This window comes from Rhineura floridana, chromosome 1 (genome assembly GCF_030035675.1).
Source record: "Rhineura floridana isolate rRhiFlo1 chromosome 1, rRhiFlo1.hap2, whole genome shotgun sequence".
Taxonomy (NCBI): Eukaryota; Metazoa; Chordata; class Lepidosauria; order Squamata; family Rhineuridae; genus Rhineura; species Rhineura floridana.
In genome coordinates, this window is record NC_084480.1 from 85,203,556 (window position 1) to 85,338,159 (window position 134,604).

The following is a 134,604-nucleotide window of genomic DNA, read 5'->3' on the forward strand; positions in this document are numbered from 1 at the left end:
GTGCCAGAGAGGACCTAATAATTTCTCAAGGAGTCTGCTGGTGAATATGTTTGATGGGAACTGATTAGAAGGCGGAAAGCTTTGTGGGAAGGACATTAGCTTTGTATGAACTACGTTCCCCATCCCAACTATGCTAAACTCAGAAGTATTTAAAATGTAAATAATAATAATAATAATTTCCATTGAAATAATAAGTTTAGAAGTAGTTATGTCCCATTGAAATAATATGTCTAGAAATGGCTATGTAGGCTAATTTTTGTTTAATACAAACTTTTAAAACTTTTCACATACAATTCTAGAGGTTCAGTGTCTAGGTTTCATGTGTAGGTATGCATTCTATTACATGCATATGTAACTGCATGGTAAACTCCAATATAAGAAAAATATTCATCACACAAGATATATATGATGCTTATTTTCTGAATGCAGTACTTGAAACATTTAAATAACTTTGCTGAATTAGACCCAAGGTCCAGGTAGTATTTTGCTTCCACCAGTAGTCAGCCAGGTGCCTCTGGGAGTTCAGGAGCAGAATATGAAGGCAACTGACCTCCCTTTTTGCATGTCCTGGGTACTCTCTCATAATATGATGGTGTACAGATGTGAAAGGCTTTTGAATTGTAATTGGGATAGTTCACATACAGGGATTTTTTAAAAAAATCCAGTCATCAGCCTACTGAACGTTTGGTACTGATGCCCTTTTTAAACAGCTTAGCATCAGGCAATTTACATCTTCAAGAAAAATAAGGCAGGCAGCCCAGTGTCAACATGTAAAACCAGTCAAAACTGAACATCCTGCAGTTCTCACTGGAGACATTAAAGGTATAAAAAACAGGAGGCTGTTTTATCAGTATTGTGCTGTTCCTAATATCTAGAGCATGGCTGGTTTTATAAACATAGCTCTGAAAAGCGAGTCATCGCTAAGCCAAAAAAACAGGTGATGAAATCAAGACAACTGCCACAACAGTTCACAACTGTCAGACATGTTTAATGAAGAACTTGACATTTGGCAGATTGAACACACATATATTTCAGTTCATCTAGATATTGCATAAACATGGACGTTACCAGCAGTAAAGTTTTAAAACCATGCGAAATAGTGGCTTTCTTTTAATCATTGATATTTTCATTGTCTTGTCATTTGAACCTAAACACATTGTACAAAATGTGGAAGTGAAACATACTTTGGAGGAAATAACTTTGCAAGAAATCATACTTGTATACATGTTGTTACTACTTTAAAGAGCAGAAGAAATGTCATAAAGGCCACATTGTCCACCAAGTATTATGTTACAATATTCATTATGAATTGAATTAATGAGTAGCTATATTGAATCTCTAGCCTCTCCATGGAGGCTATCATCTGCAATGGTCTCTCAAGTTCATTGTTTTAGTTTTTCTCATAGGACTGAATTGAGGCCCTTTGCTTCTTGAGAAGAAGAAAAAATACACTCTGGGACAATATTCAGGTGAACGGTATGCCTGGCCCCTGCTCCAGCTAACCTCATTTTCTTGGGGGAGGGGGAGCAGGTTTTTACCTCTCTCCAAGCAGTCTTCCTGACTGAAGCCTGTTTACAACTTTGCCCCATAAAACATGAGAGCCTTTGAGAACTGGGTCCATTCCTACCTGCATAGCCATGCCCTGGATTCTATTTCTAGGTGATGATATGAGTATGATGCTTTCCTGTTGTTACATACCTTCAAGTCGACTTTGACTTATGGCGACCCTATGAATCAGCGACCTCCAATAGCATCTGTTATAAACCACCCTGTTCAGATCTTGTAAGTTCAGGTCTGTAGCTTCCTTTACGGAATCCACCCATCTCTTGTTTGGTCTTCCTCTTTTTCTACTCCCTTCTGTTTTTCCCAGCATTTTTGTCTTTTGTAGTGAATCATGTCTTCTCATTATGTGTCCAAAGTATGATAACCTTAGTTTCATCATTTTAGCTTCTAATGATAGTTCTGGTTTAATTTGTTCTAACACCCAATTATTTGTCTTTTTCACTAAAGAATACAAAATAGATTTGGAACAAAAACATTTGGAGTTGATGGCAGTCTGATATAAACATGAGATTAGAGATATAAAATGGGCTTGCAGAGATCATCAAAGCTAGTCACCAGCAACCCACTGTAAAAGGCAGTGCCAGGATGCTCAAGAAAATATTTAATTTTAGACTTGGGGCAAACCAGAATCCTATACATGGATACTGTCCATTTTCCTTAAGCTGTATCTACACTATCTTTATCTATACTTTGCTTAACCTATATCTACACAGATTTGGCAAGACATTGTGAATGCCAGTATAAAGCTGAATGCTATCTACTCTGTGCTTGCAGGCTGCTGTCAGACTGGACAGTTCTATGAAAGGGAGGGATAAGAGCTGCAGCTTATGGGAAAGAAGTATAAAACATCCCAGCCGCACTGTCTTCTCCAGGGCCCAAAGGCCAGGAATCGCTTTGCCACAGTTGTGCTGTCTTTTAAGAACCCTGCCTGTAGAGCTTATGGCATTGACCAGTATAGATTATGGGATGAGACTAGATGTATGACCTGTTATGGCAGTTCTGATGTTCTCATATGAAGGAACAGCTGGTGTGCATTAAATCTCATGTTGTAAGATTTTCTAAAAGCTGACTGCACTTGCAGCCAGATATTTAAAAAGCAACAGGAACACCTATAGGTACCTAATACATGGGCAGTTGCTGGCCTGATACAATTTAAGAATGCATTATTTGTATAATGAATACAATAGCTATGAAGAGGAACAAAATGGGTACAGCCTGAAGGTTAATTCCCTCATTTTTTAGAGATGTAAATTGGCCCAACAAAAATATGACATTCTGTAAGGCAGTCTGTTATTATCAAGTCTCTATAAATGAAAAACAAATTCTTTATGTTATGGTCTGCCATCCAATTGTGTAACAAACTGGTGTCTCTTTTTTAAAAATAAAATAATGGGTTAAATTACAAACTCTTGTGTCAGTGGGATTGCTGATGAAAAAATGGTTTGAAAAGCACAGCCTTTGTCCCTCTGGTAGATGCAAGTACTATTTTAAAAAAATCTCACAGTGGTGCAAAAGAAATCTTTTATTAACTGACAGTTATGAAAAAGTCCCAGTCACCAAACAAATAAACCTCATTTCAACTCCACACAGATTTTACGTTGTACCTGAATGTGAAAAACCTTTGATTGCTATACCGAAATGAAAAGACATCTAGCCTTGGTCATCTAAAACTGAAAACACTCTGTTCCCACTCCTTAGACAAGCAAATTTAGGGAATGTTTGTGTGAGTGTTCCAGCTGAATCAGTTAGAAGCTGGCTTTAGTAAATACCTGTTTTTTAAAAAATAAGCAAACATTAGATTTCAAGAAAAACATTACGAATATATTGCGGTAGTGCTGAAATGTTTTTCTCTCAAAGGATAAGGTCTTGGTGTTTTTGATATTTTAATATATTTTTTTGTACAGAAACTTCTAGATATGCAGAAAGAAAATCCCCTATGTAATCTTAGATGTCACTTCTGTAACCTAGAGAAAATTGGATTAGAGCTCTCTCCAATACCCTAGGCAAAAGGAAGGTCTTGAGTCCCTCTAGTAGACAGATGGATACAAAAGGCATGTAAATGTTGAGCATGGATGACCTTGGCAAGATGGTGTTCTTATGAGGTTCGTTTTCTACTGTATTCAAATCTATATACCAGGGATAAAAAGGTAACACTCCATTTGTGAGGCAGTGTGGCATAGTGGCCTTAAATTAAGAAGACCTCTGTTCAAATCTCTTCTCAGCTATGAAGCTCACTAGGTGACCCAAAATAACATATTATAACCCTTTGTATGCCATAGTGGAAAGAGAGTATTCTCCACTATGGACTGAGAAAGATCCACCAAAAATGTCAAAAAATCTAAAGACCTTGGGCCAGATTGAACAATACCACTATCCTGCATATCCTTACATGGAAGACAGTAAAAATGTACCATCTATCCCCACCCAGCATGTTGGGGGGGGCACCACAGAAAGTGCAAATGCCACCTGCATGTGTAAAATCTGATTGTGTAAGCTAAAACTGCACAGGTGATTTTTTTTTAGGACAGTAGAGGTGGAATGACATCCAGGGAAGTTCAATGTATGCCTGTTCTCCTCCATTCCATGGGCCAGATAGGGAGAGTAGTACCATACAATCCAGCTCCATGCTCTTGTATCTTAAAGTTGATGGATATTTTAAAAATATCTGTCCTACAGCAGGATATATTAGAACTATTGGTATCTAAGAGATAACACTGATTTTCACCTACAATCCTTACTAACTTTGTGTCTGAAATTATGAGAGAAGAGTTGCATAAAACAGTCAAATAATTAAAATAGTGCCTTACCACTACTTTAAATTATAACTAGTTAAGAGGTATTTTGATTTGAAAATATCAGTTATTTCAGAAGTGTCTTCCTCTGTTCCATAAAAACAAAAAAGTTAGTCACCATTTAAAAATGGAAAATTCTCTAGCCCAGCTACAATGATTGCCATTAAGACAGAGCTTACAGGGTTGAAACTACTTGGGATCCTTATGTTTATTTTATTTATTTATTTATTTAAAATATTTCTGTCCCGCCCTTCTACCCTACAATATGGCACTCAGGGCGGCTACAATAAAATCGCACACATATATAATAAAATTCACAATAAAACATTAAAAATTACAGTAAATTAAAATGTATAAAATACTATTGAAATACATAAAATGCATTATGCACATACATACATAAAATGCATTATGCATACACATACAAACATAAAATATGTATATATCTGCATATGTTCTCCCTGCAGCGACATCAATGACACAACAGCAATTAAAAAAGAAGCAATATCGCAACAATAGCCACTCCTATAGAGTCCATTGTAACTGTGTTCACCCACCAATTACAATATCGCTCCCAGTGATGACCCATATTAGGCATGAATGGAAAGCATGGAAATTTTGCTGCTCTGGGCTCCTTTGGGAGTAAGGGAGGGATACATATTTAAGAAATAAATATAATGAAATGCAGTGATGGAACCCAGTGCATTCCCTTTCCACACACAATTTATTTATTTACTTAGCATTTATATGCTCAACAATAATAAAAGTTCTCTGGGTGCTTATATGACACCACCTTGCTTACAGGAACAGTCCATAGCATCACATCCAGCACAGGTAATGCCATAGCTCAAGCAGTTTGGAGGGAGATAACTGATGCCTGTGGCAACAAGTGACAAGGCTCGCTTTAGACTGCAGTTCAAATCCCATAGCATCCCAAACAGCAATAGATATACAAATGGCTGCCAGTGCAGAGAGTCAGCATCACAGTCCGGTGGCTGGGAAGAGGTCTGAAAGCAGAAACCACAAATGAGGGCCCTTTTCCCCCAGAATGGCTCAATAGCTGATGTGGGGCCAATGATTCCATATGTGGAATGCTACTAATATTGTACACAACAAATCTGTATGATGAGAACAAGCTTTTGCACACAACATCAAACACATACGAGGAAGCCCCGTGAATGCCTGGTAGCTCCTTAGTAAAGAATGTATAGGACCTTCAACAAAATATTGTGGTGTAGTGTGGTGTGCCAGTTTAGGGTTCCAGCAAGTCAGCCATACTATCTTCCAGGATACTCCATTCTCTCTTTGTTCCCAGTATTCTGTTCTCCACAACCGACTCTCAGCATTCTGTGGCCACTGAGCAGGTTTAGCCCTGCTTTATTTTGGGGGGAGGGATCTCCCCTTATGATTTGCCACCTAAAGGGCTCTCTGTGTGTGCATGTGCTCCTGCAAATCTTGATTTCCCCAAAGTATGTCGATTCCTCCCTTGTTTGTCAGTTGCTCCATTTCGACTATAGTGGTGTCAGCACGGCACCCACTTACCAGCTGAGCTCGCTATTAGAGGAAATGATGCTGCAATGGGAAACAGGAGGAGGAGGAGGAAAGGAAATCCAACTAGCAACGACAATCTTAAAAAGAAAACTTTGTGGCAATAGGTAAGGGCTCCCATTCCACAGGGCAACACTGAAACCTCATAGCCACAGAAGTGAAGCTCATAATAGGATATTTGTAGTCTCCAAAGGTCCTGATTCATGACAAGTCCTCCTTTTGTTCTCCCAAACATGGGAAGACCCCAGCAATATACCCTGGAACTGAAGAGGCCCTGGATGGAATTACAAACAAGAGGCCCCATGTTCAATCCCTCGCTGTGGACCCATGAAAAATCTGGGAACATCCACGCCCAGTTAATAATGCACCGCTGCAAGCAGTAAAGGGAAAAGAGAGTCACCCTCTTCATTCACTTGAACCGGAATCTTTTTCTTTATACCACCCCTTTTGCAGGCATATGCTATTGTTGACCTTTAAATAAGTGCACGGTTCCAGCTGAACTCCACTTCTTCCCTGTCATGCCCACAACTCATTTTTGCTCTTGCTGGAGTTCTCTCAGTGTACTGGTTAAGCCAATGTTGCCTTCTGTGGGTACAATGGTAATGCTATGCTAACATATCTTTGGACTCCACTAGCATAGTAGAATTTAGAAGCAATCCTATCTCTACTGTGATCAGCAGCTGTGATTTGAGTACAGGATTAATAATTGCTTTGAAAAACCTCTGCACAAACTACAATATTTAGCATTGTTCAGGGTTACTATAATTCATCAGTGCCTTATCCCACAAATATTTCTTCAAAAGTTACACAAAAGATGTCAAATTAACACTGGTTCTATGATCTGGAGCCCCAAGATAAGGACTAAAAGCAAAAGAGAACCACTTCATCCCAACAGCCACGCACCTTCACATTCAATGTTTTACAAAGGCTCAGGAACTGCTGGATCTGTATGGATTGCCTGGTGAATCACTGAACTGCAACTGGCAGCTCCTTAGTAAAGAACCTTCTGGACTGACTCCACCCACCCAGTCTGACCATTGGATCCTTCTAAGGAGTATAAAAGGCTTCCTATTTCGCTTGCTTCACCAACAAAAATCAGCCTATGCTCTGTTGTGGTCCTGTAATCTTGCTTGGGCTTTGGTTCTCCTTCCTGGTTTGTCCCCTTGTCTTGAGTTGCTCATTGGTTCTGACTCTTAGCTTGATTCTGCCCTGCTCATCAGTTATGGGCAGTCCCATGACTGCTGGCTCTTGACTTTCCTCAGGTTGCTGTCCCTGGCCCAGTCCTGATGCAAGGTTACCAACCGTCCTTCTTGTATCTATTGGAGGAACATACGAGCGCTTTACCGTATTCCTTGCCTAAATCCCAGGGCTTTTTGTATGATCACTACGAGCCACAAGTAATGTTTAAAACTTGTGTGATATGCCTGTGAATGACTTCAATGACAACTGTGTGAAACCCTGTCTCCACAAAGGAGACAACAATCTTGCTGCAGGGCAAAAGCCAGGCACTTAGCAAAGATGGTGTGTGTTTACTGTCATAATACTCCAACTCTGGGCCTACTACAGGGATCTGTGTAGCTTCCACTGTGACATATGTGGACACTTAATGCACTCCATGCATTAATAGGTAATTGTGTTACATATTTGTTTTAAAACTGCTGATTTTATTTATATTTTGATAAAATTTTATGTCAGCTTGTTTTTGATGTTTGAGTTTATCTGTAGTTTTAATGAAACTTTTATATTGTTTTATACAAACTGCTCACAGATTTTTCTTGACTAAATGGTGTATAAATTTTGTTAAAAACATACCAGAAAAGGATGCCACAAATCCCCCTCCAGATATTAAAGCAAGAAAAATGGAAACATGTTTCACTTTGCATCAGCTTTTCTGGCTTTCAGTATAATGTCTGAGGATACTCTTATAAAAAAGTTAGCTGCCAGCCAGGATTAAATGCCTGGCTATGAAAAAAGACTATAAAAATAATAATCCTTAAAGCAACTAGTCAGAGGGATAGCATACACCAGGTCCAAATAACTCATCTTCAAAAGTGTTACAAAGCACCAGCCATGTGTTGTGGCTTGTAAAATGCTTTACAGTAAAATGCTTTTTTTTGCAGTGCCAAGCAGACACTGAAGGAAAAAAACCTGGCAATTTTATTAAGCTTCTCGTGAGCGGACATTTGTGGTTGTTGGGCTGCAGTTGGATTAGCGGGTCACAAGATGTGCAGGCCTCCTCTGTGCAGTCCTTTACATGTGAAGGAAGAGCACACAAATCAACCCTCTTTGAAAAATGAAAATGGACTGCCTTCAAGTCGATCCCAACTTATAGCTATTCCTCTTTAAGCAGAACAAATCCATGATTCCTACAATTGAACTCAATGCACCAAGTCTGAAGCAATTGTGCCTGGCTACATCTAATATGGACATGAGCAATATGTCAGTTCAGACATGCCAGGCAGAACAAACCAATACATTATGCTGGGGGAGGGCGAAAGCCACTGTATCCTATACTCACCCAGTCTGAGAGAGGAGGGGAAATGCACACAACTCAGAAAATCTGATAATCAGAAAGACAACAGACAGATCCATAGTGCCCCTAGAAAAAACCACCAGCCTCCCAATTGGGCAGAACCAGTGATGATACCCACCACATGACACAAGGACATACAGGGATCCAATCCATGCAGGCCAAGCCAGGGACATGTCTGGCACATTGCCACATACCCCAAATGCAGAAGAACACAGAACCAGACAGATGCTACAGCCACAACCATAGCTAAGGGCTGAAGCACAAGCAAACACATGCTCCTAGGGTGGCTGGTTTGATCCCTCCCCCAGTCTTAGAAGAAAGCATAACCACACACATCTTCACACAATCAGTGGTTCAAATCCACACAGATGATTCCGCCCCTACAGTCCACGTGAGTCATAGTTTATTTAAAAGCTTGCAAGGGTATAAAAAAGACTGTGGAATGGCTAGTTGGAGGGATACAAAAATGAATGCTCACATGGTCACCACTGGCACAAATGCTCTCAAGAAGAAAATATTTTACACACACGTACCAATATTGCCATAGAAGGGTCAGGACAACAGCGGTATGTATGTATGCAGGAGATGTGGATGACAAACACAGCCATGAAGTGAAGGCATCCTCGCAAGGGGAAAGTACTCTGTCCTCTGGGCTGGGAAGCCTACAGAATGAATAATTCCCTATCCACTGGCAATGGGGAGGGGGAGCCCAGAAACCAAAGGTGGGGAGAATATGTAAAGGACAGCTCAAGTTAGCCAGACCTGCAAAGGCAATGCATATTCCATCACCCAACTGGCAGAGGGAGACTAGATACCAAAGAGAAACAACATTGTAAAAGGACAACTCAAGCCTGGCTCATCCTGCCAGTGGAATACAACCCTACCACCAACCTGGGTAGGGCGATCCACAGGACCATACCAGTGCCCCCCCCCGATGGCTAGGGATGGGAATGAAGGATAGGGAAGCTGTATGCACATACATTGTTACAGCTGCAGGAGGTGGCATTTAAGACAGGACAAAACAGCACACATGCTACTAGGGAAATCAGTGACTACATACCATAGTGGGGGACTTATAAGCTGCCACTCCCCAGCCTGCTTGACTGTGCTTGGTTGTGCAGACTCCAGATCTCACAGCTGCCAATTGCTCTTCTGAAAATAAAGGCAATGAATATTACGTCTCCTCTGTCAGTCTTATTTATTTCTTAATTATTTTATTTGTACCCACTCTTAAGCCAAAAAAGCTCCCTGACTCGCTTACATATAATCAGTTAATACAATATAAAAAACACAACACACAAGGGGAAAGGGGCAAAGAGGGAAGAGAAAAAAAGCAAACTCAAGTCCCAGCTTTTAAACAGTAGTCAATAATGACGCATTGGGTCTGATACATAAAGGAGAAGGTGCTCCTTTAGATATCTGTGACCTAGGCAATTTAGGGCTTAAAGGGCCATTACCAGGATTTCAGATTGGGTCTATAAAATACAGGTAGTCAGGTCCTTCAAGGCATCCATTATATAAGATTTATGATTTGTTCCAGGAAGAAGTATTGCTGCTAAATATTGGACCAACAGGAACATCATGACAGCCTTATCATAGTAATCTAATCTCTTGGTCACTCACCATATCATGAATTAGGATGCTTGATATCTCTTCCCAGAAAAAAAAGTTCAGCTGGCACACCAACCAAAACTGGGGGGAAAGGTGACCATACTCCTGTCTGAACCCAGACCTGCCTACTGCTCCTCGACTGGGAAATTAAACCCCCATTTCCTATAGATCTGTCTATCCTTGCCTTGTTCTTATATTATGAACAGCCTTCACCTCTATTACTACCTGTGGAACCTGCAACAAAAAGTTGCCGTGTGGGATGTTCTTGTTTGGTGTTCCAGTTAGCCAGGCACCTATGTCCTTTTCCAGAATACTGTATCCTGTTCCACCTGGTTTTCCATTCCTCTCTCTGATAGACAAATAGCATTCCATGACCACTGAGTGTGCTTGGTCCTCATTTGGTAGTTTTTCGGGGTCCTCACGTTTTTTTCCTTAAAGTTTTTTTTCCCCTTCAGTAAACCTTGGGGTTTCTATGAGTCTCCTGATATCTTTGGTGCTATTTGGGCTACGTAAGAATCCACATTTGGAGAATAAGTTTGCTTTTAGCATATATGATAACTATCAGACCAGGACCTGATTTCTGTGGTCTGCACATGGGTATGGTGCCCTGCATGCATATCAGGTTGTATTTGTGGTGACATGCAAGCAGGGAGCAATGACAGAAAACTCAAAGAGAAGCCTTTCTATTCCATGGCAGCTCTGTGAAGCACAGCTTCAATGTATCAGATAATTAACAATATCACAAGCATATTTCATCTAATAGCACCTATCAACACGTAATGTATCTTCTGGGCAGCATGCAACATCAGATTTCAACAAAGTGAAGATGTTAATATAGGGCAAATAAAAAGATTTGTGAAAACAAGCAAAGCAAACTTGATTCAGAATGAATATTGCTAATTCAAAAAAAATCTGGCATAATAACATTTAGCCAAGAAAGCCAAATCAAAAACTGGCAATCTCAGCAGCTTTAGTCAGGATTTTTTAAAAAATACAATTCTTTCTGAGGAAAGTGCAGATTTTATTTTGTGGCACTGCATCTGTTCTTAGTTGCCTGATAGGACCTATACTTATAACCTGCCTCTTTGCCCTCTAAAGACAACGTAGTAAATTAGTATCAAGAATCCATGGTGTTCAAAGCATGCAATGAAGGAGCCACACTGTGCATCAGAGATGCCATGGTTCTCATACCAGTGATGTCTGGAAAAAGATTCCACACATTCACTGAATCAATGCCTAAACACTTGAGACAGGATGTAAATGGGCGTGACAAGACTAATTCTGTAACTGGAGTCTAAAACAACAGTAGCTCAGATAGCACTGCTGAGAAAGAGCATATCAGAAGAGATATAAATATTGACATGGGAAATTTTGGTATGCCCTTCTTCAGAGATACTGAACAAAGCAGAAGTAACAGCCATGTGGCATCATTGGGACTCTTAGCAGCAACTGTTCAACGCACAATCTGGACTGTATTTTACATTGGGTAGGTCTATAGAGCATAAGCTAGGCATGTTATGCTTTATCTTTGTTTAGTGAACACTTTGGAGGCTATCCTGAATATGTTTTGTGCCATCCTCATGTAATTAAGCAAATACTATTGTCTCGGGACCTTTTAGAACGCTTAATCTCATTTGTGATCCCCTTATGAAGCTTAACCAACAAGCTTATGGATCTAGTATTGTCAGGCAATCTCGCCAAGGATTGGCAACTGCTTTGAGGCAGCAAGAAGGCAGTGCAGAGGTCATCTTTCTCAGCGACAAGTTGATCACACTGAGAGAGCACAGCAGATCTGTGTGTTTTGTATCCATCAGCACCATGGGATCATTGCACCCTGAAAGTTGCCTAGACTGCAGTGGGAGTATTCTAACTTGATATGTCCATCATTCCCTCCTCTAGCCAAGCCAGGTGACTAGAACAGGAAGAAGGAAGCCAGTTCCCTGTCTGTGGGGTTTCTGGTTCAAAACTTGCACTGTGACAAATTTATAGGTGTACTTCATGAATTCATCTAAGCATATATAACTATGATACATCATGACTGTGAAAATGTAAGGTGTAAATATCAAGTTCTAAAAAAAGTAGCCCTTTTTGAATAGATCTTAGTTACTAATGGTGGTGATCTTGTTCCAGAGTGCTGCATACAGGGAAAAACCAACAGTAACAGAAGCCGAAAGGCAGAACACACAGTAACAAGTATAAAAACTTTATCAACTTGCTAAAATGAGCTTTTCCGCCTCCGCATCCGGCCAGCAATGCAAATCTCTCAGAAATGTTTCAGCCAGTAGAGCTTAATTATGGAATGTGCCTGGCAAACTTTCAGAAGCATGGTACTATAAAAAAAGTAAAAGGGGGGAAAGTGTGGCTTCTTTAATATACAAATACACATAAAATGCCATATGACTATACAATATTTGTTTAGGAATTTATCCAATATCTGGGGGGGGGAGGTAACACCAATAAAAGATTACAAGGCAAGCCTTTCCCTTACACCTTAAACAATCACAGTATAGTGCCTGTGTATATTTATTGTACATCAAAAGGGAAAAAATAAGGTGTCAACAGAGGGCAAACTTTTCAATAGAAATGAGTCTGGGAATTATTCTTTAGGAAATAAGTCTAGAAGTGAAGCCTGTAAGAAGATTTCATGGCATAGAGTGTTTCTGTTCCTTATTCCACTCATTGAACCATGCCCTCTTACAACATACTCCATTGCATTTCCCATCCTATCCAGTTTCCTCTCCTCCATATCTCATCAGCCAGCATTCCATACCTACTAAGCACCAGGGCCGACACCTGAAGGGTGGGAGGGTAGTGCTCCCATTCCATGATCCATGGTAGCATCAACTCCCTACCCTGCCAGAGATTGCAGAGAGGGAATTCCCAGGCACCCATACACATACAGATCATACAGGCTTCAGTAAGCCCACCTCACACCCCATTCCTGTTGCTGGGAATGCTGTAGAGTAGCTCATGTGTGTGTCATCAACTAACATGGCAGTGGAGGCATTAGCCCCCTTAGGGAAGCCCCCACTGCCATTTTAGTTGATGGCACACATGCACAGACAACACGCAAGTGGTTAACATGAGGCGATGGGAGAGGTAAGTGGGGAGTGTGGGTGGGTGCCATGGGCCTGGGGCAGAGTGGTACCCAAGGGCTCAGTCGTGCCTGGTGCTGGCCCTGCTAAACACACTCTTCATTTGCCTGTTTGGGGTTTTTTTTGTTCCCCTTAGGGTTCTTTCCTCAAGATTTTTTTCATACTTCTGCAAACCTTGGGGTTCCCTTGAGCCTGCTAATACCTTCCTCTTGCATGTGGGCATTGCCAGTTTGGCTACATAAACAATGGCACACACACCTAAACAATGGAAATAGAGATAATTATTTTGCTAAGCTCTCATTTTCCTTGAGGTCAAATAGCAGTTCCATGCAGTGAAATCTGAATTTCAAATGAGGCCTAAAAATAGACCAGTTTTCCAAAGTTGCCTGTTATTTGGAGTAGTGATTCATTCAAACTTTTCATAAAGTAGAAGATGGTGCAAATACAGTAGGAAGCCCATTGAACTTACTTCACATAAATCATGCATAAAACTAAACTGCCAGTCTTGTTGATTTCAGTAGGAAGGATTTGAGTATATGCTTAACTGCTCCGTTAAAATAAATGACATTGAAAAGTGCCCATTGATTTTAAGCTATAAAGATCACAATCTGACAAGAATATTTAAGCTCATTAATTTTAATTGGACCCAATTGGTCATAACTGAACTTAATTATACTGTGTAAGAAACATTTATTTTAACCTATGACGTCAGTTCAGATGTCATGTTCCAATCCTGGTTTCAGGCATCAGGAATGCACTGCAGGTTCATTAACTCCCTGTTACCTCCTCTCCTTTCATTGCTGATCCTATCCTCCATTTCTAGGATTCTTCTAACCACATGTTGCCATGATGTTTACAAACTATGCTTAACATGAACGTTCAAGCCAGTATTTGAAACCACGCAAACAATGGATTGAAGAATAGCACTAACAATTCTGGGCCATATGTGACTTTAATCACATCCTCGCTGGATCGTCACCTTGTAGTGGTGAGTGGGCTTGTGTGTTCCAATGAACCCTATGAGCGATGCCGTCGGGAGTCATGTACTCCCAACAGGGTCACCCATGACAGTAAGGTCATGGGAAAGGAACCAGACAAAGAATGATCCAAGAATGTCCTCAACGGCAGAACAGGTGGAGGATAACAATGTATATGTTACAACGGCTGTGAAGGTGGATGAAGGCTGCAGCAGATAAAAGACTTCCAATAGTCATGGTATCCATGCCATTGGATCAAAGCCTTTTTCTGTCAAGATTGTGTGTTGATCGTCATGCACCGATCTCCCCACATAAAAGAAATTCACGCACAGGCGTCTTCCAACCAAAACAAAACAAAACAAAACAAAAGCACCATGGCAATCGGCAAATGGTAACGGGGGCAGGACTGTGAAATCTGGAAGCCCCTAGTCATGGACCGGCACATGGGCAGTGGATACAGACTCAGTCATCCTGGCTCAAGGACCGAAGCAGTTGAGTAGTTCGGCAGCTGTATCCATGACTGAGCAGTTCTATTCAGAAACCACTCTGCTCACCCCCTATGGGGAAGGGGCTAGAAAAGGTGCCCTAAATATAGTCTGCCTCATCTCTCTCCCTGATTGGATTACCACATCCAGTGGGGTCACCACTTAGCGGTCACAAAAGACAATTCAATTTTGGAACATGGAATATACGAACATTGCTGGACAATACAGATAGTGAACATCCTGAACGTAGGACTGCCATCATTGCGAGGGAGTTGAGACGTTTTAATATTGACATAGCAGCACTCCAAGAAACTCGAGGAGCAGAAGAGGGACAAATGAAGGAAGAAAAAGGAGGTTACACCTTCTTCTGGAAAGGACTTCCTGAACAAGAACAACGAATACATGGAGTAGGCTTTGCTATTAAAAATGATCTTGTGAAGCTCTTGTCAGAAGTTCCTATTGGCATTAATGAACGACTCTCAACTCTCCAGTTAAAACTCACCAAAAACCAGCAGGCAACTCTTCTAATTGCTTACGTACCAACATTAGATGCTGATGAAGATATCAAGGAAAATTTTTATACCCAGTTGGACACCATCTTATCAGAGATACCTAAGGAGGATAAAATTATCCTCCTGGGCAATTTCAGTGCAAGAGTTTGGTGTGATTTGGATTTATGGCCAGAAACCATTGGGAAAGAAGGAGTTGGCAATAGCAACCTGAATGGAATTCTACTTCTGACTAAATGTGCAGAGCATAATCTTGTTATTACGAACACACTTTCACCAGAAAGATAAATTTAAAATATCATGGAAGCACCCTCGGTTGAAGCACTGGCATCTACTGGATTACATAATTGTCCGTGCCAGAGATAGTCGTGATGTACTCCTCACTAGGGCCATGACAAGTGCCGATGACTGCTGGACAGATCACCGATTAATTAGATCCGCTATGGCCATCAATATTGTTCCTCAACGTAGGCTCCAAGGAAGAAAACCAAGGTGTAAAATGAACATCCACACCCTTCAAGATCCTATTAAGCAAGCTTGCATTCAAACAACTCTCAAGAAACATCTACCTACGGAACTCCCTGAAGATGTCAAGGAACTCTGGATTAAACTGAAGATTTCCATTATTGCTGCATGTGAACAAACTATTGGATACCAAACTAAGAAACATCAGGACTGGTTTGATGAGAATGATAGTGAGATTGAACATATCATTGACAAGAAAAGGAAAGCCTTCTAGATATGGCAAAAAGACATTAACTGTGCTGCTAAGAAAAACATCTATGCCAGTGCAAAGGCTGAGGTCCAAAGAAGAACCAGAGAACTTAAGAACGCCTGGTGGATAAAGAAAGCTCAAGAAATCCAGCATTTTGCAGATGCTGATGACGCACAGGGCTTTTTTAATGCCACAAAGGCCATATACGGGCCAACAAATTAGGGTACAAATCCTTTACCAAATGGTACCAAACTTCTAAAGGATAAAGAATCTATTGGACTACATTGGAAAGAGCATTACCGTGACCTCCTTAATCGTAACTTTTATGTGGGTTGTGAGATCTTCTCGCAAATCCCACAACAACAAATTAGAGATGAGCTTGCAGTATCCCCTAATTTGGATGAAGTCAGTAAAGCTATCAATCAAATGAAGAATAACAAAGCTAGTGGACCTGATGGGATTCCTGCTGAAGTCTTTAAAGAAGGTGGGCCTGAACTTACACAACAACTTCATAAGCTCATCGAAAAAATCTGGATGAGGGAGGAGATCCCGGAAGATTTTAGGGATGCCATAATTATCACTCTTTTCAAGAAGGGTGATAGAACAGATTGTGGGAACCACCGAGGCATGTTTTTTCTAGCTACCGCAGGTAAAATCCTTGCAAGGATCCTTGCAAATCGCCTCCTACCTATCTCAGAAGACATCCTCCCTGAATCCCAAAATGGTTTCTGCCCTTTCCGGGGGACAGTGGACATGATCTTCACTGCACGACAGCTTCAAGAAAAATGCCGGGAGCAAAACCGACCTCTGTATATGGCGTTTATTGATCTGACTAAGGCCTTTGATACTGTAAATTGAACTGCTCTCTGGACCATCCTTCTGAAAATTGGATGCCCAGATAAATTTGTGAATATTTTGCGACTCCTCCATGACAACATGATGGTGACAATTTTGGACAACAATGGCTCTCAAAGTGATCCATTCAAAGTGGGATCAGGTGTCAAACAAGGATGTGTCATTGCTCCGACCTTATTTGCTATTTTGTTTGCCATGATTCTACACCTTGTTGAGGGGAAACTTCCCACTAGTGTGGAAATCACATATCAAACGGATGGAAAGATTTTTAATCTCAGTAGGCTGAAAGCAAAAAGTAAGGTAATTACCTCTGTTGTAGAACTTCAATATGCCGATGATAATGTAGTTTCCACACATTCAGAGGAAGATCTTCAAACTATCCTAAATGTCTTTGCAGAAGCATATGAAAAGCTTGGCGTCTTGCTTAACATCAAAAAAACCAAAGTGCTTCATCAGCAGGTGCAAACCAATCCCTCTGTAGCACCATCAATCCAGTTTAATGGTATGACTCTGGAGAATGTTGATCACTTTTCTTATCTTGGCAGTCATCTCTCTGTAAAAGCTGACATCAATGCTGAAATTCAGCATTGTTTGAGCTCTGTGAGTGCTGCATTCTCCCGAATGAAGCATAGAGATTTTGAGGATTGGGATATTCGCAGGGAGGGCAAAATGCTTATTTACAAAGCCATTGTACTACCGACCTTACTGTATGCCTGTGAAACATGGACCATCTGTAAATGCCATTCCCAACTTCTTGAAAGATTCCACCAACGCTGCCTCTGGAAAATTCTGCAAATTACTTGGGAAGATAGGTGGACTAATGTTAGCAGTTTGGAAGAAGCAAAGACTACCAGTGTTGAAACAATGATCCTCCAACTTCGCTGGACTGGCCATGTTGTTCGAATGCCTGATCACCATCTTCCAAAGCAGCTACTTTACTTCCAACTTAAGGATGGAAAACAGAATATCGGTGGACAGCAAAAGAGGTTTAAAGATGTTCTTAAAGCAAATCTAAAAAAATGTAACATGAGCATTGAGAACTGGGAAGCTTTGGCCCATGAGCGTCCCAACTGGAGGTCGGCCATTATCAAAGGTGCTATGGACTTTGATGAAGCACGAGTACAGGGTGAAAGGGACAAATGAGCTAAGCGGAAGGCATGTCAAGCAAATCCTCATTGTGACCATCTTCCATCTGGAAACCTATGTCCTCACTGTGGAAGGCTGTGTGGATCCAGAATTGGCCTCTACAGTCACTTAAAGACCCACTGTTAAAGACCTTACCCTGGAAGACAATCTTACTCAGCCATGAGTGATCGCCAATGAATTAATGAATCAAGCTTGCCCTTGAGTGCGAACTTTTTCTTTAATAAATTGCCAGCATCGTGGTGACAGGGCAATCCAGATCAGGATTTGGCATAGTATAAGGGATTTCAATTTTACTCTGTTCCTAATCTAGATCAGGGATCCCACTGTTGCAACTGAATGGGTGGGGTGGGGGTAGAGTTCTCAGTGGAGTAAATGGAAGGTTTTCCCCCAATGTAAATTGCAATGTAGAGGGCCTTATTCAATGGGGAAACAGCAGAGGGCAAAGGCTTAAAGCTCGCTATTGTTTATGTATGTATGTGTATATATAGTTTCTCAACAGCTATATACAGTTATCCACCTACTCTATGACAAGCACAGTTAGGGTTACCAGGATTCCAGTTTTTGGACAGACTCTCCGGCTTTCCGGGGTGCTCTCCAGTCTGCAATCAAATCACCCCCAAATCCCCGAATCTCTGGCTTTCAAGACTCCTGCCCAGCTGCAGATGTGCGTTTGATTTCCAGCCATGCATATGTCAAATTCCCCCAGGGTTCACCACCTTCATGGCCTCTTCGGTGCCTCCTTCCTTCACCTCAGCGGGGAGGAGAGGGGGAGGGGCACCAACCATCCCCAATGGTCTCCCTCTCTCTCTCTTTTGTGTGTGTGCATGCTGCTCCTTCACCTCAGCGGGGATGGGAGGGAGGAGGGGTGTCAACCACTTCCAACGGTCTCCCTCTCTTTCTTTTGCATGCACACGCGCAGCTCCTTTGCCTCAGCAGGGATGGGAGGGGGGAGGGGTGCCAACTGCCCCCAATGGACGTCCTCTCCCTCTTTTGTGTCGCTCCTTCACCTCAGTGGGGAGCAGTGGGGGAGCGGCACCAACCGCACAATTCTGTACCGCTTTAGCAATGTAAGTAAAGACACGGGGCAGCCTTGGGGGGTTACAGAAGCCACATTGCGGGCAAGAGGGGCCCTGGGGAGGAAAATCCTACCTTCTGGGCTGCTTCATGTAGTGACTGTCAGCTCCCCCTTCTCTCCCTCCAGAGGAGGCTGGCAGAATCCCCTCTCCTGCTGTTCTGGGATTTAATCTGAAGGTGTTGAACTGTGAGTTTATCTTAGTCTGTTTTCATTGTAAATTGCTTTGGGAGACACTGGCTGGAAGGCAGTCTGCCGTTATAACACTCCAGAAATAAGAATGAAGCACATCTTTTGCCCAGGAGTTAGCAAAGCAGCATGGCATGTCTTTGGAATCCCCTGCAACCATCCCTTATCTGAATAAGTGGATTTGCTGTATGCTTAAGAATACGTATGAATGTTTGGGAGTCTTAACTGAATAACAGCCTTTTATTTACCATGATGTTATCATCATCAAGCCTTTGACCAAATAACATATTCATTTATTTAGAATGAACATCTAACTGTTATAAATAAGGAAGAGGGGGACCCCAGAAAGAGAGGCAGTTTTCAAGCATAGGAAAAAGGAAGCTACCTTATACCGAGTCAGTCCATCTGTCCATTTAGCTCAGTATTGTCTACACTGACTGGCAGCTGCTTTCCAGGGTTTCAGGCAAAGGACATTCTCAGCCCTACCTGGAGATGCTGCTGGGGATTGAACCTGGGACCTTCTGCATGCAAAGCAGATGTTCCATCACAGCCCCAGCAGAACACTCAAATGAGTTCTGGCCAGTGCCTCTTTTACATTGCAAATCCCATTAAAGCCCAATTAAAGCAAGAGCTTCTTGTTCCTGAGGTGTGAAAACATCCTTTGACTTTCTGGAAACCCAGAGACCTTTGGGAACCACACCATGCTCAGCTAGATGTCTCTTTGTGCACATGTTGCTATATTACAGAGAAATATCTAAGAGCTTCAGCATGTCAGTCAGCCTTGGCAAGGTCAGGAGCAAGTGAGGTGCTAATGCAGTTTAAAGTTTCCCTCGGGTGGGCAGGATGGGCAGTGTGAGGGACAGGGAACTGGCTGTCCAGTTGCCTTGTGAAGGCCAGTGTTGGAGAGCCCACAACCTCCCTAGGTAATTAGTTCCATTGTCTTACTACTCTAACAGTTAGGAAGTTTTTCCTGATGTTCAGTTGAAATCTGGCTTCCTGTAAGTTTAGCCCATTATTCCGTGTCCTGCAGTCTGGGATGATTGAGAAGAGATCCTGGCCCTCTTCTGTGTCACAACCTTTCAAGTACTTGAACATATCTCCCCTCAGTCTTCTCTTTCCAAGGCTAAACATGCCCAATTCTTTAAGTCTCTCCTCATAGGGCTTTGTTTCTAGTCCCCCAGGACAGCAACTGGAAGTTGCTTGTTAATCCACAGGAAGCAAAATGAAAGGAGGAGAGAGTGGGAGTGGAGAGGGGAACGATTGACATACCCACCTAAAAGCATCAGAGCAAAACGTTTGCAACCACTAGAGCAACAGTACAGAGGTATTTTTTTCTCCACTTGTATTATCAGTGGATTGGGTTAGTATGGATTTACAGGGGGAAAATGCATGATAGTGTCTGTTTGCCAGTAGATCATGTGAACCATGCAAATTTAAAGATGTGAGTAGCACCAAACACACAGTAAACCATTGTGTAAATGAGTCCATAGAAACACAGTATATAAGATAACACCTCATTCTGGAGACGGTCATTTTTCTTTGGGGAAACAAACTCCATCACTGAAGTTCCAGTCTGCCAAACAGATATGAATTCCACAACTTGACTTTAATTAAATGATTGATTTTAAATGGGAAGTTTGAAGTGCCATAACTAGTAATACATAACAGATCTTCACAATACTAGCTGAAGCACACCCTTGCAATATCCTTGAGTTTTTGACCTAATCTAAATTGTCAAAAGGACAAATTTAAGATATGCTAGACTTGGGAAGAGAGGGGGAATGGTCACAAACATTGGGCATATGCACCTCAATGCATTTTTAAACTGCTATTATTCAGCAATCCTTCATGATTTTTTAAAAAAATCTGGTCAGATTTACGACTTTTCTCGTGCCAAATTTCCTATTAGTAAAACATATTGTGTTTAATGCCTCACTTGGCATGTAACATTAAGCCAAGTAATGGCTTAGCACAAGGATGGGTAACTTGTTGCCCTCTAGATGATGTTGGATTGCAACTCTCATCATCCCTGACTGTTGGCCATGCTGGCTGGGGTTTCTGAGAGTTGGAATTCAACATCTGGAGAGCCACATGTCCTTGGCTTAACACAAACATATGAGCTTCCGGAGAGATTGCAGCCACTTTGTTCCTTCTCTAATCTTGCTGCTGCTGTGAGGTAAGGCATGCTTTGGTTTAGGGTGTTGTCCGTACCCACGCTTTTTGGTTTATGTCCTCCAAAGAAACCATAAGCTGCAAACCAAGAACAAACCTTGGTTACAACTCTGAAGTACGACAAATCATAAGCCTGGGTTTCGAATACAAACTATGGCTTACCTTACAGCAATGCAGCATCAAGAAGACTGGAGGAGTAAAGCAGCTACGATCTCCTCTCTAGGAACCCGCATACTCCCACATTTGTGCAAACTCATAGTTAGCTTAGCAGTAAATGCTAACTGGGTCATTGTATGATAAATAGAATTTTCAGGCTTTATCATATGTACCAATGGGGAACTCAGTTGATTTGAGTGTTTACAGGTATATTGATACCACTCAAAAATAAGGTAATGTTTGTATATAGTTGCAGGACTCTTTAGGGTACAGATGATTGATGGGAACTCAAGAAAGGACCTTTACTGTGGTAGTACTCTGGTTATGGATTGTTTCTCCTGAAACAAATTAGACTAGCTCCATCATTTATGATTTCAGGCAGTCATTAAAAATATTTTATTTTGATCTGGCTTTCAGTGTATGGTTCTCAATGTTTAACTACCTCTGGCTCTTTAAATTCTGCTTTGATGTTTTAGTTATTTTTACCTATTCTGAATGTTACTGTAAACCACTGTGAGGGCTGGAAGGTAGTTTAGAAATGTTGTGAATAAATACATATTTAAATGTATAAATTAAAATGTTTTAAACCCCCCAAAAACAACTTGACATGCTTTCAAGAGGTATATAATATTGAGGTATCAGTTGAGAAAAACAAAACTGGAGTGTGTTTGTAGAATTAGCCTATTCAAGTCCCTAAGAAAGAGATGGGGAACCTGTGACCATCCAAATGTTGTTGGACTTGCAATTCCCATCAGCCCCAGCCTCCATGCCCCATGGTCAGGGATCATGGAAGCTGCAGTCCTAGCACATCTGGAGGGCCACAGGGTCCTTGTTCCTGCTGTAAGAGCTTGTAGTTAGAACCCTAAAGGAAGGCATCATTAGGGGTGTGAAGATGCAAGATGCAAGGATAAAGAAATCCCAACTGAAACATCTACATACTGCAGGGAAGGAAGGCAAAAAGGCACCTTTTCCGTTTCCCATTCTCCAGACCAAATATATATTGCTATGATATGCTTAGGTTTAGGGCTGGCAGCCAAAGCACTATAGTACAGCAAGGAAAAAGTGAGGACAGGGAAGAGAAAAAGGTGTGTTCTTTTTCTATTCCCCCCCCGACCTAGAATAGGCTCCTGTTCCAGGGTACATGAAGCCCTAAACAGACCCACTCCAGTTATGGGCTTGTACTAGGAATACCCAGGTTCTCTCCGTTTCTCATTTTTCTAATCTTAAATTCAGTTCTCCACATTTCTGCAGCAATTAGCAAATTTTTCCTTTAAAAAAATCCTCATGAAAATTCTTCAGTATATTGGTGTAAATTTCTCCTAATAAATAAATTTTTGGATAGTTTTGACTAATGTACACATTTTTGCAAGCAATTAATTTTAATATAATGCATTTTTGTATGTTATTTTCATTGATGTATTCATTTTGTGCACACTTTCCCCCAATATATGCATTTTTGTAAACACTGCTTGGTTGGAGAACTGCATCACAAAATTTGGCCAAGTGCAAAGGATAGCTGTGTTTGGGGTCTCATATTGTTTCAGAAAGTACAAATGCTGTAAATTTGGCTTTAAATGTGAACTGAATTGAATTTCTTGCCCATCCCTAGCTGGTATTACACTGCAACATTCAGTTGCAGTTCCCATTTATAATAACAAAATGCTAACAAAAGCCATCCACCTTAACTGCAGAGCTGCTTCCACCGCTCTTTAATTTAATCCATTGGTGCAGATTCTGCAAAAACCACCTCCGGAATTTTAGTAGGGAAATAGACTATTTTATTCCTTTGAACAAAGAAGTTGATGCTAAAAGTGAGTGGAAATTCATTTTTTAAACCACTTCTATTTTCAATGGGTTAGTCTCATGGTTTAAGCCCCACTGATTTCAATGGGAACTCAGTGCAATTTAGTTTGGATTCAACCTGGTATTTTAAAATAACAGTCGTAATGTACTGGAAAAGGCAACAAGTGTGGCCACCAAATTAGCTCTTGTATAGTGGGGTGAATTTCAAATTCAGTTTGAGTCCACTTTTTCCATGATTTTAGTCAGCTGACCTAGTTTTGTGTATGATCCAACAATTGCTAAAGTTGGCAATTCACCAACTTGAAAATAATTTTAAAGTAGGATGAACCAAGACATGGTGACTCGCAATCTGGGTATCCCAGATCATTAATAATTACAGTGGAAGAAGTCAATTTATGTTGATTTCAAGATGGCCCCCCAGTAATATAAACTGGAACAAATGTGAAATTTTATATGGTCTGGATTTCACATGTCACTTGTTTAAACAATTAACATAATAAACATGTTTATTAGGCATGCAGACATAGTGACAAAATTTCAGTGTACTGTCTGAATAAATGTGTTTGTGAAGCCTTCTGTTCCTGCAATTAAGCCCTAAACTGGAAGGGCATGTTATAAATGTCACAAAGGAGTTTGTACATGATGGCATGGGAGAACCTTGTGCCAGCACTACACCTTGGGATGTACATACATCAGTGAGAGTAAGGGAATAGGCATGAGGTCATGAAGCTTGCAGTGACTATACGCTTTAAATTAGCACATTTGATTCTTAGTGGGAAAATCCTTATATAGCCCTACATGCTCTAAAATCTAAGGGTGAGGTGGGATAGCAGGAGCTTGGAATTGAACCTGGATTGATCAATCTAAGATGAATGCAAACCAACGGGGGAAGGGACCTAAATATAGACAAGAAGTGGTAAAGCCTACTGGGAAGCTTGAAGAGCCAAGAAAATACTTCTTTCCTTTCCCTGAAGGAACCTGCAGACCAACTTTTATGCCTTTGGGGCACATTTTCCACATCATCTTGTCTGACAAGGAATCCTTGCGCATTGCAGGGATTCTGGGTCATGTTCTATGATGCACTCTCAGTTCAAACAAGGCACTACCCAGGCGTGTTTGATTCCCTGTCTGGGAAGGCACCCTAAAAGCAGACACCCTAGTCCCCTGTGGCTGCTTGTTGCTGGGTAATATCAGTAGCAGTATGCAAACGGTTGTTCAGGAAAGTTTTTTGGCTGATAGAAATTAGGAATGGCTGTGCTGATACTCTTTCATTGTTGTTATGTGCCTCCAAGTCGACTACGACTTACGACTACGACCCTATGAATCAGCGACCTCCAAGAGCAACTCTTTCATTAGCATGAGAGAAATTAAAGTTGATACAATTTTAAATAAATAAACGTACCGACTACCTAACTCACTAAGTTTTTTCCCCTTATAACAAGCCACTCAATAAACCACGTTGGCTGCTCCTTGGGCTAGCTGCAAGGTGCGCTGCAAGTGCACCACAGAAGTTGAAAAAGAACTTGCAGTCCGAACCCATCTTTCTCAGAAATAATCCCGGCTCCGTTCATTGTAAACTGGATTGCAGCCGCCGCCGCAACTTTAGTTGCATCTTTGGATCTTCTCGCGAGATTTTTGCCGGCCTTTCCTACACCTAAGGAGATCTCCGAGTCTGAAAACTTTCATAGCGGACCGGCTGGCCGTATGCCCACAGGGAAGGAGTTACCAGGCCCGCCCATCGCCCCCGCCGTGGGACGAGCGCCAGACATTGTAACACGCCATCCGTCCTGCGCGCGCGCGCCTTAAACCTCGCTCTCTGTCGTGAGGAGGTGGATATAGCAGAGCGCCGTCGTTGACTCCTTCCTTTTTCCTAAGAGCGGCCAGGCGGTGGCAGCGGGACAGCGATAGCAGGGCCGCCACTGCAGTGAAGGGCGGAAGGCTCTTCTTCACAAACAGGCGGTGCTTAGCGTGCCCCCCTCCCTCCCGTCCTTTCTGGAAAGCCTGTTTCGCCGAGTCTGGGTGGCTCCCGCTGATAACTGAAAAGATGAACAGCCTCGAGGCGAGAGCATGAAGGAACCGGCCGGGCCAGCGGCGGCATATGTGAACTCCACGAGAGGCAAAGCGTGAGAAGCTACGCGCTTCCCTTCGCCCTTGCTGGGCCTGATCCGACTACCTCCACCTCCCGCTCCTCTAGCTGGGGGATACTTTAAAGACCCGTCCCCGAGACGCGCCGCCGCTAAGCGATTGGCTGAGGCTGGCCCGCTCTCTTTCACTGGTTGGCGCCGGCTTCCTCTGTTTGGTGGCTTCGCTTGTGTCAGTGTGTAGGCTCGAGGGGAGGGCTGCTGCTGGCGGTGGTGTCAAAGAGGAAGCTTCGAGGCTGGCTGTGTCTTAGGTTCTTGTTTTGCTCAGTCAGGGGCGGGTGTTTGCACTGAACGACAAGGGAGCCTAGACAGCGTAGGATACACACTCAAACGCGCGCGTATGTAGTGTTTGCCTCTTCAAACTGGGAAAACGCCACGGAGGCGTTCCCACGTGAGTCGATGAGGGCGGCGGGGCCGGCTGGCTTTCCCCTTTTACCTGAACTGGGCCTTTGCTGCCTCGTTTAAGGTGGTAAGAGGGACGTGAGTCGAGAAAGGCTAGTGATGTCGGTGGTCCCCGGTGGGTAGTGCTAAGTAAAGGCTTGTGGGGCTGGCTAGCGGGAGGAGAATAAGCGAGGGCTGTGGGTGCGCGTGTGTATAGAGAAAGAAACCAGGCTGAGGTGGTGCGCCTTTAGGACGCTCCTTCGGCGGGGTAAGGAGGCGAGTGAGTAGAAGGGACCAGATCGCTTCGCCCCTCTTCTCCCTCCTTTCCTCTTACCCCCTTTCTTCCAAGGGCTGCGTCTGCGTCTTTCCCTGACTGTGGGGCGCAGGGAGAGGGAAGCGTGGAGGGACCAGACTTCTTGCTGCAGGCAGGAGAGAGAAGAGCAGGGACAAGAGCAACCGTGTTGCTGCCGGTGCCGGCGGCGGCAAAAGCATCATCATCACCTGGCGCGGCGGCGGCTGCAAGGGCAAGGGCGGAGGGAAACAGAAAGGCGGGGAGGGGCAGCAGGGTGGCTGCCGGCCTGGGAGGCGCGGCGTGTTGCGTTTCGTTGCCTCTTGAGTGCGGCATAGTATAGCCCAGCAAAGGCGGGGTGCCGCTTGGCAGTTGAAAGCACTCTGAGTAGTAGGCGCCTGCTTGGGGAAGGAAGGGACTCCACGGGGCCAAGCCAGGCAAAGCCGCGGTAGGAGTTGCTCATCCTCCGGCCCGCGTTGCCGCCCGTGTGAGGAGGCGCCATGAAAGGAAAGCCTGTGCAGCAGCCGCCGACGCCGCACACGCCACCTCCACCGCCAAGCTCCGGCTCTCCGAGGCTGAAAACGGCAGGAGGAGGAGGAGGAGCTGCCGATGCAGCATCCGCAGGCGCCGAGGAAGTGCCTCGCTTGCCGGCGAGTGACGGGGATGCTCCTGCCGGCCAAGGCGGCTCCTCGTCGGAGCCGGACACCGGGTTGACTCCCGCCTCGGCTGCCGGCGATGGGCTGGGTAGACCGCTGGGTCCCACGCCGAGCCAGAGCCGCTTTCAGGTGGACCTAGTGGCGGAGAGCTCTGGGCGAGTAGCCGCGGATGAAGAGGCGAGGACGACAGAAGTGCCTCCTAAAGCCCCCGGAGATGGGTCTGGGAAAGGCAGCGAGGAAGCGAAAGGCCGGTTCCGGGTAAACTTCGTGGATCCCTCAGCCGGAGACGACAGCTCAGGCGAACCCGGCGGAGGTGGCTTTGAGGGTTGCAATGTCAGCTTCCAAAACGGCGGCGACACGGTACTGAGCGAGGGGAGCCTCCATTCCGGGGGCGGCTCGGGGGGACACCATCATTACTACTACGATACTCATACCAATACCTACTACCTGCGCACCTTCGGCCACAATACCATAGATGCCGTACCAAGGATAGACTATTATCGGCATACAGCCGCGGGCCTTGGGGAGAAGCTGATCCGGCCCAGCCTGGCTGAGCTGCACGACGAGCTGGACAAGGTGAGTGATGGTGAACTTGCTCCATATTTTGTCCATGCACAGTTTTATTTGCGAGTATGTAGGAATGGGGGAATGTATATAGATACCAAAGACCACCTTTGCAGAAATTCCAAGCACATCAAACCTTTGGTAACTGCTTTTGTGACATTGTACTGTACTCAAGTGCATAGGTATCACTTGCAGAACTCGTAAAATGAAATGAACTGAAGTGCCTTCAAGTCGATTCTGACATATGGCAACCCTATGAATAGGGTTTTCATGGTAAGCAGCATTCAGAGGTGGCTTACCGTTGCCTTCCTCCTGAGGCTGAGAGGCAGTGACTGGCCCAAGGTCACCCAGTGAGCTTCATTGCTGTGTGGGGATTCAAACCCTGGTCTCCCAGATCGTAGTCCAACACCCAAACCACTACGCCAATCTGGCTGTCGCAGATTTCGTAGGAAAATGCAAAAGGAAACAATGGAATAATGTAACCCGGGTGTTTGCCCCATGTCTAAAAGATCTTTAGCAGGTAGGTATCAGCCCATTCTTCTTTATTGAATAGCATGCACTTTCCCAAGTTACAGTTTTATTATGTGATGCTGTGTGGAGTTGCAGTGTGCTGTAATGGGTGCAGATTCTTTATTATTTTTAAAAGAGTGTCTCTTAATATGGTAGACCTTGGTGTGCACGGGTAAAAGGGCAACGGGCTGATGCAATGCTGTGCTGATGGTATAGAACTAGATAAACACTCATGTCCTCTATGGGCTGCCAAAACTAGATTAGCTTTTTAATGAGGAACTGCTAAGCTCAGTGTACTTCACCTATTTTTTCCATGTGAACTTGGCTGGCTCAGATGCTCATTGAAAATACTGTACTTTGTCTCATTCTTTCATCTGCTTTGCATATATATGTATTGTATTTTGTCCCAAGTGTGCATGGGCACATGTAATAATAAATTTACAAAAGTCATTGGACCACTTGCAGCTGAAAATCTGCAAAAGAAAAACAGCAAACCGTTTGCTGTTGGATTTCATTAAAAAAAAAACTAGCTCCAAGACAGATGGTTATTTATATCTAATCTTTCCTTTTAGCCCGTTTTCAACTTCTCACATGGGGTCAACTAGGGAGAACACGAAGCAAACCCCAATTCTTTGGTTTAGGGAACAATAAAAGGTCACTTTGAGATAGGCCAAAGGAAATAAAGTTTGTCTCTGCTTTTATAATAAGTATCATCTGACACCCCTCTCCCGTCTGCGCATGGAGGTTGTTCAGTTGACACAAAGCTGTTTGCCATATCACAGAAGATTTTTTTTTTTAGATTTTAGATTCATTCTACATAAGCTTGCATTTGTGACTGCCTCCTCAATATCCTCAGAAATGATTTCCACTTACTATCTTTGTTAGTCTTACTGCTTCATTACCAGTTCTTAGAATCCTAATAGCTTTCTGTTGTAAATACACTGATCACAACCTCTTTTATGAGACAGAGTGACTAGGCTTTGTTTTAACAGGGCTTTGTTACTGACTGACACATGATTAGACAGTTGAATGTAAAAGTCCTGGCTTTTAGATGTAGATCAGAATTAAATAGTCTTCATTTGTCATATTGTGATGTGGGTAATCTAACTTGGACAGCTTTGATTTTTAAAGTTTCTCAATTACATTCGAGTCTGAAGAGTTATACTTTATTAAGAAATTCAGCAACATTTTTGCACACGTTTTCATTCAAATGTGTTTGGGGATCTTAAAATCTGTATCTTTTAGAAAAGCATCCAATTTATTTACATGGTAGAAATGTTTAATATATTTAAAGAAGCATCCACTTATCAATAAATGCACACTTGAGGATAATTCACTAGATCCCTATCACTGCTTTCATTTTAAATGCTACACTATCTACTGTATATACCTACCTGCAGGTACATGGTGACATCAGTCTTTAAAATGGGACCTCTGTTTCTTAAAGAGGAAGATATATGTTCACTTGTCACTTACCTACAAGTAGTTTCCTATATTGTGGTGAAAACCCCACAAAGAGATGGTGATATTTCTAATCTCATAATGGGTTCCGATATCCCAATAGAGATATGCTACTGGAAACCTTAACTATGTAATAGAATAAATAGAATGAAGACTATAACTGAGTGATCTTGTGTACTAAACATATGGAAAGCAAGCTAAATATGGGCTCCAACCATTCCATACGTAATTTTACCACCTATTGCAAGTTTTAATAGATGTTTCTGACATGTGGAATTGCCACCCCTTCACGTTTTGTGAATTAACAATAGTGACGTACCTTAGCAATGTCTTGTAAAAGAAATTACTCCAGAGTCCATTGACAATATGTTGTATACTTAGTGTACATATACTTTTTTTATAGAATTGAAATACTTTGTTTCAGTTTATTTATTTATTGCATTTATATACTGCCCCATAGCTGAAGCTCTCGAGGCGGTTTACAACAAATAAAAACATTAAAAACAAATGCACAAATTTTTAAAAAACAATTTAAATGGCTTGTTAAATAAGCCTCTGATCTGTAGTTTAAAAATCTCCATACTATATCTCACTACGCTACTCTATCACAAATGTATGCAAGATCTAGCAGCTGCCTCAGTCTTGTTCTCAGAAGCGACTGAAGTACCTGAAATCATGTCCATTCTGTTATTTGGTCCCATGGTTGGTAGGTAACAATTGAATAGGCTGTAAATAAGTATAAGTAAGAATAAAAATAATTATAGTATTGGTGTTTAGAAAAAGGGTATTGGTTTGCTATTATCACATAACAACCAGGCAGGAACCTCAGCAAATACATCCTTTCACATCTTTGACAAAGTTCAGAAATATAGGTACAAGAACACTGTTATCTCATGTGCCTTGTATACTTCTGAATGATTACCTTCTTGTCTTGACAGGTTGCCTTTTAAAGTTGTTAAAAATACAGCAAAGCTTAACTTTATCTTTTGCTTGATGTTCAGTTTGTATCTAACCCATAAAACACTCTGTGATGGGCTTGAAACTGGCATACAAGGTAATTTCAGAAATAAGCTACTTGGCATATGTTGGACAGCTCTTGAAGCAGTAGATATTGTAGCTTTTCCCATAGTGGCATGGTTCACATGTAACAATAAGACAGAGTTAAACTATGGCGCTTACTGGGAACAAGTAACCATGCTGGTGCATGCTGTTCAGATCCTTCCTTTTGCTGCACTAGGATGGAACAAAACAGAGTGCTGTCTTAGCATTACATGTGAACCAATGCTTGTGGGTGGTTTCTCTCCAAACCAACCATGAAAACGCCAAGAACAACCAAAAACAAAATAAGTCAGTGCTCCACTTTGTTCCACCTGGTGCAGCAAAAGCAGGAAGGGAGTAGGTGTGATTTGAGACAGCCCCAGTCTTTGCTGCCTTTTTCATTCTTCTATGGGGTGGAGATGAGAAACAAGTTGTAACTGTTAGTGCATCATGAGGAATCTCTTACTGTATGTGTCAGTATAATTTTGGTAGTTTGGAATAACTTGAGAGCTTTCATGATGTTATGGACACTCAGAAATACTAATAATCTTGGCCTGCATATAAACCTTATGCCTTCTTCCCATAGGAGTTCATTTTTATCCCAATTGTCTAATAAAACAATAGCTCAGTGGCAGAGTACATGCTTTGTTTGCAGAAGTTGTTAAGTTCATTCACTGGTGTGACCAGGTAGGACTGGGAAAGATCCCTGTCTGAAACCATAGAGAGCTACTGCCAGTTGGTATGTAGATAATACTGAAGTAGATGCACCAGTGGTTTAACTGGGAATAAGGCAGCTTCCTATGTTCTTATTATGGCACTCTTTGACCTATTTTCCCCAGCTCTTACAGGCCAGGGCAAGGACCTTGGATAACTTTACAATTAAGCAGGTGTAATCTGATACTTGGGCTGCTTGGGGATAACTGCTTCTAAGCGAATGTCTGGCAAACTCCATGGCTGTCATAAAGATGTAACCAGGGCTTTATGTGGTTCCATAGTTAAATCCAATCAACATCTGCAATCATAGTTGCATTGAGTTTCATAGTAACATTCAGTACATATAACTTACAATACAATTGCATTGAGCAAAGGGTCCCCTAATTAATAAGCATTTTATGATCATACCTTTGCATATCATACAGCCACACGAGTGGCTGTATACTATAGTCGGCATGGATTTTTTCCATTCTGCAATGTTAAATTGGAAATAACCCCATGCCATTCTGATGCTTCCCATAAGCTCATTTCAAAACAAAACCTTACAAAACTTACAGTCTTGAACTCATAAACCCTTGCTTAACAACCCTGTAAATTTTCATGGCAATACACAAAACAAATCAGAAAGAATCGAGAGTGTAAAAAATAAAAAGATAAAGAAAAACACCAGACCCCTTTTGGAGTTTTTTCTGCAAAGAGTTCTGATAATTTATTGAAATTAAAATCAACCATGTTCACAGAGTACCTATAATCCTATTACTGACCTTGCCCCATACTCTGACCTTCATCTTCTGCTGTTTGAAAGTAAAAAAAAAAAAGCCTGGCTGATTTTTAATTAATTTAAGAAATTTAGCATTGAACACAATGATAAGGCCGGGCATGCTCAGTAAGAACCAGCTGTCTGTGTTCTAATAGCTAGACTCACAGTTGCTTGGCTTGGCTGATCAGGGGGCCACACCCACACCAGACCTTTATTTCCCTTTAGGCAGTCATGGCTTCCCCCAAAGGATCCAAAGTGTAGTTTGTGAAGGGTGCTGAGAGGAGACTCCTATTCCCCTGACAGAGCTCCACTGGCCAGAGTGGTTTAACAGTCAGCCGCTCTGATTGAAGCTCTGTGAGGGGAACAGGGCGTCTCCTAGTAACTCTCAGCACCCTTCACTAACTACGCTTCTCAGGATTCATTGGGGGAAGCCATGACTGTCTAAAGTGAAATCAAGGTCTGGTGTGGATGTGGCCAGAGACAGCTTTGGTTTAAATTTGGGTGGGAGACTATATGTGCCTGCTGCAGAATAAAAAGGTTGGGGAAACCCTGAAAAAGAATGATACTGTTCACAATGTTTTCCTTTTAGAAAGGAAAGGGGCTTTCCCTCTGCCCAGTGCCCACCCACCGATCTCCTCCCTTCCCCCTCCCTGCCCCTTCCCCAGTCATTTCACCTATCCTAAGCATGATTGCACAGGAGTAAATCCCACTGAACTCAATAACCATTCAAATGATCAGATCAGACTTGCCATCCCCTCCTCATCCCTCCCATCATCTCCCTTTTGTTCCTTCCCTCCCCCTTCCTTCTCCCCTCCCCTTCCGGTCCCCTCTTTTCCCTCTCCCCTCCCTCTCCCCCATGGCCAGTTTTACCTATCCTAAGCATGATTGCACAGGAGTAAATCCGACTGAACTCAATAAACATGCAAATGATCAGACCTGCCTTTCCCCTCCTTCCCCTCTCTTCTCCATTCTTCCTCCCCTCCCCTCCTCCTTCTTCTTCCTCCCCTGCCCACTCCAGGCCTCCCTCCCCATGGTCAGTTTTACCTATCCTAAGCATGATTGCACGGGAGTAAATGCCATTCAACTCAATAAACACGCAAATGATCAACCCTGCCCTCTGTCAGACCTTCTCTGTTGTGCTGGCCCCACCACGAATCTCTTACGATCCCACCACTAGGCATCACTACCTGACACACTGTAAAGCAATGCAACCTTGAGACTGTGCCTTAGTCTCCTCCTTTTACAGATTACTATTAAGTGTCTAGGTACACTTTCAGGCCACAACCCCCTGTATCTTTCTGTCTTTAAAGACTACAGCTCTGGCTTGCCTTTGGATACCTGCTGCTGATACACTAACCATTCACTGCTGCCACCATAGATACTGGTTCCATTGGTTTTTGCTCTGCCCACCCGTCTCTGTATGAACCAAGCCAAGGATAAGGCTTGTTGTTTAACCAAACAGATTTATTAAATAATGCTGAGAATAAACAAGATTACTTTGAATTCAGTTTTCATGCGTGTGGTTACATATAAATGATCTGCAACATATTATAGTTTCTCTTACTTCATATTCTTTTCCAAAACTTGCCTCACTACCTGTCTAAATACACATCCACCCCTCACCCTCTTCAACCCAAAACCAGAACCGAACTCCTGACCAACTGTCATTCTCCCATATATACATTCAACCACCCAGACACTCAGCCAATCACAACACAGCATTCCTCAACATTCCATCACATGTATTCCCTCCCAACTCACTCTGCTTACCATATCTAACCTGCAAAACCGGCACTTACCATAAATATTATACAAACAAAAATATTACAGAGGCATTACAATTCCCCCCTTTAACAAAAGCATAGTATTCTTGTGCCCAAGAAAAATATGACACGTTTAAACAGAGTTCATTGCATTCGAGAGGAGAGTGTCCATATGCTCCAATTTCCTGTCAGGTGACTGAAGTCTCTGGTATATGTCTGGAAAGTCTGTCTGCCAGCACATTGTCCTATCCTTTAACATATACAGAGTTCACTAGATATTCTTGCAGAAGCCACTACCATCTCTGGAGCATGTTATTACTATTCTTCATAGAGTCCAGCCACATAGTGCATGATGATTGGTGACAACGGTAAATCTTCTTCCCCACACGTAGGGAAGCAGTTTATTCAGGGCCCACACAACAGCCAAGCATTCCTTTTGCACCGACGAGCAATTTCTGTCTCTTGTTGTCAGCTTTCTGCTCAGGAAAGCAATAGGATGGTTGGTGCCTTACCTTTTTTGCATCAGTGCAACTCCAAGACCAAGGTCAGATGCGTCAGTGGCCACAATGAAAGACTGCTCATAGTCCAGCGCTATTAGCATTGTACTCTGACACAGTATCTGCTTTAACTGGACAAAAGCCTTTTGGCACCTTTCACTCCACTCAACTTCCTCTTGCTGTTTCTTTTTAGTCAATTTGTGCAGTGGGGTAGCTATTTCACCAAACCCCTTGATAAACCTTCTATAGTACCCTGCCATACCCAGGAATGCATGCTCTCACTTGCTTTTTATTCAGTGGAACAGGCCAAGACTGTATAGCCTCCACTTTACTCCAGAAGAGGATTATTTTTCCACTTCCCACCTTACGTCTCAAGTATGTTAACTTGGGTAACCCAAATTGGTCCTTCCAGCCTTTTTAAATGCCTCTAAAACTGTTGTTAGGTGTTGTAAGTGTTCTGGCACCGACTTGCTAAAGATAGCCACATGATCACTGTAAGCTATAGCAAAGTCTGACATGCCTCTCAGGATGGTATTGATTAGTCTCTGGAAGGAAACTGGTGAATTTTTAAGCCAAAACGGGAGAACTGTGAATTTGTACAACCCATCAGGTGTATTAAATGCAGTTTTGCTACGTGACTGCTCGTGTAACTCCATTTGCCAAAACCCTTTACAAAGGTCTGTGGTGGAGATTATTTTGGCTGCACCCAATAGTTCCAGCATAGAGTCTACCCTTGGCATAGGATAGCATCTAGAACTGTAATTTTATTTATAGACCTGAAGTTGATACAGAATCAGATCATTCCATCCTTTTTAGGAACCTACACAATTCTAGATGACCAGGGAGTAATTGATTCTTGTATCACACCCAGCTCTAACATTTCCTTAACTTCCTTCCTGATCTCTTTAAGCACTCTTCCATTCACATGATAGGGGATAGACCTTATTGGAGGGTGATTGCCAGTGTCTATTGAGTGTTTTGCAACACTAGTTCTACCAGGTCTCTTTCCAAAGAGTTCCGCATATTTACTCAAGGCTCTTATGATTACCTCTCTGACCTGATCATCCACCTCCTCTGATCACTCCAGCTGACCTATACCTTCCTCTATCTTGCTCTCTTGCACCAAATCCGGCAAGTCAGGCCCACTCCCTTCAGGAAACAATGTGACCTGTAAAACCCTTGCATCTCTAGTGTGATAGGGCTTTAACATGTTCACATGTACCACTTTATGTTTTTCTGTTTTTTTCTGATGCTATAGCATAAAGGTGTCTAATTTTTCTCTAATAACAAATGGTCCCTCCCAGCTGGCTTGTAACTTGCCCTGTTTTCTGGGAATGAACACCATGACCACATCTCCCACTTCATATGTACGCTTACTTGCTCTTCTGTCATACCAATAGCTCTGTTTTTGTTGAGCTTGGCTCATATTTCTAGTACTACTTTCATCATGGATTCTAATTTGTTATGGAAGTCCATCACATAATCTACCACAGATGTTTTGTATTCCACCAAGGACCCTTCCCAAGAATTCCATAAGAATTCTACAGGGCCTCTAACTTTCCTAGAATACATTAGTTCAAAAGGTGAAAACCTGGTGAAAACCCTCACTCTGCTAATTCTTTACTGTTTTTACATGAACATGATTTCTGGTGGGGTTGCTAGCTTCACACTGGAATCATAAATGGCCTGGTTTACTACATCCAAAGCAGACCTTACCCTCCATTTTAGGATACACAGACCTAGTTTGAGATGATCTGTAACCTTCAGATATTGTTGGAGGGCTTACTCTCTATAGTACCACATCTCTTCTGCCAGTTGTTATTTTTGTTTTAAAATCTTTGTGTCTTTCCCAACCAACCCTTTCAGTTTGATGCGAAATGATCTGCCAGCTCTGCAGCCTCCTGTACAGTCTTAGGGGAACAATCTTTAACCAGTAGCCTAATCTCTGGTAGCAGTTGATGGAATAACTGGTCTATCATGAGGCTTTGTTTACCTCCTCCACAGATTGAGCTTTCACACTCAACATCCACTTTTCAAATACTCCACAAAAGACCTCCCTGACTGTAACTGGCAGTTTCTGAAAAGCTTTCTGAAATAATCAGGCCCCAATCTAAATCTTTTAAACACTGCCTCCTTAAAATCAGCATATGTCACTGGCCTGTCTGATGGGAAACATTGATACATCTCAGCCAATTCTCCATTAATTAAGCTTGATAGATACTGCACATATTTATCTTCTGGTACTCCCCACATCTGTGCTGCCTTTTCAAAAGTTGTGAGGTAGATTTGGGGATCTTGCCCAGGCTCATATGTGGAGAAATCTGTTGGAGTCACTTTTAATTTTGCTTCGTCTCTTTTCTTATCTCCTCAGAATGAAACTTCTCCATTTCTAATCTGAACCTTTCCACTTCCATCTCGGCCTCCATTCTTAACCTTTCAGCCTCTAATCACTGTTTCTCTTTTTCCTCAGCATCCATTCTTAGTTTCACCATCTCAATCTCTCTATCTTTTTCTTTTTCCTCATGTTCCCATCTTAACTTCTTTCTCTCTTAAATACTCCACATAGGCAGAATTACTTGAGCGCCCTTCAAGGGTCTCCTCTCTCACAGGCTCTTGGTTTTGGACCGATGTATAACTGATCAGTGTTACATGCAATTCATCTACCCCTCTACCCTCATGAGGTAAATGAAAGGCTATACATTTCTCCACCAGCATTACAATAGATGCTTTCTTAAGCAGCTGGGTCTTAAGACAAATGGAGTACAACAATAGCAAAGGCGATATATTTAGAAAGTGGCAACCTCTGACCATTCTTCTTGGTCAAAGATTCATAGGATTATCTTAGGACTTATTCATAGTATGTTTAGTTACGTGATTCTCTTCTTTTCCCACCATGTACTCCTTATCTTAGCTTGTAAAATGACTTTGAATGGGGTGTGTGTCGAACTGGCTGCTTAATCCTTTCCTTCATGCCTAATTTGTCTGCTTATTAACCCCTCTATCCAGACACTTTTATTTCCATGCTGCTTTTTCTTCTTTAACTGCTTTACATGATAAAAGTGAGGCTTTACATGATAATAGAGAGGGGGTTGAGGATGGAAAAATAGAATTGCATGAACTCTCTGGTTCTGTCTGGAAGCAAGGAGAAAAACTATTTCATTTGAGGATGGGAGCAAAATGTTTGATGTGCACTTAAAATGTCTGTAGTCATGATAACCTGGCTGAGTAGCAGAGCAGGCCTGCAAAACTATGTGCAAATGGGGTGTTTGGGGGGATTAATGCAAGGTCAAGAGCTGAAATGTTAACACAATCGCTCATAAAATCTTACTCAATGACTGACTAGTACTAAGTTTTGTAGTAACTAAGGATTGAAAGTAACTAGTGGAAAGTCAGTTCAAGGGGATATGTAACTAAATAAATTCTAGCAGATGAAGCTTGGATACAATAAACCTGTATCAGCTAAGTTGGACTTGCGTGTCCTACACCAATTTGATATGTCAAGCTGCTCATCTAGGGAAGAAGGTCTCTGAAAGTACCATTCCTATTTGAGATAAAGTTCAAGGTTCAACAAAAAGTACAACTTAAACTAGAAAACGTAGTGTCATAGGTTAGAATAAGAGCCCATTCTCCTCCTATAGCTAAAACTGTAACCAGAACCTAATAACCTTTTCAGAAATAAATGCTGACCAGTGTGGTTTTTCCTGATTGGCCATAATTATTTGAAATGTCTGATGCCTCTCCAAGGGCTGTATGCTGCCAAGGGAAAACAGCTTCCGATTTCCTGAATGCTAGCCTGTCAGTTCTCTGCTACCTCCCTCCCCCAAAGTATTTAGCAACCTTCTGTTCCTGGTAGCAGAAAATCCATCTACTGACTGGGATTTTTGTCCTGTTTTGGTGTACTGAATAGGACTTTAACCCTTCTGTGTCAGGAAAGTTGATTTTATTGTGATGCTTACTTGGCTTTATGTTAGAGATATGCATGCACTGCATTGAAGAACTGTATTTAGAGGAAGAGAACTTAGGTGTAACCATCCTCTTATCCCTTTACCTGAAATTATTAGCAATCAAATAGCATTTTAAAATTCAAAGCATGAATTTTCTCAGTAATCCTTACAACACTCTTAAGGTATGTCAAAATTATTACTGTTACAGGACGGATGTGGAGGATACTAAGAGGTTTGAACTTCAGTGACTTAACTCACTCGTATCCACTGTTTTGGACCACCTCTTATCACCAATACAGCAATATATTTTGATTAATTGCATGCCATCAATTATGAATAAATTAGGAAAGTGAGTGGTTACATTTAGTAGTTTAACACTTTTGTTTTTATATGCCATTTGTTGTGTGGGAGGCAGTGTTCTCCCCCCTGACCCCAAAAAAGCACCCTGGCAATAAATATACAAAGAACCTGCTAAAAATGTTCTGAACATATAATAACCAAGAAAACTGTTATTAATTTGCAAGTTAGTAATGTGGAGACTAGTAATGCAGTACCTATCTTCTGTAATTTTTAACAGTGTATAATGTACATTACTGTCAATGTATAATGCTGACAGTATTTTGGCTGAATGTGAAAAACACTTATGCCCCCAAAGTTCATACAAGACAAATTTCTACATGTACAATAAGGCATTGTCAGTAATACTTTTACATAAGGTATCAGTTGTGAAATCTTTGAATTCGTTAACACCCACACATGTACATAATGCTTCAGTGTGTTCTTTTTGAGTACTGTGAGCAAGCACCCACTTGCTTCAGTAAACGTCTGTATTTATATTTAAACGTTTCCTGTCTTACATAGGTAACATATGTCAAAGACTCAGGGCCAACCCCCTAACCCCAAGGCAGTTGTCCCCGGCCATGCAGACCCCGTGCCTATCCTTACCAGAGTTGAGTTACACCCAACATCAACCCTGTAAGGTAGGTAGACTGCCACCACCCCTTAACGTTCCCACTCTGAGTCAAGGGGAACTCAGAACACCAAATAGACTGGAGATTCCCAAGAGCAAGAGCCAGCCGTTCCACTCACTGCTCTGGAGCCTCCAACCAAACCCAATCCAATAGTCAGTAGCTTTGCGGTCTAGGTACTGGTTTCAGAGCTACAACCCCAAATAATATAAGGTAGTTTATTAAATATAATAAAAATGCATATAAAAGAGCAGCATACAAATTCCTTAAAGCCAAACACCTTTAAACAGGGCTAGGCATAGTCAACATCCATACAAAGTACAGTGAGAAGTTCTACACAGACACAACATAACAAAACTTACCTAGCCTAAGCTAAATACTCACAAACAGGGAAAGTATAAAAGCCAGTCCCCACTTGGCTCCTTAAACCACTGGATATCACATAGGTAAATCAAGATGGAATGGGATAATTTGGTGGAAGATAGCCCCTCTTTTATGGGAATTTGCCCAGCAATAGCAAGAGGGCCAATTAGCCAATTATGATACCTCTTGATGATGGAATAGTCCAAAAGTTCACTGCAAGGGCAGACCTACTAATTTATGGCTGCTCAGGCCTCCTGACCTTGGTACCAGGCAGTACAGATAAGTTTCAGCTGCCTCCCTTTAGATCAACAGGGTGCAGCTGAATGGCATGAGACACCCTAAATTTTCCCAGCTGAAAGCATCCCAGGAACCTCTGCAGGATATTCCCCACAATCCCTTTGGGACTGCCTTCAAGTCGATCCTGACTTATGGTGACCTTATGAATAGAGATTTCATGATAAGTGGTATTCAGAAGGGCATTTACCATTGCCTCCCTCTGAGGTTAGTCCTCCCCAGCTGGCTAGGACCTGCTCACCTTGCCACAGCTGCACAAGCCAGCCCCTTCCTTGTCCGCAACTGCCAGCTGGGGGGCAACTGGGCTCCTTGGGACTATGCAGCTTGCCCACGGCTGCACAGGTGGCAGGGCATGTAACCCCTGTACCACCGTTTACACCCAGGAGACATGAGTGGGGATTTGAACTCAAAGACTCTGGACTCCCAGCCAGGCTCTCCTCCCCACTGTGCTATACCAGCTGTGTACAATCCCTTTAGGTTGGGCCATTTTACATTGGCCAATCTTGCTGTTCTTGACAACAGAATGCAATGCAATCTTTTATTCATGTTATCCATAATACTTTGCTGATTTCACAGCTAATAATTCTCTTTGACTATGTGTACACTATTGTTTCATAAAAATGTAACATTCAGGGCAGGGTACTATGTTGAATTGCATATTTGTTATAACAATAAAATATTTTCTAAGTTTTTTTAATGTTAATTTTTATTGATTTTATGAACATTGAAAAAACAAATTACGGCTTTATAGGAAAGGAAAAATACATTACTGATCAAAGTTTTAACATAATTTTAGTTTAGTCTCTTTACAACTGAAGAGAATTGCACCTAATGATAAAACAAAACAAAATAGAAATAAAAATATAAAAAGAGAAGCCATTCTCTCCACCCCCCCACCCCATTCCTGTTGTGGCGATAGTCAAAAGAAATGAGCAGAAAAACCTGATGGAAAATTTATGTCAGTAATGATGCCAGTATTAGTGTCGTCATTGTCAATACCATCAATATTATCATTATTATTAATTACTGATTGTCAATTATTAACTATCAAGGTTTTCTAAGTTAACGTATCATCAGTTGACTAAGTTGCAGCATAATCCTATGTATATCTACATACAAGTAAACCCTATTGCTTGCTTCTAGGTAAATGTGTATAGAATTGTAGCCTCGATCATCAACCTGCTTACAAAACTACAGTAAATGGGTAGGGACATTCTGAAGACACTTCAAATTGTCTTGTCCCAAAATCTTTATCCACTGGCCACGTTTGTGCATAATGCTAAGCCCTGGTTTGTTCGCACATAATGCTAACCCATAGACAAAGAAAGTATGGCTTGTTTCTTCAAAGCTTGGCTTATTTTCCAGTTGCTCTTGCCTCATGCCTTGCAGTTTGGTGCTTCTGGGGTGGGGTGGTCAAACGAATTACTCTTCGCTGGATCGTCACCTTGTAGTGATGAGTGGGCTTGCGTGTTCTAATGAACCCTGTGAGCGATGCCGTTGGGAGCCATGTACTCCCAGCAGGGTCACCCATGGCAGTAAGGTCAAGGGAGAGGAACCAGACAAAGAACGATCCAAGAAAGTCGTCAACGGCAGAACAGGCGGAGGATAACAATGTGTACGTTACAAGGGCTGTGAAGGTGGATGAAGGCTGCAGCAGATAAAAGACTTCCAATCGTTGTGGTATCCGTGCCTTTGGATCAAAGCCTTTTTCTGTCAAGATTGTGTGTTGATCGTTGTGCACCGATCTCCCCACATAAAACAAATTCACGTACAGGCGGCTTCCAAGCAAAGACCTTATCTTGGAAGACAATCTTACTTGGCCACGAGTGATCACCAATGAATGAATGAAATGGTCAAACGAATCATTATTAAGGAAAGGTGCTGGAATTGCTCAGAACACCAAACAATAGTTTTTAAAAAACCACAAGTCTTGTAAGCTAACGTCAAACCATGGTTAAGCTCCTATTGGGCTGATATATAATGTTAAGTCATGGTTTAATAAACAGTGGTTTAGCATTACGTGCTAACCAGGTCTTTCACTACAATTATCATGAAACATGTTGCTAAACATTGGCAGTTCTTTTTTTTTTTCTTTTAGCCTGAAAGTTTTCCAAATAAAATAAAAATGTTGTGGTATTTAATTTCTAAATAGTTTATATTCCAGCAAGTAGCCCAAATCTTCCTATCCCTTGAAAATGTTAATCTATTCTATCTGTCTGCAGTATATTTTACCCAGAGAGTATCTAGTAAGCATTATGTCACTGGTGGTCCTGGCACTAGTGGCCTGTGAGATCCTGATTTTGTGTGCTGTTACAAATGATATTATAAAAATAGTATGATAAAATGATAAAGCTGAGTTAATCATACTTTGGACACATAATGAGAAGACATGAAAAGACAATAATGCTGGGAAGGGAGTAGAAGAAGAGGAAGACTAAATAAGAGATGGATTGATTCCATAAAGGAAGCCACAGACCTGAACTTACAAGATCTGAACAGGGTGGTTCACGACATGCTATTGAAGGTTGCTGATTCATAGGGTCGCCATAAGTCGTAATCAACTTGAAGGCACATAACACATAACATACAAATAGTTATTTTTAAAAGTCATGCTGTAAGCTTTATTTAACTGAATGTGCATCTAGTTAATACTTGCAAGAAATTTTTGCAGTCTCCAGACCAGGTCCAGAAATTCAACAGTGTAATATATAATAACTGAATATTATTGCTTTATCTTTGTAATGAGCTATAAATTAAGGAAAACCTGAGCCTCTCCTAGGGTAACAAAGGTAAAACACAGGAGGCAGATTGTGCTGGGACATTACAATATGATGCAGATCATATAAGCATGTTTGCCTTCTACTGTGTGTTTGCAAATTTTTCAGACCCTTGTGCTGAGGGTATAAAGATAATTTTCTGCTTTTTTGAATGCTAACATCTATTAGGAATTTCTCCCTTCTATATGTTGCTGAAGCATCTGAGTCCAGAACAGACTGCACTTACGGAACACAACCTACATTATGGTATACAGTAGGGCCCCACTCATACGGCGGGTTACGTTCCGGACCCCCGCTGAAAAGTGAAAACCGCCGAAAAGCAGAACTCATTGAATAGAATGATACCCGATGCCCGAAAACTGCCATAAAAGTGGAACAAGCGCTGTGTGAATGGGGCTTTAGTCTAATTGCATCTAATTGAGTCCTCTGCATTAGCAAAGCGCCGCAAAGCGAAGTGCTGTAAAGCGGGGCCCTACTGTACCTTGGAATTAATGTAGTAACTTTCCATACTGGACAGAAATTATATTATTCATTAAAACATGTTGATTGGCTTCATGGCATATTTGATACTACTTTTTGCTAGCCAAGCTTTAAATTTAACCATGTGTGGAGAAAAACCAAGATTACACTGTTTCCTCAGAGAGACTCTCCCATGGGATCCAGTGCTCATCAAAAGCAGATACTGCTTCTTATTCATTTCATTTTTATCCTCATGTTGAAGTGTTACTACTTCAAATCTACACAACAATACACAAGCACACATAAGTTTGTATAAGCTAGTTCTTTTGAAAAAGTTATGCTGTGAAGGCATCAAATTCATCTTGTGTTATTTTCAAATCTATACTTTCAGTTGACAAACTAGCTTTACAGTTGCCAAGATTGTGACTGAAAATATTAGTCTTTTTAATAATCCTTCAGCTTGCATTTGCCTCTAAAACATAGGCAATATTCAGATCAGTGGGACCTCCTCGTATATGTACAGTACTTGGGATTGCAACTCTAAACAGACAGAGGCTCACCAGCTGTCCTCCTCTCCCTCCCCTTTCTGACTGTCACTATATTTCAGGAACCATTTGAAGATGGATATGCAAATGGAGAAGAAGGAACTCCTACAGGAGATGCCACTGCTACTTATTCAGCTGATAGTAAAGGGATTGTGAAGTTTGGTTGGATCAAAGGTGTATTGGTAAGTATAAATTTGATAATAGTTAACCCATCCAAACAGTTCAGTATTTTCTTAGTGTCTGAAATACATTGAAGCAACAAATGAGTATGGCCATTTTCAAAGTTTTTGTTTTAAAGGAACAAAATAATTTCTTAACATGAGTAGTAAATATAGAGATTTTGCTTTTCTGTATCTGCTGCTCTTTTTTTTAAGGAATAGGTATCAAGATAGATTTTTTATTTGTCTCTCCCAACTTACTGCTACATCCTAAAGTGGCTCAGGACATTCGTGAATGGCAAAATGCCTTTTTCTTTCCACTGTTCCTTGCCTCAAAGATAAACCCTGGTTCATCCTTGAATGTCTAGCAAATTAAGGCTTCAGTCCTTCAAACATTTTACTGGAAAGCAAATCCTTTTTAAGTTGGTGGACCTTACTTCTGATAAATTGTTCTTAGAACTGGGCTGTAAGGTTATTAATTTAATAGTGAAAAAGCATTTATGTTACTTAAGGTAGCCTGTATTAAACAATTTCCCTGGTAGCCCTATTCCACGCTGGCAGGTAAGCAGAGAGTGGATGGTTCTCCCTCCTCTACAGCCAGATTGGAAATACAGGCACTAGTCGCTTATTAGACTAGTAAAAAACAAACTAACTTCAGGTTAGTAACTTTTTTGTTTATAAACATTTTTTAAAACAAGTTTGCTCATAAATATTTTATAAATAAAGCTTAATTATAAGGCTGACCTAAAGCTTCTGATAATTCCTGCATAAACCAAGGTTGAGACTTGTGCTTGCATGCTGTGTCCTTTCGCCTCCCCTTGTGTACTGGCTTTGAAGAATATATTATTAACCACAACTGTTCAGCCTTTTTCTCCAGTGTCCGAACTGGGGAACCATGGTGTAAACAGCATACAAATCCGTTTCCTGATTTGGATGTCACACAAACTATGGTTAAAAACACCCAGCTGTGGGCCAGACATGGCTTGAAGCTGAATTTAATCTGACCCTCTCTGTCCCTTCCTGCCCATCAGCTGTTCTGCATTGAGCAGCCGAGACAGCAGGGGGCTTTGATGTTGTACAAAGCTTACCATTGCAGCTGTCATTTGCTGGAAACAGCCGGAGGGGAGAGTGGTCTTGTGCTCAGGTTCTGGTTGCAGACTTCCAATAGTCATCTGTGAGAACAGCATGCTGGACTAGATGGGTCATTGGCCTGATGCAGCAGGCTCATCTTATATTCTTTCTCTGCAAACAGATCTGCTAACAAGAAAATCAATGCTGAGGCGAAAACATCTCAGTACTCTTGGTCAATTTTTGTTCCTTGAAAATACGGAAGAAGTGTCCATGTGTGTTGCAACTGCATGCATGCAGTTTTTGGGGTACAGTTGCATTTTGAAGTTTGAAAGGCATGGCTACATATAGACATTTGCATTCTGCTGTGAATAGTGTTCTTTTTGTATAGTCAGGAGAGATAAAAGGTGTTGGAGAGCTTTTTTCTTTTTCAAACAAACAAACTTTCTTGGGGAAAAAAGTATGGAGAAAATGAAAGCTGAAATTCTAGTGGAGTTAGTAAGAATAAAATATATGGTTCTGATTATTATCATCATTATCATTATTATTATCATCATCATTAGATTTATATTCCGCCCTTCCTTGCAGCAGGAGCCCAGGGTGGCATCTGTTTACATGGGGAATAACATTGATGTGTGATTATCCAAGGGGATGGCCCCATCCACTACTGGAATGTGACCCCCCAACAACTTTCCATTAGGATAATGTAGTCTTCAGCCTGAAAAAAAACCCTTACCTCAGGGTTAAACATCACACACAAACCAGTTTCTTGGTTTAGATGTCTTGGGAAACTGTGATTTAACAGAGATTTTCCTTGACATAGGGAACACAAGGTGAGGAGGGAGCATGGAGGCTCAAGTTTCATGCTCTGTATGATAAACCATTGGACTAACACCATGATGTCTGAACTGGGACTTAGTGTCATAAGGATACAGTAACTTGCATGGCTTATAACGTTTAACTAGATTTTGTTTCTGGTGGTTGAGGGTAAGAGAAGAGCAGTACTTGACCCAAATAGGTTATCTGGAGTAAACCTAAGAATTTTCTAGCCTTTTGAAGCTGACTACATGGAGAAATATGAATGAAGATTGTAAGATGGTCATAATCTCAGTTATTGTGATGGTTCAAGCTAGTTTCAGGTTTTAGTCTTTGTTTTGATTTAGCTGTTTCAAAGTTGTGCTGTGCTAGTCTACTAAAGCAGTAGTAAATACTAGAAGAATTCTTATCCTGCTTGAATTAATGTTATAAAACTGGAGATGGCATTTTTCTCATGATTCCAGCTCTCATAACACTGGGACTGGGTAGGATAAATGATCACAGATCAGTTTGCACAGACAAAGTAACCTTAGGTGTTCAAAATCACTTGTTTTGGGGAAGAATATTGGCATGTCAATAGTGAATTTTTATCACGATGTGACAAAAAATTATTTACCCTAAATACAGTAAGGCCACACTTTTTGGTGTTCCACTAATACAGCAGCGCCAGCAGGGCGATCAGCTGTAGCTCGGGGAGCTCCATCCACCACACTCCAGCTGACAGCTATCAGCTGTAGTGCGTGAGCTCCCCGTGCTCCAGCTGAACGTGTGCTCCAGCACACAGGGGTCAACTGGAGCGTGTGAGCTCCCCCCGCTACAGCTGACAGGATCAGCTGGAGCTCGCATGCTATAGCTGTCAGCTGGAGCACGGCAGCTGGAGCTCCCCGCCCTACAGCTGAGTAGGGCCCCACTTTCTGGCATGGGCCTGGAATGGAACCTGCCATATGAGTGGGGCTCTACTGTAACTGGAGTTGTCTTGTATTCCAGTTTCCAAATATACATGCTTATTAACTATCTTTTTCTTACACAAAACAAACTTCTGCTTATATCTTAAGAGTATTTGTAGCGACATCTTATTTTAAGATAAGGAGAAACATAGGTTTTTATAATACAGTGACTTCCATCAGTGTGCTTTTAAAAATGGTATGGTCTGTTAAGGTAGGCCTGCACAGCTTATAACCTGTCAAATCAAATGGGCTTACTGTCCATATTTGGTGGCTGAGGGAAAAGATTGATAAAACTCTACCACAGTTACTGGCCCAAAAGTGGAAACATTGAGGGTAATAAGGAACTTTGTGTATTGCAAAGCAAGTGTGGTGTGCTCTGCTTGGCTTGGGTTGCAAGTTGTGCAAGCCTACTGAAAGTACTTGAATACTTGATGTGCTTGGTAGGTATGTAGCAGACTTTTGAAGTTGACCATGTGAACTGACCTTTAAAGCTATCGTAGATTATTCAGAACGATATACCTATACGAAATATTGGAACAGCATAGAATGTAAATTATTTGCTCTTACGGTGTTATAGGTACGATGTATGTTGAATATCTGGGGTGTGATGCTGTTCATTCGACTGTCCTGGATTGTAGGACATGCTGGCATAGGTAAGTGTGTCCCTCAGATAAAACACCTCTGTGTACTGTTACTTAATCTTGATCCAACTGTTAAATATCTATGACATGTAACTTAAAACATTGGATGAGAATCTGAATCATGGGATACTTCTGAGTACCACTATGATATTTTTAACAAATATATGAAAAAAAACTTCTTGACATTTCCACTAAGAGGCTCAGTTTGTGCCTCTTGCCTCTTCAGAGCAAGATTTTTTTGTTATCAGTATAAACTGATGAGGTAGTACATATTTGAAGAATTAGTCCTTCCCAGAGCATTATGTAGGCAGCAGACAGTTTTTCATATTCCTTGTTAGAAATAAACAACGATTGTGATGTCCCCAAAAGGTGAAGCATACTCTTTACTGGAAAATGTACTCTTTTGGGCAGGACTGGTGATAAGCATGCCTGCTCTTGATTTGAGCAGGTGGTGCCTTGCATATCATAGATACATGTTAAAACAAGCTTGTTTAAACAAGCTTATGTATCTCTTTGGTTTAAGATACTTTTGTTATTATTATTTGATTTATTTATTTGATTTATATCCTGCTTTTTCTCCCAGTAGGAGCCCAGGGCGGCAAACAAAAGCACTAAAAACACTTTAAAAATCATAAAAACAGGCTTTCAATATCTTAAAACACAACAACCATTAAAAACATATTAAAACAAAACATCTTTAAAAACATTTTTAAAAAGCTTTAAAAACATTTTAAAAAAGTTTAAAAAATATATTGAAAAGCAATTTCAACACAGACGCAGACTGGAATAAGGTCTCTGCTTAAAAACCTTGTTGAAAGAGGAAGGTCTTCAGTAGGCACTGAAAAGATAACAAGAGTTGGTGCCTGCCTAATATTTAAGGGGAGAGAATTCCAAAGGGTTGGTGCGCTACACTAGAGGTCCATTTCCTGTGTTGTGTGGAACGGACCTCCTGATTAGAGGGTATCTGCAGGAGGCCTTCACTTGCAAAGTGCAGTGATCAACTGGGTATATAAGGGATAAGACAGTGTTTCAGGTATCCTAGTCCCAAGCTGTAAAGGGCTTTGTACACAAAAACTAGAAACTTGAACTAAGCCTGGTAGCTAATTGGGTAGCCAGTGCAATTCTTTCAGTAGCGGAGTGACATGTTGGCGATAACTTGCTCCAGTGAGCAGTCTTGCTACCTCATTTTGCACCAGCTGCAGCTTCTGGAACAACCTCAAGGGTAGCCCCACATACAGCACATTACCAGTGCGTGGACAAAAGTGGTCAGTCTATTCCTCTCCAGAAACGGCTGCAGCTGTCTTACCATCTGAAGCTAGTGAAAGGCACTCAGCCACTGAGGTCACCTGGGCCTCTAGTGACAAAGATGGATCCAGGAGCACTCCCAGACTATGGACCTGCTCTTTCAGATGGAGCATGACCCTATCCAAAGTAGGCAGCTGACCAATTATCTGAACTCTGGAACCACCAAGCCACAGTACCTCTGTTTGGCTAGGATTGAGAGTCAGTCTATTGGCCCTCAACCAACCCACCACCAAGTCCAGGTACTGGTCCAGGGCTTGCATGGCCTCTCCTGATTCAGATGTTACAGAGAATTAGAGCTGGGTATCATCAGTGTACTGCTGACACGTCACCCCAAATCTCCTGGTGACCGCTCCCAAGGGCTTCATATAGACGTTTAACAGCATGGGGGACAAGATGGTACCCTGCAGCACCCCAAAGCACAACTGCCAGGGGGGCAAAATACAGTCACCCAATGCTTCTCTCTGAAAACAATCCTGGAGATAGGATTGGAACCACTTTAAAACAGTGCCTCCAATACCCATCTCACCAAGATGGCCCAGAAGGAAAGCATGGTCAATGATGTCAAAAGCTACTGAGATATCAAGTAAGGATAACAGGGTTGCACTCCCCCTGTCCTCCTCCTGATAAAGTTCATCCATCAGGGCAACCAAGGCCGATTCAGTCCTATAACCAGGCTTGAACCCACACTGGAATGGGTCAAGATAATCTGTTTCATCCAAGAGTACTTGCAATTGCAGCAGCAAAACCCTCTCAATCCCCTTTCCTAAGAAGGGAGTATTTGCAACCAGGCAGCAGTTGTCGCAAACCAGTGGGTCCAGGGTGGGCTTTTTCAGGAGCTGTCGAATCACTGCCTCTTTCAGGGCGGCTGGAACCACTCCCTCCCACAATGATGTGTTGACCACACCCTGGATCCATTCGGTCAAACCCCCTCGGCAAGCTTTAATAAGCCAAGAATGGCAAGGATTGAGAGGAGACATTGCTGGCCACGTTGTTGTAAGCACCTTGTTCACGTCATCAGGCTGCATCAACTGAAACCGTTCCCAAGAAGTTGCAGCAGATGTTGCACTGGACATCTCACTGGGGACTACAGTAGGTGTGGATGGGGCATCAAGATTGCTATGGAGGCGAGCAACTTTACCCTCAGTGCCTTGCAAACAATTCACAGTGGGCCTCCAAAGGGTCTAAAACTCCATTTCCTGGAGTTGATGTCAACAAACCCCTGACAATATGGAAAAGCTTCACTGGACAGCTACTTGAGGATGCAATGGTGGCAGAGAAGTGGGCCTTTTTCGCTGCCCTCACTGCCGAACAGTAGGCACAGTTATTTTTTACTCATGCCCGCTCAGCCTTATAGCACATCTTTCACCACTTGCGTTCTAGCTGTTGTCCAGCCTGTTTCATTGCCCTTAGCTCACTGGTGTACCAGGGTGCAAACTGGACTCCATAGTGCTGCAGAGGGCATTTGGAGGTAACCATGTCAGACGTGCCTCGCTGTTCCATAGCATGACAAGGACGTCAACAGGGTCACTTGCTCTATCTACTGGGAACTACCCCCGGGCATTCAGGTATCCAGTGGATTCCATTGGTCTCCAGGGGCAGGCCATCTTAATCTGTCCATCACTCCTGCAGGGTAGGATCGGAGCCATAAGTCTCAACTTCATGAGGAAATGGTCAGACCATGACAATGGGGTGACATCCACCCCACATCTCCAGACCACCCCATCCTCCATTTAGAGCAAAACCCAAGTTGAGGGTGTGCCCTGCCCTATGCGTTGGGCTGGTGACAAGTTGAGACAGCCGCATGGTTGTCATGGAGATCATGAAGTCCTGAGCCAGAACACTAGAGGCAGCCTCAGCATGGTCATTGAAATCACCCAGGGCTAGCGTTCTGGGCTCCTCCAATACCACAGCCAAGATGGCCTCCACCAGCTCAAGTCAGAAAAGCTGCCAGGCAGCAGGGTTGACTGTATACCAGCAGCAACCCTTGGCCCAATACCAGGTGCAGGCCCTCAGAGCCAGCTCCAAGACAGAGTGGTTTCCTGGTGACAGAGATGGAAGTTCTGTAGACCACAGCAACTACTCCCCCCCGTCCCTGCAGCCTGTGCTGGTGCTGCACCAAGTACCCAGGTGCACAAAGCTGAGTCAGATCAACTCCTCTCAGCTCACCCATCCAGGTCTTGGTAATGCACACCAAATCGGCACCTTCATCCATGATTTGAGTGTGGTCTTATTGTGTACCAATCTGCTGTTAAACAACAGCACACACAAGCCAGTGGACACAGCAGATGAGCAACGACGAACCTGTGCGTGAGAGCAGTGGGAGCGAGGAACAAGGTGTAGATAATCTTGCCCTTGTCTTCTATGGTAGTTTACCACCTCCCCATGGCTATACCTTCCTCTACTCATGATCACTGAAATTGGGGTGACATCACCCTTGTGCTTCCTTACTAAGACTCCTCCTAAATACCTGATATGAATCCAACAAGAGCCCACCAACAAAACCTATTTGAACCAGTTATCAGAGTAGGCCTCTGAGAGAATTGGGAACAGTCAGACCCACTCAATATTTTTCACACAGGGCACATCTACTCCCCCCGTCTCACACCCAGGGAGGGCCAGCCTTCTGCCAGTTACAGACTCTCACTCTGAAGGCATCTGGTGACTTTCTGCTATTGTTCAGTTCACTGCACAGGCTCTCACCTTGCACAGGAACTATACATGCACCACATACCCTCCCCACTACCAATCTCCTCCTGATTGGTTTTTAAAAAAGTAGTGTCCTCACTCTCGGGACTCCTTAAGGGGCTCCACAAGCCCCCTTTGTTGCTGCCCATTTGGTGGCGACCCTAAGGGCAGCCAGGCTTTTATGCCTCCTGATGCAGCCAGGAGCTGATGCAAGAGGCTGCAAGATTGACTGCAGCTTCTCTCTGGAATCAGGGTCCTAGTTCTTGCAGCACTTATCAGGGTCTTCAGCTGTTTCGAGAGACAGCAACCCAGGGGAGTGAGCAAGCAAACAAGCACCCAGATGCTCAGGTACTCACTCCCAGGACAGGTCTTCTCCTGTTCCCCAGTGCTACAGCTGTTCCCAAGGACCTAAAGGGCAGTCAGGCATTTATGCCCCCTGACCCAGCCAGGAGTTGATGCAAGAGGCTGCAAGATTGACTGCAGCCTCTTTCTGGGGTCAGGGTCAGGCAGGGGGTCCCAGTCCTTGCAGCGCTTAGCAGGGACTTCAGCAGTCTCAAAAGACAGCAACCCAGAGGAGCGAGCAAGCAAGTTCTCAGATGCTCAGGTACTCACCCCCAGGGCAGGTCTTCTCCAGTCCCCCAGTGCTGCAGCTGTTGTATTGCTGACTAGTAGGTTTCAATATATCATTGGTTAAACAATATTGTTTTGAGGAAACAATACTTTCCATAAATAAACATAACAATAATCTCCCCCTTACAGGACTTGCAGTCTTGGTGATTGCGATGGCCACTGTTGTAACTACGATCACAGGCTTGTCTACATCAGCAATAGCTACCAATGGCTTTGTAAGAGGAGGTAAAACTAATTTTATAAAGACTTCTCTGTTTCATATTCTTCAGATTTAGCCAATTCATGTCATTTCTACATTGCCTTTGCGTCAAAGGTTTTATAAAGTGAAGCTACATTGTGAGTGGCAAGGTTTCATTTAAAAAACAAATTGATTGTGTTACTATATTTGTAAATGGTCAAATGGGTTGAACTTGGAAGTAGTGAAGTTCTGGGGTCAGGAAGGTGAGGAGGGGTGGATTTATCACAAGTGGGGGTAGGGAGTGTATTCCCAGTTCCCATGAGCCCCAACCACTGTTGTCAGTGCTGGGGATAACTATCATTGTAATCCAGTAAAATCTAGTGGGCTACAAATTCCCTATTCCAGATCTAGAACCACCTAAGCATCTACAAGTTAAGAGGCAAACAATACAATCCTAACTCTGTTTTAAAAAGGAAGTACCATTGATTTTTGTGAGATTACTTCCAGCTAATTATATTTAGGGTTGTAGTCCAAGTGATCAAAAAACATGCAGAATGATACGTTCTTGTGACAAGGCTGATGATATTGATGCTCTTGTTCTGTCTTTGTTCCAAGACTTGACTTTTGCTAGTGAAATTAAGCATTATCTTATGTAAACAGTATCAAAATATCTAATCTCTTGGTCCTAAATGCATTTGCTTGGAACTAAAGCCCATTTCAGCCATTCTTCTTCCTCCCATCCCAAACAGTTGCTATTACATGAGGTAGAGAGCAGGGATAAAGCTATTGGCCCCATCTTCTGTTGAGTTGTCCCCATTGCTTGCTTCATTGTCTTCCATTGGGGGGGGGCTACATTGGGGAACCTTTTGCACTTGTGTTGGCTCCCTACATGATTTTGAACTTCTGGGGAAGGGGGGAATCACTTGAATGATATTTGGTGAGCTCAAGCTCTAAAAACAGGCACACATGTAGTTCAGGGTTCCCTAATTACCAAAGCTTGGCAAATCTTGAATCTTGCTCTGATTCGCCTTTGTTCTCTCTGCAGGGGGAGCATACTATCTAATTTCCAGAAGCCTGGGTCCAGAATTTGGTGGTGCAATAGGCTTGATTTTTGCATTTGCTAATGCTGTTGCAGTAGCCATGTATGTTGTTGGTTTTGCAGAGACAGTTGTAGAACTGCTTAAGGTAAACAAATTGCTCCAGTTAAGTTTTTAACAATGATAAAAACAATTTGAATGTCACCATGTGTTTTCTGCAGTACAACTATGGATTGATCTATTATTGATCTATTATATGCTAATGTAATGTAAAATATATAATACTGAGTGACTCATCTGGACAAAGACATATAAATGGTCTTGAAATTGGTGCCCTCAGAGTTGGGGTTGGCAGACAAAATACTTGTTGGGATCAGCCATAAACAAGCAATTGTGACTTAGTTGCACTGAAATAGAAGGGCAGTAAAAAGTACATGCAGGATGAAAGAACCATGAAAATACTTCTGTGAACCTATGGAGGTTCTAGTCCTGCCTCTAATCTTGCAGCTCTCTTCTCCACCCCCCTCCCCCACATGGTAAAACATAAAACTTTACCATGAGACTCAGCTGTGCAAAAGGGATGTGGAAGTTTTATTTTTTAAAAAAAATCTGCTAGGTTTGCATTAAATACCTATGGGCATCTTTAGATCTAGCCGATAACGACATCTAAGGTATTTGATTTTTAAACCAGTTGATAGAAGTTAATAGATAAATTGGACTACAGAACATAAGGCCTTAAACAAAGAGTTGAACGTTTAAAATCTGTGTTCCAGTTCTGGTTCAGGTTTATTAATATTTCTTAATTCCTTGGTTAAACAACCAGACCCTGGAGTTGCTTCCTTCTCCCATTCCCTCTCAGTTTTCCATTTAGCACTAGCCATAGTTTGCTGTAATGTCCAACTGGTAAACTTCCAAACTGGAATGAATATGGCCTTCCAAACTGGAATTGGAAACTGAAGTGTGCTTCTGATTTTGGTTTAGAGGGCAAGAATTAGTTTTAGCTTGCTGATTTGGGTGTCATAGCAAACTAAGGGGCAAATGGAGCATAAGATGGAAAATGCAATCCTGCGGCTCAGGATTATCTGTCTGAATTGATACTAATTATTTAAAAAGCAATTTAGCAACCAATTAAAATCTGTAAATGTTTTGCAATTGTAAATGTTTGACACAATTTGTATGAAAAATAACTCCTACAAAATGAGTACAATAAGTTCAGAAAAACTGCATGGGTGGTATTCTAAATTCTTGTGCTAGTGGAAGGATTAATTCTAGCACAACGTGATTTCCCCCCTCCTCCCTCCATGAATGACCTATGCAATTCCCAAATCTGATCTAAAGGGTTGGGGGAAAACCCAGAACAGATTTAGGGGATGCACAAGGGGTGGAGAGTGGGAGAACGTTCTGTTCCATAAGGAGAAATCCTTGCACTGACAGAATGTTTACTTTAGCAGTATGCTGAATATAATCCTAAATTCTCTAGGACTTGAAGTCATGTTTGACCACTGATAGGACAGGATGAATTTCTGTCTTCAAAAATTCTGTACATATTTTTCTTTCTCAACAGGAAAGAACTCATTTTAGCTTATTTTTGTTAGAGGTTTTTCCTAAAAAATAAAAAAAACTCAAGCATGTCATAATTGTCTCTACTATTATTATTATTATTATTTGTAGGAACATGATGTAGTTATGTTGGATCAGACGAATGACATCAGAATTGTAGGAGCCATCACAATTGTTATATTATTGGGCATCTCTGTGGCAGGAATGGAGTGGGAAGCTAAAGTAAGTAACAGTGCTCTAAAACATCTAATACCCTGAAAGGCTGGAAATATTTCTGGAAAAAAAATCTGCAAAGAAATTGAAGTAAATGTTGAAGGAACTCGCATTGGAATTAAAATTAATATTCAGACCTGGGGCTGCAGAACATACTTGCAATAATTGGACTTAGTGGCCATTATAAAGTTGATTAACAGTTTGCACTGGGGAGCAGCGAAAGCAGGTTGGTGCTGTTGAATGCACAGTTGAGCCATTTGTTCAAGGCTTTCATGCTACATGCAATAACTATTTGGAAACTGCAGACCTTATAGTGGTATAGATCTTCATATTCATTTTTGCAGATTAGGTGTGCTGATCATACAAGGATGGTGTTTAGAGAGATGGACATTTTGGCATATCTGTGGTCATTATGGCTCAACATGTACATCGGTCACACCATCGGATTTCCCTCATGCTGTCATCAAATGCTGTCAAAAATGTTCACTCAGTACAATGCCCACGAAAGATTATCCTGCTACTATTGACAGTGTGTTCTAACAGATCCAAGCACATGTGCAGAGACAGTTTTTAAGAAGCCCCAATGTGATGGCTGCATTATTAAAAACACCCCTCAAGACAAATTGTCTTCAAGACTCCAAATGTTATGAAAATCAGGAATATTTGAGAGAAGCTGCAAGTAGAGCTTAAAAGTTTTAGTATATTATTAGTCTAGTTGTGTAAGAAGAATATCAGATTGTCTTGAGTGAAATGAAGGAGGGATGTTAAGAATAAGTGATCCTATACATGTCTACTCATAAGTGCCATTGACTTGGAGATGATTTGGGCAACTGATCAATCAAATATTGGTCAATTTTTGAAGCATTAATTTTATGAAACAAGATTAATGAACAATTAGTTTGACACTTTGGCAAGTTTAAAACAACTATGACATTAACTTAAATGCATTACAATGTTTTATTTGTACACATTTGTATACATTATTTTTATTTAATACTAGTATCGAAGCATACAGTTGAAAATGTCCACTTCATATAAAAACCACCTTTCTGTAAGATAAAGTACATGAATGATTAAACTCTATAAAGAGGCTAATAGTCTGTCTATTATAAATGTATTTAAAATTACATTTTCTCCACTCTCCCCAAGGAGCCTGATAAGGCATTCCCATTCCCTATTTTATCCTCACCACAACCCTGTAATGTAGGTTAAGCTGAGTATGTGTGACTGGTCCACCTAATGTGCTTCATGGTAGGCTGAGGCAGACATTCTGAGATTCCCTGGTCCTAACCTGATGCTCTGCCAGCTAGGTAATGGCCTCTGCCTCTGAAAACTGCTTCTATTCTGGCTTGGTGATGTCTGCAGTTCTAGCAGGTAGCTAGTATAAGAAGCTTTGCTGTGCTAAATTTGTCCCAGGCACTACAGGGCTGATGGTATTTATTTATTTATTTGTTAGATTTTTATACCACCCCACTAGCATAGCTCTCTGGGTGGTGATTTCACTGCTGTCTTTGCTTAACAAATGAAATTGTAATGAAATAAAAAAGGCAAGCTGCCATCTACTCCATAGCATTCTTAGAATATTTTACCCTAGTTGACCAGTTCATTGACTGGGCCCAACCCTACTGTCTTCATTTAATCATGCTTGGAGAAAAATGTATTAAGTTGATGATGTCTTCTGAAATTATAGGCACAAATTGTTCTGCTTGTGATCCTGCTAATAGCTATTGCTGACTTCATCATAGGAACATTCATTCCATTTGAAAGCAAGAAGCCTAAAGGCTTTTTTGGCTACAAAGGTAAGGGAGACTTAAATACTAATTAACTGAAAACATAGCTGCAGTAGTTGTCTAAAGCAACTATTTGTGGGGGTAGTCTTTACTTTTGTCATAGAATGTTTGCTTTTTCAGTTTAAGATTTGTTTCCATTTGATATTTTAACGTGCAATTCAATATGCTAAATACATTTAACGCACAACATCCTCTGTTGTATTGTGCAGGGCTTCCACTCACCCTATTGGAATAGATGAAGACTATATAGTGATAGTGTTTAGGATGTGAGAACCTTTTTTGGCCTGAGAGCCAGATTGAGGGCTGGCCAGGCCTGCAAGGGCCATTTGCCAACAATGGGTGTGACCAACACACACTCCCTTGTCCATGCACACACTCACCACACAGTGCACTTATTTTCACAAAGGCAGGCACACATAGACATTCAGTCACACACACACACACACACACACACACACACACACACACACACACACACACACACACACACACACACTTTCAGCCATACACATTCAGACAGCTCCTCCCCACTTCTCTGTTGATTAGCTGCGGGGTGGGGGCTTTTCTTCCCATTGCAGTCCTGGGTTAAGAGAAGAGGATCTGCAATGAGAAGAAAAGCTCTCCAGTAAACTTACAAAGGAGACTCTTCTTTCTCTCATAATACCATTACAAGAGGGTTTTAGGGATTATGAAATAGGAAGGAACAAGCCTCCATATTTCCTAAGACTCTTTTGCAGACGTGCTGCACCACAGAGACAAAAGCCTCCTTTGCAAGGAGGGGTGGTAGGCCCTCCACGGCAAGGGGTGTTTCAGGAGAAATTTTAAAAAGGGGGATTGTTGGAGGTCTTTGGGGTGTGTCTTGGGCTAATGAGTGGTACAAAAAAACCTTTTGTGAGAACTGGATCTGAGTCGCAGGTTAGCTGCCCGTGGCTAAAGGGATTGCATCCAAAACCATTCAATTTTATGTTTTCCCAAAGGCTAAGCTATGAAACTCTACACAGCACACCTTCTTATGCACTTTTTCCCTCTTCCCTGCCTCCCGCTTTCTCTGGTTTAAGAGAATTATTAGTGTGTTTACAAATGTCCATGCTTTGGGGATTATGAATAAATTGAGACTCCTGCCTTAATTGGTGCATGCTTTTCAGCAGTAAACACACAGGGCAGTATTCTACTGCGTTCTGTCAGTGCAAAGATTTCCACTTGCGCAATGCGGCTTTCCCTCCTCATCTCTCCTTTGTGCACCCTGTGTCTTCCCCAAATCTGCTCCAGAGGATTGGGAAAACAGATTTAGGGGAAGAACTTTCCACTGCACAAGCGGAATTCCTTGTGCTGACAGAATGATTTCTTTTGTGCTGTGTTGGATTGCACCCATAGTGCAGATTGTAACTCTTATGTATTCAAAATTTTCTTTGCTTGCCCCTAGTGTTTCTACCAAATCCCTGCTTCACAGGCCCCAGCCAGCCAGTGCCTGTCCCATGCCAATCGGCCAATTTTAGAAAAAGCTGGGGAGCAACCTGCTATACAGAGTGTATTTAGAGTTGAACACTGGCTTTTTTTCACAAGCTAAAAACAGGTGAAGCTTACAGCACAACTTGGAAGTGCTAGCCACAGGTTTAAATTGTGAGGTCATTGGGAAGAGGTTCCAGGGTTGTAGAGACAAACTAAGTTAGAGTGGCACCTATTCAGCCACCTAGCAGTAGCTGCTACAGTGCCTGCATGGAACAAGCACCATCTGCTTCCAATTCTTAAACCTGAAAGTCAGCCATCTGTTATCCACCTTCTGGAAAAAATGAAGAGTTTGTGCCTTTACTCTTGACCGTTCATACCAGAATTTGTAGTGATTGGACAAACAACATTTTTTATAAGAATAGAACTTTGTGGTATATTTTTTGAGAATGTAGCTTGCTGTATATTTTATTGAATCGATTAATATCTCTTGTGTGGCGGGGGGAAGGTTGATGAAGTAAGACATAAAGCCTTCATGCTGTGGGACAGGGCAAGTTTTATTTATTGGATTTATAACCTACCCTTGGTCATACGATCCTAGGGTGGGGTACATTTTCAATTGTTACATTGCTATTTAACAATTTTGTATATGGTTGATAAATTGAAACACTGCCTTAAACAGTTAACAAAAGGAAAATGCAGTTTTCCTTTTACATTCGATGTTTCTAATATGAGGAGACTCCCTATAATTTTAGTTACAGCTGATTTGGTGGAAGAGTAAATGTTATAGGTATTATATGAAAACAGAATACTATAATATACTTTTTATATGTTCTAACAGCTGAAATCTTTTCTGAAAATTTTGGACCGGATTTCCGAGATGATCAAACTTTCTTTTCAGTATTTGCTATATTTTTCCCAGCTGCAACAGGTATTCTAGCTGGTGCAAATATCTCAGGTGATCTTGCGGTGAGTGTTTTTTAGTTCTGTTGCTTATTCAGCCAACTTGAACTGTTCTTTGGATTTGTAAACTTGCTGAATTATTTTCTCTAGGATCCTCAGTCAGCCATACCAAAAGGGACACTGTTGGCCATTTTAATTACTACAGTGGTTTACGTGGGAGTTGCAGTATCTGTAGGTAAATAACAACTTTTACCTATTGATTCCTTGGAGGCAGCTTGATATATTGTTTACTGCTATAGCTCTACATTAACACTGAATGGACAATGACTTTTAGAGCTTTATAGCTGTATAGATCAAAACCTTCCGTTACTGTATTTGGCTGTTATTCTATGAAATGTCATGAGTAGTTGGATTAATTATTCTATAGCATTTTGATATAAAAATATCACCAAAGCATGCCAAAATCCTAATGGTTTGACCTCTTCCCTTCTGCCACGCTATAAAAACAACCACCCAATTTCTCCAAAATATAAGGTCAGATTACAGCATCTCTATGTTTAGGTCAATCCTGCAGTTGGCATCGCAGAGGATGTGTGTGAGCTTATGGATGGGGGAGGGGGAAGGGAGGGCAGGGCATGACATGGCAAGATGTGTCATTCATGCACATGTAAAAGGGGAAGAAGAACTAACAAGAGTTCCAGTAACTGAGCAGATAAACTAGCAACCAAGCATTTAGTGACAATATTCTAAATATGGGTTATATTAAGTAATATATGATATATCAGAAGAGAGCCAGTCCACAGGTGGCGGAATGAGGAAGACGTGTAATGTCAGTTTATTATACAGCCACAAGAGTGGCTGTATACTATAGCCAGTGTGGATTTTTCACATTCCACAATGTTAAATTGAAAATACCCCCATGCCATTCTGATGCTTCCCATAAGCTCATTTCAAAACAAAACCTTACAAAGCTTATAGTCCTGAACTCAGAAACGCCTGCTTAACAAGCCTCTCAATTTTCATGGCTATACACAAAACAGTCAGAGAGAATAGAGGGTTCAAAGTGTAAAAAAAGAGAAAAAAACCCAGAGCCCTTTTGGACTTTTTCTGTCAGAGTTCTCATAATCTGTTGAAATTCATTAAAAATCAACCATCTTAACAGAGCACCTGTAATCCTAATACTGACCTTGCCCCATACTCTGACCTTCATCTTCTGCAGTTAAAAAGTTAAAAAAATGCCTGGCTGATTATTAATTAATTTAAGAAATTTTGGTGGGAACCATATAACGTTGGGCATACTCAGTAAGAACCAACTATCAATGTTCTAAAAGCCAGACTCACAGCTGCTTGGCTTGCCTAAACGGGGCCACACCCACACCAGACTTTGATTTCACTTTAGACAGTCGTGGCTTCCCTCAGAGAATCCTGGGAAGTGTAGTTTGTAAAGGGTGCTGAGAGGAGACTCCTGTTCCACTGAGAGAGCTCCAGTGGCCAGACTGGTTTAACAGTCTGCCACTCTGATTGAAGGTCTGTGAGGGGACCAGGGTGTCTTCTAGCAACCTTCACTAACTACACTTCCCAAGATTCTTTGAGAGAAGCCATGACTGTCCAAAGTGAAGTAAAAGCCTGGTGTGGATGTGGCCAGGGACAGCTTTGGTTTACGTTTGGGTGGGAGCTACATGTGCCTGCTGTAGAATAAAAAGGTGAGCAAAATGCTGAAAAGCAATGATAATGTTCACAATGTTTTCCTTTTGGAAAGGAAAGGGGTTTCTCCTCTGCCTAGTGCCCACCCACCCAATCTCCTCCCCTCTCCCTCCTCCTACCCTCCTTGCCCCTCCCCCAGGTCAGTGTTGGACTACGACCTGGGAGACCAGGGTTCAAATCCCCATACAGCCATAAAGCTGACTGGGTGACCTTGGGCCAGTCACTGCCTCTCAGCCTCAGAAGTAAAACCACCTCTGAATACCATTTACCATGAAAACCCTATTGAAAGGGTTGCCATAAGTCCGGTCAACTTGAAGGCAGTCAATTTCCATTTTCAAACATGATTGCAGAGAAATAAATCCCATTGAACTCAAAAAGTATACAACTGATCAAACCCTCCCTCCATTCTCCTCCCTCTTGCCCCTCCCTCCCCATCCCTATCCAATCCCCTCCTTCCCCTTCCTCCTCCTCCCCTTTCTCCTCCCCGTGTTCAGTTTTACCCATCTTAAACATGATTGCATGGAAGTAAATACCATTGATCTCTATAAGCATGCAAATGATCAAACTTGCCTTCCCCCTTCCTTTGCCCCCCTCCAATATGCTCCTTCCCCCTCCAGCTCCCTCATGGTCAGTTTTTCCTATCCTAACCATGATTGCATAGGAGTAAATCTCATAGAACTCAATAAGCAAGCAAATGATCAGACCTGCTTTTCTCCTTCCCCTCTCCTCTTCCCCCTCCTCCCCCCTTCCTTCTTCCTCCTCCTCCCCCCTTCCTTCTTCCTCCTCCCCTGCCCACTCCAGCCCTCGCTCCTTCCCCCCGGTCAGTTTTACGTATCCTCATGACTGCACGAGAGTAAATCACACTGAACTCAATAAACATGCAAATGATCCTGTCCTTCTCCTTCCCTCCCCCTCCTGCCTGCTCCCATCCCAGTCCTCCCCTCTGCCTTTCCTCCCCTCCCCCTTCCTCCCCTCCCCATCCCCTGTGGTCAGTTTCAACTGTCCTAAGCATGATTGCAGGGGAGTAAATCCCACTGACCTCAATAAGCATTGAAATGATCGATCCATTCTCAGCAAACTTGCACAGGATCCCATTTCTTACCTCCCGGATTAAAAAGCAGGGAAAACTCACTAGTAGGCAAAAAACCACAGATCTTTCTATCAAACTTTAAAAAGCAGGGAAATTGGGCAGCTGTAGTGAATGCACCAGGGGAGCAGGAGAGCTCATCTCCTCTCTGAGATATTGTACTGCCTTACAAATTTGTCAAAATGCAAACACCATTTGGGTTGGTCTTTCACAGTCCAATCCACTTCCTGTGCAGCTTGGAAGAATTTGGTAACGTGCCTCAGCATATGGTGAGTGATGGCAACACCTGCAATCAGCCCAAATAATAGAAAGAAGACATGTGCTGTGCTGATCTTGTTTTAGCAGGGAGGAAGCAACATTAAGACAGTTGATATAGTTCAGATGGTCACTTTAAATATGTCTGATTTCCTTTGCAATTTTAGTGAACTTTCCTATAGGAAATCATTTTCTTTTGCTTCTATTTCTGTGAATATGTGAAGTACAGCAACACTTTGCAATATTTACACTAAAAAAACCCTCGAAACATAATTGTGGAATAATGGCACTGACTATTCTTCAAAATAGCCTCCAGTGGACCTCAGCAATGTCTCAATTTGCACAAGATAAAACAGTGGGAGGTGAAATATATTCTAGCAAAATGCTAGGTGTGCTCTATGTTTTTAATTGACCATGCCCACCTTGCCTTAAATGAAGTGATTTAAACATAGCAGGCTGAAAACATGCATCCTCTTTTTTCCAACAGCTAGAGTCATTGCTGAAGTAGCAACATATTGTAATCAGTCTGATTTTACATCAAACTGCAATTTCAGATTCAGCTGTTAATGCACCCAAAATAGCAATAGAACATAACCTCCAATTTGAAATACAAAAGGCTGTCTTCACTATCACGTGACATTAACTAATAAAAAGGCTTTGAAATTAATTAAAATAAATATGACACAGATAGAATGAATAATGAGGGAAATAAAATTTTCTAGTTTAGATTCTGTGTAGAAACATTAGTAACACAGGAAAGAAGCAAAGTAAGAACACCAACAAACATACACAGATATAATTCTCCATCTTTGTCGATGGCAGGTGCTGCCACCACTTACCATATGCTTAGGGGCACATGTTACCAAATTCTTCAAAGCTACACAGGAAGTGGATTGGACTATGAAAGACCAACCCAAATTGTGTTTGCATTTTGACCAATTTGTAGGGCAGTCCAATATCTCAGAGAGGAGGTCAGGTCTCCTGCTACCCTGGTGCATTCACCATAGCTGCCCAATTTCCCTGCTTTTTATAGTTTGAAAGAAATATCTGTTTGGTATAGGTACGTTCTTAAACCGCAAGGTTTTTTGCCTATTTGTGAATATCTTCCTTAAAAAGTAGCATTTCTTTTGTTTCTTGAAATGGTCAGCAGTACCCTTTGAAACAGAGTGCACCTTTTTTTTACAGGGATTTGTACATTGCTTAAAGACAGATGCCAGATTGAGGTCATGCTGCTCAAAGCCTGCAGATTCGTTTGTCCCAAAACTGGTTGAATTCCAGCTTTTTTAACTTCTGTCATTGTCATCACCTCGTTCAAGGAGGCTACTTAGAGCTTTTTTGAGAAGTGGGATATAGATGGACTAAAATGTTATAAAACTGAACATCATGGCAAACATACGTATTGTCTGCCTTCAAATGTAAAGAGAACTTGTGTAGAACTTCAGTTGTGGTTTCTTAGTGTTTGCAATGTTAACTTCTGTGTGTCTTCTGAGCATTTTAGAAAGTGTGAGAAGTATTCACTTAGCCAAGATGACTGTTTTAGGATCTAAAATAAAAGGAGAGAAGCAGCTCAAATTCATGTGGCTGACTTTGAATTTGTCACATCCTAAATGACTAGCAATCTTACATACTTTCACTTCTATCTTATTTACTTCTTGCACGTATTTGTCATGTTTTGGTTCATATTTATTAGGACTATATATATTATGACAGCTGAGATTCTCATGATTTTTCAAGACCTTATGAGCTAAATAAGATATTTTTATTATCGCTGTGCAGTTCAACCCTACTCTAACAGCACAATACTATAGGTGTATACACACCAGTAAGTCCCATCAAATTCAGTGGGGCTTATTCATAGGAAAGTATATACAGGACTGCAGCCTAAGTGTTTATAATGCAAAAAGATGCCTTTATTTTGCAGTTCTGTCAACAGCGCTCCAGCTCTAAAATTTTGTAATCGGCCATACTTATTTTTTACAAGAAATGTGGAGGGTAGAAGTAACTTAATTGAAATTGTATTTTTCATTCAAATATGTTAAAGATAACTGTAACGCAGTTTGCTTTGATTGCTTGGAAGTTCAGTACTTCTGTTTTCCTCTGCTCTAGGTGCTTGTGTTGTTCGGGAAGCTACTGGGAACCTTAATGACACCATTATTAGTGAGCTGACAAACTGTACTACTGCAGCTTGTAAGCTGAACTTTGACTTCTCCTGTGAAAAGAAAGCATGTCCTTATGGGCTAATGAATAACTTCCAGGTGAACTCTGATTTCTAAGCCTTGAAAGTGTTGCTTGAGTTTGCTTGAGATGTTTTACATGCACTTACGGAAAAAATGTTGATAAATCTGCTGGATGTAAATTAGGGATGGATGGATCGGTCTGTGTCAATTTTGCATGTGCTTGTTCATAAGTCCTTTCATCCTGTTCCACATTGTGATTTTTTTTTAAAGAAGCCTGTACAAAAATTGGTATTTAAATACATATTTTATTGTTGTACATTGAATCCTAAAATAGGTATTTTAATGCATTTTGACACTTACAAAATTGGTAGAGGTGCAAAATCTTGAGGATAATTACATTCCAATCTGTGTATTAGTATGGGAGATGTGAATTAGATTAGTTTGCTTAAAAATGCAGAACAAAGGAAACGGATAAGAGTATTGTTTTTCTTGCATATGTATGAGTGAGAATATGTGACTGATGGTCAAACATTTGAAATAGGGAAACTTCACTAATTAGATCTTTGACACTGCAGTCTTACTGCAAGACTAGGAATGTCACACAAGTATGGTTCATATATAGTTAGATATTTCAGTTTCAGCTTGTCTTTTCAAATTGTGAACCATTTTAAATTGCTTACCATCATTAATGTATATTTACAATCACTGTAACTAGAGACAGGCTTTAAGGATATTTTAGAAAGCTATTGCTGCTTAGTGTAAACACTTGTTTCATCCTAATGTAGTCTGTGTTGAAACAGTGACCAGAGATGCAGGCTTTTCAACCATAGAAAATATTGCAAAAACTGTTTACCAAAGGCAAAAGTGGGAGTGTAAGTATACAAGCAGCAATCCCTCTTTCAAACCATATTTAACTCTCTTGTCAGATTGCATCTGATTGTATTGACTACTTCATCTCAATTCTAGATACAGCTTTAGTTTGAAAACACATTGGTTGCATTTACACATCATGATAAGCCATAGTGAACTGTTTACCATGGGTTTGCAGGTGGTTGCTGCTTTGCTCCTCCATTTGTGTGAGCTGAAGATACAAGCTATGTTCCCTGACTTAGCATTATGTCTGGGCCAGAGCTCTGGCTTGCTTGCTCTAAACAAACCACAGCCAGAAAGCCACAATTGTGGCTTGCTGACTGTGATTTGTTTAAGTGAAGTGATCTTGGTTTGGCCATAGCATTAAGCCAGGAATTGTGGCTTGTTGCTTCTGCTTGTGCTGGGGGGAGGAGCAAAGCGGGAGCCATCTTGGTATTCTCAGTAAGCTGTTAACTGCTATTAACATACTGAGTTGTAAAGAGAGTCAATCAGTAATTTTTACTTTAGCAACTCTTTATTTCATAGCATATTTGTTTAGTATAGTTACTATCTTTTTTTACTAAAATATCAGCCTTCTGAAATTTTCAAGATAAGACCAGGCAGTGTGCCTGAAAATATATATTATTTATAGGTTCTTATGTGGAGTGAATTTGGAGAGAGCTCCCCTCCCATTTTAAACTCTTGATATTTGTATCTCATCTGCCAAGTGTAACGTCACTGGATTATCAAAGTATGTATTTCACACAACTGAGTTGTTTACTCAGGATTTTGGAATGCTTTGAAGTTTTAGGCAAGCTTTTGGACTTCTTACAACACTTCCATGGTTTTGCCCAATATAGGGTATTTTCAGTTGGCATCCATATCTCTTGACACTCGTATGCTGCTTTAGAGCGAGTGCTTGACATACATTATGTCATCCTTACATACCCCTGAAAACAGGTGATACAGCCAATTCAGGCTCATCTAGTGAGTTCATGGCCACTCAGTGAAGTAGGATTTGAGCCATAGAATTTCTAGTTCATATCTTAGTCCCTTAGTCACCACTCTCTATCCTAGTTCTCAATCAATATTCCAAACTATAACAGAGGTGTTTGTGTAGCAATGTCTGAAATGCATTTTATTTTGGGTTAAAGGAGAAACTCTGGTTATCAGCTTTACACTCTCATTTTATTACTAAACTGAAGAACAAACTGTCTTGTTCCACTGATATCTTTATATATGAATGTGCATTCCACAACTTTGTTTATAATAATCCAATGTTTTGTCTGATTTATTTTAGAATAATTGATAAATAGAATGTTTTAGAATAATAATTAGCAAGAGTGAAAAAACATGAAAATAGCAGAAGTAATTTAACTTTTTCTACCATAAAAGGAATTGTTGCCTATCAACTGTTTATGTGAAAAGGAGAGGACTTTTAATCCATATTTTCAGGATTTTCTGTTATCCAACATGCATGGTTTGAAAACATGACAAGATGCTCCTAACTTTGATGAAGAGCCAAAACCCTGCTCAACTAGTTCATTGTTCCTAAAGGGGCTTGAGATTTGTTTTTTCCTAATAATAATAGTATATTGTTATTGTTTCAAAAACCATTTGATTTGAGATGAGGGGCAACTGTTCAAAGAACAAGGGCAACATTCTGCTGTCTAGTGCAAGCCCCTTGTGTGAGCCTAAGCCAGAGGTGAGGAACCTGTGCCTCTTTAGACATTGCTGGATTACAATTCCCATTACCTCTGACCATTGACCATGCTGGCTGTTGGGAGTTGCAGTCCAACAACATTTGGAGGGCTACAGGTTCCTTACCCCTTGCCTAAGCTGCTGTTTGGATCCCATTCATTATTTGTTGGTGGTGGGGAATTGACTTCTCCAGTTTCCTGGCCTGCTGTGTGCAGTTAGGCATGTATTCCATTAACTAGAACTCAGTTAGTGTGGACATAGTCTGATCTGTTTGTAGAAACCTTACTAGGGTAAGAGGGGAGGAAACTAGTGTTGAATAACCAGTAGGGTAGGCACAGTAGTCTTGAGCCCTATGCAAACACATTCCATTGATTGTATAGTGGTAGATCAGGATTGCCTTGCCTGAGATGCATTCATTGGACATTGTGTTTTAGTGGAGGCCTGTGAGCATAGGCCAAGTCCACGTGATCCTTTTCTCTCGAAAGAATGTACATGGAGTGAGTGTATGAGTAAAAACCATATAAATAATATGTAATCTCTAACATGAGGCTGCAAAATGAGTCAGGGAGGGGCAGGTCTGCATCAAGGTAGAGTACACTAACGTGATTCTAATCCCTCATCATGTATTCATAGGATCATAGTGATAGCTTTTTGTTTTATGTATTTTTAAACACAATCTACCTTTGCAAAATATCTATAGGGTGGCTTAGAACAAGATGTTTTAAAAATAAATAACTTTTTATATTGCATCCTTTTCAATGCATCCTTTGTTGTCCTGACCATCCTCTTGGCCTGGCCTTTAGTTGCTGGATGAAAAGGGTCTGAATTGACATGCCGAATCAGTCTATTATCCAGGACTGTGTGGAATTCCACATATGTCAACTGGATTCCATTGTCTGAGACAATGGTGTTTGGCAACCCATGGATTGTAAAAAGCCTGTGTAAGGTCTTGATAACAATACGAGATGTCATTGATGATACCGGAACCACTTCTAACCATTTGGAGTATGAATCAACTACAATCAAGAAAGTTTGTCCCTGGAAGGGGCCTGCAAAGTTGATATGAAGCCGTGATCATGGCATTTTTGTCGATTCTCATGGGTGCACTGGGGTATGTGGTGGAGCTGGTCTTGAAACCTGACACTTCTCACATCTCTTGACGCATTCTTCAATCTCGCTGTCCATCTTGGGCCACCATACATAGCTACGCCCCAGAGCCTTCATTTGCACTATACCAGGGTGTCCGACATATAGGGCCTCCAACACCCAATGTCTCAGCACAGTAGGAATGACAACTCTTTTTCCCCACAGGAGGCATCCTTTGTGCACTGATAGTTCATGTTGTTTGCATACAAATGGTCTGAATTTCTCCTCAAGCTTCCCTAATGGCCATTCCCTCCACACCCAGCTGAGAACATGGGCAAGAACTGGGTCCTTGGATGACGCAGTGGCAATATTCCCAGTATGGAGGGGTGGTTCCAGTAACGACTCTAATAACAGCACATCCAGTGGAGGCGTTTCATCAACCCCAGCAGAAGGGAGAGGGAGGCGGCTCCAAGCATCAGCATGGGCAATGCTCCTGCCAGGCTGATGTTGTAATGTGTAATTGTATGCGTCCAGGAAAATCACCCGCCACAACATGCATGGAGATAATATTTGAGGCATCTGCTGGTTAGGGGCAAACAATCCCAATAATGGCTTGTGATCAGTAGCAATAGTGAATGGTTGACCATAGACATAGTCATGGATTTTTTTTACGCTAGCCACAATAGCCAGGGCCTCCTTATCAATTTGGGCATAATTCCATTCTGTTGAAGACATTGTTCTGGAGTAGAAAGCGATAGGCACCTCATGAGAGTCCTCAGGTTGGTGGCTCAGGACAGCTGCAATACCATATGGAGATGCATTACACGTAAGAATCAAGGGCTTCCGTTCATCATAGTGCACCAAGACGCTGTCAGATGATAAGAGGTATTTTACATCACAGAAAGCCTTATCGTGCCGGGCCGTCCACTGCCTTGCAGTATGCTTGTCAAGAAGGTGATGTAATGGTTCTGTCACTGTAGCCTTATGTTTCAAGAAGGTGTGATAGAAATTCAAGAGTCCCAAGAAGGCTTGGAGTTGCTGTTTGTTACGGGGCACTGGAGTTTCATGAATTGCTGTACATTTTTCCGGGGTAGGCCGAATGCCAGCGGCATCAATACTGTAGCCAAGGAATTCAATTTGGCTTTCAATGGAGTGACAATGATGCCTTGCTCTATGAGGTGATCAAGTTCAGCATCAATCTTTGCTCGCAATTCAAACGGAACACGATGGGGTTTCATACGGATGGGGGTCACGGTAGGATCCAAGAACAACGAAATAGGAGGCCCCTTATATTTCCCAAGATCTTTATCAAAAACAGCTTTGAAATCATTTAGGATGCTGTCCCATAATGATTCACCAATCTGGTGGACCCCTGTGAGAGCAATGCCCAGTGGCTCAAACCAGTCTAAGCCAAGGAGACTGGTGCAATGCCCTTGAGCAACCAATAACTGTAAAGTTCCATGGAAAGTTTGGTAAACTTCACAGATGCCGTTTATTGGAACCTGATTTTTCTGATAATTAGTACGTTATAGAATCATAGAATCATAGAGTTGGAAGGGGCCTTGTAGGCCATCGAGTCCAACCCCCTGCTCACAGCAGGAAATCCACAGCTAGAGCATCTCCCGCAGATAGCTGTCCAGCCTCTGCTTGAAGACATCCAGCGAAGGGGATCCCACCACCTCCCTAGGCAGTCGGTTCCATTGCCGAACTGCCCTTACTGTCAAGAAGTTCCTTCTAATTTCCAATCTGAATCTACGCTCCTGCAACTTAAAACCATTAGACCTAGTCCTACCCTCTGGGGCAGCAGAGAACAAATCTGTACCCTTCTCTATGTGACAGCCCTTCAGGTACTTAAAGGGTGTAATCATGTCGCCCCTCAGCCTTCTCTTCACCAGACTGAACATGCCAAGTTCCTTCAACCTTTCCTCATAAGACTTGTTCTCCATACCGGCTATCATCCTTGTCGCCCTCTTCTGAACCCGCTCTAACTTGTCTATCTCTTTCTTAAAATGAGGCGCCCAGAACTGAATGCAGTATTCCAGATGAGGCCTGACTAATGCAGAATATAGTGGGACTATTACTTCCCTCAACCTGGAAACTATAGCTCTGTTTATGCATCCCAACACCGCGTTTGCCTTTTTTGGCGCAGCATCACACTGCTGGGTCATGTTCAACTTGCGATCCACTACAATTCCAAGGTCCTTCTCACCCGTGCATTTTGTTTTTGTGGCCTAAATGCAGAATCCTGCATTTGTCTTTATTGAATGTCATTTTATTAATTTCAGCCCAATTTTCTAGTCTATCCAGGTCCCTTTGGATTTTATTCCTGTCTTCCATTGTGTTAGCTATTCCTCCCAGTTTCGTATCTTCTGCAAACTTCATAAGGCTTCCCTCCACCCCATCATCTAAGTCATTGATAAAAATGTTGAAGAGTATCGGCCCCAGGACAGAACCCTGTGGCACTCTACTCGAAACCTCGAGTTTGGAGTGGAAAGGGACAATTTGTGGGCCCCCACAAGGAAATATTTGCTGGTAGGTTTCCAATGAGATGATAGTATAACCTGAGCCCGAATCAACTTCTATGGTGCATGGAGTACCCTGTCACCTTCACCTTCCTCACATTGGCAGAGTACTGCAACCCTGGCTTGATGTGGTTAATCACCTCCTCTGCGTTGCCATATGCGAAAAACCTCTGTACAGTGTGTGGTACTGCTTTGTGTCCTTGATTGTGTTTTCCCTTCTACTGGACTTCTGGGGGTGGCTGCTTCCGCTTTGGCTTGGCATACTAGCTCAATATGCCCAACTTTTTGACAATACCGACACTGTGCACCTCTGAAACGGCAGGCACGCAGTTCATGGGATTCTCCACAGCTCTTACATTTCACTGGAGAGACTTGTCTGGATCTCGGAAGTCCTGCAGCACCTAGTCTGGTTGATGAGCATTTGCACTGCAGCTTGTGGATCTCTAGAAGTTGTTGATTTGAATCTTTAGCTAGCTGGGTTTATGAACAGGGTGAGTTTCTTGCCAAGCACACTTCTTGGGTGCTTGCTGCTCTGCTTCGGTAGCCAGAGCTTCCTCTAATGCAGTCATGGAACGAGAGCTGTCCTTTTGCAAACAGACATTTCGCAGGCCCTCATCATGCAACCCACAGACCAGGTGATCATGCAGCATCTCCTCAAGGTTTGGGAAATTGCAGTGTTTTGCCACGCATCTAAGTTCAGCAACATACAGTGGCACACTCTCCATTGGGCCCTGTTTTCATTTGTAGAAAGAATTATGTTGTGCTATTTCAGACAGTTTTGGAGAGAAATGTCCTTGTAAAGCATTCAGAATATCCTCATAAGATGTATTAGCAAGTTTTGCTGGTGTTAGGAGGGCCTGGGCTAAGTCAAAAGTGTCTGCCCCACAGACATTGAGTAACACAGCACTCTTCCTCTCTGACTCTAATGCCATTTGCTGCCAAGTAAACCTCCAGCCTGGCTGCATAACTTTCCCACTTGCTGGGACATGCAGTGTTAAATTCTTCAAGATGCCCTTGGGTGGTCATGTTCCACAATATACACACTGACCTGGAGTGCTTTGCAGTGGTTTCCACAAGGCCCAAGCTGATGTCCTAAATCCAGTCTAAAGAGAAATGTTCTCTCCCTTTCAGCCTTTAATGCATGAAGAAAACACTCTGTGTGCCTCAGTAGATCCCATCCTCATCGCCAGGGAAAAGTATCATGAAGGAAGAGGCCACACAGATGATCTAAACAACAACAAGAACTTTACTATAAGTAATCATATACAGGGAACAAGGCCCACAGCATGGTGCTGCTTGTAAGGCAGGCCTGGAACTAAAACTACCACAGCCTGGGGCTGACTCAGCAGTTCCTGGTATGGCAAGCCTGGAGGGCCAATACACTACAGCTAAAATCATTGATAGATAAATCTGAATGTGATTAGTGATCTTGGTGTCTTTACTAATAGCTGACTGAGTCCCTTTCCTATCCCATTCTACTCTTTGGCTCTTGGATACTGTGAAGACTAGAGCACTGTAGTTTGAATCACATTGCCATATTAATGTTGTTACAAGGGACATAGCTTCTGGTTGCTTTTTGTTCTAGTTTGTGATCATGTACAACTTCATTGAAAGTGTTGTTATGATGCTCTTTCATATATTTAAGCATAATAGTCCAGTTAAGGTGAAGTACTTGGACATAAATAGGCTTTCATATGCTTACTGACTTGCATTAGATAATGAAAACAGTTTACCTTTTTAGATTATGTCACTTTTAATCAAATACAGTTGCAGCAATTAGTGACTACTCTAAAAACATAAGTGTGTGCTTTGACAGAAAGATATTGGGAAGACAGAGGCAGTGATGCCAGACCTCATTTAGACACTGGTATTCATACGAAGTCACAAATGTGGCTTAGCTAGAAAGTTGAAAAATGGTAATGGAAATGTCAGCATTTTTAAAGCAGAAGTTGGTTTGCTTAAACTGGTCTGTTGTGTACAGAACAGCAGTACTAGTATCACTGTCTTGAAAATATACAGTCTCATTTTTTTAAAAAAAACTTGCAGCATAACAGACAGCTCCTTCAAAAATGCTCCAGTTATTTGTAATGTGTGTAATCTGCCAAGCATGGTTGCTATGCAGTCTCTCACCCCCCCTCGTTATGCCTTATGTAAGGCTTTTGTAGAAACTTCCTTGAAATGAATGAAGTTATGCAGCTGCTGTGATCATTGATCATATTTTCTTTTTTGAAATATCTCATGACTGAAAATTTTATTACAGTTTTATTGGCAGAAGAGATTTCTTTTTCAAAGCCAGTATTTAGCCTATTGCACTGCATTCACTAGCTATGAGAAGTAGTAACCAAATACAGAGGTGTCAAATTCAGATGAGCAATACTTATTTGTATATTATTTATGAAGTATCAAGGTAGAGATTCCCCAACTTTTCCCCCATGGACCCTGTTGTAGCAATAGTAATGTGTTATGCTAGATGCTGTATGATTTTTCATTGTAGTTTCATTGCTTCTTTTATTTCTTAAGTATTGTGTTTTATTCCATAGAACTCAAATTGTAATACAAAAAAATACTAAAGAAATAACAATACAATTATAAATCAATATGAATGCTTAATGGAATGGATGTGCCGTCTCCCATTTTCAACCACAAACCCATAGACATGCAGTGGACCACCTTGAATGAAGCTTAGTCTGTGGACTGCAGTTTGGGAACCCTTGGCCCTAAGGTTTCTGTGTGTTCTTCATAGATTTTTTAAAAACCCAGTATGGTCCCCACCTGCAGGCTTGCTGTTTTAACAGTCATAGTACAGAACAATAAGATGGGGAGGGAACAGGGAGTGAGCAAATCCAGGCACTAATTTTTCATAAATCAATGTAGCACTTTTGAAGTACTCTTGCAGTTCTCATAGCACTTAATTGAAACACTTACTTGACATTTTAACATGACTCTGCAACTGTTTCAGTGTTTGGTCTGCCCTTGTTAAAGTTATGTTTTCTTTCAGGTAATGAGCATGGTGTCAGGATTTGCACCCTTGATATCAGCTGGAATATTTTCTGCCACCCTTTCTTCGGCATTAGCATCTCTTGTCAGTGCACCTAAAGTCTTCCAAGTAAGAATCTTGAATTATTTGTAGCAAGCAGGGCTGTGGAGTCGTAAACTTCGACTCCGACTCCTCTATTTTTCTACTGTCCGACTACGACTCCTTCATAAATGGCAAATGTATATTAACTAGTAATAACAAATTTACTGTAGTAAAATGATAGCACAAGGCATTTCATCACCACCATGTGAATCATCAGGCTAGATTGACAGAACATAAAATATATTTATTTGATTAAAATTTCTGAACAAGAAAACTTTCCTAAATTCCTTTGAAAGTTTTTATTTTGAAGTTGAAGCTGGTACATTTCTTCCGACTCTGACTCCGACTCCACCCAAAATTGCTTACGACTCCACAACTCCGACTCCACAGCCCTGGTAGCAAGCCCAAGCAGACTTATATTTTGGAAAGAGTTTCAAAGATGACTTTTCTAAATCCAAGCACTTGCTTTAGATACTATTGGTTTGGTCCTGTAACTAAAATAAGAATATAGTATTCCTATAAATCTCTTTACTGACATGTTGGTCACCATGGTAATTGAAAATGATGCTTTCAAATGTATTTTAATACATTTTTTCAATTATTTTGCCAAATGACTAACTTTCATTTGGATCTCAACAAGACATGTAGCCACTCAATTTCATATTGACAATAATTCTGTTTAGACTTGCTAAAATTAACTTAAGTCATAACAATACTGATTTTTATTGCCCACCTTCTATATTTTTCCAGTGGTACTTAAGACAACATTGAATTGAAGATATGTGATTACAGTTTTTATGTTAACTGCATTCTTCATATGGCCTATATGTGCTGAGCCTTAAGATTTAGTGCCTTGATTTATATCTCTATATGACCATAGTTTAGTTGTTAACATTTTTTTTTCCATAGGCTTTGTGTAAAGACAATATTTATCCTGGTTTCCTGATGTTTGCTAAAGGCTATGGGAAGAATAATGAACCTTTGCGAGGGTATCTTCTGACGTTCTTGATTGCTCTTGGATTCATATTAATTGGTTAGTTAATACGCCATTTTTCTAGAAAGCTATTTTTTTAAATAAAAGTTCCTCTGGAGTATCTAGTATGGTCCATTTTGTTTGATTCTATATAATAACTCTTTGGTTCACTGTCAATGGAAAATACATGTACTACTGCATAGAGCAGCCTTTCCCAACCAGTGTGCCTCCAGATGTTGTTGGACCACAACTCCCATCAGCCTCAGCCAACATTGCCTATGGCTGAGGCTGATGGGAGTTGTGGTCCAACAACATCTGGAGGCACACCGGTTGGGAAAGGCTGGCATAGAGACTGAATAATAAAAACCAATAATATAAAGACTCCTGTTTATATATTGGGAAACCTAAGAACATGAGAGCCTTGCTGAATCAGCCCTATCTAGTCCAGTATTGTTTTCCACAGTGATCAGTATGATACCCGTGAAAGGCCACAAGTAAGACATGAGGGCAAAGAACCCTTCCCTGCTGCTGTCCCCTAGTGACTGGTTTTCAGAGGCATGGTGCCTCGGATCCTGGAGGTAGCTTGTAGCCATCATGAAAAGTAGCTGAACAGCCTAATCTTCCAAGTTGGTGGCCATCCATATTTTTGGAGGTGAATTCCATAGTTTAAGTAATCGCTGTGTGAAGAACTACTTGATTTTGCATTGGATCTAGAATTTCAGGTAACAGAATGCCATGAATGATGCTTCTGTAGGCAGAAAGAGATTTCCCCCTGCCATTTTCTGTGTCTCCCTAAAATCTGCTCCAGAGGCTTAGAAGACCTTCTGGAACATTGTGGGAAATGGCACCGGAATAGTGGGAAATGCCACAGGGGAATGTGAAATTGTCAAAAATCCCCTGTCCCCTGTTTTGGTCTTCCAGAAGGAGCCTCTCTTCACAGAGGGGCAAGGTTGGATCCAACCCTTCATCCTGAATCTCCCACTATTCAGTTTAATTTGAATGAACTGGGAGTTTTCTCAGGCTTCTCTATCCATGGCTCTCCACCATAATTTTATCCCCATTTGCTTGCCTTTCTTATATATTAAATAGCCCCAAACATAACCTTTCCCCTAATTGTTTTGGTCATTCTTTTTTTTTTTAGCACTTTTGCAACTCTTAAGATATTCTTTTTAAGATGTGGCGACAGGAACTGTACACAGTACTACAAGTGTGTTGACATAATAGATTTGTATAAAGACATAATATTGGCAGCTTAATTTTAGTCCCTTTCCTAATGATTCCTAACATAGAATTTGCCTTTTTAACAGCAATTGCACACTGGGTCGATGTTTTCATGAGCTTTCTATCATGGCTGCAAGTCTCTTTACTGGTCAGTCACAGACAGATTGGACCCCATTAGAGTATATGTGAAATTAGGACTTTTTTTGCCTGTTCCCCCAGTTTTGCGAGATCCCTTTAGTACCATGTACAGTTCTACTAAAGTGAGATTCTGGACAATACAACTTCATTAGAATCGAAAACAATACATTCATAATAATGTAATTGCATTTCTGTGATTCAGAGGATAAATGGGTGCGTGTTCTAACACTCTTGGTCTGTACTTGGGGCATGCGTGTTACAAACATTGTTGAGTATGTATAAGAGCATTTGTAGGATTGTTGAGTATGTGGTAGTGCAGAGGTACATTGTGCTCTGTACTATGGTATGGATTTTTTTGAACTTGGGGTCAACTGCACTACAGCTTTTTCTGAATAGAATTTAGCAGAAAGCATGGGCTCTGCTTTTTGCCTCCTGCATGTAGCATTCCTGCCTATGGTTGAGGAGGGCAATGCTTCTAATCTTACAGAGCTTTCCCATATGTGGGACAACAAAGATTATTCGCTCAAAGAACAACTGTTACAAGAAAGCAATTCTGATTTTTTACCATTGGTATTGTAAAAATCGATATAATTTTCCATATCTTCTTTTTTTACAGCTGAACTGAATGTAATTGCTCCAATTATTTCCAATTTCTTCTTGGCTTCCTATGCTTTAATTAACTTCTCTGTATTCCATGCTTCACTTGCAAAATCTCCAGGTATGAATTTTATATTGGTGCTCTTGTTAATTTGAAATCAGTGATGGCAAAAGTATTTTTTCAAAATTCCTTTAATTTTTAGCTAGAGATGTGAAGGCCCAGGAACCCCCCCCCAAAAAAAAGTAAAAATACAACAGAAAAGCCTTTGGGGGGAAAGCCTTGTTCCCCTCATCCCCCAATATTTCTATTTTTTTCCTAGGCCTTGACATCTCTATTAAGTAATTGCATAAAATGTTGAACTGGAAATTGATTTTACAAAATGAATAACTGTCCAGCTAACAAGGTTGTGGATATCCATCTGTATCAAAAACAACTTGAAACTTTAAAAGAATATATGTGCTTCACTATGGACTGGTTCACCCCAATGCTAAGCAAGCCTATGGTTTAGTGCAAATGTGTGAGCATGAAGGTTCCCAGAGAGATCGTAGCCACTGCGCTCCTCTCTGGTCCTCCTTCCACTGCTGTGAACCTGGGCTCATAATTTGTTTCCTCCAGAAAATCCACAAGCTGTAAACCCAAGAACAAACCTTGGTTATTGCTCATAGTTGATCTGGAGCAAGACAAACTGTGAGCCCAGTTTCAGACACCATGCTAAGCCAAACTATGACTCAGCTAATGGTAGCGCAACAGCAGGGGGACCAGAGAAGGAGATCAGCAGTTGTGATCTCCTCTTCAAGGACCCATGCGTTCACACAATCCATGGTTTGACTTAGCATGATGTGCGAACCAAGCCAATGTGTCTTCTCTCATCCATCGTCACAGATGCTGATAGCTCTATTATTATTTTGCTGGTATTTCAGCATGTGCAGAATGTCGACAAGTTACATGTGCTCATGCTATTAAAATGATGTGGGGATGGCGGGAACGTACTTTCTGTTTATGCTATTAATTTCTGTATTTGGTTTTTGAATAGGCTGGCGTCCTGCTTTTAAGTACTACAATATGTGGGTGTCTCTAGTTGGAGCAATACTTTGCTGTATAGTGATGTTTGTTATTAACTGGCGGGCAGCACTCCTCACGTACGTCATTGTTCTAGGACTCTACATTTATGTAACTTACAAGAAGCCAGGTGGGTACATGTCTAGGCCAATGATGGGATTTATGATTTGATTTCAATGCTGTTTTTACGCAACATATTTAATTACTAAATATACATGAGTTCCCTCAGTTCCCCTTCACTGCTCTTTCACAATAGTTAGTTGTACACGGTTGACTAGTTAACGTTAGGCTCTGTAAACTATATTGACTTTGTTAAAAAGGTAAAAGAAAGTAATCTTTTTTCAGAAGTTATTGAGCTTGTTGGTCATTATCCTTAAGAAACCCCATATGTTTGTGTGACAGAAGTGGGAAAGTACTGTGCCTTTGTTGAAAGAAACATTTTGACAAACTAGAAAAGGAATAGGATTAAGAAAACTATTTTGATAGCTTAGCCTGTCCTAGTGCATCAACAATCAGGCAGCAAAATATTGCAGAGCCTGGTAAATTTCTTTGCCATCATCTGAGATTCATTCATTCATTCATTCATTTATTAAAATTTATATACTGCTTGATTGTGGAAAAACCTCTAAGCAGTATGACAGAAAACATTAAAATTATAAGATCATCTGGATGGTTGGACAGGATAAGAGGATGGTCTCTAACTTTGCAAAACCTCCTGTCTTTGCCAAAATCACGATGCTTTGGCCCTATTTAACCACCCTAAAACCACAGGAATTGAAATACATCAACCTCCAATCCATAGCAGCAAGAGGCTAGCACATCTTGAGAATGTCTGTGACAACAAACATTAGCCAGCAGATGTCACCCTGTGTGCTCTGCTAAAACTCTGCCCCTGAAGCAAGTGTTGGGATGCTGGTAGACTGTGCACTCTTCCTTCTAAGAGAACAAAACCTCCCACTGTGTTATCACTGCGGTCAGAAATCGGCTAACTATTCTGTTAATTCTGTCACCAAAGACAGCAGTGGTGGTATGAACTGATGGGAGTTGAACTTCAGCAACATCTGGCGGGTCAAAAGCTTCCCACACCTGCTCTGTATTAACACTTTTAAGAATCTCTCATCTTAATTGTTGACTCAAGACAAGCCTACTGAAGTTTGCCAAGTGTTCAAAATATATTTTATTTGACCCTAAAAGCACAGTATTTACTAGCAGAACTGAAGGTTTTAGCTACCTTTCCCCATTTCAGGAAATATTTCCTCCTACCCACTGCAGTACTGCAGTTACTGCCTTTCAAACTCCTTGTGATTACAGTTTGAATGTCAGTGTTGCAGTATAAATAGTCACAGTAAAGTATGACCTTTTGTGTTCATTCTAAAATAAGACTAGTGTATATTTACGTCAATGGGTCTCCTCTGGCTTTTTACAGATGTAAATTGGGGATCTTCAACTCAAGCACTCACTTACCTAAATGCATTGCAGCATGCTGTTCGCCTTACAGGTGTGGAAGACCATGTGAAAAACTTCAGGTAAAGTGAAAGAAATTAATTCACTAATAGGCAAAAAAGCTTGCAGTTTAAGAATGTATCTATAGTCAACAGATATTTCTATCAAAATTGAAAAAGCAGGGAAATTGTGCAGCTATAATGAATGTACCAGGGGAGCAGAGACCTGATCTCGCTGAGATACTGTACTGCCCTACAAATTTGTCAAAATGCAAACAAAATTTGGACTGGTCTTTCACAGTCCAACCCACTTCCTGTGTAGCTTGGAAGAATTTGGTAATGGATTGATCATTTGCATGCTTGTTGCTGAGAATGGATTGATCATTTGCATGCTTACCCTATGCAATGCATAGGATAGATAAAATTGACCACAGGGGATGGGGAGGGGAGAAGAAAGGGCGGAGGAGAGGAGGGGGATGGGAGCAGGCAGGAGTGGGAGCGGAGAAGGAATGCAGGTTCGATCATTTGCATGCTTATTGAGTTCAGTGGGATTTACTCCTGTGCAATCATGGTTAGGATAGGTAAAACTGACCATGGGGGAGTGGAAGGACAGGGAAGGAGGGGGGGTGGTTGGAGTGAGCAGGGGAGGAGGAAGAAGGAAGAGGGGAGGGGTGGAAGAAGGGAGGAGGAATGAAGAGTAGAGGGGCAGGAGGGGAAAGGTAGGTCTTTTGAATGCTTATTGAGTTCAGTGGGATTTACTCCTGTGCAGTCATGGTTAGGATAGGTAAAACTGACTGTGGGGGAGGGGAGAAGAGAGAGGAGAAGGGACAGGAGAGCAGGGGAAGGAGGGGATTGGGAGGGGCAAAGGAAGGGGCAAAAGGGAGGTGATGGGAGGCATGAGGGGAGGGGAGGGGAGGTTTGATCATTTGCATGCTTATTGAGTTTAGTGGAATTTGCTGCCTTGCAATCATGCTTAAGATAGGTAAAACTGATCATGGGGGAGAAGGAGGGGGAGGGGAGAGGAGAGGGAAGGAAAACGAGTGGTGAGGGGAAAGAGGAGGAGGGGATGGGGATGGGCAGGGAGGGGCAAAGTGGGAAGCGGCAAGAGGGAGGGGATAGGAAGGAGGAGTTGGGGAGGGCAGGTTTGATCATTTGCATGCTTTTTGAGTTCACTGGGATTTACTCCTGTGCAATCATGTTTAGGATACGTGAAACTGACCTGGAGGAGGGACAGGGAGGGGGGAAGTGGAGAAGATTTGGTGGGTGGGCACTGAGCAGAGGGAAAGCTCCTTTTCTTTCCAAAAGGAAAACATTTAACGGTATTACTGTGTTTCAGCATTTCCACCACCTTTTTATTCTACAGCAAGCACATGTAGACTCTCAAATTTAAACCAAAGATGTCGCTGGCCACATCTATACCAGACCGTTATTTCACTTTAGACAGTCATGGCTTCTCCCAAAGAATCCTGGGATGTGTAGTTAGTGAAGGGTGCTCAGAGTTGCTAGGCCCTATTCCTCTCACAGAACTACAATCCCCAGAAGAGGGGCTGACTGTTAAACCACTCTGGCCACTGGAGCTCTGTCAGGGGAACAGGAGTCTCCTAACAACTCTCAGCAGCCTTCAATCAAGGGTCTGGCGTGGGTGTGGCCCCCTGATTAGCCAAGCCAAGCAGCTGTATGCCTGGCTTTTAGAACACTGACAGTTGGTTCTTACTGAGCATGCCCAACATTATCATTGAGTTCAAGCCAAAATTTCTTAAATTAATAAAAAATCAGCCAGGCATTATTTTAACTATTAAACTGCAGAAGATGAAAGTCAAAGTGTGGGGCAAGGTCAATAACAGGATTATAGGTACTGTGAATATGGCTGATTTATTATTAATTTCAACAAATTATGAGACAACTGACAGAAAAAAAGTCCAATGTGTCTGGATTTTTCTCTCTTACACTTTGAACTCTAGATTCTCTCTAACTGTTTTGTGTATTGTCATGAAAATTTAGAGGGTTGTTAAGCAAGTGTTCCTGAGTTCATAACTATTAAGTTTTGTAAGGTTTTGATTTGAAATGAGCTTATGGGGAAGCAGCAGTATTGCAGTGGGAGTTATTTTCAATTTAACATTGTGGAATACGAAAAATCCGTGCTGGCTATAGTATACTCTCATGGCTGTATAATATATTCACTAATAGGCAAGAATTCTTGCTGTTTAAGAACGTACCTATAGTCCATGGATATTTCAATCAAACTTTAAAAATCATGGAAATTGGGCAGCTATAGTGAATGTACCGGGAGCAGGAGACCTGACCTGACCTGCTTTTTAAAGTTTGATAGAAAGATCTGTGGTTTTTTGCCTATTAGTGAATTTCCCCTGCTTTTTAATCTGGGAGGTAAGAAATGGGATCCTGTGCAAGTTTGCTGAGAATGGATTGATCATTTCAGTGCTTATTGAGGTCAGTGGGATTTACTCCCCTGCAATCATGCTTAGGACAGGTGAAACTGGCATGGAGAGGGGAGGGGAGGAGGATTGGGTCGGTGGACACTGGGCAGAAGGGAAGCCCCTTTCCTTTTCAAAAGGAAAACATTATGAACAGTATCATTGCTTTTCAGCGTTTCCCCCACCTATTTATTCTACAGCAGGCACATGTAGCCTCCCACCCAAATTTAAAACAGTGTCTCTGGCCACATCCATACCAGGCCTTTATTACACTTTGGACAATCATGGCTTCTCTCAAAGAATCCTGGGAAGTGTAGTTAGTGAAGGGTGCTGAGAGGTGCTAGGAGATGCCCTGTTCCTCTCACAGAGCTTCAATCATAGTGGCTGGCTGTTAAACCATTCTCTCAGGGGAATAGGAGTCTCCTCTCAGCACCCTTCACAAACTACACTTCCCAGGATTCTTTGAGGGAAGCCATGACTGTCTCAGTGAAATCAAGTCTGGTGTGGGTGAGGCCCCCGATTAGGCAAGCCCAGCAGCTGTGAGGCTTTTAGAACACTGAAAGTTGGTTCTTACTGAGCATGCCGCGTTATCATTGGCTTCAAGCCAAAATTTCTTAAATTAATTAAAAATCAGCCAGGCATTTTTTTAACTTTTAAACTGCAGAAGGTGAAGGTCAGAGTATGGGGCAGGGTCAGTATTAGGATTACAGGTACTTTGTAAACATGGCTGATTTTCAATGAATTTCAACAGATTATGAGAACTCTGACAGAAAAAAGTCCAAAAGGGCTTTTTTTAGACTTTGAACTCTCTATTCTCTCTGACTGTTTTGTGTATCGCCATGGAAATTGAGAGGGTTGTTAAGCAAACATTTCTGAGTTCAGAACTATAAGTTTTGTAAGGTTTTGTTTTGAAATGAGCTTATGGGAAGCATCAGAATGGCATGGGGGTATTTTCAATTTAACATTGTGGAATATGAAAAATCCTCGCTGGCTATAGTATATAGCCACTCTTGTGGCTGTATAATGTTGGGCAATATTTTCCATATGAGGCCGGCCATCACTGCGGGTATTAGCTCCACCTATTGTGCGAAGGCAAGAATGTTTTTGAAGTCAAGACTAGGGGCGTCAAGCCCCTCCCACTCTCCAGTTCATTCTTGCCTTCGTACGAACAAGTTTGAAATTCAGATAGCGTAGCTTTTAGCTAAGTTTTTGTACTTTTTCTGTGTATTGTCTGACAGGGTGTGGAGGTCTGTTTATGTGTGTATCCCACGTTCTTTCCTCCCCTCTGTCTCGTGTTTAACATTGTCTTTGTCCTTATCCCTGGGGGCTCTCCCTTCCCGGGCCGATTTCTTTTTCCCCAGGTTGTAGCCTTACGGCTCTTTAACTTACCGCGGCTGCTTTTTTTTACCTTTTTCCGGCGAGAGCTTGTGGCTGCAGCTCTCTGCTCTCTCCCTTGCACGGGACGAGTTATTTTTTCCAGATTCTCGACTCGGCTCTGTAAAGACCGCAGCTGCGGCTCTTTCGTTTTTTAGGCGGGAGCTTGCGGCGGCAGCTCCCTGCCCGTCTCTCAGGAGCCTGCTTAGTGGCTATCTTTGCTTTAGTCCCAGACCGGCTGCGTTGCTGCCCGCCTCGATCGGCAGCGTTTTTTTCCCCTCTCTGCCCCTTTTTCGGCCGGGAGCCTGCGGCTGCGGCTCCCCCCCCCGTCTGGGCTACTCGACTTCCCTGCCTCGCTTCACGGCTTTAAAGCCTCGCCGCGATGGGTTTTCAGTCAGCGGCTGTAACGTATTCCCTGACCAAGTTTCGCCTGTCTGCCTTTTCCAGCCGCGACTTCTTTTTTCCTCGCTGCTGCAGCCCGTTTTCAGACCCTCAGAACCGCCATTGCTCCTTCGTTATAGCCGCCATTTTTGATTGCATTGTTTGCCCGCTCATTGCGGGCGCCATTTTTATCAACTTTTTCCCGCTCTTTCTGTTCACCTCAGTACTAATAATAAAAGTGAGTCTAGCCCTGTATGTGTGCTGCAGCTAAGAATCCACAGTTCTACACGCACTAGTCTCCGCAACTACTGCTCCTGTTTCTCTCGGATGTGGCACATTTGCGTCCGGATCATCAAGGCTGTGGCTGGGCAATAGACTTTTTGATTTATACATTCATCCGTCCATGCACTGAGACTGCTGAGATTGTGCACGAGTTCTTTGATCTGTACATTCTGCCCCCTCTGTGGCCGTGTACCAGGACTGTATAAATAGTACATTCTGCTCCCTCTGTGGCCGTGTACCAAGCTGCTAATACCACAAGGCTGTTAATACCACAAGACTGCCTACACTGTACATCCTGCCCCCTCTGTGACCGTGTGCTGAGACTGTGATACGCTGCACCTGTTGAACAGTACATTCTGCCCCCTCTGTGGCCGTGTACCTGACTGTCAGCACAGTACATTCTGCCCCCTCTGTGGCCGTGTACTTAGCCATCTGCCAGTACATTCTGCCCCCTCTGTGGTCGTGTGCTGTGCCTGTTCGGGTCTCTACATCCTGCCCCCGCTGTGGCCGTGTACTGCACCCATAGTGATTATAAGATGGCGGAACAACCAGACATGTCTCAGACAGCCAAGCCGCAACCATCTAAGGCAGCTAAGACTAAACATGCCAAAGCTCTGGCTAAGACTAAACACCTTTCCAGCCACAGCAAACCCAAGCGTCCACGCTATGTTTCTGTTCCGAACCCCACCATGGCAGTCCAGACACAGCTAACGGATATATTTCATTCCCCTGCTGCCTCTTCTGAGGCAACACTCAGCCAACACTTAGCCAGCCTCCTCCCGTGTTGCTGCCCAGGGCCTTTCCTCCGACTCAGCCCACTGAGCCACCTACTCAGGCACAACCGTCTGCTTCAACGGGGCTGCAGCTGTCTCCTGATTTTCTTGCACAACTTCAGGGCATGCTGTCATTTTTCACTCAAATGCAGTCACCACCACAAGTTCCCCCCATGCCTCACCGCACTATGGACCAACATGTATGCCATGAGGCCACTCCTTCCTGCTCCCCAAATCCTTTCGATGGAGCTAGAGGCAGATGTATTGATGACGCTTCGTATGGGGGGGAGTCAACCTTTGCTGATCATGCTGAAGGAGACGAATGGAGTGACTATTCGGAACATGAGGAGGATACATCGTATCGCTTGTTTAATACCTCAGATTTTCAACCTCTAGCACGCAGGGTAGTTAACACCCTTGGTCTCCAAGCTGCGCCCCCACCATCTACCGCTCCAGCTATTAAAGCGGCCAGAGTTCTCAAATCCCTGGCACCAACTGAGCATTACATCCCGGTGCCGGATCCCATTGCTAAACTGACCACCGAGGAATGGTCTCATCCATTCCAAACTCGCTGCTTCAAGAACCTGGCTGACAAACTTTACTCCCTAGCTCCTGCCTTTACCACCAAGCTGGCCGTCCCCGGCATAGACGAGCCGATCGCTAGCCTAGTTTCGCGATCTCTTTTGCCTAGGGAAGCAGAATCCCAACTCAAGGATGCTACTGAGCGAAGATTGGACTTCGCCCTCCGCAAAAATCATGAGGCCACTGCTTTCTCCATGCGAGCCTCCGCATCAGCTTCCATCTTCTCCAGGGCAGCAATGATGTGGCTGGATGACCTGCTAGAGGACCCTACCCCTGATCCTGTTTCTGTCAGAAGATCATTGATTAAGTTGCGCAAGACAGCGGCGTTCGTGGCTGATGCCACTTTGGATGCCACCCAACTGGGAGCACGAGCCATGACGGCTCAGATAGTCGCTCGACGGACCCTCTGGCTTCGCCACTGGCAAGCTAACTCTACAGCCAGAGTGAATCTTTCTAGAGCCCCTTACATCGGATCTTTGCTCTTTGGCGAGGAAGCTCTAAAGGCAGTGCTGGTTGATCCCAAAGACACAAACCGATTTTGGCCACTGTCAAGAACATTGATCATAGGCCTTTCAGGCGATTTCCCTCCTTCCGCTCTAACCAGCCCTTTCGAGGAACGCGGCCAGGAGGACGAGGCCGCAACTTCCGATCCTATGACTCCAATTCCTTCAGGGGAACCTGGAACCGACGTTTCCAGGGCAGAGGTCAGTACCAAGGGCGCAGAGGTACTTCATTGTCCTCATATAGGGGAGGGTCTCTCCAGCACAAACAGTACTAATGCACTTCCAGTTGGTGGCAGACTCCTTATGTTTGGAGACCAGTGGCTGCGTCTGACTAAGGTCGCCTGGATCAGGGACCTTTTTTGTTCTGGCTATGCAATAGAGTTTTGGGCAACTCCACCAGACAAATTCCATCCATCCCCTTGCCCCAGGGCGCCGGCTAGGCACAGCATCATGCAGATAGCTATACATCACCTCTTGGACATAGCGGCGATAGAGCCAGTCCCTACAACAGAGAGGTCGGAAGGGATGTACTCCCTCCTATTTGCTGTGCCCAAACAAGATTTGTCATGGAGGGCGGTACTGGACCTCAAGTTCGTCAACCGTTTTGTAACATACCGCAGATTCAAAATGGAATCCCTCCACTCCATTACTGAAAGCCTGCAAGAAGGAGACTTCCTGGTTTCTATCGACCTAAAGGAAGCGTATCTCCATGTGCCCATTTGCATAGCCCACCGAAAGTTCCTTCGGTTTGCTTTTGGCCCCCAGCATTTTCAATATAGAGCGATGCTGTTCGGCCTCTCCTCTGCTCCACGAGTATTTACAAAAGTGCTTCTCACCTTAGTGGCTTACCTCCGGATTCAAGGGGTCCATCTCTACCCATATCTGGACGATATTTTAATACGGGCAAGCTCTGAGGAGCTGGCTCATCGTCATTTAACGCTCACCCTCAATGTTTTGCAGGCCCACAGCTGGCTTGTCAACTTCGACAAAAGCCATCTTCAACCGACCCAATGCCTACTACATCTAGGGGCAATGTTGGACATCCTGCAGGCGATGGCGTTTCTGTCTCCAGATCGCATAACTGCCATCACAAACATCGCGAGGTCTTTGATGCACCAAACAACCACGGACGTCATGCTTCTAGCCAGGGCGCTCGGAATGTTCATCTCTACCATCCACATTGTGCCATGGGCTCGACCCCTCTCTCGCCACCTTCAGTAGACTTTGTTGCCTTTTCAACAGGATATTGCCAACTCCACTCATCGCACAGTTCCTCTGAGCCCCACACTGCACCTTTCATTCCGCTGGTGGACGAGGGTCCAACATCTTTCCAGAGGCACTCCATTCAGAGAACCTCGCAGGACTGTTGTCACCACGGATGCCAGTCTCATCGGCTGGGGAGCACACTGCAACTCCCAGTACGTTCAGGGAGTTTGGTCCACAGCAGAGCAGACTCAGAACATCAATTGGCTGGAGCTCAAGGCGGTCCACCTAGCTCTACTTCATTGTCAGTCTCTGTTCCCTTTGGACCATGTCCTCATCCGAACGGACAACACGTGTGTAAAATCACATTTGAACAGACAGGGGGGCACCAGGTCCTGTCCTCTGCAGGACCTAGCTTCCCTCATCTTCGTCAGGGCAGAACAACATCTACAATCCCTAAAAGCAGAGCATCTCAGAGGGATTTGGAATGTGACAGCAGACTGGCTCAGCAGACAACAGGTCATTCTGGGAGAATGGAAACTTCATCCGACCATATTCCAGCGTCTCCAGCGTCGGTTCGGTGTCTTCTCGATCTACCTGTTTGCTTCCAGTCACAATTACCAGCTTCCCAGGTACTTTGCCAGATACCTGGACACAGCAGCGGAAGCAGTGGATGCTCTGTCCATACCGTGGCCAGACGGTCTTTTGTACGCCTTTCCTCCCATACCGCTGTTAGCCAAAACACTGCGGAAGGTGTGGAGCGAGAGGGCACAGTTGGTTCTGATAGCACCATATTGGCCACGCTGACCGTGGTTCTCCGATTTTCTTGCAATGTCGGTGATGGATCCTTGGACACTTCCAATCAGGCCAGATCTTCTATCCCAGGGTCCAGTATGGCATCAGGACCCCACTTGGCTCAATCTAACAGCGTGGCTTTTGAACGGGGACATTTGAGGTCGGCTGGCCTGTCTGATGCTGTTATTGATATTATGTTAGCCTCGAGACGACCATCTACCACCCGTATTTATCAACATACTTGGGTGGCTTTCTCCAAGTGGTGCCAGGCTCACCACTGTGACCCATCCCAGGCCACTGTGCATCAAGTGCTGCAATATCTCCATAGCGGTTTTATGATGGGACTCAGACCCAACACTCTACGTCGACATGCGTCCACTCTGTCGTCCATCCTTTCAGTCTCCTCCACTGGTGCCCCTATTTCCTCACATCCGTTCATTAAACGCTTCCTCAGAGGCACTGCTTTACGTTCACCGGCTGTAGGCCATCGCTTTCCTTCATGGAGTCTGTCCAAGGTCCTACAAGCTTTACAATGCCCTCCGTTCGAACCCCTTAGGACTGTGCCCTTATGTCTACTGTCCTTCGAGGTCTTGTTCCTGGTCGCCATCACTTCTGCCAGACGAGTTTTGGAACTGGGCGCATTGTCTTCTGCTCGCCATCTCTGTGTTTTTCACAAGGACTCTGTTGTGTTGAAAACTGATCCTTCCTTCCGTCCTAAGGTCAATTCAGTTTTCCATTGCAATCAGGACATTGTACTCCCTTCATTTTGCCCGAACCCTGCTCATCCTCTAGAGAAGGCTTGGCATTCGTTGGATGTTCGGAGGGCTCTCAAGACCTACCTGTCTAGGACCCAAGAGATTCGACGAACGGAGTCTCTGTTTGTATCCTTTCATCCAAGGTCTATGGGGCATAAAGTAGCCAATTCTACCTTATCTCGCTGGTGAAGGGCATGTATTACCTTAGCATATGAGTCCCTTAAACTCCCAATTCCAGCTAGTATAACAGCTCATTCAACTAGGTCAGCGGCCACTACGGCTGCCTTTGCTACCAACGCTCCTGTTGCTGATATTTGCAGAGCTGTTGTTTGGTCTACTCCACACTCGTTTATAAGGCATTATAAAATAGATTGTTATGCCTTTGCTGATGCCTCTTTTGAAAATGGACCATTGGTCTCACCTGAAGGGTGATTTTCATATGAGGACGGCCATCACGACCCTCCCAGTTGGAGGATGTATAGATATTTTACTAAGATGTTATGTATTACTGTTACGCTATTGTATTTAAAGTTCCTAGTGAAGTCAAGACTGCTAGTTCTATTGTATCGCTATGTTAGAGTCATGTTATTATGCATGTTATTTTCCTGCTGGCAGGCCTGTTGGCCCTGTTCTTGTATTTTTAGATTTCTCTATAGACTCACTGCGAATGAACTGGAGAGTGGGAGGGGCTTGATGCCCCTAGTCTTGACTTCAAAAACATTCTTGCCTTCGCACGATAGGTGGAGCTAATACCCGCAGTGATGGCCATCCTCATATGAAAATCACCCTTCAGGTGAGACCAATGGTCCATTTTGAACTTGAGATACAGGAATAATGACCAATGAAATGGTGGAAACTGCTGAAATAACGTTGAGGGCCTTTTTATAAGTTTAATTTAGTGACTGCCACGTAGTTTCACAGTGTTCAGTGTGCTCTAATATGGTTGCACTATTGCATATTATATGCATACAACTTGCATTTCAGTGCCTGTTTAGTGCTCATTTACTGCGCTCACAACTGCTGAGAAGTGGGCTGAGCTGTGATATGGTAAATGTGTTTGAAGTGTGAGAAGTTCCATACAACTTATACACTATGTCTTGTTTACTAGTTTGGGCCTACGTAACCCCATGGTAAAGTAAAGTAGGTGGCCTAGTTTGCAGTGTGGGTTCAGTCAGTCAGATTGTTTAGTCCTTGTAGTCACCGTCCACTGTAATATAAATCGCAGAAAAGCAAGACAGTCAAAGAGTAAATGAATGGTATAAATTTTTGGAACTACATATTATCAAAATTGTAAAGTTATCCAAATCAATTACATTTTTAAAAAGTCCCATTGACAATCGATTATTGTTTGGGGCCAAAAAAGTAGCCCATAACTTCCTCACTACTAGTGCATATAAAGCTAACCTATAGGTAACAAACATTTGCTGTCAACCATCTAATTTTGAAAACATCTTATTGACCTTATAGAAAATTCTAAAATAAAGAGAGGAATCTATCCCTTAGGTGAATTCTATAAATCTAGAATATAATCATGGTGTCTTCAGTCAGCCTTGGTTTGCAAACACAAAGATGGTCATTTGTTGCTTTGTTAAAAATGTATCTGTCAGATATTTTGTAGGCATAGTTTGAAACCTAAGCTGAGTTAACACATGTTTCACTGGGGATAAAATTAATTCCTGTAGATAAAAAGGTTGCTAAGAAAAATTACATCATGGAACTTAAGATCTAAAATATCCTGAGATGACATTACAGAGGAAATTGAATAACCAGCAACAAACTGTTATAACATTGTGCTCAGCTGTCTGTATTCTATAGGTCTAAAAAACAGCGTTTGTAAACATTGGTCTGGCAGTAACGAGTTTTCCCAGTATAGAATCATGGATTTATGAATGTGTGATTTTAGTGAAGGAAGACCTAATTTGATTCTCAGTAATGTAATATTCCTTGGATGATACCAGTTCAGCTCTGCTTGAGCTACCACAGACTGGTGTGCAATATAACAAGCAAGATACAGTTTTAGCAACAACATTTTGATTGTCTGTTCTAACAAATGGCGATCCTTAGTATCATAAAGTGTCTTCATAGCACCCAATATGAAATTTAAAATGTATATGCCATAGTGTTTTTACAAAAATAAAGCACTAAAGCAGTTGTTCCCAACCTTTATGAGACCCCCTTTATAAGCTCAAAAACATTCATGACCCCCCCACACTAATTGTAATTTTAGCCTCTGTTAATTGAAAAAAATGGTTTGTGGCAAAATCACATCTCCAAATACCTCTTTCCATAAAAAGCTCCCTGCAGACAGGGAGGTGTTGATTTCTTTTCTTAACACAAAGGTTCATCAAATTGGGATCCCCCTCCCACCGCCACACATAGTCTGAAAATGTACAGTCCTGTCTCCCAACACCAGTGGGAGGTTACAGTGTTGGACTAAGATCTAGGTTCAAATCCCCACCCAGCCATGAAGCCCACTGTGTGACTTGGGCCACACACAGTCTCTCAGCCTGACCTATCTCAGAGGGTTGGTGTAAGGATAAAATGGAAAGCAGGGGGGACAACACTATGTGCACCATCTTGAGCAACTTGGATGAAAGGCGGGATAGAAATGCAATAAATAAATAAATAAATTTCAGCTGCAGTATGTGGACTCCAGCCTTAGCCAACCTGCAGAGCTTAATAATAATAATAAAAGCAGCAGCAGCAGCAATGTGTTGTGGTGGGAATGCTAGACTGTGAAGAGAAAAGGGTGGATAGATTGAGTAGGGGGGTTAGTTGCTTTCAGGGCTTGGGATAATCATCAGAACTGATGACTTGTTTAGTGTGCACTTGGGGAATGAGAGCAGAGCAGAAGACAGATCAGTGCATGCACACACACACACACTTGCCCCTCCTGCAAGCATCTGCAGGCATGCATGCATTTGGGCACATGGGAGGGGAAAGCCTTCAACTGCCACAGCATCTTGGAGAGAGAGCTTGGGGGGGGCAGAGTGTAGGTGGAAGAAAGGGGGGTGCTGGTACACACACAGCCTCAGAGATGGGGGGGGCGAGCAAATCCTGAGCTTCCTCTCTGCTCCTTGGCTCCATCTGGGCTGAAGGCGAGATTGGGGGGGGGGCGCTCACAAATAAGAGTAATTTTTGAAATGACAGTGAATCAGGAGCCAAGTAAAGCAGGCAGGCTGGCTGCCAGGAAGGAAGGGGGAAAGCAGCCTTTCCTTGCTTCTTTTTGCTTCACGAAAAGCCCTCTCCTCTTGTTCTGAGTATGGGTGTCATCAGCGGCAGTGTGAGGAGACTACCCCTCTTCTTTCTGCTAGCTCCACCCTCAGCCTCCTTTTGCATCTGCCATGTGTTTTATAGGCAGATGCCTGCCTTCGGTCCACCTAAAAGATGCTCTGGTGCTTCAACCAAAGTCCTCCCCTCTTGTTTGGAGCAAGGGGGAGGTGTTGTCTGCAGCAGCAGTGGGGAGCAGAAAACATCCAGGGAGTGAAGACTTTTTTTAAAAAAAATTAATAAATTATTTCTTTACTGTTCTTGGCCCCCTTTGGATTACTTTGCGCCCCCCCGGGGGGTCATGGCCCACAGATTGGGAACCACTGCTCTAAAGTACTTAAATGAGTGACACTGTTCAATGATATGAACATCCAAAACCCATTTATGCCACTGCACCTGTTGGGATATCCTTCCACTTTGATCGTATGTAATTAATAGATAAACTTCTCTGTTTACAATTAGTTTGAGAATTAAATTTTCTCACACCTACTTGGAGCAATGAAGTAAGAGACAGATAGTCTGTACAGATTTTTTTTGTTAGCAATTGGGGATTGGGGGGCAACCTGTTGATTCACAACCTGGAATGAGGAATATTTTACTGGTATGCAGTGTATGTTAACAGATGGTCAGAACCCAAACTTCATACTTCTGTCTATCCTTCTGTTATCGAATGGCAAAACAAAAGTATGAAGCATTCACTGGAGAGAGAAAAGTAAGAGGTCAAAAAACCAGAATGCTCAAGGGATGAAACTTTATTCTGTGCACCAAGGCACTATAGTAAAAAAATCCCTTTATAAAAAAAGTTCCTTTTGGAAATGCAAGAGCCCAACGCGTTTCAGCTTGTGGATTCAAGCCTTCATCAGGGGCTAAAATACATAAAAGATTTTTTGAACTTGATTTAAAAATATTCATACATTTTAAACACACAGTCAAAATTATAATTATACAGTCAAAATTATATGTACATCTTATTTAAATGATTTTTAGTGTAAGAAAAACAGTTACAGAGATGCTTCTACAACAATATTGCTTTTAACTTAAAATAATCTCAAAATATACTTACAGAAATTCACTCTTCAACAACATATAGAGACCAACTTTCACTGTTGTTTTCCTTATAGCTGTTAGCATGTAAAGAACCAAAACCAAACCCAGAAATATAAAGCTCAGAAACATACAATAAATTGAACCAGCTTGATAATTAGTTCATCACACCTGATTTGAGTTGACTATTCTTTCTTTAAATCAAAGTAAAGGCAGGAGGTTGAATTCCTCATTTAACCCATTAGGAATCATGGTATCCAATTCTAAAATCCAATGTAGTTCTCTACGCAGTAAATTGTCTATATTTTTACCATAAACCTTTTCCAAAACCCAATATTTATATTCTGTTATAGGGTAAGGGCACTGATTGTGATGTTCTACAAGCGGTGCCCCTCTTCTATTATTCCTTAAATTACTCCAATGCTCCCCTATTTTTATTTTTACCATTCTTGTGGTCTGTCCTATATACATTTTTTTACATCCACATTGTATAATGTAGATAACTCTATCTGTACTACAAGTGGAAAAGTGCCTCAGATGATATTTCTTCTGATTAATTGGATTAACAAAATCTGTCATTTTGCTGGTATTTTTACAAAAAATGCAATGGCCACAAGGATGATGGCCCAGGGGAGAAGTTATACCTGGGAGTAAACTTTGTCTAGATTGGATGACGTCTTTTAAGTCACTATGTATCAGGATGTCCTTGAGATTCTTAGTTCTTTTATAAGAAATCTGTGGAGGGTCCTGACAGCCCTTAAGATGTTCTACTATATGCCAATGTTTCCTTATACTATTCTGTAACTTGTTGGTGATATGGTCAAATGTTAATACACAGTTTAAACGAGTGGAATCTTTTTGTGATGATTTTTTTAGGAGTTCCTCCCATTTCTTTTTAGTTGCTTTTTTGAAATTATTCTCGATAATAGGAGATGGGTATCCTCTATCCCATAGTTGTTTTTTTAAGGATGAAGATTGTGTCAAGAAATCTTCTTCTGTGGTGCAATTGCGTTTTATTCTAAGGAATTGTCCATGGGGTAAATTATCTCTTAATGTTTTTGGATGTGAACTGTCATATTTTAAGTAAGTATTTTTATCTGTAGGTTTTTTATAAATCCTAGTGTGTAATTTATTATTCATTTTCTTAATGTCTAAATCTAAAAAATTAATACGACCCAAATTGCACTGATAATCAAATTGAATATTGCTGTCCTTATTATTGACCCATCTTACAAAATTATTGAGGGATTCTGAAGTACCTCTCCAGATCAAGAAAACATCGTCAATATATCTCCACCACCCTATTAGTTGTTCAAAATGAGGTCCCTTGTTAATATCTTTTTCAAAAATTTCCATATATAGATTTGCTATTTCTGGAGCCATAGGACAACCCATTGCTACTCCTTTGATTTGCCAATAGTAATGATTATCAAATTTAAAATAGTTGTTACGCATAGCTATTTCTGCTAAATCATAGAGAAAATGGGTAGGAGGATAGATGTCTGTTCTTAAGTCCAACGTTGTACGAATAATATCTAGGGCTTCATTTTGGGGGATGTTAGTATATAACGACCTAACGTCCATGGTAACTAAAAGGTCCAAGTCATCTATATGGACATGTTATATCTTATTAATGAAATCAGCGGAATCTCTAATATAGGATGGAATGAGTGGTATAAAGGGCTTAAGAAAAAAATCAACAAACTGGGATAAAGGTTCTAAGACTGACCCACATCCAGATACAATAGGACGTCCTGGAGGGGGTCTTATTTCTGTGTATTTTTGGCAGGACGTACATATAATTTTGACTGTATAATTATAATTTTGACTGTGTTTAAAAAGTCTGAATATTTTTAAAGCAAGTTCAAAAAATCTTTTATGTATTTTAGCCCCTGATGAAGGCTTGAATCCACAAGCTGAAACGCGTTGGGTTCTTGCATTTCCAAAAGGAACTTTTTTTATAAAGGGATTTTTTTACTATAGTGCCTTGGTGCACAGAATAAAGTTTCATCCCTTGAGCATTCTGGTTTTTTGACCTCTTACTTTTCTCTATCCTTCTGTTATCAACAGCTGCCCCGGTCCTTCCTACTAGCACTTTTTTGATGGCTAGCTCCTCTTTGCTCAGTCTGTCGGATAAGTAGTTTTATAACTGCTGGTCTTTGAAAATTCAAAGCAGTCAATACTTTTTTTTAAAAGAAAACCCAAAATTAGTCCATCTCTGAAAAGAAACAGGAATCTTCAGAAATGTTGCAAAGCAAGGTGATGGTAACTGTTTTTTAAAATGGTTTAATAGCGTTGGGCATCAGCAATCTACATTAGGGAATTAGTTTTGCTAACCCAGGCTGCACCAACAAAACCCCTTCTTCTAACCACGCTAGGTGATATCTTTCTAGGAGAGATGCCTTGGAGTAGTGGCAGGGCACAAAACTGCATTGTTCAGTAATATTTGTTTCCTTGGAATAATATTATTCAGGTCATTGTCATAGTATCTTGAGGGCTTATTTCATTGTAATTCCAGTGAAGGCAGTGTTGGATTGCTCTTGTTAATTAATTATTGGAGACATCAGCCATATAAAATGCTTGGAGCTAATTCCATGCTATTTTATGCAACAAGTTGATATTTAACTGAAATATGTCGCTTTTTAACAGTTCTAATTGCATACTAACTTTTCTTTTTATTCTAAAACTAGGCCACAATGTCTTGTCATGAGTGGTGCTCCAAGCTCACGGCCAGCTTTGCTTCATCTAGTCCACGCCTTCACCAAAAATGTAGGATTGATGATCTGTGGTCATATACATCTGGTAAGTCTGTGAATAAGTTTTTGTGCTGCCTTCTATAAAACTGCTTGGAAAAGCATCTAAAATTATGTAGTAAAAGGCAATACCAAGCATACAGTTAAGATGGTATGTCCAGTGGAACAGCTTAGATTTGTTAGGCATTGAGGTATACTTCGGGACAAGCTGTGCCTGTAGAATCATAGAATAGTAGAGTTGGAAGGGGCCTATAAGGCCATCAAGTTCAACCCCCTGCGCAGTGCAGGAATCCAAATCAAAGCATTCCCTACAGATGACTGTCCAGCTTCCTCTTGAATGCCTCCAGTGTCGGAGAGCTCACTACCTTTCTAGGTAATTGATTCCATTGTCGTATGGCTCTAACAGTTAAGAAGTTTTTCCTGATGTCCAGTCAAAATCTGGCTTCCTGCAACTTGAGCCCATTAATCTGTGTCCTGCACTCTGGGACGATTGAGAAGAGATCCCAGCCCTCCTCTATGTGACAACCTTTCATGTACCTGGAAGAGTGCTATCATATCTCCCCTCAGTCTTCTCTTCTCCAGGCTAAACATACCCAGTTCTTTCAGTCTCTCTTCATAGGGCTTTGTTTCCAGTCCCCTGATCATCCTTGTTGCCCTCCTCTGAACCTGTTCCAGTTTGTCTGCATCCTTCTTGAACTGCAGAGACCAGAACTGGACACAGTACTCAAGATGAGGCCTAACCAGTGCTGAATAGAGGGGAACTAATAGTTCACGTGATTTGGAAACTATACTTCTGTTAATGCAGCCTAAAATAGCATTTGACTTCTTTGCAGCCACATCACACTGTTGGCTCATATTCAGCTTGTGATCAACAACAATTCCAATATCCTTCTCACATGTCGTATTGCTGAGCCAAGTATCCCCCATCTTATAACTGTGCATTTGGTTTCTTTTTCCTAAATGTAGGACGTTGCATTTATCCCTGTTGAATTTCATTCTGTTGTTTTCAGCCCAATGCTCCAGCCTATCAAGGTCCCTTTGAATTTTCTTTCTGTCTTCCATGGTATTAGCTATGCCCCTCAATTTTGTATCATCTGCAAATTTGATAAGCATGCTCTGTACCTCCTCATCCAAGTTGTTAATAAAAATGTTAAAGAGTACTGGGCCCAGGACCAAGCCCTGTGATACCCTACTCATTACTTCCACCCAGTTTGAGAAGGAACCATTGATAAGCTCTCTTTGAATACAGTTCTGGAGCCAACTGTGGATGCACCTGATAGTTGTTCCATCCAGCCCACATTTAGCTAGCTTGCTAATCAGAATATCATGGGGCACTTTGTCAAAAGCTTTGCTGAAGTCGAGGTATATTATGTCCACAGCATCCCCACAGTCTACAAGGGAGGTTACCTGATCAAAGAACGACATAAGATTAGTTTGTCAGGATTTGTTCTTCATAAATCCATGTTGGCTCCTAGTAATCACTGCATTGTTTTCAAGGTGCTTACAGATTGACTGCTTCATAATCTGCTTCAGAGTTTTCCCAGGGATTGACGTTAGGCTGACTGGCCTGTACTTCCCCGGTTCCTCCTTTTTTGAAGATAGGGACAACATTAGCTCTCCTCCAGTCATCCAGCACTTCACCAGTCCTCCATAATTTCACAAAGATAATAGACAGCAGTTCTGAGAGTTCTTCAGCCAGTTCCTTCAATACTCTAGGATGCAGTTTATCGGGCCCTGCTGATTTGAACTCGTTCAAAGTGATTAGGTATTCCTTGACTATTTGTCTATCAATCTCAGGCTCCAATCCTGCCCCTTCTACTTCATGTTTCCTGGGAGGGTCACAGATCCTTTTTTGGGTGAAGTCTGAGCCAAAGTAGGAATTGGGGACTTCTGCCTTTTCTTTGTCATTGAATTGAGATCCTTGCATAAAAGAAAATCATAATGCAAGAAAATACTTAAAACCTAAACCTAGACGTATTAGGTTGGGATAATTTTCCTATCTTTTTTGTGTGTATGTGCATGCATATGTGTGGAGGGAAGTGGATAAACTGTACAAAGATTAATAACAGTAAATTGGTAGCATCCTACAATCACCGAAGGTTATTAAAGTATTGGATGGGATTTTTCTTCAGTAAGGAGCATGGAGGTTTAAAATTAAATACAGTTTCACTTTAAGTTTTAAAAACTGAATTTCCAGGAGATTTCTAAGTATACCAACTGGTTTGAAAGTAGCCCTTGATGGCAGGATTAAAGATTTTTAAAAGTTCTGGTTCATGACCAGAAGAGAGTTTATAGTCAAGGTATTGATTCTGATATGTTCTCTAGCAACTAATCTCTGGTCTAAGTGATAACATTTCCTTTTGATTTGGCCACAATAAAAAAGCCAATTTATGTCTGTTAGTAAAAAATAAAATCTTCACTTAAAAAGTTCCTCCAAAGCTTGCTTCTATGGTATGTGTGTGATTGTATTCCCCCACTGTTTTTTAAAGGGTCCTCGTAGGCAGGCCATGAAGGAATTGTCAACAGACTTGGCCAGATACCAACGGTGGCTTATTAAAAATAAAATTAAAGCCTTTTATGCTCCAGTACATGCAGAAGATTTGAGAGATGGTGCTCAATACCTAATGCAGGTAAATGGTCATTGTAAGAAGACTTGCACTGCCTAGTGATCTGCTCTGAGAAATGCATTTTCAGTTGGATTCTACACGCAGTTCCAAACAGGTATTTTCTAAATATGTTAGAATTGTTGCTTACTCCAATTTTGGAAAGCAATATTCTTGTCCTGTGAAGAAAGGCTGTCAGAAATGGATAAAGTCCTGTTCTCCATTGGAAAGCAACGCAATGGCTCTCAGCTCAGCCACAAGCAGATACCCCACCTAAGGAGATGGGAGTACTGGGGAGAAAGCAAAGATGTGTTGATGACCCAGATCCTAGTGGGTAGCTACTGCCAGTCAGAAAAAGTCACCAGCAGTGAGGATATGAACTCTTGATGAAGGCTGTACGTTTTTAACTGCTTCAATATTGGGAAGAAGAGACTATCACCTGAAGAAAAATAACAGTATAATAGCTTACGGGGTCAGTTTTGCCCACCCTGTCTTGAGGCATAGTGGCTTAGATTGTAGCCAGAGCTGTCAAATGATCTTTTAACAGGTCTCGGTAGGGCAGGAAAATGTGTTCCCTTTGACTAGCTCTCTTTCTCCCCCACTCCACTTCCATCACTAGAACAGAAAGATAATTCCATTTTTTTCTTGTAGTCTAACTCTTTTACAAACAAGATATGAACATAGACATAAGTTCCCAAGTTTCAAGTATGATTTCTGTTGTTAGGCTGCAGGTTTGGGACGAATGAAACCAAACACTCTTGTTCTTGGATTTAAGAAAGATTGGCAATCAGCTGACATGAATGATGTTGACACCTACATCAATTTATTACAGTGAGTAGAAGGTTAAACATATACACTGATTGTGAAGATGTAGCTCTCATAGTTCAGTACATGTGCTGGTTCTCAGAAGTTTTTTTCATTTGAGCAAGGACAAAAGAGTTCAACCAGTTTCATATAACCAAATATGGTTATATTGCAAAACTGTGTTGTCCTTCTTGCTGGCTGCATGATCCCTGATTGGCTGGGATTGCATGGAAGATTTTTTTAAACAAGGGGAAAATGGTGCCCAAAGATGTTGATTTTGGTGGTGGACAGCTCATGAACAAATGATGATAGGGAATAAGGTTCAGTATATGTGTGTGTGGGGGATGATGCTAAAAGATCTACATATGCATGCCAAATCTGTTCACATGCAGACATTCACTGCCATCTTAGTTTAAATTTGTTCATTAGTAACTGTCTAGGAACAGTGGTCATTTCATGAGCTGGGGTGACATTTTGCCACATCTTTGTGCCTGATCATACTGACCAACTTGTTTGTCCATACAGTTTAATCACTCAGTTTTTGGCAGTTTATAGGTTTTCCCAGAATGTCTTTATTCTATTACAGTGATGCCTTTGATATTCAGTATGGAGTAGTTGTTATCCGTCTGAGGGAAGGTCTGGACATTTCTCATCTTCAGGGGCAAGGTAACACTTACTTACCATAATGAGTTTAGGAATAATAGAGCTACCAGAATGAACTATTCTGAGTACAAGCTCATAAAGTAAGTTGTTCTCTTTGTATATCTACAAAAATGGGGGGAGAATATCTTTGAAGCAGATCTTTATGATCTTGATCCTAATGGGGGATGAAAGAAAACTCTGCTTTTTATTTTTGTTTACATCTTCCAAATATATTGTTCAAAGATCTGTAAGTGGCTCATTTAGTGTATATATCAGTTTTTGGAACACTGCAATATCACTAATACTTTTATGTCCACTTATTAATCATTGAACATTCATATATTTAAAGTATTTTGCACATAGTAGTAAAGGTTGTGCTGAAATTTGTATGTCATCTTTTGAAGATGGCAGAGAGACAACCATATATATAGCACCTGCTGAAGATCTAGGTGGTAAAATGATCGTACAAAATACTTTGGAACATTGCAGTAGCAACCATTATACTTTGGCACAGGAAGTCTATTAAGATGTGCTTAGCATTTTCTGAAAATGCACAGCATCAAGTTGGGTAATAATGAAGGGCATAATACAACACTAAGAAAAAGCTGGACAAGTCTTAATTTCTCATTTGGCAGATTGACAAATGAATATATAATATATAAATTAAGTCCTCTTGATTTTAGAATAGCTGAAGAGTGTGACAAAATTTTAGAATTGTGACTTTTGCCTTGCTACTTGAAGGACACTAATTGCTTCAAAACAATTTTGGCTGTTATGTGCCTTAAAATTCCAAGAATCCCAAGATCTAGTTGCCAGGTTTGGTGTTTTTAGAGCAGTGGGAGGTGCTGCCTTTCTGAAAATTGTGGCAGCCGTGGTGGAGGTACAGGTTACACAGCTGGCAACCCTATGGTAGTAGTGGAACATAGTGGCCTTGATCTTGCATACTCCAGATACAGTTGTTAGGGGCACAGCTATGAGGTGTGAACCAGCCCTTGTTTTGTGTATGTATATAAAGTATGAAATAGACTTGAAGGGAGGTCACACATTGTTTACACACTTTGTCCATCATGTATTAGTCGTGTAAGATGATCTCAGGTGGGACTTGAGCTCCACCTTGTGGGTGAACGCAGAAAATACACTGTTCAATTTTGCAGAGTTCTAGTCTCCCCTTAACAGGAATCAGTTCTTTTTACCATTTTAAAATGTGGTTAGGTTTGTGCTCCCTGCTCACCTTTTGCTGGATCAGGCCTGTATTTTAAGAGTCATTTCAGTGTGATTTCTCTTGTTGTTTGTCTCAACTAACTCCTGGTGCTTAGCTTCTTCATTCATCCATATGTTTTTCCTCAAAAAAAACCCCCATAACAAAACAACCCCACAACCCTTGGTGTCTGTTTATTTCTCAGCCTTTTCTTCTTGTTGTGTATCTACTACTGCCTGTTTTTGTTTCCTCCTTCTGTGGAAGAAGAGGCCACCACTGGATTCTGTTTTTTACCTCAGAAATTCCCTCTCTGACTACAGCCTTCGTTGTCAATGTTCCCATTCAGCATTTTCCCCCTCCCCCATATTCAGCTGGCCGACTTGTTCTTCCCAAGCCTTCCTCCGCTTCTACTGTTCAGTTGTCCCTATATGTCCCATCAGCCCATCAGCAAGCACAATCAGTCCCGCTCTTGAGCTGTGGGAAAATCTAAAGAAAAATCTGCAGTTCCAGCCAAAAAAGTCAAGGCCTCTGCTTCCGCCTCTGCTTCTTGCCATAACTTTGTCAGTGGCTTCTACACAACAGAGCCCTTTACTAATGGCAGTTACTGCCAACCCTTCTTCCCTAGGGCCAGAGAGTGTCTTGGTGCCTTTGATATCTGCAGGCAGGGAGGCTATGGAAGCACCCTCCGATTTCATCATGCCACCATTGAGACCCTTCAGCACAGAGGGTCTGTGGGAATGGGAGGAGAATACCAACACAGCTTTGTCATTCTCCCCAGTGAGTGGAATTGTCTCAGAGGAGTGGGAAGCACTTTGACAATGTCTGTCACTGGGGAAGGATCACAGTGTTTAATATGCAGATCCCTCAGATCTGAGTAGCAGCTTTCTGATGATGGGAGAGGCAGTCATCAGCAGCCCTTAAGCACATTTTGTCCCTACTCAGGGTTCTCCCGAGGACTTCAGAGGCTTTCAGGACACATCTAGGGCTCATCCCTCCTACCCTCTCATGTTGTGCAGGACCATATTTCCCAGTCCACTTCATCAGCTGGGCTGCCCCATTTTTCTCAGTCACCTTAATCAGCTTCATCAACTGGGTTGCCTCCACTGGCTCAATTGCATCTGTCAACTGACATGCTTCAACATTTAAAGAAGCTTGATTAGCTGACCTTTCTAAGGATTTGGCTGCTATGTTTCAGATCACACCTCATGCCTTGCAGCAGGCTCCTGCTTTACCAAGCTCCAATTTACTGCCAAACCAGTCTCGTTCTTCACTGCAGTTGGGTGTTCCACAAGTTGTGCCTCAGGCCCTTGATTTCACCCCATATATCTCTTGACCCCCATGCTGTACATAGGGGGTGGGCAAGAAACATGTTATCTAACTAGACCAGAAAGGACCCTCCAGACAAAGCTGAAGATCAAGATTCTAATTTGATTGTTTGGAGAAGGAGGAATGGATTGTTGTTTCAGGGTCCAAGGTTATGGTTTCCAGTCGTCTCTGCCAGGATTACCAGTGTTTTCCCTTGCTGTGCAAGACAATGGAGGCTCTACATCTGAATTCTAAGGAGAACCCTTCTGTTCCCTCCTCATTTAGGGTGGCAGCAGTATATCATGATCCTCAGCCAAAGTCCAGAGTGACAAACACTGTTTTCTGAAGTCATCAAATCTTAGTTTGATGACCCTTGCATTGTAAGAAATCTGTTTCTGCAGCTAACAAGTATTATGCTTTAGAGCAGTGTTACCCAACCTTTTTTGACCCAACGCCCCTTTACAAAATCGTTTTGTGCCCAATGCTGCCCTCAGATTAAGTATATGCCAATGCTTCCTATTATACTTAATATACTTAACAACAAACTCATTCAGTTTACCAGCATTGTTTTGTTAAACAGGTTCATTTAAACATCACAGAAACAACAGGTAGCGAGTGTGTCCCATTCCTGAAGAAAACCAGCAAATAACTGTCTGCGTCACCTGTTTGCACACGGCACTCATCCGTTGGAAGAATGCGCCCTCCACCAATACTCCCAGCTTATCAAACACTCTCTTGTGATTGGTTCCAACATCCCTCAAGACAGCATCGGAACATTACCTAGTGCCATGGCGTGGCTAATATCCCCATTCTTTGATATGACACTGGCCGCTATTCAGAATTTCTTTACTAAAGAGCACACACTATTTATACTGTTATTTCCATGAATTGAGACTATTAAATACATTCTAACTGGGGACAAAACAGTTTAAAAATTAATGATTTGTGTATTAAATAAAATTAAACTTAAATGCTTCAACTGTCGCATCAGACTGCCAAATGTCAAGGCCCCCTAATGAACCCAAATGCCCCCCTAAAGTTTGTAGTCATGCCAACACCCCCCGGGGGGGCACTACCGCCCACGTTGGGAATCGCTGCTTTAGAGCAAAATCTGATGGATCGACTGACACTTCCTCTCGTTGATGAGCACATTGCAGAGTTAGTGAGTCCTTCTGTCAATCTTAGTGTAAGACTAATGAGTCCTTTGAATCTGAAATTTTCTGATGCACAGCTAAAGGAACGTGGAATACAAGATGAATCTGGGTTTGAGGTGAGTTTACAGTGCTTGTGCCTTGTCAGTGTGGGGGGCTGTACTAGCTTCAGTCTTTGCGAGGGTCTTCTTTTTCTTAGGCTTGTTGGATGTTCCATGAGAAGATCTTGCTTGAAAATCTCCCATGCAGTAGCCTTCATGGCTGACGCTTCCCTATGGATGCAGTGCAAGTTTCCACTAGAGCCCTGGTGGGAGGGCATTTTCACAGTGAGGATTCTTTGGTTATGCCTTTGGGAAGCCAATGTCATGGCTCTGGATCAACCTGAAAATGTCATCTTCTAAATAGAAAAAGGATGGGTGTTCCTTTCATAGGCCATTCCCTTCTTGCTTTGCCAACCAGTCATCTTTAGTCCCAAATCAGCTGGAAGAGGTCAAGATGTTCAGTCTGCCTGCCCTTTCTGGAGTCGGTGACAGTACTCTGGCAAATTTGGATCAGGCACCCAGTTGCAAGGCAACAACACCAGTTTTGATGTTGACACCCCTCCTGTTGGATGTCACCTACAGCTCTTCTCAGACGAGCAGCACAAAACCACCTTGGGCCTACTACAAACTGTGAGGCAGGGCATTGCCTGTTTCCCAGAGGTTCCTTCCTTCCCCTTTTCCCACCAATCTGGAAAAGAGGCAGGGTTCAGGATGCCATTCAGCATCTGCATCAGCTTTCTGCCATAGAATCAGTTCCCCCTGGGGAGATATTCTAAGGCATTTATTCCATTTTGTTTACTGTGTCTCCTTCTCAGGCTTTTGTTCCATTTTGTTTACTGTGGCTTCTTCAAGACAGTGCTGGACCTGAAACATCTAAACAAGTTCATTTGATATCACAAGTTCTGGATGGAGCTTCTGCCCAACGAGAAGGCCCCAGAAAGGGGACTTCCTCTAATCAATTTCAAGGAAGCATATTTATATGTTCCTATTTGTTCCCATGCAGGCATTACCTGACGTTTGTGATCAATGGCCTCCACTTCCGCTACAAGGCCATGTTCTTCGGCTTGTCATTGGCCCTCAGGGTGTTCTTGAAAATCATGTTCATGCAGGGGTTTCACGTTTATCCCTATCTGGACAACCTCTTGATTCATTCTTCTGAGGGTGTAAGAGGATCTACACATCAACTTGGCATGTCTCAAGAACATGGGTTTTTACCAATCACACATAGAATCAATTGTGCTTCAGTGGATTCTGCACCTTGGGGCTGTGATAGACATGGAGTCATGTCACTTCTGGAGTGAGCCTCCAAGAGTTGACTGGTGGTCTGCTCTGTTCTACCCTCTCCATCAGTGGATCTCAAGAAACTTGTGGGAATCCTAGTTCTCATGGTCTGGGCAATTCAGATAACCCCTTGGTTGGGACTCCACACTGGCCCTCTTCAGTGGGTCTGGCTGCCCTTTCAGAGCAACATCACAGCCAGACATCACCTTCAGGTTTCTCCGTCATGTGCAGTTTCATTGGTCTCTTTGGTCTAGTGGTCACAGAAGGCCATTCTGTAAGGGGAGTTCCACTCAGAGACCCCGGATGGTTGTAATGCCAGATGGTAACATCAGACTAGTCTCATCATCTCTCCTCCTTCATTGGATGGAGACCTAGATGGAATCCCTTGTGGTGGAGCATGTAAAAGATGAGGAAAACGATCAGGTAGATGGCTTAAGTTGGGAACAAGTTCACCAAGTGGAGACTGCATCCAGATGTTTTCAGGGAACTCGGGCTTCTTTGGAAGAGTGCAAGTGGATCTGTTCACTTCTCCCTACAACCATCAGGTAAAAGTTTTTTCTCTTGCTACGAGTTTCCCTGAACAGAAGCCATCGACACTGTTTTTCTGCATTTCCTCCTATGCTGCTTTTTTCCAGAGTCCTCAAGAAGATCTGAGACAGGCGGAAGAAAGTTCTAGTGGCTCCATACTGACCCCGGAAACTGTGGTTCTCCAAGATACTCAGTCTAGAAATGTCTGCCCTGTGGCAGCTACCTCTCAGAGAGAATCTATTATTCAGGGGCATCTGTAGTATCTGGACCCAGCCTGGTGGAACCTTCATAGGTGATCATTCAGATGAAATTTTTACTAAGACAAGTCGCTTACCATCAGTAGTTGATACCATGATGGCTCCCAGACATTCTTCTGCTATACATCTTTATGAAAGTGCATGGAAGGTGTTCTGTTTGGTGCTGTAAGGAACAATTAGCTCCCTGGAAAGTGGGTGTTAATGAGCTGTTGTCCTTCCTTCAAAATAGGCTAAGACTCAACACTCTTCAGTGACAAGCCTTTCCTCTGTCCTCTTTTCCACACTAGTGAAACCCTTGGATTCTCACCCATTCCTGAAGTGTTTCCTGTGAGGAGCCATCATCTCAGCAACCCAACCCAGTTTCACTTTCATACCTGGGATTTGCCCAAGGTTCTGATGCTCTTCAGAAACCTCCTTTTGAGTCTCTGTCCCTTTGTCTACTTTATTCCAAAGGTCTGTTTCGTGTTGCTATCACTTCTGCCCAGAGGATTACAGAGCTCAGTGTGGACAAAAACTTCCTTCTAGAAGGACAGAGTGATCCTCCATATTATTTCTTCTTTCCATCTTAAGCTCCTTTCTTCCTTTCACTGTGAACAGGATCTCATTCTATCCTCTTTATGTCCTTCATTTGGCTATCCAGCTGAAGAAGTTTAGCAGTCATGGGATGTGCATGGGTATACATCTCAAGAATGAAGCCCTTTTTGCTGATGCCCTGTTTCCTTTCATCCCTCTTCTTTGGGAAAAAGGTGTCCACCTCCACTCTGTCTAGGTGGCTTAAAGCCTGCATAGCCTGTGCTTCCTTGAGTCTCACTCTTCCATGTAAGATTCTGGCACACTCCGCCAGGGTGGTGGCTACTTCAGCTTCTTTTTTCCTTAATGCTCCTCTTCATGAGGTTTACAGGGTGACCATATAGGCTAGCCTAACAGGTTTACTAAGCATAGTAAGATAGATTCTTATGTCTTGGCCAAAGCAACCTTTGGGAGAAGGGTCCTGGAGCATATTCTCTCAGGCATGTAGGCAGCCCAGTTTAACTTTTAAGTTTACTCACCCTACATGGGTCAGCTTTGGTATGTCCCACCTCAGATCATCTGACATGCATGGGAGAAGAGACATTTGGTCTTACCAGGAAATGGTCTTCTACATTAATGTAATTATGATGTCAAGGCCTCTCCCTATTGGGTGCTGGCCTCCTTTATTCTGTTCTTGTTTTCTATTTTGCGGTAGAGAGTGCTTTTTTGTCTGTTTTTGAAGTTGCTCTTCCTATATATGTCTATTCTGGCTTGTCATGAAAGAACTGATTCTTGTGTGTAAGGGGAGACTAGAAAACTGCAAAATCAAAGCGTCTTTTCTGCCTTCAACCACAAGGTGGAGCTCAAGTCCCACCTGAGGTCATCTTTACATGAACATAGAAGACTGTTGCATGGTAAGACCAAATGTCTCACCTATGTTCTTGAGGAGAAATGAGCATATGCTATATAGCAGGTTATGCCTGGAACAAAATAGACTGACTGTCCTATTCCCTTTAATTCTAACCTTACTTTGTGTTAAGTGCCTGATGAAGTAACAACAAATTACTTCAATAACTACTCCTTTAAAGTGTTATTTTGGAGTTTATTAAATAATTTCTAATTATCAGGTGAATATCTTCCCTTTTTATATGTAAAAAACAACTCATCTTATTTAAATTTATTTACGTGCTTGGTTGAACAGAAGCATATGCTTTAGGTTTGTCAACATAGTGGTGGCATTCTTGTGATGTATGGTGTTTAAAGTTCTGTAAAACTGTGGTATTTCCCCCCATACTTGCTTGATCTCAGCCTTGGGTATTTGCTATGAGTTGTTTGTTTCCCAGTTTACAAATTAATTTGCTTGTCTAAATACTCAATAGTATATTTTTCATTTTCATAGAAGAATTATTGTCATCGCAAGAGAAATCACCAGTTACCAAAGACGTTATAGTAAATGTGGACTATAACAAGAAGACTGAGACAGTAACTTCTAAGCCTGTGAGTGAAAAAGCTCCTATTCATAAAGGTAACAGTTTGATTTAATGGAGTTTTGTTGGTATCAGTGCAAGAATCATAATACTTCAAAGAAAGATTTACAGTCCAGAGGATTGCAAGGGTATCTCAGGGCCTGTTACTTCTTTCTGCCATGTGTCATTGCAAGCGAGCTTTACATTTGTTGGTCTTTCAGTCAGTAGCAAGAATGTTGCCACACAGCAAAAGCTGGCCCAGTGAAAGACATCTTATTACTTCACCTTACTTTTAAGCCATGTTTTGAATATCACTGTTTCTAAGAAAACAGGGCACTGAGGGACTGCAGCACCCATGTCTCTCTTAAGCTAATAGCCAGTTTGTTGTAATAGAGGATCAAACATTGGTAAGATTAACACTGTAGTCATAAACACGTGTACAGAATATCTGGTTACAGTGCTGGAGCAGTGTTATGTGCTTGACTAACTGCTTAATTTTTTGTAAACTGCATAGAGGTTATATTTGCAATCAACTGGTATATAAGCTTTGTTCAATAAGAACAAGAATGACTGCTCTCATAGATGTTGTAGGCCCATCCCACTTGAAGCACTTATCTAGTGGTGCAGCTAGTCTAAAGGAAATGCTGTCATTAATATTGATATCATTCCTTCCCCCCCCTTGCCCCCAAATATCTGTTAGGGCAATACTGTTTTAAGTTGTATTGAATGCTTCTCTCCCCAAACCCTTTTGAGAGTAAAGAGGGGGTCTTAAAGGGGAAAACTACTAATAGTGGACTATTGTTTTAGCTGCTGAAACATACTATTTTCAGTATGTGGTAGATCTCTCTTGCTCTCTGTTTGTGTATTAAATAAAGTGGTATCTTAACATGCTAATCATTACATTCATAAGCACAGTTGATTTGAATTCATTCATTGTTTGACCTTACCGTAATACTGGTTCATGCTGTACCCTAAAAATAATCAAGTTCATATTCTTCATTAATACTGCAAGTAACCTTCTATTTTCCCCCACTTTTAAATTTTGTCCAGAAGAGGAAGAAGATGGCAAGACTCCAACACAACCACTTTTGAAAAAAGGCAGGCCATTTTTCCATATTTTGGTTTTAATCCATTGTTCCATACTGTCAACATCAGCTTATAATTTCTCATGCTTTATTTCGTATTCACTAATAGGCAAAAACCTTGCGGTTTAAGAACGTACCTAAAGCCCACAGAAAATTCTATCTAAAAAGCAGGGAAAATGGGCAGCTATAGTGAATGCACAAATTTGTCAAAATGCAAACACAATTTGGGTGGGTCTTTCACAGTCCAATCCACTTCCTGTGTAGCTTGGAAGAATTTGGTAACACGTTTGATAGAAAGTTTGATAGACATACCTAACTAATATCTCCTGTTCCCCTGGTGCATTCACTATAGCTGCCCAGTTTCTCTGCTTTTTAAAGTTTGATAGAAATATCTGTGGGCTATAGGTACGTCCTTAAACCACAAGGTTTTTTGCCTATTAGTGAATTTCTGCTTTTTACTCCGGGAGGTAAGAAATGGGATCCTGTGCAAGCTTGCTGAGAATGGATTGATCATTTGCATGCTTATTGAGTTCAGTGGGATTTGCTCCCCTGCAATCATGCTTAGGATAGGTGAAACTGACCACAGGGGATGGGAAGGAGAGGAGAAGGACAGGTTTGATCATTTGCATGTTTATTGAGTTGAGTGGGATTTACTCCCATGCAATCATGAGGAAGAAGAAAGAGGGAAGGGGGGGAGGAGGGGGAAGGAGGGGAAAGCCAGGTCTGATCATTTGCATGCTTATTGAGTTTAATGGGATTTGCTCCTATGTAATCACAGTTAGGATAGGTAAAACTGACCATGGGGGAGGAGCAGAGGGAGGGGAGGGGGGACAAGGAAGGAGGTGATTGGAAGGGGAGGGGCAAAGGAAGGGGCAGGGGAGGGAAGGTTTGATAATTTGCATGCTTATTGAGTTCAGTGGTATTTACTCCGTGCAGTCATGCTTAAGATAGGTAAAACTGACCATGGGGAGGGGGAAGGAGGGGATTGGAGGGGGAAGGAAGGGGCAAGTGGGGGGAGATAGGAAGGAGGAGAAGGGAGGGTGGGTTTGATCAGTTGCATACTTTTTGAGTTCAATGGGGTTTATTTCTGTTCAATCATGTTTGAAAATGGAAATGGACTGCCTTCAAGTCGGTCCCGACTTTTGGCGACCCTATGAATACAGTTTTCATGGTAAACGGTATTCAGAGGTGGCTTTACCATTGCCTTCCTCTGAGACTGAGAGGCAATAACTGTCCCAAGGTCACCCAGTGAGCTTCATGGCTGTGTGGGGATTCGAACCCTGGTCTCCCAGGTCGTAGTCCAACACTGACCTGGGGGAGGGGCAAGGAGGGTAGGAGGTGGGGGAGGGGAGGAGATTGGGTGGGTGGGAACTGGGCAGAGGGGAAGCCCCTTTCCTTTCCAAAATGAAAACATTGTGAACATTATCATTGCTTTTCAGGGTTTCCCACACCTTTTTATTCTACAGCAGGCACATGTAGCCTCCCACCCAAATTTAAACCAAAGCTGTCCCTTGCCATATCCACACCAGACCTTTATTTCACTTTGGACAGTCATGGCTTCTCTCAAAGAATCCTGGGAAATGTAGTTAGTGAAGGGTACTGAGAGTTGCTAGGAGACGCCCTGTTCTACTCACAGACTTTCAATCAGAGCAGCTGACTGTTAAACCATTCTGGCCACTGGAGCTCTCTCAGGGGAATAGGAGTCTCCCCTCTGCACCCTTTACAAACTACACTTTCCAGGATTCTCTGAGGGAAGCCATTACTGTCTAAAGTGAAATCAAAGTCTGGTGTGGGTATGGGCCTGTTTAGGCAAGCCAAGCAGCTGTGAGTCTGGCTTTTAGAACATTGATCGTCGGTTCTTACTGAGCATGCCCAATGTTATCATAGGGTTCCAGCCAAAATTTCTTAAATTAATTAAAAATCAGCCAGGCATTTTTAAAAATTTTTAAACTGCAGAAGATGATGGTCAGAGTATGGGGCAAGGTCAGTATTAGGATTACAGGTACTCTGTGAACATGGCTGATTTTATTTCAACAGATTATGAGAACTCTGACAGAAAAAGTCCAAAAGGGCTCTGGGTTTTCCCCCCTCTCTCTTTGACTTTGAACTCTCCATTCTTTCTGACTGCTTTGTTTATCGCCATGAAGATTTACAGGATTGTTGAGTAAGCATTTCTGAGTTCAGGAATATAAGTTTTGTAAGGCTTTGTTTTCAAATGATCTTATGTGAAGCATCAGAGTGGGAAGGGGGGTATTTTCAATTTAACGTTACGGAATATGAAAAATCCACACTGGCTATAGTATATAGCCACTCTCGTGGCTGTATAATATCATAAAAGTAACAAAGCACTATTACATACTTCCAGTAAAAGATAACAGCTTGTTCTTGCTGGGCTCGTGGGAACCTGGCTGCCTGGGTGGATTTCTTGGGCATGATAAGTTCATGGTTTGTGGAAAGAATTAGAAGTAATATCAACTTAAATGTTACCTGTTTTGTTGTCTTCAGTTACAGCAGTGGGTAGATCATTGAGTGCACACAGTCTCCCCTTCTGCCTGGAGCTGTGGAATGCAACAACACTGATCTCTTGGGAGATTTCATTATTGGGGAGGGGAAGTTATTGCTCTTGGAGGTGTGTGTGTGTGGGGGGAAGGGGCTACCTTGAAACACTTCATATTCTAAACAGTAATTAGAATATTGCAAGCCCTATTCTAATAACATGTTGTCAGCCTGCAGCACTTCCTCAGCCTTTTCTCTAGGGTCCCACAGTCTTCATGTGGTACCGTCTCTATTGCCTCTGAGTCTCCCATAGTTTTCACCTGTCCGTGAAATATTTTCCTTTTTCTCTTCCTTATTCTTCAGATGTGTCTCTTTAGATTCTGTGCTCCATGGTGTTCTCTACTTGTATTGTAATATACTTTTACCAAAATACATACGTTATCCTGTGCTAATCTTAAGCCCTCAGTCTTGAAAGCAGGATAACTTGTGTACAAACTTGATTTATAACGTATTTCTTTATTTTGATATGTGTTTCTGCCAGACAGCTTTCTTAATAGGAAAGGGATGTTTGGTATTGGTATCTGTAGCCTTGGCTGTACTTCAGTGAATAATCAAAAATAATAAACTCCAGTGTTGGGTATATGAATTACATGTTAGGGAAGTGCTATGAATTCTCAGAATAACTTTTCTAGGTAGAGTTCAAAAAGTCTTGCAATCATTAAAGTTCTAAAGATTTTCTGGCTACAAATCAGCTTTTCCTCTGATGAATACACATCTAAATTTTATTAAAGGAAAGGTTGCTAAGACTCCTTTTTTCAATCACTTCCACATAAATGTTCTGTCATCTTAGTTTGCTCTATCAATTTAATAGCCTTCATTCAACTGATGTCTCAATAGATGACATACACATAGTACATTTGCCAGAAAATTAGCACGTGGGGAGTGTCCATAGATAGCACGAGACCTTCAACCTCATATTGCAGAGTATCCTTGTGCTTTAGCGGAGTGCTCCTATTTGGGATTCCTGCCAGACTGTCATATCTTCTTCCCAGGATAGCAGTAGTTGTCAGACGCTCCAACAGAACAAATAACTCTTCTGCTGCTACCACTCTGGTTTTCCGTTCTTTTTTTCACAATTGACATTCAATATTCGGTGATTCCTGGACTCTACTGAGCATGCTTAGTTATCATTAGGTTGGTTTTTTTTGGGGGGGGGGAGTTAAACTTAAAAAATGTTTGTACTTATTTATACCTCTAAGGCATGCTGATAATTCCTTTATTTCTCAGTGCCCCAGTTTGGCCCCAGTCCTCTTGGCACTAAGCCACTATTAGGAAAAATGATATTGACCACTGAATTTCTGATTGGTTTGGGAGCATAGCTACTGTAGTTGAAAGACCTGTATAAAAGTTGCTCTAAACTTTTTCTAAAGGAAGAGAGAAATTAATGAACATGAGCAAATCTATGGTCATTTTTATTTGAGTGGTTGGATCAGGATCTTTTCTGCACTTCCTAGCAGAACAAATCCTCCTGTGTTTGGATTCATGAGGTTTGGTTTGAGGCAGGCATGGAAATCTTTGACCCTCCAGATAGTGTTGAATTACCAACTCCCATCAGCCACAGCAAGCATTGCCAATGGCCAGGGTTGATGGTAATTGTAGCTTAGCAACATGTAGAGGGCTACTTCCCCATGCCTGATTTAAAGCAAGGATGCTTTACTTGTGGCCCTCCAGATGTTGCTGGATTCCTGTCATCCCTGACCGTTGACCATGATAGCTAGGACACCTGGGGGCTGAATTACTAACATCTGGAGGGCCACAGGTTAGCTACCCCTGCTTGAAGGTATGTAGCATCTTAATCTGTCTATTGCTATACTACTTGATGACAGTTCTAGAAATTCATATTCTCTGATATGCTAGTATGTCTCTCTTTTTGAAATGGTGTGGGCTGGTGGTAGGAGAATTCTTTCTTCAGAAGCTTGTGTTCTTGGATTTTGTAAACTCTTTCAGTATATTATATAAAGGTCACAGTAATGGCTTCCAGAGACAAGGGGTTGTATCCAGTACTTCCCTTAGGCTTGTGCAGTAGAACTTTCTCATCCTGTCTTCTGCAGCCCCCTGTGCACTTTCAGCATCTGGTCCAAAGGGTTGTGGGATGCTGTAAAGCAGATATTTTTGGGCGGGGGAGAGAGGAAAGGGAAGTCCTGTTTGAGTGGAATACCACTCACACAATGTTGAATACAGTCCATGGGCTTCTTTTGATAATATAACTTAAGGAAGCAGAAGTAATCCATCTTCTGCATATGAGATAGGAACAAAGTTTTGCTCTTTTTACTTTCTTTTAAATGTCACTTCTCTATTCTACAGATCCTAAGGGTCTATCGGTTCCCTTGAACTTGGCTGATCAAAAACTGCTTGATTCAAGTTCTCAGTTTCAGAAGAAACAAGGAAAAAATAATATTGATGTATGGTGGCTTTTTGATGATGGGGGTAAGATGGACATTTTTTAAAATAGAAATTCTGTCTCTAAGCACTGTATAATTTTTAACACTACCAAATCTTAGCAGAGCATCAAAAGTGTTTTTTTTTTTAATGTAGGCTTGACACTGTTGATTCCCTATCTTCTGACAACCAAGAAAAAATGGAAAGACTGTAGGATCAGGGTGTTCATTGGTGGAAAAATAAACAGAATAGATCATGACAGAAGAGCGTAAGTTTAATAAAGTGAAATCCTTTTCACATTTGGCAAGAATGAATTCCTTGGGTTTTAGTTTGAAGAAATAATAAAGCTGACTTACCAGAGTTAATAATTTGCATTGATTTTTAAACTCAGGCTTATAGTTAACAATTCAGTTTTTTCTGCTTGACAAAATAAGTTTTTGTTTTGTGTTTTTCTTGTGAAATATATTAAATGCTGAAGGTTCTGAAGGTAAATATTGTGTACTTGTCAGAATACGCTATAAAAAGTTCACAGTGCAATCCTATACTTCTCTACTCAGAAGTAAGTTCCACTCAGTTCAATGGAATTTATTCCAAGGTGAATGTATGTTGGATTGTATCCTAACTGCTGTTTTTTACATTTGGTGATCAGATCTAGAACCACCTGATAAAGATGAATTCTGAACCTGCAAAACATTTTAGGTAGCCTGCTATAATTAAATATACATTTAACTGTGTTGTATTTTTTAAAATTACTTTTAGAATGGCTACATTGCTCAGCAAATTCCGAATAGATTTCTCAGATATCATGGTCCTTGGTGATATCAATACAAAGCCAAAGAAAGAAAAGTAAGTGTGTCTGTGTTTGCGTGTGTGTGAGAGGTGAGGGGAGATCACATTAATTTCCTATACTTGATTTTACAAAATATAATTGACAACTTACACTAGCAGCTGCCACCAGTAGTTAGTGTGAAAAAATTATGTCTATAAGGCACAACACTTTGTTCACTCATTTATTTTATTTTTGGTGTTTCTGTTCCACTTTCTACTGTCTATGCACTAGAAACAATTAAAAAGAAATATGTTAACTTCTTTTTGGTGATTTAAGCTGTACTAATGCTTCATTGGGATGGGTGAACTTGGAGTTCTTTGCCGCCACTTTTCCTTTTTTCTCTGCCTCCCCCTCCAAAGTCTGATCTCTCTGTGTGTCTGTTAAATGTGGATATGTTGTTTTATCTATTGGGGTGAAAGATTCTATAAACCTGTATGAATATGTTTTGGGGGAGGGTTAAAATATTGTGTTTCAATGTGATTTGCAAAAACAAGTTTAAATAGTAAAGAAAAGAAAAAATGACAGGCCAGTGCAATAGAATTAATAAAAACAAAGAAGTCTTTATAAATAGTGAAATAAATATAATTAAGAATTGTAATAACCAGATATTTTAAGGTTCAGATGGAACTCTTGCTTAATATTCTTTTTAATTAAACCCACAGTAATTTAAATAGGAAATAAGGTTTTTCTCTCAGAAATTAAATGGCTTGAGCAATAAAGTTTCTGAAGAAGTAGAGTATTTAATTATTCCATGCTTTAGAGTAATTGCTTTAGGACAGATTCCTCTGGTCCCTGGGAGAAAATCAGGGGCCATAGGATATTGTGGATTCCACTCTCATCAGGAGGAGGCATCCGCCTCCTGTTGCAGCCACAGAGTGCAGCTGTCCCTCCACCATTGGTGCTCCAGTGGAGAAGCAAATCAGCATCCCAGGAACTGTCTTGTTCTGTGTACATGCTCCTGGAATGGTGAAGAAGGTCTGCCAGCCCTAGAGCTTCCATATTGATTCTCCTTCCCGTTGGAACCAATAAATTTTCTTTTTAAATACTTTTTTTTTAAAGCCACAGACACACACACACCAGTCCCCTCAGAAAGTGCACCAACATTTTCTGGAGTCCAGGAGGACTTTGGATCTGATGGCTCCTCCAACTTACAGTCTTCTCTTCTCTCGCCTTCTTTGGATTGCTTTGTAAGAGTTAATAAAACAGAACTTCAGCAACTTCTAATTCAGCTTCTAGTCTTTTCTGTGGTTTTTTTGTTGGTGTTCCAGAACTATAGTCAGAGTATATATGACCTTAACACAGTACCCATTGTATATATTTTAAGAGAATGCTTCTATTCCTCTTTTCAAATAGTATCTCATCACATGGCAGCCCAGATTGCTTTTATTCAGTTAAAAACACAAGAATTTAAAAAGCAGCTTGCACTTAGGATAGAATGAAACAATGAATAAAAGTTTCACAATATGCTGGTCTCCCTATTCCACTTACCTGAACTGAGTCATGGTGTTAAAAATGCGGCTTTGTAGAAATCACTCATTGCCCAGGAAATTGCTATATTGACATATGCAAACATCATACAGCTGTTCCATATGTATGGTGGCTTTGGATCCAGTGGAGGCACCCACTAATGGAAGAGGAGGGGAGGCGTTTTTATGCCAGTTGCTATGGCCTGCTTCCCAAGCAGCCTATGGTTACAGCTAAACCAACAAATCCACTGCAGTGTTTGTTAGTAGTGTGTAGTAATGTATGGCAACTTTTATCTTCCTTCCTAACCAAGCTGTAGGCTTCTGTTTTTTAAAACAGGAGCTCCTCATGCTGCGTAGGAAAACTGTATCTTGAAAATGAGGGAGTTGCCATAGCATATTGTGATATTGGAGACCTGCTTTTCAAAGGGGGAAGAGTTTTTTAAAAATTTAAAGTCCTGTAGGAATGCCCAAGTAGCTTTTTTGTGTTCGTAAAATACCTGTTTAGATCCCAGCCACTTATTCTATCATGCAGTCTTTAAGAGCATTATAGATTGGAATAGCAAAATAACATTTATTTTGCTAAATTAATTTTGTGTAGTCACAGGTCTCTTAGTACAGGTATTTCATTTAGCTATCTGAGGACTGATGCACTTCAACTGTGACAAAATCATTTTCAGCATTGCAGCTTTCGAAGAAATGATTGAGCCATTCAGACTTCATGAAGATGATAAAGAACAAGATGTGGCAGATAAAATGAAAGAAGATGAACCTTGGAGAATCACAGATAATGAAATTGAGCTGTACAAAACAAAGGTATCTCTAATTCTTTTGTACACATGTGTGTTTGACCTTTCTGTAGCATTCAGTTAGTTTGGAATTCCTACATCTGTAAATCTGCTACTTCCTGATTTTTAAAAATTGCTATTTAGTCTTTGTCTTACATCAACAATGTTTTCATTTTAATTGCAGAGCTACCGCCAGATTAGGTTAAATGAATTACTGAAAGAACATTCAAGCACAGCTAATCTAATAGTTATGTAAGTACAGCTTTCTGTGGTTCTTGGCATCAAAACCAAATGTTTAGAAACAGCATAATACTGCTTGGAAACTGTTATCAATACTTTCAGTGTTACAGAAAGGTACTGGCTTGGTTTCAGGGTTGCACAGAGTGGAACTTCACAAACTGGACACTCCTCTGTTTAAGATAAGATGCAATGTTTGGGCTGTCTTTTCTTGGCCAGAAGATGGCAACAGAGTATCTGTGGGGCGAATACCTAGCTAGGTTTTCAAAAACATGTGCCTATAATAATGATAATGCTAAAATGGTTATAACATTGACACTACAAAGTTCTCTGTGATGTCCTTCCCTGGTTCTCCCTGTCAGGTTCCCACCTGCTTGTGGCTACTGCCTTTCACTAGGCACCACCAGGGACACCACCAGTCCGGACCGTCCTTTATATGGTTTCTCACTCCGCTCTAGCACAGATCTCACTAGATCCCTCTGCTAGGCGGCACCACCAGTCACTTTCTGTAACCAATACTCCCAGAGACCTTGCCTCAGTCTCTCTATAGCTTGTTACTTTGTGACTGCGTATGCTGTTCCCAACCCCCTTGTATCTTTATAGATAACGCATACAACTCTGGGTTGCTCTGGATACTTGACTTGTTACAATATCTCCCTTCACTGCTGCCACCATTAGATACTGTTTCTGTTCAGCCTTGGTAATTACCTTGCCCTCCCTTCTGGTCTGTATATTCCCCCAGCCAAGGATCAGGCCTTTGGTAAACCAAATAAGTATTTATTTACTAACAACAGGAAATAACAAGATTACTTTAGGAATGTTTCACAAGTGTATGGTTTCATATATGGTCACTCTTTATGTTTCTGTTCATATATATACTCTTTAAGTATCAGCCAAATACAATCCAAACTTCCCTCAGAACTCTGCCAACCAACCCTCACCAAACGACCTCATTCCAACCAATTCAACAACTTTTCTTCCTTAACCGACTCAACCCCCCCATCACTCACAAACCTCCGTTTATACCTTCAGCCAGCCAGCCACTCAGCCAATCATCATCCAGCATACTTCACCCTCTCACTCACGTCTTACCATCAGTCAATTACCATACATCACCTAATAGACCCACACTTACCATATTTACAGATGCTTAACCTACAGGAACATCACATTCTCCTAATAACACAAGAAGACCTCAGATACCTGGTCTTCCCCTAGAAAATAGTCACCTGGGCAATGAACATGAGATGCTTGAAAACATTTATGAATTCTTATGCTGTGGGAATTAAAAGGTCACTAGTGCGCCATAAGTAAAGTGCAGCCATAGGTCACTAAGCTTATGGAGCGCTTTCTCTTAGGTGATATCCAGTGTTTTACTCAGCACAGACCCATTGAAATAGATGGACTTGTTACTTATCTGCATTAATTTCAGTGGGTCTACTCTGAGTATAACTTAGTTGGATAGCCGTTTTTGAGAACACAGTGTTGGATACAGTGTGTTGGATCCAGCAGAGGATCCTGCTCTGTAAACTTAGATGCTTCTGTGGGCAGCCAGGTGGGAGGCCATTTTAACCTATTTCCCCTTCCCCCTGCATCCTTCAGCCCGTAGATCAGACTTGGCCACCAAGCCTCCTCATTTGGCCCCCAAGGCCATTTTAGGGAAGCCACATCCATCTGCCCACACATAATATCAGGCGTGGGGCAGGTAACGCCAGGGCTTCAGAGGAACAATTGGAAGCTTAAAATGGGCCCCTAGTTGTTTTTTTGCTGGAGCAAGGCACGCTCCCAACTTTCCCTCAGCTGATGAGCTACATGTGCCTTGTTCAAGGTGGGCAAAGCTCTTTCCATTCAGTGGAAATGCCTTTCTCTCCCAGCACTGCTCTTTGAAGCTGCCCCATGAGGCTCCTTTCCAGGAGATGTGCAGAAGCCTTGCAAAGAGCTTTGTGAGCCTCTCCATGCTTTGCTTTTACACCTCCACATCAGGGGTGAAAACCAGAAGTGCAGGGAGGCTTCAAAGAGCAGTGCCAGGAGGGAAAAGCAGTTTCTGTTGAATGGAAACTTCTTCCCCCTCCTTGAGCAAGAAAAGAAGTGCTTTGAGAAGGAAAGTCAATGTCGGAGGTGGAAAGGTGAAACATGGGGACACTTGCAAAGCTTCTTTCCCTGCTCAAGGAGGGGGAAGCAGTTTCTATGCAGTTGAAACCACTTCTCTCTCCCAGCACTGCTCTTTGAAGCCTCTTAGTGCTTCTCCTTTCCTCATCCGAAAGTTGGAGGTGAATAGGAAAAACGTGAGGAGACTTGTGAAGCCCTTTATAAGCAAGGGATTTTGGCAGGTGGATGGGACAAGCCACCTGTCAATCATGCGGCATCATTATTACACCATGTGATTGGCATGTGGGTTACTCCACCCACCTGTAAAAGTTAGCCCACAGGGTTATCTGGCCCCCAGAGCCAAAAAGGTTCCCCACCTCTGACCTCTGCTGTTTCAGAGGATACCCCAAGCTTCTGGAGCAGATTTTTGGAGGCACAGGAAAGGCCGCAAAGGAGCAGAAAACAATCATTTGAAAGATAGAGTACATTGCTTCAGATAATCAGTGGCAAATATAATGGAGATGGTTTTATCTGCTCCTTGAGGATTATGGTATTTATTGTTTTTCTATATTTGTAGCCCACCTTGAAGTCAGTAACAATGAAGAGTAGGATATAATTTTTTCAATTAATAATGAAATGGCCTAATTCTGTGCATATTTCCAGGTGTGTAAGTCCAGCTGAATTCTGTGTGCGTTACTCCCAGTTAAGCCCATACAGGATTACAGCCTTGTATTGGATAGTAGCAAAAGCAGTATATCAGAGGAATTTGGAATACATTTCTCCAAAGGCTAATGTGGTCTGCTATATGACTAATTCTGTTAGGCACTATATAGTACTAAGCATTATTTAGCAGCAAAAATAGTTTGGGTGACAAATCAATGTAAAACTAGCTTATTTAATAAAATGTAAATAGTAGCTGTCCATCTCAATGATTTTGAAATATTTCCTTTAACTGATCCAGTTGTGCTGTTACCCTGACATAATATCTGGTTTATTTCTCTGTTTCGGTTTCAGAAGTTTGCCAGTTGCACGAAAAAGTGCGGTATCAAGTGCTCTATACATGGCCTGGATAGAAGCTCTTTCAAAGGACCTGCCACCAGTTCTCCTTGTTCGTGGGAATCATCAGAGTGTTCTTACTTTCTATTCCTAAGCACTACTGCATGATATGCAGCTATGAAGAAATGGTACTTCAGTGCCTAAAGGGGAGAGACTGAGATGTTTGATTAAAATATTAACATCACACACAGGCAAAAAGTGACTACTCTTTCACTATTCCACTGACTTGAAAGCACACAAGGAAAGTCACTATACTCCTAGAGTTGTGAAAGCTTCAGTTTTCTTCTAATTCTTTTGTAATTTAATCTTGCTTAATGGGAGAAGATTTCTTGTTGGACTGAAGAATGAATAAACAGGTTTTTCTTTGCTACTTGAGCAGCAGCAATAAAAGTGTTTATTTTTGATCAATGAAAGGATTATAGATTTATAAAAGCCTTTTAGCCTTGAGGTGCCTTCTGAAGTTAACCAAATTTCACATCCATATTCCCTATTTTGTAAATTTATAAAGAATATCAGTCTGCCATTAGCTAGACTTATTTTAGTTTCGAGACTCTTCCATCTTAATAAAAATGCTGCGTTCTGGTCTTCCATCAAGGTATTAGTTTTTTGTTGTTTGTTTCCTATTGTTTCGAATGGTGTGTATGTTTTGTTTTTTAAAGATACCTGTTTTCATCCGAGACAAAGCTAAAAAGTGGGGCAAGTTGGCTGTAATAAAAACCAAATTTGTTACATTAACATCTATATTATTCATTTTTTACCACTTAATAAAGCTAAAGTATATTAATTATGAGAGGACCCTCTTCTCAGATTGCATCATACCTGTTTTTTCCATTGAGCTACCTTGGTTGAAGGTTAGTGGACCAGACTTCTCTCTGCAGCTGTGCTGTGAAGCTGCAGTTCTGTTATAGGATGCTGTAAATGATGGGAATGTTGATGTGATGCCATCTAACAGGATACTTCAGTCTTTCAAGGACTGTCTACATGAAGTTTAATAGTATGTTCATCTACTTAAATGGGACCACATTTTTATTAGAGGCGTCCCAAGGGCAATTTATTAAGTTGTCAGCATCTATGTTTAGTCTTGTTAAATACTCAGGTTTGATCCTCTTGACCGTATATTTTAATTTGTATATGATGACCTTGTGTATTGAAGAACTGCCAATTCGTGTGCCCTTAATTTGTGTGTATGTGTGCATGGTTCGACTGCTTTATATTTTTTTACTCTGCTTACTGAAGAATCACTTGAGGTTTTATTCACTAGTTTGTAATAGTGCTTATGCCTGTTAACTGTAAGAGTTGCCTAAACCCCTTTTTCATTCTCTTGGCGTTGATATGGGGTAATACGGGCTAGATTGAACATTGTTTGATATTTTCATTGTTTGATATTGAAGATACAGAATATAAATACACAAGATTTTATGCTAGACAAGATCAAAGTAAACAAAAAATATATTTTGGAAGTCCCAGTTACTGAGACAAGGTGATTCTTGCAGATGGTGATTTGCATTCTAGTAAGTTCAAACTCTCACTGTCTTACCAGTGTTTATTGTGTTCTCCCTTTTTCAGATGTGCAATACAAATTGGCTGCCAGGTAGAGTAAATCAATGCCAGTACCCAGTCCTCATAGGAAATTGAAACTTTTATAACAAGAGCATTTTTTTTCTAAAAAACATTCCCAGTGTGTAATAGCATTGATAACTACAAGTTTGCAGTGCTTATTGGCATAATGGTAGGGGACATAAAATTATTTAATGAATCTGAAATTCCATTTCTATTGTTTATCTACAGACAACAGGGCATGAACTTAGTGCTGCTATCAGGAAAAGGTATACTGGTACACTTACTCAAAATTTTGCCATTTAGGAAAATTCTGCTTGTTGTTTACAAAAGGACCCAAATGAAATGTGTGTGTGTGTGTTGTGTAAAAATATAAAATTGATTTAAATATGGATGGGAGCAAAATGTATTCTGTACTAATGGTTGCTTCTCACATGAGAATTCTCAGTATCTCACTCTCTCACACACACACACAGAAAATCAACCATTGTAAAATTTATTATAATGCTTCAGTAAACTTAAACTATAACTTGTTAGCAAGAGGCAAGTTTATGATATATAGCCATTCCAATTTCTATTTAGTATGAACTGAAATTTTCTTTTTGGCATCATGTTTTCTTCAGTTCCAATCAGTAATGATTTGAAATAATTGTTTTCCATTGACACTCAGCAATACCATTTCTGTAGATGAAACTTCATTTTATCAAATCAGGAATTCTTTAGAAAGTAGCTAAACAAATCAATTATTTATTCATTTCATTATGTTTGTATTAGACTTTACTTTTTACATAATTTGTTTTATATGCTTTTCTGTTTATTTAAAAATGAACTATGGTCTTAATTTAAGGATTGAGCTTTGGTTGGTACTATCCACAGTTTGAAGACGTCATGTCATATTTTGATGATGTTGTACTGTAACTGTCACATACAGTGGATTTTCTAATGTTTTAACAACTTAAGTATTGCAGTTACTACTCTGTAATTGAGGAGGGATCACTGCAATAAATGGGAGTGAATTAATGTGGTTGCCTAAATCAGCCTTTTTTTATTAATGTAAGTTTTTCCCTGTGGTTTTCAATACTCTTTGTGCCTCACCTAACATGTAATATGCAGGAATACCCAGACATTGCAAGTTTTGATATTTCAAGCACTTAAAAAAAAAAAAAAACTTCCATAAACTGTAGGTAACAAACTTCTGGGAAAGGAGTCTGAGGATTCAGATAGTGGTGATGAGAGATGAAGTTCTAGGCTATGATGGCAATGCTGTGCCTGTTTGGTTGGAGGCAGTATGCTTCTGAATGCCATTGCTGGAAGCTGCAGGACGAGAGAGTGCTCTGTGCTCAGGTCCTGCTTGTGGGCTTCTCACTGGCGAACCAGATGCCTGTGGGAACAGGATGCTGAAGTAGATGGACATTGGCCTGATCCACCCATCTCTTAGGTTAATTCTGAGGTTTTCTGCAAGTATTTCAATAGACAAATTCTCTGTCATTAGAGAGCCAGTGTGACGTAGTGGTTAAGGTGTTGGACTACAACCTGGGAGACCAGGGTTCAAATCCCCACATAGCCATGAAGCTCACTGGGTGATCTTGGGCCACTCACTGCCTCTCAGCCTCATGAAAACCATATTCATAGGGTCGCCATAAATCGGAATCGACTTGAAGGCAGTACATTTACATTTAGTAACATTTTATCTCAACTGACAAATCTTGTGTTCTGTACTCCCTCAGTACCAACTATAGTGTGTATATAAAGTTAGGGTTCTTTCACTTGTCAGTGTGTACTGCTTGGTCCTTGTGCTGAATTTCTTGTCTACTTTTAGATAGTTGCATAGTTTGAAGAGATCCAAAAGGATCTCTCCTGTCTACTATTTATTTGCCTCTGGAAACATCAGTCCCAATACAGATCATGGTTAAGTTCAGCATGGTTTGTCTCCAAACTGACCACCTTTTCCAGCCCTCTGCTTTTTTTCTTCTAACTAAATTACCCATGCATGAGAGGACCTGCCATCTTACCCCATGACTACTGATGTTTCACAGGAATCTTTGCTGAGGGACTTAGCATTTTGAAAGTTTATTTTGTTTACACCCAAAGATCAGAAAACAAGCTCCATTTAGAGCCCAAGAAAGGAGTATGCATAAAAACGTAGACCAAATGAATATAACCATTTCACTAAAGTTGCAAAAGCAAAGACGACAGTATATAAAACAGGAAGCTTCTTGAACATAGGGTCTCCACAGCAATTAAATTTATATATTTATAACTTTTTCAGCAGATAAAAGTACTGTTTTAGAGATGACATCTCATGTAGTACAAAACACTTGTTCAACCCCTGTAAGCCACAACAGCCAGGTAAAAAGCTACAAGATACTCTCTACAACTATCATAATGGATAATTTCTTCAACTGTATTTGAGCTGCTTGTATATGTGCATACAACCAATTCATCAGAACTCAAGAATACATGGCAGCTTTGTAGTTGGGATCATGAAACCTGCAAGGAAAGATTGATAATTCTCCCAACAATAATGCTATACAATATTTTGACTAGGTAGCACCTGTGCTGACCCTGAAACTTTGAGAGGGTGATTAATTGTGTTGGCACAATGGAAATAAGTACAGCACTTTGCTTCTCAGTCAGGAGAGTGCTGGAGCTTTACAGGCCAGGTGTGGCCAACCATTTTGGACCAGCAGGCACATTTCAAATTTTGAGAGAGTGCTGGCAGCGCTCGGAGCTGGTTCTAAAGAGCGGCCAGGTTGGGCACTGGCCCGAGGGCCCCGGAGCTACAGGAGCCCCTGAGGGGCCCTCTGCTCCCCTTCTGCAATATGCCCCCCCCACTTACCTGTCAGCCGGCTTTTTAGCATTGCCCTTAATGAAGATGGCGGCTGCAGCTTTCCTAAGGTACTGAAGCCGCTGCCGCCATCTTAGTTGATGGCAGAGATGTGCGTGCATAGCATGCCATCAACAAAGATGGCGGCGGAGGCTTCATTCCCCTTAGGGAAACTGTGGCCGACATCTTCATTAAGGGCAATGGTAAAGACTAGACAGGTGGGGGGCTGTGGGGGGGCGCATGTATATGCGCGCACACACACACACACACACACTGGGGGGCCAGGGCAAGCTGATCCCCAAGGGCCCCTGCATGCCTGGAGACGGCCCTGGGAGCACCAGTCACAAAATGGCTGCCATGCAGGTGTGGCATAAAACAAAATTAAGAGAGTAATCACGGTGAAGCTTTTTCTAGCATTGCATTTCTAAATTAGAAAAGGCTTGACCTTTTGAATTTCTGTCTGCAGTGCACCTGTTAAAGGCACAAGAATCCTATTTTTCTCCAATGCCAGCCCTAATCCAAAGTCTAGGCTGCCATCCTGTACACACACACACACACCTGGAAGTAAGCCCCATGAAACACAGACTTACTTTTGAGTAGACATGCATACCATTGTACTGTAAGTTAATTATACAGTGAATTCTTAATGAGTCCCAGGTCTTTAGCTCCTGTAAAGCAGGAGACATGCCTAAGCCTCTTTTCAAAGTTTTCATGTTTTCCTTGGGGGCGGGGAAGGGGCTTCTTGAACATTCACCTTCAGTTATCAATTGCAGTTCTCACTTCACTCATTAGCTAATGAGAGTGAAGCAGCCAGGGCAGCTCATTTTATAGAAATAGCTTAGATTTGTGTACATTTTACTCCATAACTTTTTTTCTAGGGGGCTAGAGACAGCAACCCCTGTATAGGCCTTAGGTCTCCCCCCCTTTATTTTGCAAAATAACATACGAGAGTCCTTTTAGAGACTCCTACTAGGGGGAGTGTCAATCCAATTCCTCCCCCACATGCGGTACTCTTCTCTCTAATGGTGGTCATCAAAGTACTTCAGAGGACAAGACTGCCTCCACCATCCTTCCCAAATCCACTTTAGCCAATAGCCAGGGAGCCAGAGTTCAATGCGTCACACAAAGCCGTCTTCTAGCAGGCTACATTCTACAATACTGTGTCTCGGGAAGAGGGCATTGAGACCCTGCACGTGGGAATTGCAGCAACTCTGTTCAACACTGCCACAGCATTCATTGGAGGGACCTTGTCCATTGCCAGCCACCAATGTCAATAGGGACTAGTTGCGTAAGTGCACATCTTTTCCCCTTGTTAGTTTCAACAACTACTTAGTGAACTGGCAGCCTGGTAGCTAAAGAAGTTATGGTCTCTCATCGAGAGTCATTCACAAAGAAAGGAGATATCCTTTGTTTTTGGTCTGTTGAGGAAAGTTCCTGTTGTAGGTCCACAGTGTCTTATGAAGACCACCAGAACTGGTCACAAAGAAAGCATTGCTTTCTTGTTGGTTCCTGGCAAGGAGATACATGGTGCCATAAATTTTCCTCCTTTTGGCTTGCAGCAGGAATTTTTCTGGGTAAAGAAGGAACCAGCCTTGACTCAAAGATGAGCTTTGTTCCAAGGACATTTTTTTTGTCGGACATAATCCAGTATCCCAGACAAAGATGTATTCTCTCAGGTGGCAGCAGGGCCACCTCTCCAACATAAAGAAGAATCCAGTCTGGCTGCCAAGAGGGCATGGCTCTTGGCCTGATTCTGGAAAGGGGGCGGGGTATCAAGGAGAGGAATCCACCTTTTAACTGCCACCCAGCTGAGTATTTTTGAGGTAGCTCCACAGAATGCCAGAGCCTAGCTCAGCAGAACAGCAATTTGAGGTCAGCACTAATTTGGTCAGTACTGACATCTAAAATGGCAGGTGGAGCCAAGCAGGAGGGAAGCAAATCTCGTCCTTAGGCAGATCTTTCTTTTTCTGCCCCTGAGTGTTAAATCTCTTCATTCAGACCTTTTTCCAACTGAGTCAGGGGTTTACAAAAAAAGGATTAATCATCCCAGGAGTGTATATCTTTTTAATTGGATAAGAGCCCTGATATCTCAAGAAGTTAAGGGTTTTCTTTTAAAACCTCAGTGCTCTCACTGGAAGGAACAAAGCAGTCTCAGAAAGGAAACAGCTTCTCATTAACTGATCATTCCCTGGTTATCAACAGGCTTCTGGCTTGGCTCACTTCTGGACTGTTGTAGTGGTTTTTAATTGTTACTTAAGCATCTTATTACTTTTGAGGGAGAAAGGCAACATTACATATTTGGTTGTAGACAGAGTTTTGGGCTATGCTTTGACTTGGAAGCCAGAAGAGTCCTGAGAGGAGAGAGCACTTTCCTTTCATGGCATACCTTCCTGTGCTTGCCTTCTCCTCTCCCCATCTGGCACTGCAGCAAAACCGGTTGGGGAGGACTGCTATTGGGCTGCACATCTCCCCTCGCCTTCTTGCATGTCAGGTCTCAAAGTAAAGTAAGGCAGCTAGCTGCTCAGACACTATGGCCCATCCTGGGCATCGCTTGGCAATACCCCATGGTGTTCTGCAGCACCTCACAACAGCCTTAAAATAACATTAAGTAGTAATTAGAATCTACAGCTGCCAAGATAGCAGTGTGAATACTGTAAATAGTAAACCCTTTAAAAGGATTCACTGAGGCCTTTTTTATGTTTCCTACTTTTTTTAAAAAAAACCCTCAGAAATATTACTAGTGGTTGCTTTGGTCTCTCCCCCCCCCCATGAGGCAAAGCAGGCATATGGGAGAAAGATGGCTGCTCTTGGTCTTTCCTTTTCTGAGGGAGCAGCCCCTTTTTTTTTCTAGGAGGATAGAAATGGCCCAATGGCACTATTAAGCCTTAGGAACCTTGGTAAAGAAGGTGGAAGCAGTACTGTTGGTGAGTTGAAGCTTAATATTTGTGGGAGGGCCCTTTTACCCCTAGCGGAATGTGAAAAGAAGAAGCAGCCCCTTGTGGTGGTCCTTAAAATGGTTGTTTGAAATTAACGTAACCACAGACTCTGGTCTTCAATAATTGTTTTTACCCCTAAGAGGTTGGTGTCTGTCACTTGGTAGAAGCTAAAGAACAGCACTGAAGGGTCATTGCAGCATTGCAATGAGAGAAAGCATTGCAGCATTGAGTACTGCCATGAGAGAAAGCATTGAGCATTCTCTTAATTGCAGCATTGCATTGAGAGAAAAGGCAGCCTTGGCTCCCTTTTCTGCATGGAAATCATTTCCCTGCATAAGGTGTGGGTCTTGAATGGCACAGAAAAAACTACTGACTGCATGGTGGTTCAGTTTTTCAGTTAAAAACACAGTAGAAAAGAAGGGCAGCTCTGTGTTCCCCTGAGCAAGCAACTCTCTCCTTTCCACTTATGAGGAACAGGGCTGGAGTGTGGCAAGGGCCAGATAGCATCATTGAGGCCTAACTTTGAGGTTAGAACAAAATGGAGACAGGTGGTAACTTCCAGGCCTCCCTCTCCTTTTTTTACAGCTGCCGCTCCTCCCCCTCTAAAAGTCAGAAGTAGCACTGTTACTCTGGCCTGAAAAATATGTGGGCAATGGCTCCATAAACTTTAAAGGCTTCCTTCCATGTGCAATCTTTTCAATGGTCAGTTTTCTAAAAGTAGAATGCAGCTGCCTTGTCCTGAGTTGGACCATTGGTTCATCTGTCTCTGTGTTACCTGCACTGGCTGGTGGCAACTCTCCAGGATTTGGGGTGGGAGTCTTTCCCAGCCGCTCCTGGAGATGCTGGTGATGCCTTACATCTGAACTACAACCTCCCTCTTGAAAAGATAGCTGAGTACTACAGTAGTTTTCTCTATATGGGATTTGTGTGTGTGTCCATGTGTGTGCATAGTGCATACATGGCCTCACAAATTTTGGCACTGTCCTACTTCTTCGCTGAAGACTGCCTCTTCTGTTCTTCAGTTTATCAAAAGATAACAGTACAATCCAGGAGTCTAGAGATCTCCTGAAATTTAGGTCTGATAAGTAAAGTTTTCCTGTGTTATTTGCAAAACAAAACTGTTTCAGAGAGCTTTTTACCCATTTCTCCTCCAAGAGTCAGAGATTGTCAGGCCCAAAAGTTGTTCCTGAGAAAACAGACACCGTGTGTGGGCACAACTTGAGGTAACAGTACCTCATTTCATCAAGAGACTCCCTGTGCCAGATCCCTCTCGGAAACAGAAGAGGCGTTGGGCTGTCTGGTGAGGAAAATCAGAGTTTTAGAACTTTCTTCTGTGGAGAATGTTAAACACCTCCCCATCCCAGAAGTAGGGTGGTGAGCTACCTGAGCAGAGGCAAGGGAGTTCTTACTAGGTGAGGACCTTCATGTATTTTCTTTGAAGTAACTGCAACAGGAGGAGCAAATTGTTTCTTTTTAAAGATATGGCTCTTCTCCGAATTCCTTGGGAGCAAAAGATGTGTTTCTGAGAGCAACAGCAGAGAGCCTGTTAGCTGCTCTCTTAAAAGCTATGCTTTTTTCTGCCTGTAGCTTGGCAGCAGACAGGATCAAGCTAAATGGATGGATTGTAATATTTGGAGGGTTTCTTAGTCTAATGTGGTATTATCCATTGTTAACTGGGCTTGGATTGTTTTTTTTTTGAAGGAATTTGTAGAGATAACTCCACCACCATTTGAAGGTTGCAGTCATACCTTGTGCTGGTATTACATAAAGATGAATCCTGCAGAACTAGGAGATCAGCCACCTTTACATAGGGATAAGGAATGACACAAGCCCAATGTCTGCTGGGCAGTGCTGGGGCTACATGAGATGTACTCCTGGTTCTAGGCTCCTGGTCTGCCTAAGGCATTACTGGGACACAGGGGAGGAAGTTCCAGAAGTCTACTTAGTAAAGGGGTTAGGGAACACATTGCCTAGCTTATCTCCCAGGCTCTCCATTTCCAAAAAAAGGATGGAACAGCCCTTTCTGTGTATGGAGCAGCTCCCTGGGTTGCCTTAGGCCCAACACACCTCTAAAAGTCTTCTTTTGGGTGAGCAGTGACTCAGTCCTCCATCTTCCTGTAACATTCAAAGAGTGTCAAGTTTGTTTCTACTGAGTTATCCTTCCACAAGAGGGTCCTGCACCAAGCACTAAAAGGATTTTTCCTCCCACCCTGTACTGGGCATCCCTTTGCTTAATGCATACACAGCATTGTTTTGTAGGCAGCGTGACTTGTTATATTTATAAGCTACCCTGAGAAAAACTGAAAGGGTGAAGGAGGAAAGAAGCAAAGGGCTTTACAGTATACCTTCTCTGGCCCTCTCTTGTTTCTGTTACCAATTTTTCATTTTGCTTTGCCTTTTCCTTGTTTCAATAAGTTTCATCACTTGTTTCTGTACATGTGACAGATCTATTGTAGGAAACTGGCTTGAGGCCATTAGTGTGAAGCAATCTAGCCTAATAATCTTAGGGCATGGGTGGGGAACCTTTTTGGCCAAGCGGGGCAGAGCACTATTTGTTCCCACTCTCAGAAACCAACTTTGACAGGTGAGTAAGACAGCCCACCTGTCAATCACCTGGCACCATTATGATGTTAGGTAAACGAAAGGTGGTGTGTCCCTCCCACCTATCAAAGACCCTTGCACAGCACTTCCCAAGCACCTGACAGCCAGATGGTTGTCAGGTGCTTGGAGGGCCTGTTTTGCCAAATGCCTAGTCCTGGTTGGCAAGAGACAGATAGTTCAAGATTTCAAAAGGCAATGAACACTCTGGTGGTGAAGAAGTTAAATGGTTTATTAAAGCAAGCTGTGTACATTCAGCTGTCATTTGCAAGCAACAAAACACTAAAACAAAACTAATGGCTCCCCACCCCCATCATTGCCCTTATCTTACCTTTGCTTCAGCAATGACTCTTGCTTGAAACTACTTTGGTTCAGCCTGGATGTTACTTTGAGGCTCTTTGAGACCCCATGAGGCTTAATCTCCCTGATCCTGGGGTCCTCTGTTTATACCCAAAAGAGGTGGTACCTTATACCTGTGAGATCATTATCTTCCCACCATCCAGGTTGCTGGTTTTTCCGTCAGGTGACTTTTGTTTATCTCTACTGACCCTGCATGTGCTACAGTTTCAGTTTGAGAATGCAGCTACACCCCCAGCTTTCCCTTCATAGGCATAACTGTTTTATTTTGACTATTAAGACTCTTGTTTATGTAAGCAGAGTGAGAACATTCAGAAACCAATTATGCTCACTGTCCCTTCTGAGCTTTGGAAAGCCACAAACAAGCCCACTTGGGCAAGCAGGAGTGTGAGATGAACTGGATCGTTTGGTTACTTCCCAAGCCCTGTGTTTGAACACAGAGTGAAACATTTCTTTCTTAGCTTATTATAAACAGTGTCAGAAAGCCTGTGCTTTAAGCTCTCCAGATTCCAATATTATGCAAGAACAGTGTGTCAGCAATAAGTACACCAATAAATCAGGGATTTGGGGCAAGAATTATGGGACAGAGACCATGCACATGCCATTCTAAGCCTCCTTGATTACATCTAGATTCTTCCGGAGATATCTGGCCCTATCCAGGCAGGGTTGAACTCACTGCCCATCAGTGGATGACGATGACTTCAACCTTGCTTTCTGAAGGGATTATCTGCACAATTGAGTTGCCCATGAGGAATTTGGTCACACAGCTGATCCAGCCACATCTCTGCCTCCTCACACCTGATGTCACATATGATGTGAGGTATGGAGCAGCCGGGCTTGGGTTAGGGAAAATGACTTGTGGGCCAAATTTGGACACATGTCAAGGGCTCACTGGGTAAGATTAGGATAGAAAAGAAAAGGGTGTTCAGTTGGAATCCTGCCATCTTTTATTGCAGTTAATTTGCTTCTTGCTGGTACCTCTTGTGCATTCCACTAGAAAGTTTTTTCATTAGCCCTGTTCAGGCATTAAAACCCTGGAGATGTGCAGCATGGAGCCTCCTGTGCTCATGGGAAAGTCACAAGATTCTAAATGGAGTAAGGGGTGTCTATGAGTACAGTACGGTCTCTGCTACAGGCTTTCACCTTTCAGCTTGTGGAAGCTGGCAGGGTCAACTAAAAAGAGACACAAGGGGGGGCAAGATGGCGCTTTTCTTCTCTCCCCTCATTGTGTGAACCCTTTCATGCCTAATTAAGGCGATTACCTTTATCCTGTGCTGTGAGTGATTCAATGGAGTCAGTTGTAATTTATTGAATGGTAGTGCTGCTCTCCAAAAAGCTGTATGTTTGAGAGTTTCCATTAATATTTCACATAATCAAGGAGCAAACTTTCAGTTCCTCCCCTTCACACTTTAAGATGACCATTTTTGTTTCATAGTCCTTTCAGTGGTAAAGTTCAAGGAACACAGCTCAAGGGCTTAGTTTCCATGGATGAGAGAGCCCTGTGATGTTCTTGCTTGTAGGGTAAATGTGGTAAGTGCTGTTTATATAGAAGACATATGGTAAGTGGAGTGAAAGAGGAGGGGGGAGTACATGAGCAGTAGAATGCTGGATGATTGGCTGAGCGTTTGAATGGCTGGGAGTATAAATGGAAGAATGACAGTTGAATCTGGGTGGATGTTGGGAGTGTGGAAAAAGAGGTGTTTGAGGGTGGAGGTCAGGAGTGTGGAGAAAGAGGGAGTTGGAGTTCTGATTAATAATAAGTCAAGTACAAAACAGGAATAGATGAAACCATACGCTTGTGAAACATTCTAAAACTAATCTTGTTATTTCTGATATTTAATAAATACTTATTTGGTTTACCAAAGGCCTGATCCTTGGCTGGGGGATATACATACCAGAAGGGAGGGCAAGGTAATTACCAAGGCTGAACAGAAACAGTATCTAATGGTGGCAGCGGTGAAGGGAGGAATAATAACAATTCAAGTATCCAGAGCAACCCAGAGTTGTATGCGTTATCTATAAAGATACAAGGGGGTTGGGAACAGCATAAGCACGCAGTCACAAAAGTAACCAGCTAGAGAGAGACTCAGGCAAAGTCTCTGGGAGTATTGGTTATAGGACGTGACTGGTGGTGCGGCCTAGCAGGGGGATCTAGTGAGATTTGTGGTAGAGTGGAGTGAGAAACCATATAAAGGACGGTCCGGACTGGTGGTATCCCTGGTGGTGCCTAGTGAAAGGCAGTAGCCACAAGCAGGTGGGAACCTGACAGGGAGAACCAGGGAAGGACATCACAAGCCCTACAATCTGTAGTGTCTTTATAATATTTGATTTAGTTACAACTATATAAATAGACCACAGTGGAAGCAAGCAGCAGATCCTCAAAGAACAACTTGCCAAGACTACTCTCTCCACCCTCCTCCACCCTAGATTAATTTCAGCTACACATTCTCTGCTTTCTTTGCTGGATATTGTGCCTATTCAAATTGCATATGCTATTTCTTTGCCCATTCCCCTGTTTACCTAGTGCTTGGTTTCCTTGGAATAAGATCATTGGAGACTGTGGTGTCTTTAGGTTATATGGTTTTATTCACACATATATACAACCTGAACATAAGATGGAGGGGCTCACAGCACTGACACTCCAACTGATCCTGCTTCCCTAATAGGTTTTCAGGGAGGCCTCCCAAAGCCATAGCTTTGGATTTAGCACAGAGAGCAAGTGCAGCCTCTGTGTCTTTTCCAGCTCCAGACCAGACCAGGCAAGGTACGCTTCTGGACTATTGTCCTGCCTACAATATTACCTCCAGCCAGGTGTGTGTCTTGGATACCCCTTCCTCAAAGAACAACACCAGCCAGGTGTTCCTATGGCAACATGGCCAGTTCATGCAGCTAGAGTGCTTGACAGATTTGGCCTGAGCCATCATCTTAACAAAGGAACTGGCTTGCCCAGTTCAGTGGTCCCTTCTGCCTTACAGCTACAGAATCACAGGCTTAGAGGGGACCCAAACATCCAGACCAAGCCCCCCATCCTATAACAATATAATAATAGGCAGTTTCCACTGGGTTTTTGCTTCTCTACTTCTCCCTTTTTCTAGAGAGGATGGGAGAAGTCGTAGACTGGGGGTGGGGATGAGCAGAAGGTAGATCAGTATCTACTAGTAGATCTCTGGATGATTTGCAGCTGATCTTCAAGGATTTCTGACTCCCCCAGTTGTTTAACAGCAACAAATTTGTACATACACACTCCTAAATTGGTCTGCTGAAATGAGGAAAGCTGGGGTAACCATGAATGGATTTTTGTCTGGAAGCAGCAGCATTGTGAACTCAACTCACTGCTGATATTCAACAATTCCTGTACTCAGTGGCTGCTCAGTGCACTCTGTTTTTTAAGTGTATGTCTTTTTCAATGGGCTCTATTTGATGAATCCTGTAGTACTATAAAGTAGATTCCAAAATCTGAAGTATGCCTTCCCTTCTTCCAAGAGTGTGATAGGGGCAGTGGACGCAAGGGCTCTTTCCGAAGGCCTCTGTCTCCCTCCCTCCCATGTGCTTTCTTTCTCCAGTGCCTCTCCATGAGTCCCCAAATGCAATTGGCATTTTTAAAAAGAGCAGCATATCATGTATAGTTTGATCTTCAGGCACACAGAGTTCTGGGAACTATTCTTCAGGACTGAATCCATATGGGTTTAGGAACCCTGGAGAAATTTTCTCAGGGCTCTGTAAACCAGGGATTTTGCTGTTGCAGCACTCTAGAGACATGGGCCGAGACACCTTGCTGCTGCCACTACCACTCCTTTCCACTAAGTAAGTTTAGAGATGGGGAACCTGTTGCTTTTGAGATGATGCTGGGCTCAAACTTCCGTCAGTCCCTGCCAACATGGCCAATGGTCAGGAATGATGAGAGATGCTGTGCAGCAATATCTGGAGGGTCTCGGATTAGTCACCCCCTGGTTTAGGGGAAGAGGAAGTGGTTAAATGAGTGATAATGTTATCACAAGATCAACTTTGAAGGAGTCTGGGATGTCATTTGAATGTAGAAAATTTGTATTCCAAACTCTCCCAGTTCAAACTTCATTTCCATCTACTTTGAGCAGGAGAGAGGTGAAAGGTATAGCTGTGAGCATCCCCCACCCCACGGTTTAGTCTTACAATTTTTTCATGGGGGTCTGTGAGACTGTGATTTATTGTAACTTGATTGTAGATATAAAATAGAAATAGGAACATATTATAACAGTACTGAGAATGTTTCTGGAATGTGTGGAAAGAAAAGTCCCTCCATCCCACAAACATCTGAGTAATTGCTTTGTTCCTGTCTCATGCCCTCAGCTGGCCTCTCATAATAATATAAATGGCAACAATTTTTTATCTTCCTACTGGGAACCAATGCAAAGGAAGAAATTTCACTGCTCTTTTTTTAAAAAAAACCGAGCTGCTTTTTGTTTTCCTTACATACAGAATAATTTCCCCTTGGCAGCAGCACCTTAAACTACAGTCAAGAGTTGCAAAGATATGTAACTTTTGGAGTATGGCTTGGTTAAGTTACATGCTCTAATGGATCACCTACAATGTTGTTGCTATTTTTCCTATAACCCCCCTCACATTCAGAGATCCATGGCCTGCAATTGATTAATTAAAAGGTTTATATTCCACTTTTCAGTTTAAAAGTACCAAGGTGGTGTACAATAATAAAATAACAATACAGTAAAATTACATCAAACTGCATAAATACACATAAAAACAATGAGCAACAATTACAATTAATCCAATGCTAATTACCAGTAAAGGCTTGGATGAACAAAAATGTATTTTAACTGCCATTAGAAACATAATACCAAAGATATCTTTGAGCAGAGATGATTCCAAAACACAGGTGATACTGCAAAGAATGTCTTGACACTACAAAGAATGACCTCTCCAGGCCATGGCATCACTAGGAGGGGTTTCCCTGAAGATCTTAGTGAGTGGGCAAATTCATAGGGAGCAGGTGTTCTCTCAGATTAGCATGTCCCATATTGCTTAAGGCAAGAGTTCTCAAACTGCTGTGAAGCACCAGTAGTCTGAGAGCTTCATTCAGGTGGTCCATGGTATATTTGTAAAAAGACAGTTAAAAAACATACAGCATCAAGTGCAACACATTACAATTGCTACAATAGGCAGAAAAATCATTAAGTAGTCTGACAAGACCCTTGACAATTTTCAAGTGATCCATGGGGGTAAACGTTTGGGAACCACTGGTTTAGGCCTTACAAGTCAACAACAAAACCTTAATCAAGGCTTGATAGCATATTGGCTGCCAGGAGAG

At 42.0% G+C, this 134,604-nt stretch overlaps 1 protein-coding gene across 1 annotated transcript; it reads left to right on the plus strand.

Moving 5' to 3' along the window:
- Positions 1-24,881: 24,881 nt before the first annotated feature.
- On the plus strand, positions 24,882-121,604 carry SLC12A2 (solute carrier family 12 member 2). The gene is made up of 27 exons (XM_061625298.1): positions 24,882-27,264; positions 43,408-43,527; positions 46,912-46,987; positions 51,725-51,820; positions 52,819-52,958; positions 54,482-54,592; positions 56,274-56,382; positions 58,661-58,788; positions 58,873-58,957; positions 63,875-64,023; positions 73,102-73,209; positions 74,092-74,215; positions 76,131-76,232; positions 77,146-77,301; positions 78,598-78,697; positions 94,698-94,809; positions 97,250-97,390; positions 98,088-98,194; positions 98,754-98,833; positions 106,480-106,605; positions 107,597-107,644; positions 112,492-112,614; positions 112,723-112,834; positions 113,326-113,412; positions 115,539-115,674; positions 115,831-115,898; positions 118,986-121,604. Exons 1-27 carry the CDS (start codon positions 26,533-26,535, stop codon positions 119,119-119,121), a joined length of 3,612 nt encoding a protein of 1,203 aa, XP_061481282.1. The 5' UTR covers positions 24,882-26,532; the 3' UTR covers positions 119,122-121,604.
- Positions 121,605-134,604: the final 13,000 nt, after the last annotated feature.

Coding starts and splice junctions, on each gene's coding strand:
- SLC12A2 (XM_061625298.1), top strand. CDS start 26,533: ATGAAAGGAAAGCCTGTGCAGCAGCCGCCGACGCCGCACACGCCACCT. Junction 43,528..46,911: donor GTTGGATCAAAGGTGTATTG/GTAAGTATAAAT, acceptor ACGGTGTTATAG/GTACGATGTATGTTGAATAT. Junction 97,391..98,087: donor GTGCTCAATACCTAATGCAG/GTAAATGGTCAT, acceptor TTCTGTTGTTAG/GCTGCAGGTTTGGGACGAAT.